This window comes from Guillardia theta (genome assembly GCF_000315625.1).
Source record: "Guillardia theta CCMP2712 unplaced genomic scaffold GUITHscaffold_2, whole genome shotgun sequence".
Classification (NCBI taxonomy): Eukaryota; class Cryptophyceae; order Pyrenomonadales; family Geminigeraceae; genus Guillardia; species Guillardia theta.
The window spans coordinates 39,006-167,868 of record NW_005434672.1 but is presented as its reverse complement, the minus strand read 5'-3'; the positions used below and the strand labels follow the sequence as shown (position 1 = coordinate 167,868).

At 51.8% G+C, this 128,863-nt stretch overlaps 42 protein-coding genes across 42 annotated transcripts; 23 read left to right on the top strand and 19 right to left on the bottom strand.

Annotated features, from left to right (window-relative positions):
• Positions 1-1,234: 1,234 nt before the first annotated feature.
• Positions 1,235-1,762, bottom strand: GUITHDRAFT_99380 (hypothetical protein; the record flags this gene model as incomplete). Its single annotated transcript, XM_005841647.1, has 1 exon — positions 1,235-1,762. The coding sequence occupies one exon, from the start codon at positions 1,760-1,762 to the stop codon at positions 1,235-1,237; it is 528 nt and encodes a 175-aa protein (XP_005841704.1).
• A 3,850-nt stretch (positions 1,763-5,612) lies between these two features.
• Positions 5,613-6,543, top strand: GUITHDRAFT_91415 (hypothetical protein). The gene is made up of 5 exons (XM_005841646.1): positions 5,613-5,854; positions 5,910-5,992; positions 6,042-6,098; positions 6,149-6,360; positions 6,405-6,543. The coding sequence occupies exons 1-5, from the start codon at positions 5,718-5,720 to the stop codon at positions 6,525-6,527; spliced, it is 612 nt and encodes a 203-aa protein (XP_005841703.1). The 5' UTR covers positions 5,613-5,717; the 3' UTR covers positions 6,528-6,543.
• Positions 6,544-7,005: 462 nt separating this feature from the next.
• On the bottom strand, positions 7,006-7,311 carry GUITHDRAFT_99378 (hypothetical protein; the record flags this gene model as incomplete). The annotated part of the gene is made up of 2 exons (XM_005841645.1): positions 7,006-7,216; positions 7,265-7,311. The coding sequence occupies 2 exons, from the start codon at positions 7,309-7,311 to the stop codon at positions 7,006-7,008; spliced, it is 258 nt and encodes an 85-aa protein (XP_005841702.1).
• Positions 7,312-9,771: 2,460 nt separating this feature from the next.
• GUITHDRAFT_99377 (hypothetical protein) lies at positions 9,772-10,581 on the top strand (the record flags this gene model as incomplete). Its single annotated transcript, XM_005841644.1, has 1 exon — positions 9,772-10,581. One exon carries the CDS (start codon positions 9,772-9,774, stop codon positions 10,579-10,581), a length of 810 nt encoding a protein of 269 aa, XP_005841701.1.
• Positions 10,582-10,678: 97 nt separating this feature from the next.
• Positions 10,679-12,893, bottom strand: GUITHDRAFT_99376 (hypothetical protein; the record flags this gene model as incomplete). Its single annotated transcript, XM_005841643.1, has 8 exons — positions 10,679-10,919; positions 10,970-11,094; positions 11,881-11,929; positions 12,007-12,038; positions 12,151-12,233; positions 12,277-12,348; positions 12,400-12,491; positions 12,541-12,893. 8 exons carry the CDS (start codon positions 12,891-12,893, stop codon positions 10,679-10,681), a joined length of 1,047 nt encoding a protein of 348 aa, XP_005841700.1.
• A 350-nt stretch (positions 12,894-13,243) lies between these two features.
• On the bottom strand, positions 13,244-17,907 carry GUITHDRAFT_99375 (hypothetical protein; the record flags this gene model as incomplete). Its single annotated transcript, XM_005841642.1, has 14 exons — positions 13,244-13,383; positions 13,494-13,576; positions 13,627-13,962; positions 14,019-14,304; positions 14,353-14,551; positions 14,694-14,734; positions 14,792-14,817; positions 14,868-15,374; positions 15,539-15,874; positions 15,968-16,093; positions 16,139-16,937; positions 17,009-17,397; positions 17,440-17,539; positions 17,772-17,907. The coding sequence occupies 14 exons, from the start codon at positions 17,905-17,907 to the stop codon at positions 13,244-13,246; spliced, it is 3,504 nt and encodes a 1,167-aa protein (XP_005841699.1).
• A 249-nt stretch (positions 17,908-18,156) lies between these two features.
• Positions 18,157-18,890, bottom strand: GUITHDRAFT_149837 (hypothetical protein). The gene has a single exon (XM_005841641.1). It carries the CDS (start codon positions 18,747-18,749, stop codon positions 18,564-18,566), a length of 186 nt encoding a protein of 61 aa, XP_005841698.1. The 5' UTR covers positions 18,750-18,890; the 3' UTR covers positions 18,157-18,563.
• A 13-nt stretch (positions 18,891-18,903) lies between these two features.
• On the bottom strand, positions 18,904-19,587 carry GUITHDRAFT_99374 (hypothetical protein; the record flags this gene model as incomplete). The annotated part of the gene is made up of 1 exon (XM_005841640.1): positions 18,904-19,587. The coding sequence occupies one exon, from the start codon at positions 19,585-19,587 to the stop codon at positions 18,904-18,906; it is 684 nt and encodes a 227-aa protein (XP_005841697.1).
• A 1,123-nt stretch (positions 19,588-20,710) lies between these two features.
• Positions 20,711-21,469, top strand: GUITHDRAFT_149835 (hypothetical protein). The gene has a single exon (XM_005841639.1). The coding sequence runs from the start codon at positions 20,874-20,876 to the stop codon at positions 21,405-21,407; it is 534 nt and encodes a 177-aa protein (XP_005841696.1). The 5' UTR covers positions 20,711-20,873; the 3' UTR covers positions 21,408-21,469.
• Positions 21,470-21,715: 246 nt separating this feature from the next.
• On the top strand, positions 21,716-24,858 carry GUITHDRAFT_131756 (hypothetical protein; the record flags this gene model as incomplete). The annotated part of the gene is made up of 17 exons (XM_005841638.1): positions 21,716-21,945; positions 22,001-22,115; positions 22,171-22,199; positions 22,255-22,397; positions 22,548-22,579; positions 22,623-22,670; positions 22,721-22,832; positions 22,946-23,062; positions 23,103-23,351; positions 23,400-23,449; positions 23,493-23,610; positions 23,632-23,739; positions 23,863-23,993; positions 24,034-24,153; positions 24,184-24,241; positions 24,382-24,443; positions 24,724-24,858. The coding sequence occupies 17 exons, from the start codon at positions 21,716-21,718 to the stop codon at positions 24,856-24,858; spliced, it is 1,857 nt and encodes a 618-aa protein (XP_005841695.1).
• Positions 24,859-25,288: 430 nt separating this feature from the next.
• On the bottom strand, positions 25,289-26,118 carry GUITHDRAFT_63240 (hypothetical protein; the record flags this gene model as incomplete). Its single annotated transcript, XM_005841637.1, has 2 exons — positions 25,289-25,586; positions 25,766-26,118. The coding sequence occupies 2 exons, from the start codon at positions 26,116-26,118 to the stop codon at positions 25,289-25,291; spliced, it is 651 nt and encodes a 216-aa protein (XP_005841694.1).
• Positions 26,119-27,095: 977 nt separating this feature from the next.
• Positions 27,096-27,823, top strand: GUITHDRAFT_131754 (hypothetical protein; the record flags this gene model as incomplete). Its single annotated transcript, XM_005841636.1, has 4 exons — positions 27,096-27,131; positions 27,329-27,370; positions 27,481-27,624; positions 27,668-27,823. 4 exons carry the CDS (start codon positions 27,096-27,098, stop codon positions 27,821-27,823), a joined length of 378 nt encoding a protein of 125 aa, XP_005841693.1.
• A 2,480-nt stretch (positions 27,824-30,303) lies between these two features.
• Positions 30,304-31,935, top strand: GUITHDRAFT_57099 (hypothetical protein; the record flags this gene model as incomplete). Its single annotated transcript, XM_005841635.1, has 3 exons — positions 30,304-30,658; positions 31,364-31,448; positions 31,767-31,935. Coding segments are annotated over 3 exons (609 nt in total), but the record flags the coding sequence as incomplete, so codon positions are not given.
• Positions 31,936-32,544: 609 nt separating this feature from the next.
• On the bottom strand, positions 32,545-33,352 carry GUITHDRAFT_149834 (hypothetical protein). The gene is made up of 4 exons (XM_005841634.1): positions 33,215-33,352; positions 32,947-33,167; positions 32,746-32,896; positions 32,545-32,700 (listed from the first exon to the last, which is right to left on the bottom strand). Exons 1-4 carry the CDS (start codon positions 33,335-33,337, stop codon positions 32,605-32,607), a joined length of 591 nt encoding a protein of 196 aa, XP_005841691.1. The 5' UTR covers positions 33,338-33,352; the 3' UTR covers positions 32,545-32,604.
• Positions 33,353-36,357: 3,005 nt separating this feature from the next.
• Positions 36,358-37,437, top strand: GUITHDRAFT_131751 (hypothetical protein; the record flags this gene model as incomplete). Its single annotated transcript, XM_005841633.1, has 1 exon — positions 36,358-37,437. One exon carries the CDS (start codon positions 36,358-36,360, stop codon positions 37,435-37,437), a length of 1,080 nt encoding a protein of 359 aa, XP_005841690.1.
• Positions 37,438-42,379: 4,942 nt separating this feature from the next.
• On the top strand, positions 42,380-43,432 carry GUITHDRAFT_99367 (hypothetical protein; the record flags this gene model as incomplete). Its single annotated transcript, XM_005841632.1, has 1 exon — positions 42,380-43,432. The coding sequence occupies one exon, from the start codon at positions 42,380-42,382 to the stop codon at positions 43,430-43,432; it is 1,053 nt and encodes a 350-aa protein (XP_005841689.1).
• A 1,323-nt stretch (positions 43,433-44,755) lies between these two features.
• GUITHDRAFT_160502 (hypothetical protein) lies at positions 44,756-48,714 on the top strand. The gene is made up of 20 exons (XM_005841631.1): positions 44,756-44,867; positions 44,923-45,069; positions 45,137-45,226; positions 45,272-45,331; positions 45,382-45,450; positions 45,501-45,602; positions 45,650-45,809; positions 45,857-46,013; positions 46,094-46,367; positions 46,410-46,523; positions 46,569-46,640; positions 46,687-46,770; positions 46,815-46,841; positions 47,006-47,107; positions 47,322-47,374; positions 47,542-47,578; positions 47,762-47,848; positions 48,055-48,108; positions 48,153-48,194; positions 48,404-48,714. Exons 1-20 carry the CDS (start codon positions 44,784-44,786, stop codon positions 48,473-48,475), a joined length of 1,887 nt encoding a protein of 628 aa, XP_005841688.1. The 5' UTR covers positions 44,756-44,783; the 3' UTR covers positions 48,476-48,714.
• Positions 48,715-49,908: 1,194 nt separating this feature from the next.
• Positions 49,909-52,021, top strand: GUITHDRAFT_99364 (hypothetical protein; the record flags this gene model as incomplete). The annotated part of the gene is made up of 8 exons (XM_005841630.1): positions 49,909-50,709; positions 50,761-50,817; positions 50,864-50,944; positions 50,992-51,042; positions 51,090-51,164; positions 51,210-51,316; positions 51,365-51,941; positions 51,989-52,021. 8 exons carry the CDS (start codon positions 49,909-49,911, stop codon positions 52,019-52,021), a joined length of 1,782 nt encoding a protein of 593 aa, XP_005841687.1.
• A 643-nt stretch (positions 52,022-52,664) lies between these two features.
• Positions 52,665-53,761, top strand: GUITHDRAFT_131747 (hypothetical protein; the record flags this gene model as incomplete). Its single annotated transcript, XM_005841629.1, has 3 exons — positions 52,665-52,799; positions 52,826-52,840; positions 53,021-53,761. The coding sequence occupies 3 exons, from the start codon at positions 52,665-52,667 to the stop codon at positions 53,759-53,761; spliced, it is 891 nt and encodes a 296-aa protein (XP_005841686.1).
• Positions 53,762-53,900: 139 nt separating this feature from the next.
• On the bottom strand, positions 53,901-54,548 carry GUITHDRAFT_99362 (hypothetical protein; the record flags this gene model as incomplete). The annotated part of the gene is made up of 6 exons (XM_005841628.1): positions 53,901-53,989; positions 54,038-54,089; positions 54,132-54,183; positions 54,238-54,295; positions 54,378-54,452; positions 54,497-54,548. The coding sequence occupies 6 exons, from the start codon at positions 54,546-54,548 to the stop codon at positions 53,901-53,903; spliced, it is 378 nt and encodes a 125-aa protein (XP_005841685.1).
• Positions 54,549-55,744: 1,196 nt separating this feature from the next.
• On the bottom strand, positions 55,745-56,276 carry GUITHDRAFT_149833 (hypothetical protein). The gene has a single exon (XM_005841627.1). It carries the CDS (start codon positions 56,193-56,195, stop codon positions 55,887-55,889), a length of 309 nt encoding a protein of 102 aa, XP_005841684.1. The 5' UTR covers positions 56,196-56,276; the 3' UTR covers positions 55,745-55,886.
• A 1,007-nt stretch (positions 56,277-57,283) lies between these two features.
• Positions 57,284-57,978, top strand: GUITHDRAFT_149832 (hypothetical protein; the record flags this gene model as incomplete). The annotated part of the gene is made up of 1 exon (XM_005841626.1): positions 57,284-57,978. A coding segment is annotated over exon 1 (568 nt), but the record flags the coding sequence as incomplete, so codon positions are not given.
• Positions 57,979-58,697: 719 nt separating this feature from the next.
• On the bottom strand, positions 58,698-59,297 carry GUITHDRAFT_41445 (hypothetical protein; the record flags this gene model as incomplete). The annotated part of the gene is made up of 1 exon (XM_005841625.1): positions 58,698-59,297. A coding segment is annotated over one exon (600 nt), but the record flags the coding sequence as incomplete, so codon positions are not given.
• Positions 59,298-60,401: 1,104 nt separating this feature from the next.
• Positions 60,402-63,026, top strand: GUITHDRAFT_131744 (hypothetical protein; the record flags this gene model as incomplete). The annotated part of the gene is made up of 12 exons (XM_005841624.1): positions 60,402-61,075; positions 61,122-61,248; positions 61,306-61,371; positions 61,498-61,548; positions 61,592-61,650; positions 61,707-61,752; positions 61,827-61,896; positions 62,359-62,411; positions 62,463-62,512; positions 62,582-62,651; positions 62,741-62,824; positions 62,871-63,026. The coding sequence occupies 12 exons, from the start codon at positions 60,402-60,404 to the stop codon at positions 63,024-63,026; spliced, it is 1,506 nt and encodes a 501-aa protein (XP_005841681.1).
• A 1,138-nt stretch (positions 63,027-64,164) lies between these two features.
• On the bottom strand, positions 64,165-65,555 carry GUITHDRAFT_149831 (hypothetical protein). Its single transcript, XM_005841623.1, has 4 exons — positions 65,061-65,555; positions 64,789-65,017; positions 64,366-64,745; positions 64,165-64,316 (listed from the first exon to the last, which is right to left on the bottom strand). The coding sequence occupies exons 1-4, from the start codon at positions 65,480-65,482 to the stop codon at positions 64,214-64,216; spliced, it is 1,134 nt and encodes a 377-aa protein (XP_005841680.1). The 5' UTR covers positions 65,483-65,555; the 3' UTR covers positions 64,165-64,213.
• Positions 65,556-66,309: 754 nt separating this feature from the next.
• Positions 66,310-71,382, top strand: GUITHDRAFT_99356 (hypothetical protein; the record flags this gene model as incomplete). The annotated part of the gene is made up of 9 exons (XM_005841622.1): positions 66,310-68,868; positions 69,104-69,696; positions 69,829-69,910; positions 69,954-70,028; positions 70,150-70,291; positions 70,445-70,764; positions 70,850-71,020; positions 71,154-71,246; positions 71,296-71,382. 9 exons carry the CDS (start codon positions 66,310-66,312, stop codon positions 71,380-71,382), a joined length of 4,122 nt encoding a protein of 1,373 aa, XP_005841679.1.
• A 969-nt stretch (positions 71,383-72,351) lies between these two features.
• Positions 72,352-75,601, top strand: GUITHDRAFT_99355 (hypothetical protein; the record flags this gene model as incomplete). Its single annotated transcript, XM_005841621.1, has 7 exons — positions 72,352-72,492; positions 72,538-75,018; positions 75,067-75,129; positions 75,185-75,244; positions 75,288-75,365; positions 75,410-75,470; positions 75,513-75,601. 7 exons carry the CDS (start codon positions 72,352-72,354, stop codon positions 75,599-75,601), a joined length of 2,973 nt encoding a protein of 990 aa, XP_005841678.1.
• A 3,446-nt stretch (positions 75,602-79,047) lies between these two features.
• Positions 79,048-82,778, top strand: GUITHDRAFT_160499 (hypothetical protein; the record flags this gene model as incomplete). Its single annotated transcript, XM_005841620.1, has 9 exons — positions 79,048-81,466; positions 81,557-81,611; positions 81,655-81,702; positions 81,810-81,875; positions 81,927-82,010; positions 82,131-82,211; positions 82,361-82,471; positions 82,524-82,584; positions 82,710-82,778. Exons 1-9 carry the CDS (start codon positions 79,087-79,089, stop codon positions 82,776-82,778), a joined length of 2,955 nt encoding a protein of 984 aa, XP_005841677.1. The 5' UTR covers positions 79,048-79,086.
• A 6,099-nt stretch (positions 82,779-88,877) lies between these two features.
• On the bottom strand, positions 88,878-89,429 carry GUITHDRAFT_149830 (hypothetical protein; the record flags this gene model as incomplete). Its single annotated transcript, XM_005841619.1, has 1 exon — positions 88,878-89,429. A coding segment is annotated over exon 1 (440 nt), but the record flags the coding sequence as incomplete, so codon positions are not given.
• A 1,039-nt stretch (positions 89,430-90,468) lies between these two features.
• Positions 90,469-92,690, top strand: GUITHDRAFT_160498 (hypothetical protein; the record flags this gene model as incomplete). Its single annotated transcript, XM_005841618.1, has 10 exons — positions 90,469-90,612; positions 90,663-90,868; positions 90,997-91,476; positions 91,521-91,627; positions 91,677-91,804; positions 91,856-91,925; positions 91,979-92,091; positions 92,141-92,283; positions 92,329-92,386; positions 92,436-92,690. 10 exons carry the CDS (start codon positions 90,469-90,471, stop codon positions 92,544-92,546), a joined length of 1,560 nt encoding a protein of 519 aa, XP_005841675.1. The 3' UTR covers positions 92,547-92,690.
• A 2,911-nt stretch (positions 92,691-95,601) lies between these two features.
• On the top strand, positions 95,602-96,844 carry GUITHDRAFT_160496 (hypothetical protein; the record flags this gene model as incomplete). The annotated part of the gene is made up of 4 exons (XM_005841617.1): positions 95,602-95,641; positions 95,744-96,596; positions 96,638-96,697; positions 96,749-96,844. Exons 2-4 carry the CDS (start codon positions 95,811-95,813, stop codon positions 96,842-96,844), a joined length of 942 nt encoding a protein of 313 aa, XP_005841674.1. The 5' UTR covers positions 95,602-95,641; positions 95,744-95,810.
• Positions 96,845-96,973: 129 nt separating this feature from the next.
• Positions 96,974-99,154, bottom strand: GUITHDRAFT_99349 (hypothetical protein; the record flags this gene model as incomplete). Its single annotated transcript, XM_005841616.1, has 8 exons — positions 96,974-96,987; positions 97,178-97,268; positions 97,320-97,400; positions 97,448-97,507; positions 97,556-97,650; positions 97,693-97,756; positions 97,804-97,905; positions 97,955-99,154. 8 exons carry the CDS (start codon positions 99,152-99,154, stop codon positions 96,974-96,976), a joined length of 1,707 nt encoding a protein of 568 aa, XP_005841673.1.
• Positions 99,155-100,292: 1,138 nt separating this feature from the next.
• On the top strand, positions 100,293-101,777 carry GUITHDRAFT_149828 (hypothetical protein). The gene is made up of 2 exons (XM_005841615.1): positions 100,293-101,447; positions 101,567-101,777. The coding sequence occupies exons 1-2, from the start codon at positions 100,489-100,491 to the stop codon at positions 101,679-101,681; spliced, it is 1,074 nt and encodes a 357-aa protein (XP_005841672.1). The 5' UTR covers positions 100,293-100,488; the 3' UTR covers positions 101,682-101,777.
• A 37-nt stretch (positions 101,778-101,814) lies between these two features.
• Positions 101,815-103,542, bottom strand: GUITHDRAFT_99347 (hypothetical protein; the record flags this gene model as incomplete). Its single annotated transcript, XM_005841614.1, has 10 exons — positions 101,815-101,889; positions 101,933-101,969; positions 102,014-102,104; positions 102,153-102,192; positions 102,240-102,305; positions 102,355-102,396; positions 102,448-102,522; positions 102,578-102,630; positions 102,685-102,929; positions 102,980-103,542. 10 exons carry the CDS (start codon positions 103,540-103,542, stop codon positions 101,815-101,817), a joined length of 1,287 nt encoding a protein of 428 aa, XP_005841671.1.
• An 851-nt stretch (positions 103,543-104,393) lies between these two features.
• YKT6 lies at positions 104,394-105,586 on the bottom strand (the record flags this gene model as incomplete). Its single annotated transcript, XM_005841613.1, has 12 exons — positions 104,394-104,490; positions 104,541-104,589; positions 104,639-104,676; positions 104,728-104,749; positions 104,798-104,853; positions 104,903-104,953; positions 105,000-105,059; positions 105,104-105,138; positions 105,197-105,238; positions 105,287-105,377; positions 105,426-105,463; positions 105,511-105,586. 12 exons carry the CDS (start codon positions 105,581-105,583, stop codon positions 104,434-104,436), a joined length of 612 nt encoding a protein of 203 aa, XP_005841670.1. The 3' UTR covers positions 104,394-104,433.
• An 877-nt stretch (positions 105,587-106,463) lies between these two features.
• On the top strand, positions 106,464-109,243 carry GUITHDRAFT_160493 (hypothetical protein; the record flags this gene model as incomplete). The annotated part of the gene is made up of 6 exons (XM_005841612.1): positions 106,464-106,473; positions 106,862-107,735; positions 108,147-108,315; positions 108,395-108,597; positions 108,742-108,943; positions 109,160-109,243. Exons 2-6 carry the CDS (start codon positions 106,885-106,887, stop codon positions 109,241-109,243), a joined length of 1,509 nt encoding a protein of 502 aa, XP_005841669.1. The 5' UTR covers positions 106,464-106,473; positions 106,862-106,884.
• A 503-nt stretch (positions 109,244-109,746) lies between these two features.
• On the bottom strand, positions 109,747-113,670 carry GUITHDRAFT_99344 (hypothetical protein; the record flags this gene model as incomplete). Its single annotated transcript, XM_005841611.1, has 15 exons — positions 109,747-109,842; positions 110,136-110,237; positions 110,419-110,580; positions 110,744-111,139; positions 111,287-111,616; positions 111,671-111,757; positions 111,812-112,012; positions 112,115-112,293; positions 112,335-112,404; positions 112,450-112,559; positions 112,622-112,745; positions 112,789-112,855; positions 113,038-113,214; positions 113,416-113,492; positions 113,605-113,670. 15 exons carry the CDS (start codon positions 113,668-113,670, stop codon positions 109,747-109,749), a joined length of 2,244 nt encoding a protein of 747 aa, XP_005841668.1.
• Positions 113,671-118,222: 4,552 nt separating this feature from the next.
• Positions 118,223-118,681, bottom strand: GUITHDRAFT_55086 (hypothetical protein; the record flags this gene model as incomplete). Its single annotated transcript, XM_005841610.1, has 1 exon — positions 118,223-118,681. A coding segment is annotated over one exon (459 nt), but the record flags the coding sequence as incomplete, so codon positions are not given.
• A 2,324-nt stretch (positions 118,682-121,005) lies between these two features.
• Positions 121,006-122,437, top strand: GUITHDRAFT_149826 (hypothetical protein). The gene is made up of 4 exons (XM_005842036.1): positions 121,006-121,385; positions 121,440-122,057; positions 122,104-122,265; positions 122,315-122,437. Exons 1-4 carry the CDS (start codon positions 121,014-121,016, stop codon positions 122,354-122,356), a joined length of 1,194 nt encoding a protein of 397 aa, XP_005842093.1. The 5' UTR covers positions 121,006-121,013; the 3' UTR covers positions 122,357-122,437.
• A 558-nt stretch (positions 122,438-122,995) lies between these two features.
• GUITHDRAFT_149825 (hypothetical protein) lies at positions 122,996-123,881 on the bottom strand (the record flags this gene model as incomplete). Its single annotated transcript, XM_005841609.1, has 3 exons — positions 123,591-123,881; positions 123,122-123,539; positions 122,996-123,066 (listed from the first exon to the last, which is right to left on the bottom strand). Coding segments are annotated over exons 1-3 (736 nt in total), but the record flags the coding sequence as incomplete, so codon positions are not given.
• Positions 123,882-124,856: 975 nt separating this feature from the next.
• GUITHDRAFT_41687 (hypothetical protein) lies at positions 124,857-125,036 on the top strand (the record flags this gene model as incomplete). Its single annotated transcript, XM_005841608.1, has 1 exon — positions 124,857-125,036. A coding segment is annotated over one exon (180 nt), but the record flags the coding sequence as incomplete, so codon positions are not given.
• Positions 125,037-126,022: 986 nt separating this feature from the next.
• GUITHDRAFT_149824 (hypothetical protein) lies at positions 126,023-127,048 on the top strand. Its single transcript, XM_005841607.1, has 3 exons — positions 126,023-126,081; positions 126,404-126,665; positions 126,709-127,048. The coding sequence occupies exons 2-3, from the start codon at positions 126,412-126,414 to the stop codon at positions 126,962-126,964; spliced, it is 510 nt and encodes a 169-aa protein (XP_005841664.1). The 5' UTR covers positions 126,023-126,081; positions 126,404-126,411; the 3' UTR covers positions 126,965-127,048.
• The last annotated feature ends 1,815 nt before the right edge of the window (positions 127,049-128,863 follow it).

Sequence of the window (128,863 nt, the reverse complement as noted above, 5' to 3'; positions counted from 1 at the left end):
AGCGGCCGCCCTCAGGTCACGGTGCCCGGGGCCACGGGCACCGGGGGGCCCACAGCCGCCCGGCACGCCCGGCCGGCCGTGGCGGCGGGGCCCTCCGTGTGAGGCTCGTCGGATCTGACTTGACCCGGTACTAGGCGCCGCTGAGGGGCTCTGAGCGGCCTCCGAGGCTCAGTGGGGAGTCCGGCGACCCCGCCCGCGGCGCGGCGGCGGTCACGGTGGGGTGCCGGCGGCGACTCGCCTCCGAGGCTCCGAGTGACTCGGACGCCGCGCCGGCCCGGCGGGCGGGCCAGCTGAGCCCGGCAGTGTTGGCCGACCGGCCGGGCCGCGGCACTCGTCGTCCGGGAGGTAGTCACTGTACGGTCACTGAGTAGTCCGTCCGAGCCACGGTGACGCCACCGTGCACGGTGCCTGAGTTCAACTCAGAAGCTCAGCGGCTACCGTGTCTCTGGTCTTGGCTCTGGCCGCTCATCGGACAGTTTGCAAGGTTAGAGTCACGAGTCATGCCATGATACCAGTGGCGTTTTGCCACTATGACAGCCTCTCAGTCTGAGCTCATGTGATGTCCAGCCTCAGGCTTCAAATTATTCCGACCGAGGCGGTCTCTGACGGACCTGACACTCGTCCGACTCATGCTCTCGAACGATCCGATGATCGCCGTATCGAGAAGCAGGCTGGAACGTTGTTCCAGCCGCATCACTTCGAGCACCTGCTGCCGGCGTGTTCTGATCAGGGGCTTGTGCGCTTGCTGTAAATGTCTGCGATCCTTGGTGAAACGTCTAGATGTGACAATGTGACGGTGGCATGGCTCTTGGCAACAGATGCCCTACTGCAGTTGCCTCCACCGTGATCCGAACGATAATGATTAGATGCGAGAAGCTTCATCCTGTTGCAATTCACTCGTGCAGAGCAAAATTCAATCTTGTTGTACAAAAGATCACAAGAGTGTTGTCGTAATTAATAAGTACATCCTGTCGCTCAATCCTTGGCACATCTATGATGTCCATCGTTTTCATTGCAGGCTAACAGAAACAGCCTTGCAAAGGAGCATCCCTCGGTCCAGACCCACAGACGGAAAGACAAACAAATCATTATGTTTTAGTCTACTGTCTCAACAAATTCAAAGCACCGCATCGGGTCGCATGCGGGTGGTACAGCAAGAAGATTTACGAATTGTTTGTACAACGAAGCTAATTCAGGGGTGGCATCAACAGACTACAAGAAAATGACAGACAGCTTATTTCCCCAGTTTTTTGGCGTCTCGTTTCATATTGCGGATCAACTTTTGGAAGTATTTCTGAGCATGTGATCTGACTTGCAACGGCGATCGTGTCCTCACTAGCTTTGCAATCTTCTCTGCCACACCAGTTCCTAGTCCGACGAACAAGGTCCCGTCTTCGTTGTATGGCACGGACTTGAACTGACAGAAGAGTTCTAGTCCTTTCAGGAAAAGTCTATGCTCCTCTTCGCTCCAGTGTTTGGGCCGGTCATTTGCCATCGGATTCTTGCTATGGATGCTCGGAGAAGACGGGCTCGTTGCAGAACTCATCGACGTAGTTTTGTCAGCTTCAGTTGCAACTTTGCTCGGAACAGAGCAATGGAGTCGGTCGTTCTGAAATGCTTGAGGCTCTTCGGTTTGCTCGGGTATGACAAAGAATCGCTCATGCCAGAAATGATCATAAAAGATGTCTCCTGGCTTCAAGGATGTGAGGTCGATGCATCGAACATTCGCTTCCTCCTCTCCGTAGTCGACTGGTTCATTCATACTGCCTTCCTCATTCCATGTGCAACAGATTCTTCCGGCGATCTGAATCATGATGTGATCTAATCTTGGATAAAGACAAGTAGTTGGGTCTTCAGGTGTTCACAACAGGTGCGGCAGCGCGATGATCGGTCGAGGGGATGTGTACAGAAAGCGCTGATATGAGATATCAGATATGGGTTCCCTCGCAACACCCTCCGTTACCTTACTGCCAGCGGATGGAACCGATTAAAACTACTTGTATTCTTTTTTAACTTTTTTTTCTGCTGACCAGTAGATCACCCTATTTCCAGATCACTCGAGGCACTTGATCCCCCGACCTGAATCAATAATAAAATATTAATAGCGGATCGGACCGACGCCGGAAACGGTCTACGGCTGGTACGCGCGGAGCCTCGGAGTCTCCGAGCCCAAGTGGCCCGCCGGAGCCTCGGACTCGCTGCCTGGATGACGGCCGGCGCCCGGCAGGGAAGTACTTTAGTACTGGTAACTTCCGATGACTCGAGTCAAAGAACACGTTAACTTCTTTACTCAAAGTTAAGTTAAAAATCAGCACGAGGACAATCAGGTGCTCGTTCTGGGCCACCTCAACTCTCCTGATTGTCCTCGTACTGATTTTTAACTTAACTTTTAGTCAAGACTGAAAGGTTACCGTCTGGCGTCAGCTTTCCTGGAAACTCGGAAAATTCCGGTAATCAGAGTCATCAGACGGAACGTCATCCGAATCTCCTGATCGCGGTCATCCGACAGTCATCCGAATCTCCTGATCACGGCCAAAGTTAATCGCTCTGAATAATTATGGTCAACGAGGGTCATGCTTCCGTTTTGTTGTAGAGCTAAGGGGCCATGTTTGCTTGTTTGGAAAATAGGGAAAGAAGCTCTGCCGTTTGAACTGTTTCGATGCCTTTGTTCATCGTGGATAGTGTGCAGAGAGCCGGAAATTTTGTTTTCAAGGCTCTCTGTTGAAATCCCTGTTTTGGAATCTCTTGAGTCGCTCTGGTAATGTCGCAGAAATCATGTATCGTCACATGGCTTGGCGAAATGATAGTATGATGACATATTAGAGGATCAAAGCTGATGAGATAGGAACATATTCTGCAAGAAAGGTTCGATCAATGGCATCAAGCCAAGTTTGTGGTCACCAGTGACTCGAGTTACTTCCGGTATAGGGCGCTGCCACCGTCTGTGCAAGTGGAAGTACCCAATGCCCACAATAGTGGCACTTATAGGAAGAGCTGGGTGGGCAAATGGAGGGGTTTATGATTCATATTTCAAGTTCGAGACTTTCGCTGCTGTTTACTTAGGATTAGACGAGCATCACCTAATACAGAAGGGATGCTGGATGAATTGAAGCACCGATTCTAGTGTGGGTTGCCTGGTAACCCGGGCGTAGAAATGAGAAGTACTGATAGCAACGCCTGAGCAAGCTTGACGGAATTGTTGTTGCTACTAAACGTCGCCGTCAATCTCATAGCGATAGGCAGTGGCAGTGGCAAGCTTGCAATGACGGGGGACGATGTTCGCCAGAGTGAAAGGATGCGCACACCAAAGAATTTCCCCAGATCCCCTGAGCATCAACAGGTGTATGAAGATACTGATGTGGGACTTGCTCCAACAACGTAGCAAAGTGCACTTGGAAGAATGAAGAATGAATCTAGATTTGTTTATGTATCAGCAGTAGCAAGATAACTTATGAAGGGACGAATGTAGAAGAGAGAGAGGAAGATCGAGCAGCGGAAACTGTTCCTCTCCTGGCTTAAATAGTGTCGTAGATGATCTCGCTAATGTACGGTCAAGTCTCATCCTCGTAGTACTATACATGTTGGAAAGATGCAAATGTGTCAGGTATCAACGTCATAAAATATTTTGGAACGTTGGAGAACGCATGGATAGCCATTGCATTTTGGTGACAGTGTGAAGAAACATCCTGCTTTGGAAGAATTCAGCAGAGAGCATATGGAAACCTAACAGGAACTCGGAAGGAAGGAGATTCAGTGACTTGACTGTTCTTGTCGAAACTTTTGAAAGATTCAAGGAAGGAAATGAGGGAATCAGAGAACAGATGCAGAACTTGAACGGTGGAGAAGTTTTGAAGCAAGACCAACACTGGATAAAGCTCAACAATCGAAGGCACGTACCGTAGGAGACAAGTGTACTACCAATGAAGAAAAAGTGTTTAATACTCTGAGGCGGACTTGCAAGACAGCTGGTTTGAAATAAATTTCAATTTTCAAGTTATAGTTTACTGCAAAATTTATGTGAAGTCGCACGTGCCATGCAGCATCACCACCGCTCGCAGCTGAAGCAGAAGAACAAGCCGTTCAAGTCGTCGGGCCCTTCCAAGAAGGCCATCAAGAAGGCAAACTCAGGCCGTGTCGAGCTAAAGAATGCCTCCTCCTCCTCCTCCTCCTCCAAAGGAAGAGCTGAGAGGATCAACAAGGCAAGGCAAGCAGTGAACGAGCAAAGGAAGAAAGCTCTTAGCGCGCGAAGAGGTCTGGACGGTTCATCAGCTCCTCGTCTGTGCGTCTTCATGAAGATCACAAAATCTGCGAACTTATCACAGGCAAAGGTTCTCTTGAGGGAAAAGAACTCCGAGGAGATGCACGATGATACTAGTCATGGCCTTGTAACTGTACAGCTCGAGACAGCGGCGCACTGGGTGTCAGCTATCGACGCCCCAACAGACCCAGTGATGCTGATGGACATTATGATTGTTGCAGATGTCGTTGCCTTTGTTGTAGATGCACAAGAAGAAGTTGACGCAAAGTCTTTGCACTTGATCAACTTGTTGAAAGCATATGGAATCCCCCCCACGATCATAGCTGTTCTCCAGAACTTCAATGAGCACGTTGGCCCCAAACATGAGTCCCCCATCAAAGTTTGGGGAGCAAAGCTGAAGAATATGTTCAATCGAGATGTCAAGGTGTTCGGTGGATCGTCGGTAGATCGACTGTCTGTCCGACGGCATCTGAGCAACATCAGCATTCCTGTTCGTCCATCTTGGTCCAATCGACCTTCGATTCTCGCAGAAAAGCTTCACACGTACAATGATGATCAGGGCAAAGACCCTGTGATTGGAATAACAGGATATGTTAAAAATGCCTCCTTGAATGTAAACAAGTTGTTTCACATTCCTTCGTTTGGGACATTCCAAGCCTCCCATTTGACGATCCATGGAGATCCCCACAGATCAGGGAAAGCTGGGAAGGAAGTGGGCGGGGAGGAAGAAAGCACAGTCTATCCTGATCCAGAAGAGCAGGACTCTCTTGTTATGGAGCACGAAGTGGATGAAATGGATCAGGAACAAACTTGGCCTACCGAGGATGAGATGCAAGGCAAGAAAAAGGTCAAGAAAGTCCCGAAGGGCACAGGATCTTATCAAGCTGCCTGGTACGTAGACAATGATGACGAGTATGAGGGAAGCAATGGAGATACCGACGATGAGAATGAGGACGAGGGAGAAGATGGGGAAAGTCAGGAATCGGACGAAGAATCTGAACAAGAGATTCTCGAGGACGATGATGACGAAGACGATCAAGACATGCAGGAGGACGATCATGATCAGCAGGAGATGGAAGAGTTTCTCCGCCTGAAGAAAGAGGCAAAAGAGAACGAGATGTTTCCCGACGAGATCGATGTTCCTCTCGACTCCAAGGTACCTGCTCGCACTCGCTTCCAGAAGTACCGTGGCGTCAAGAGCCTCAGGTCTTCTCCCTGGGACCCGAATGAAAATCTCCCTCGTGACTACTCCAAGATCTCTCACTTTAAGAATGCAAACGCTTCCAAGGCAAGAGCTCTGGCTGACGCCAAGATGGGTGGAATCGACGTGGGTTCTTACGTGACCCTCTGGCTCCGAGTGCCACGGGAGGAGTTCGAATCCGTTGCCACGTACTGTAGAGGATTGCTGGACAACCATAACGCCCTCGTTGTCGTTGGGCTGCTCAAGTATGAGAACAACATGACGCTGATGAACTGCTCTGTCGATCGCTTCAAGGAAGACGGAGATGTCATCAAGGGAAAAGACCAACTCATCCTTGTGTGCGGGATGAGGAGGATAGAGGTCCGACCAATCTATTCAGAGCAGAAAAACAACAGGTCATTCCGATTGACTTCTGCCTGCCCTCTTGCTAACATGACTGTATCGTGCCAGTGACAAGTTCAAACTTCTCCGGTACCTTCCAGCTCGAGGAACGTGCATAGCATCCATGTACGCGCCGGCGATCTGGCCCCCAGGTGAAGACATCTCGAGAGAAACCTTGCAATTATTGATTGCGTGTTGCAGCTCCTGTTCTACTGCTGAAGCGACAAAAGAGCGGAGCACTCACCATAGTGGCAACAGGTACGTCTGTTGACCTCTTGACATGCCCATAATGATTTTGTGGATCGCAGGCAAATCATTGGGCCCGAACGCTAACAGAATAGTTCTGAAGCGAATCGTCTTGACGGGACTTCCGTATAAGATTCACAAGAGAAAAGCGACTTGTAGATTCATGTTCCACAACCCGGAGGATGTTCGGTGGTTCAAACCCGTCGAGCTCTGGACCAAGGAAGGTCGACGAGGACAGATAAGAGAGCCGCTAGGCACTCACGGCTACATGAAGGTAAGGTGGTGGATGGAAGTGTTGCCTTTTGACTCGGCTCACAGTGTTTGTTTGATGCTCCTATCTTACACTCGGACACAGTCTGCATGTCTTTGTACAAACGTGTATATCCTCCGTACCCTGAAAATGCTGCAAAACAGCTCAAAACCAACGCGACTCCCCAATAAACCAAGTTACATCATGACACTTGTGCCGTCTAAAATTCCTCAGCTCATATCACTTTCACCCTCCTTCTGACTCCTCAATGAAAATTCTCGAAAAGCGCGAAAATATTACTCAAAAAGCAACTTGCCTTCATCCAATACACCCCTATTTACCTCATAAAATGAATGAAATCAGACTTTGTGGAATACGAAGCTTGTGACTATGATTCCAACTACTATCTGAGAAACAACACAAGTGCGAATTGGAAGTCGCTGATCAAGCATCTAAGAACTAGGAAAAGATCTCGTACAATCGTCTTGACGTGTCGAGCGTTGATGGATACAATCAGCTAAGAACAAACACGAGGAAACCCGCCTTTCAATGCGAGCAAGATGAGGGCGATTGTGTTGAGGAGGACGAGTAGGTTCGGATATAAAAATATCACGATTGTTGTAGCAACATGTACTTGTCACAAGTATCTAACAGCACAGGTCCACTAGTTTAGTAGACTCCATATCCGTGCACGTTGTAGTTGGGCCAGCTGGACCAGTCAACGGGGACCCAGGTGGTGTGGGCCTGGGGGTTGAAGGAGCCAGAGGAAGCGTCGGACTCGTAGGGGTGGATGGTAACAGCAGGGTTTCCATCGGTCTGGAGGAAAGCGCCCCAGGGCTCGTCGGCCTTGTACCAGTTGCCAGATGCCTTGGTGTCGTATCTAGAGGATGAAATCACAACGTCGATCAGCCATCAGCTCAGAAATTACCTGGAATACGGGTCGTTGCGGAGCATGTTGATCGGTACGAAGAACATCGTTGCACTGCAAAGTGGGGTCAAAAGGTTGTTTGTCTGAGCCTAAAAGATATCGATGAGGAAAACACAATGTCTCTTTACGTCAACGTGTAATATCTTGCATTTAGATAAGACACGTTTATCAAGGATGAGCGCAGGAACAAGTTGCAGGCATCACACTTCAGTCATGCAGTCATATCGAATTGTCAACAACACTTGATACACAAAATGTCGACAGACAACAAACAGCATGCTCTCTCCTATCACTTGTAATGACGTCAAAAATCACACAAGCAAACGATTATAAACAAGTCTCTGTCTATTCCACGAAGAAACGAGCGAATGGAGCAAGAATGAAGGCGGCATGTTCTTGAACGCACGCATGGCACTAGTACCTGGTTGATGGAGCGGCGGTGACTCTTGGCTTTTAGTAGCTCTTCGGCCAGGGGGTAGGGCCGGGGTATCAGTACCCCCTATTGATTAAGGTAAATTCACCGGTACCTGCAGGTGCCTGCGCCAAGGGTCAGGATCGATCGAGTACTGAGAAATATTTTAGTTAGTATAGTGTCTGGTAGTAACTCTCACAGAATTGGGTACAAAATCAATGCCAAAAAAGTTCTTTTTTTTTTACGAAGCCACCTTGGAAAAAGGGGAAGACCACCCGGTACTTTCCCAGCCGCTATCGGAGTTGATTGCTGGCCGCGGCATCGGAGATTAACTCGCCTCTAACTCAGTCGGACTGCCCCCCCCCCGGGCCCCCCCGAGGCGCGGCTCATGATCGAACTTGCCAAGTCGGACAGCCTTTGCCCCCGGCCTTCATTCAAACTTCGGAAACGCCGGGCGGCCGGGCACTATGATATGATAGTCCCCCGGGCGCCGTCCGATCCTCGGCGACCGTCGGACGGGGGGCCGGCCGCCCGCGGCAACTCGCCGCGGATACTACTGAGCTCAAATCCCTGGAGTCCCACAGTTCACACTGTGGTCACATACATCGGATGATCATCGGACCGTACATCGGATGATGGCATCTTAACTTCACCCCCCGGCGGTCTGAGGATGATAGTAGCGGGAGTCAGTGTACGGTCTTGGGCCGCTAACTTGCGGCCTTTGACCGTCTAGTCACGTAGTAACGGTTGACAGTGACGGTGATCACACTGGCACCGTCCCGGGACGCCGGTCCCTACTCAGTACCGTACGGTACGGTCCGACCGGGTCCGATCATGACTCAGTGACTCTGATGAACTTCGGAAAGGCTATACCGTTCGGGACTGCCGCACTCGGACTCCCCGAGTGACACGCAGTCACGGTTGACCCCGGGCCCCGGGGCCGCCGCCGGGCCCAAACGGTTGGCAAGTTTCTCTCACAGTGGCCTGAGAATCCGAGAGCTTAGTATGCCGGGCCGGGCCGCCACTCAGCCGGGTGTGACTCCGACTCGATGACTCGGATCATCACGCCGGGGCCCGGCAAGAGGCTCAGTGGCACGGGACTAGGCAGTCCAGTGTAGGTCCGGCAGCCTCCCGTCTTACCGGGTTGCCAAGTTGATTCACGCGCCAAAAGTGAAATAGAGTGGCCTGATACCGCAGGGGGTCCTATTGAACGAGCTTCAAGGGGACTCACACTTGTTTTGGTGGAAATATTTGTACCAGAAAATCATCTTTTGGTACGAAAGATTTACTAAACTAACCAAACCTGCAAGTCTATTCACATGTACCGCAGAGGACGAGGACCCCTCCTCTACACGTTTTCTCAGTCTCCTGTCCGCCCTTCCGCAACCCTCCCTCCTCCTTGCCCGTGTACCGAGCGAACGTCCGACAAGCATCTCCCTCCGTCTTCCTCCCTCCCCTCAACCCTCCTCCTCTCCTCCTCTCCTCCTCTCCTCATCTCCTCCTCTCCTCCTCTCCTCCTCTCCTCCTCTACTACTCTCCTCTCTTCGACCTTCCCTTCTCTTTGCCCTTCCTGCATTGAGTTCCATCTGTTTCTCCACTCGCTTCTTCATCCTAGCGCCAGAAGATTGTGTGTCTGCTACACTATCCCTGCCTGGTCTAGCAGGAGTCGTTTCAAGTCATGCTGCAGCTGTGGTGCGGAAGAAGAGAAGAAGTCAGAAAGAGAAGAATCTGCAATGGCAAGAAACCTGCATGGCCTCAAAATCAACTCTTGCCGGCTGAAGACAACATCGAGAGTCAAAAGTGCAGATTGACTCTCAAACCGCCCACATCGCCTGCGCCAGTGCTGTTCTCTGCTGAAGATGGTGGTGATAGCTTTGAAGAAGGAATTCGTGGGCTCCTACAAGAGAACCGAAGATCCCAAGTGAACCCAATGCCATGCGCCGATCGTACAATGGAGGAGGAGCCGCAGCCAAGGGTTTGTCCTCCTTTTGAATTCTCCTCAGCAGCACTTGAGGGCTCTTGTACACGTCTATCACCTTGCAAGGCCAAACTTGATATCATTGAGTTTCCTCCTTCCTCTTACGCTGGACTCCCCATGACTCCCTGCTCTGTCATGTCGTCGGCCTCCACTGTAGCCAGAACCCAGGCAGACGAAGATGATGTCAGTGAGTACCAAGGGTTGAAAGAGTGGGCATTTCCGACGCAGTATTCGCAAAAGACAATGTCCTGTCGCGTCATGTTCCGTGTCTGGATGCTTCTTGTCCGCAGGAAGCGCTCTTGCCAAGACCGGGTGGCGTTTGTGGAAAGCAAGAGGCTCAATTTGATCAAGGAAAGTTGCTTTCATCAATGGTTGAATTTACATGAGATCAAGACCCGTGGAGTGAACATGATGAGCAAGGCAGTCCGGATACATAGGCTGAAATTGATGAAGAAGACGCTATCAAGGATTGTTGCAACTCTTGCACTTGATAAGCAAAGTGTGTCATTGCTGGAGGATGAGGAAAAGCATTCAAAGGAGATACAACGTTTACAGTCACTGGTGTCTCGGCATTTGAAGTTAGCGAGATCTCAAGAGGAGCTCATCCAGACTCTTCAGCATCGAATTGAGAACTCTGACAAGGAATTCCTACTGTTCATGCGCGAGAAAAATCAAGAGATCCTTCACCTGCAGTCAAAGTCTTGCGCAGACACGAGAAGTATTCGAAATCTGCAGAAAAAAGTTTTGGAAGAAAGCATGAAGAACAGAAGCTTTTCTCCGCTGGAAGCGATCTCTGAAGACATCAAAGCTGGAGCATCAAAATCACATGAAGCAAAGAGAGAGCGAAATAGATTGCATCAAGAACAATGTGAGATTGATTTAGCTAGTAGCCGAGAAAGGCTTGAAAGGTTATTAAGCAGAAGATGAAAGAAAGTCGAACTGCTTTAATGTACTGCACTCACTTTCCACAGGAATTCCTGTATTGCATTTGTAAATAAACTGAATATCAAAACAAAACTTTAGTCTAATTCTTCTTGAAACTGTTAATAACTTCTTCTGGCATCTCACAGAATGATTGCAACTCCGGGGAGAGGACGAGCACAGGCCGTTTGATGCAGTCGTTGAGGTACAGGTTGAACCCATCGTGACGAGACTGGATCACGTTGGGGTCCCTCAAGCCGAACCACTGCTTTGGTGGGAGACCTACAGGAGGCAGGCCATACTTGGTGTTGAGGACATTGTCCAGCGCGTCGAACTCAGAATACCTGCGAGGATGATGGTGAAGAGAAGAATGGGAGATGAACAAGTCCTTCACCTCTTCGAGATCATCCAGGTAACATCTCCGAAAGACATTCGGAACTCATACAGCGCAAAGTCTCCTCCCAGTATGCCAATCTTGCAGTCCCTCCGGCTCTTGAAATGCGTATTGAGCGGTTCACACTGCAACTCCATCATAAACGAGCAATGTGCAAACTCAGACCCACATTCAACACTTTCGGTGGGCCAGAACGATCCTTGGCGCTCAGGAGCACAACCTGACCATTGCTCCCTGTTGTTGGCACTATGAGAAGTGATAGCACATGGAAAACAGCAACATTCCTATCATCGCCTTCTCATCAGTGAAGTTGAGGTCTGCATCAGACCATTGCGCTATTGCCTCCCCTTCTGGATTTCTTAACTTCTTTGTTTCACCCTAGCCGGAAGTAAATGAAAGATGGCAAAGCAAGAGGAAAGAAGGAAGGTTGAAGGAGAGGTAAGGGAGACAGGAACGGAACGGAAGAGAACAACGAAAAAAGAAGGGAGGGAGGAAGCAAGAAGAGGAGAGAGGGGGAAGAGGGGACAGGAAGGATAAGAAACAAGGGCAGGAGAGGAGGAAGGAGAAGAAAGAGGAGTGGGTTACTTGCACATAGAGGGCTCCACTCTTCCAGCCTGGGGGTGACTTTGCATCGAAATGGATGAATGCTGTGCACCCTCCATTCTGTAAGGCCGGCTGCAAGTGCCAACGTATGAGATGAAAAGCTGAATGTCAAGGGGAGAGAGGAGGAGAGAGTAGAAAAATGGGGCAGATGATTTGTGCAGTGGAGAGGAGGGAGATCGGGAACTTTGACGAATTGAAAGGAGGTAAAAGAAATCAACAGCTGACAATCAGAGATAATTGCAACAGTATCGATTGACTATGACATGATGCACTCGGACATTCTCAGTCCAATTTTGCGATATCCTTACCTCAAGACACTTCAAGATGTAGATGACAGGAATATTGCACTCCAACGATCTATTCAAAAAGACCATCAGGTTGAGGACGGAGCAACATCAAAAAAATATCAATCAGGAGTAGGTGGTTTATATCACCTCAACTCTGGAGGCAAGTCGTCGCCACCCACCTATCTGTTACGTCAGAGAGACGGAGGACGTCAGGGAGAGGGTGGACGTCAGGGAGAGGGTGGACGTCAGGAGGACGTCAGGGAGAGGGAGGATGCGTCTTCCTACTCTCACCGCTCCCGTATGCACACAACAGATCGGTCGCTGATACTTCTTCTCATCCGGATTGAATCCCACCACCACCATGCATATCGCTCCTATCAGGAGATGAGCTCTCAGGTTCTTCTCCCCAACGATCACCACCTGCAGCCTGCACCGCTGAAAGCTTCCTCGTGAAGTCAGTTCCTCCACGTCTCACTAGCACAATCTTGCCTGCACAACACATATTCAGCACAGGGAGCCGGGATTCTAACGCCTGGTTACCTCGACAATCCTCGGCATTGAAGAGCACGTAATCTGCGCGCGATGGTCTTGCCCAGATGAGTTCGCCGCTCACAGGATGTATGTGATCATAACTGGAGGCTCAAACCTCACCAAGAGAGAGGAAGGATCTTCAAACTTCACCTGGACGGTCCGCCAGAGGGGCCCGACAACATCCCACAAACCGGGATCATGGCTTCTTTGTAGTCCGGAAGACGCTTACGCTGCTTCACTGTAGGCGCGCAGTCTTCCAGCATGCCCGAACCATCAAACTCCACATCGTAGACAATCATTTCTTTCTTGCTGTTAAAATTTTCGTACATCTCTCCTTTCCCAACAGGTTTTCCTTCTTCAAACTCGATCAAGAACTGACTCTTGCTCTGGCGGGTGTACGTTCCTCGACCATTCAATTCCCCATGTTTGAAGACTCCATCGTAATCATCACCGTCATCCCATCGGATTGCTCCCCAACCATGCGCTTCTCCCTCCTCGTTCATATCTCCCCAGTACTGCCCAGACCCCCGCCTGGTGCTCACCCTCTTGCGGCGATACAAAGGAGTGCATGCTCCCGGCACGACGATAGGCATCTTGTCTGCTTCTCTACCTCCCTCCTCCCTCCTCCCTCCTCCCCTCTCGCTCCCCTCCTGCTGCATGCTGTCTCGCGCCCTCTGCCTTCCTACACCGAAACCTGCATGGGCGCAGGGGTGAGCTATTTTTGGAGAGAAACTTTTTGTGTTCTCCATTACTGTCTTCATTTGTTCCTTAGAATTGATCTGAGGCAGGCTCATGTAAACCATCAGCCCCGCTGTGTACAGCTCTGTGAAGCCCACAAGGCCCCAGCTGGGGTTCACCTCGCCTTCTTCGACTTGCGGCTCTGCTGGGCGCTCTGGGTGGTGATGATGCGAACGCTCTCCTGCTCCTGCGCCTCCTTCTTGTCGCTCTTCATCATCTCCCCAGCCTTGAGGATCCCAGTCTTGGAGTTGTAGTCTGCCAGCATCGTCAGAACGACATGTCATGGGAGTGACTGATGAAGAAGAGTCGGGTTGCAAGGAGGAGCAGGAGCTGTGGCACAGGGGGAAGCGGGCTTATACTCTTACCAGACTCGAGTCGTGCCCGGGAGAGCTCCCAGCTGATCCACTTCTTGTTGCAAATCAAGTTTTTCAGCTCAGGATGAGAATACCTGCTCAAGATCGTCAGAGGTCTGACAGGAGGTAACTGCCCCCTCCACACCTCCCCCTTTGCAGGCGCTGCTCCACGTCGACATTGTACGCCTTGCTGCGGATCTTCTCCTCGAGCCATCTTGCCTGCCCCTTGATCTCGTTGTCAAGTATCATCGTGCTCTTTGCTAGCACCATCCCAAGAGTCAGCATAAGAAGGATCACCCCGTGCTCCATGATTCCCATCCCCCACATGAAGTTATACTGCTGCTCGTAGGGATACTCTCCAAACTCAAACCCGTTCTCAAAGTTCTTGAACACGGAGAGGAGGGGCAAGCAAACTCCCTCGACGAACTCGATGGAGGACGTGCTGTATCTCACCCGTGCTCCCTGCGAGCAAACGTTGTACCTTGCCGTATTGCCAGTCATCACTTCAGTCGAATCGCAGCTGGCGCAATTTCTCACCTCCACGGCTCCTGCAGGTGGGCACCAACGCGGATCCCGAAGGCGTCGAAGACTTGACCCATGGAGCTGCTTGTCAGCCCCAGCAAGGCGGCGTTGGTGATGACAGCAGCGTAGGCTGTCAAGGAGATGTAGAGACGGAACACCCCGATGCCCTTTACTTTGCGGGGCTCCGGACGTTGGAGGATTTTGACAAGTTTGAAAGCGTCTACCCTCAGCTGGAGAATGTTGTTTACAAGTGCGAAGCAGGGAGCGATTGGGAAGGAGGAGACGAAGAAGGTGACGTAACCTGAGAGCTGAGTAAAAACGACGTCAAAGAGGTGGACACTGGCATCACCGAATTGAACGACGAGCTTGACGTACAGGAACACGAGGTTCTGCTGCCCGAGATCCAGCTCAAGTCCAGCTGGGGACTCGCTGACCTCTCGATCCTTGTGCCAGGTGTGTTTGTCCTGCATGCTCACGAGACCTTGCTTCAACATGGTGCGAAACTCTTGGTTGCGCTTTTGCTTTCTGATCCAGAGCGGCCAAATGATCTGGAACAGGCGATGAGTGTCTGTGAGAATTACACGAGAATATGAAGGGTCGTTCCAATTATCTCAACATGGAACAGAAATTCCGGGCGAGGGTTAAGGAGGGAAAGAACAACAGGGTCCCACAAACAGTCAAAATTCAGACCTCGATAAACATTGAAAGACCCTGCCAATAACCAAAGATGACTGCAAAAGAAAAAAAACAGGCGTCAGACAAAAAGGAAGCGAACTAGCATCGCTCACTTGCAAGCTGAATTCCAAGCAGCATCCTGTCGCATATTGAGTCAGAGCTGACAGGGCTCAACAAATCATCTTTTACATGTTGGTTCCAAGTTGGCAGTAGTCGATGTTCTGCATGCTCTTCTTCCAGCATGGGTTTGGAATGTTCGCAACTTGAGTGCCGTTTGCAAACTGTGAAGAAGACTCGTTGGAGAAAGACAGTGAGCCAGTGAGCAGATCCCATGGTCTCACAGCAGAAGGAATAACGTACTGCGAGTTGTACGCCTCCGACCGAATCCCCGTGCAGTCCCTCTGAATCGTCTGCAGGTCCTTGTAGTCTCGAGGCTTGCAGGCAGTCCCGGCAAAGGCAGTGTGAAAGAGAGTGATGTTGGCTGAGAGGAGAAAGAAGGACAGGAGCTTGACAGCTAGAGCATTGTTGTAATCCTCCATGGTCTTGTGATTTTCCTTCTTCGTGAGCCAGACTACAACGCGACTGTAAATCTCATCCATCAACATAATGCCAAGTGCTGAAATGACTCCAATAGATCCGTAAAACCAGACAATCTGTGCAGCCCCGTCGGAAGGATTGATTTTGCCCCCAAAAGTTCTGCCAAAAAGAGATGGTGAGCATCAGTTGAGATTTCAATCATTAGCAAAGGGAAGTTGGTGTGGATCGAGAGGAAAACAAAAGGGGCAAGCGGGAGAATCGTGAAGAAACCAAGAAACGAAGAGAAAGGAGCAGAAGAAAGGGAAAGGAATAGGAAGGGTTACCGTATTACTCCTTGCGATGCCAGGAGAGAAAGGCCGAAAACTATACAGACGGCAACAGAGACAAGGTAGAACAGGATCGACACCCATTCCCACATCTTTCCCTTTTCTCGATGAAGCTCGTACAAGTCTGTATAAGGATCAAGTCGCCTCTCTCCTTTGAACTCCTTGCGAGGTTGCTCGTCATGTTCGAACTCTTTCAGACCCCACACGTGCAGCAGCTCGGCTTCATACTTGTTCCAGTACTGAATGAAAGCGATTGCCCAGACTGACATGAAGACGCAGTAGAACGGAACCCCAAGGTAATCGTTGAGAGCCCTTCCGTCCGGGGCTACAAAACTGTTTTACCATGTTCAGGAGCAAGCGGTAACATGTATGAACGGAGATGGGAAAAAGAGAGCTGCAGGAAGGAAAGGTTCTGTATGGAGCTACCTGTACATGTTGACAGCAAGACCGACGAAAGCAGCGATGTAGAGGAACCTGGTGTACACCCCGACCCAAGCAAAGTAGAAAGCTACCTCCTCACCGAAATAGTCTCGAATGTGGTGGAGAGGGGCCCTGAAGAGTCATTCAATCTCGAGACATCGCACAATCGCAACTGACCGGCAGAGCCAAAAGTTTGAGCTCTTGAGCATGCGAGGGAGCGGAACCACAGCCCAGTTCTCTTTGAGCCACAACCTTGCGTTCTCTTGATGAAGGGGAAAGACAGTGGAGATGAGCTTCAGGTTGATCATGTCGCTCAGGTCTATATCGACCGTACTCTCAGCTGATTCTGCCGACTCGAAGTGAAGGTCCTCCTGCTTGACCTTCTGAGTCTTGACCTTGACAGTCTTCGTAGCAACTGCAGCAGCAGTCTTAGCTTTCTTCTTCTTCTTGGACAAACTCCTCTTGCACGCTTCCTGTACAACCCGCATCAGCAGATCAACTCTGATGCTCGTCGCTCTCATGAGGTTCTGCAACACTTGAAGCTGAACCCACTTGTCCTTGGGCAAGGGAATTCTTGAGATCCCGTCTTTGAACAACCCCTGCTTCTTGTGGCGTTTGACGTAGAGATCGTACTGTGTGACATTCGTCTCCATGTTGGTCACGTGGCCCGGAACCTGTTTCTTCTCCTTGCCGTTTACCATCCGAATCTCATTGCACTCCTGATAGCGTTTAAGAATCTTTTCCTGCTTAATCTGCACCTTGACACGCGCCGTCTGTCCTTCGAAGTCCCACTTGCATTTCGGTGAGATCTTGTTCGGATTGATGAGGTACTCCGTGTCCATCCGGCGCGTTCGATCAATCCATGTTCCATCCTTCTTGTAGTCCGTGATGATTTGCTCAGCAATGTTTCTCAACGTCCCGTTGCTGGCGACTTCTTTCTCCAAGTCGTCCATGGAGGTCAAGGGATCCTCAAAGGCTGGAAGTCAACAAGAAGTCATCAATGAGTCTCGACGTCACGAGTCAAGAGAATAATGCAAGATCAGGTACCTATGTTGTGTTCTCCTTCAGACTTATATCTGGACTTTTGGTCGAACTCGTACGGAAGGTAGAAGTTCCGAAACCCTTCCTCGAACTCTCTTGTCAAATAGTTGATCTTCAATTTATCCGCCCAATAGTCATAGAACCCCATAAGAACCTGAACCTGGTGGATAACCCTCCCCTGCTCCCCTAGCTCCTCCTCTTCAGCGCTGATCTCTGCAAGAGGGATGCCTAGGACGTCCAGGAACTTGTCTCGCACACAGTTGACGCATTTCTCTCCGAACACTCTCCGTCGCACGCTCGGAATATGCTCCTCAATGTCACTCTGCGCATGCTCAAAGGGAATCCAAACTTTCTGGCTCCACTCGTCGTACGTCGGAGCTCGGATCAGGTAGAACCTGGGAAGGATGTGAGGAGAGAAGTGGAGAGCGCACGGCTACAGCTTGTCGCCGGATTTAGACTTGACGACTTTGACAATGACGTTGAGGGCTCGCAGCTCTTGGAGGAGCCTTGCTTGCAGCACTCGCCTCTCGATCTTTCCTGATCCATTCGGGTGATCCACTTCCTCCCTGCAGTCAGACGTCAAGGAGTCCAGCTCAAGAATGCACAGAGTGGGAGGGAGGGAGGGAGGGAGGGAGGGAGGGAGGGAGGGAGGGAGGGAGGGAGGGAGGGAGGGAGGAAGAGTCAGAACACTCAAAACACCGTAAAGTCAAGGACAGAGAACAACATGCTGGCACTCAATCATGTCATGTTTACTTGTTGGGACGATAACCAAACTCTCCCTTGTCGCTGTAGTAGTCTTCGAGGGGGATCACGATCACAAGCTCGTAACGATCATCCAGCGTGCCAACAGGAAGTCCCTCCTTGTCCAGCAGGCCGCGTGACCCCGGGAGCTCGCGTTCTTCCATGGCTCAGGTCGAACCCGCGCGGGCAGCAGCAGCCATCAGGTTCCCGCCTTGTGTGCTTCTAACCAACCTGTCAAAGTTTGATGCGTCATGCTGGCGCTCGTGATTGGAGTAGCGGGTTTCACTGCCTTCTTCGTTTCCTAGTATTTCATTGAGGCGGGTTCGTGGGCTTTATATCCTCGTCCTCTTTGTTTGCTCCGGTTTGCCGCTCTTTTTCAGTCAACATAAACCAAAAATTTCTCGATGGAGCAGGCGGAGGACGGTTGAGCAAACAGGGTGGGAGGATCGAACTTTCGAGCACTTACACAGTGCATCGGCTCGAGAGCGAATACGCAAGTCACGAATGTGAATGAAGGGAAACAACAGCTTGGCGATATCGAATCACCACCAACGTGGCCATTGTTATAACCTAGTCACACACTCCTAATCTCAGTGCCAGCAAAACAGGAATGCATGCCGAGTTTTTGCATTACCTTGTTGAGAATGCAGCGAAGTTAAGAATTCAGCTCGCAACCTCCTCAACACATCATTTCATTGCCCATTGCAGGATTGACATATACCCTTTTTACATTGACGTCCACCCTCCTTACTACAATTAGCGATCGACTGTTGAGCTGTTTAAGCAAGTGCGCGGCGCTATCCAATTGGCACAAATCTGCTCAAATTCCGAGTGGAAGAGCATGGTCGTCTCGCATGCAGACGCGGGACTCGCTGTCAGATTTTGTCGCTTTTACGGATGCAAGAGCAACTTTACAGGAGCCGAGGAGAGGGATACAAATCTGAAGGATTGCAGGGTCGCACGGGATCGCCTTATCAAGTTGTTCTTGTTCAATGTTTGTTGGCATCGAGAATGTTTACAGCGGAGCGACGCTTGATTTCATGCTAATGCCGCCACGGAGAACAAGCCGACGAATGAAAACTATGTGTCATTGTTTTATATGATAATCGTTGGAAGAAGACTATTTCTACATGTATCACTGCTCGGGCATCGCATCCGAATCAAACGACTTCACTACCTTTTCCCTGTCCCTCAAGATCAACAACATGCTGACTGCAGACAGCTTTGATGATCTTTCCTTTCCTCCCTCCATTGTGCTTGTACGGCCACTTCTGCACTCCCAGCTGCCTGCACACCAGCTTCATCGTCGACTTGCCGATGCCGATCTTGGCTGCCGCAACCTCGAGGCTCTCGTGGAAGTGTTCAGCGAGGCGCTCGAGGGTGATCTCGACGGGCTTGTCGGATTGGAAGAAGGACTGCCGTGACTGGACACGAACAATGCCCAGTACAGGCTGTTTGTACCTCGGTGCATTGCGATGAGAGGATGGCAAAACGGGAGCTGACTTGTGGGCATGTTGTTCAGCACGTTGTCTGCTGCAGATGCTTTCAGAACTTGAGAACTTGCCATGCGTGTCGGAGAGGAGACCATTGACATGGACGTCGTGTTGTTGTATGGATGGGTAAACATCGAGAGGAGCCATGTGCGTGTTGCAGTGATCTTCCAGCTCTTCGATTGGCTGCAGAGAGGGATGAGAGAGGGGAAGGCAGAAGAAGGAGTCCTGAAAGCTGGTGGAGGAAGAGTCATCGAGGCTTTGAAGGATCCAGGACGGCGAGCAATCATCAGCACTGTCGGAGGAGAGGTCCCAGGTCCACTCTGGAGAGACTAAGTCTTGTTCGTACAACATGGGATTGTAGAATCCTGTGTGGGTCGATGATTTCGAGGAGTGTGGTTGCGTTTGGGGAGAAGCGGAGACGGAGAGGGCGCGACAATCTTTTATGCAGTTTCGGAGGGGTCCAGGGGGCTGGTCCGGGGGGCAGTTGTGTGGATAAACGTTCCTGAATCTCGAGATAGAGGGCACATCAATACTGCACCTAATATTCCCCCACTTTTGTTTAAGCGAACCTCGTTATGATTTGTAAATGCATCTTTTGGAAGAATGCTGACCTGTCATTAAGGTGGTCGACATGCACTTTGTGACTCTCAAAAAACGTCGAGTCGAGTACAGGAAGGCGCCTGCCATGGTTTGCCTTGGTCTCACCACGTCGAAGCATGAAGCCAGCCGCAAGAGGCCACTAGCTCAACACTAAGTTGAACCTGGCCCAGCGCCGGAGCCGCTTCCCGAGTCCTGCGGCACTCCGTGACATTGGCGAGCCTTACCGTAGTGCCGCGTCCGGTCGAGTCCCGCCGGGGCGGGGCCAGTGACTGAGGCTCAGGTCAGTGACTTGACTGACAGTGAATGACTCACGGTGAATCAGGGGGCCGGGTCACGTACGGTCTCTCGTACGGTACGCCGGGATTCACCCGGTATACGGTACCGTACCGTGACGGCGGCATGTATCGGGAGTCCGATGATAGTATGCCGAGTCACTGCGGCCGCGGCAGCCGCTGAGCAGCCCCCCGCGGCAGCCCAGCGGCTCCACTGGCCCCAGTGCCGTCACTGCTACTATCATCATGGCAACCTGAGTATGATCGCCGGTCCGATTTTTCGAGTCCGAGGCTCTCACGGCGAGTCAAAGTGAGAAGTGACATCATTGGCCGCGTAAGTGAGGCCGCCGGGGCTGCCCGGTGACGCTCGGGCCGCGGGACTCGTTTGCCAAGTTGAATGTTCAATCGGCCCGGGGCGGCCCGGCCTCCGGCCGCGCGGGGACTCAGCCTGGGCTTGGTTTAGCCTAAACCAGGCCGCGCCCGGCATTGCCCCGGGCCGCCGGACCTCGTGATATAATTACTACACAAAGATTACAGTTTAACTCCAAGCACGGACCCCTCAGATCCGCCCTACTTCACAACACAGTCACGGCAAGATCATCCGATCCATGATTGGTGCGGGGGGGCTACGAGGAGGGACCGATCGCCTTATAAACGCGACTGCCCACTCGACGATCCATCCAAACCTGCTGTAAGCTGCCAGCATCGACGCTTGCACACGCAATCAAGACTCCATCATCTCATCGTCGGGGGTACACTTGTGCTATGGAGTCGTACGAACTCACCTACGGCATTCTTCGTTCTGGCGTGAGCCTGGATTTGGACGACACGTTTACTTCCTACTCCACTTGGCTTAATGATGATCTTGAAGACTCTCTCTCAATCGTTCCTCTCTTTCACCCCTCCCGCCTCCCCCTCCCCGAGGCAGAATCAGCGATCACCGACTCCATTGCATCACACGAATACGCTGAGCACGTTCCTTCCGAGATGACAAGATCAGATCATGGTGATCAGCTTCAAGATGCAGCAAGGTCATCAAGACAGGACGTGCCGGATGGCAACATACGTGAATCAAAGACCGGCATCGTGCGAATTCACTCCCGGCAGGTGGATCTCCAGTCCAGCAAGCCCGTCGAGATCACCCTCGAGCGCCTCGCTGAACACTTCCACGAGAGCCTCGAGGTTGCGGCAGCCAAGATCGGCATCGGCAAATCGACGATGAAGCTGGTGTGCAGGCGGCTGGGAGTGCAGAAGTGGCCGTACAAACAAAGTAGAGTCAAGAGGGTCGGAGTTGTTTAATGCTATTTAGAGCATGCTTGCATCATTTTTCTACTCTTGATTATGTAAATCTTAGCGATACACTAGGAGGCTCTTGCCTGTCTCGTTGCGCTGTTGGTGTGTAGCTGCCGCTAAGCGCATGTAAGCCGCTGCATCATGGTGACCCCTCCGCCCTTTGGTCTGCCTTCCCAACTTTGCTGATAATATCCTGAGGCGGGCTGCAAATTACAATCAGAGGCGAACACAATGGTGCGAGTAGAGAGGAGGCGCGTCCACAGGAAGGAACTCAGCTCTAGATCTTGGTTCCAGGTGTGAAGATGTAAGACTTCATGCTGACTTTCTCCCGACTTGTTGGCGTTCGCGGCATCCAGCTCCTTGTGTTGCTCCTCAGTCAAGTTTGCCTGGAAGGAAGTTCGGACATGGTGGCGTCCCGCGGGGCGGATCTGAGTACGAGTCCGCTCTGGGACAAACCGACGCAGAGGAATGTAGAGCTGAAGGAGGAGAATGATTCACTGCAGAAGAGGAAAGGAAAGAAGACATCGAGGAAGAAGCTTCTGCGGTTTGTATCAAGGCTGTCGAGCGATGTGATCCTTGACTGAATCGTGATTGGTCAGGAGGCTGGCAAAACTGCAAATGAAGATCGACGAGCATGAAAATCGTTGCGAGAAGCTGATTGAGATGACTGACGTTGGAAGAAACTTCACTGTGAACGAGGCTTCAAACGATGGGGTGAGCATCGGGGTGCACAATTTTGTTGTGAACTGAATTGGTTTTGATGTGACAGTCAGACTCCACCGAGATTGACCCGCAAAGGTCAGTGGCTGCTGGCAAGAGGGAGGGAGAGAGACTCTTCTGACACAGGAAGAAGGTGGCTGGTGATGGAAAGGAAGAGAATATCGAGGTTGTACGCCTATCGCTCAAAGCTCGAAGACATGTATGACCGTCAGTTTGGGAATGACTCGGACCTGGATTCTGTGGATGACTCAGAAAAGGAAATCCCCTGGGCTGAATGTGAGAAGTGTGGCAAGGAAAGGATCACGACACGTCTGCTACTTGAGGATGAAGCCTTTGTCTGTGGCCAGAGCACAACTTGGGCGAACGTCATTGTGAGCGCACCATGTTCCACTCCTCTCTGTCGGAATGATGTGATGCATGTTCTAGGCGGAGGGCCAATCAACTGCAGCTATCCTCAGGTAATGCACGTCTGGTAAGGATAGATATTGAGATAGATCGCAGGAAACGGAAGAGGATGCCGATCTTGTACCCCCCCAGCTCTTCCTCAAGGTGAGGAGGAGGACTACTAGGCGTGCGGTTGTGTGAGCGTCTACGAGCAGCCGGGCAAGAAGCATACGGACCCGCTTCTTCGTCTGTGCGGCCCTAATGACGGAGCCTTCATCGTTCCTGGACCAGGGTTCACCCTTGACCGACTGAAGCTTTCGTTTGAGAGTGAGTAAGTCGATGGTGCTTCGGTAGTCGTGAACTTGATCTAGACAACAACGATACTATCATGGCCGGCAAGGATGAGACGCCGTTGGAAAAGTTCATTCGAATCAGTGCAGGTACATGCCATGGGAGTATCGACTGGTTGTCAGCTGTGCGCACAGCCGGGGAAGACTCTCGAACAAGCATGCAGAGCTTTCGCCAGATCTCAACACTTTGGGGATATTGCAAGCGAGGTTGAACATTGTAGCTGATAGATACGACTTGCAGTCACAGATCTTGCAGTGGTGACCAAGAAATATCAGACAGACTTGCATTTCTTGCAAGATCTGAGCCATGTCGTTGAGGCATACAACTCGCAGGAGATCGGCTCAACATGGATGGGCATCGATGACATTCAGAAGATCTGGAGACCCTTGGGAGGAAGCAGGCCGCCCTCAGCAAAGTTCCTAAGAAGAAGAACTCCTGTTGCTCTGTCCGATCATGTTCGCGCGATCGAACGACTCATCTCTACCGGGCACGCAGGTACGTCGTCCCTGTAGTCGACATGTGAATTTGCTGACACATCTCCAGACAAAGCGCTCTTTGCATTCTTAGAAGTCGTCAAGAGGAAGATTGTAGTGGTAGCTCTTGGTGTGACACAGGAACTGACACCAATGGTACAAGGTGAAGGATGATCATGTCATGCATGTCATCCGACTCTTCGGAAATGCCAGACGAGCGGACTGTGCAGACATCGCACTTCAAGAAGCAAGTACTGAAAATTTAGTTCTTGAGGAGAAAGGTGATAACTTGGATCTTGAAGTTAAACAAGATGGTATCAAGCCATCTTGCTTCATCTACAACATCATCATCGCAGCGTATGCATCGGATCCTCATGTCAGTCAAGTCCTTTCTCTTGCATGGATGTCAAGTAACGATGCTTGTAGACATGGAACAGAGATGGCCTGTCAGACGCACTTGCTCAGCTACAAATCATGATGAGCCAAGGAAAAATTTATCACAGTCACGCATTATATGCTGACCTGCTCTCCAGGCCTGACACCCAACAAGTCGACTCTGATGCTCGTGATCGAGATGTGCGGGAGATCATGCAGCGGTCAGGATTGGGTTGGACTTCTAGAAGCCTACGACATTCCTTTGCTTGCGAGAAACCTGTCAATTGAGGTAATCGATGTTTAAGTTGCCGCGTTGAGAGAGCAATCAGGTGGATGAAGAGATTCTTTATGGGATCCTGGATTGTTGTCGAGTGTGGATGGCAGCAAACAAGACATGTCCATTCACAAAAGTTTTGGATACGTTGACCATGTATGGTCAACAAACAGAGGTTTGTAAACTCACGAATAAGCTGCTGCAGGATGAATGCATCGGGTCTAGAACCCCCTCCTCCTCATTACATGGAAGACATGCTCGAGGTTGCTGTGCAAATGATAATCAATCCAAATTACCATACAATGACGATCCTTGCTATATCCAAATATGTCTTCATGGTTTCAGTGTCAGTGAGAAGATATGATTGACAATGATGATGGAGATGGCGATGATTGTGATGCAGGAGGGGGTGACGATGGTTATGATGGAGATGATGAGGATGCGTTTATGGAGATGGTGGTGGTGGTAATGATGATTGAGATGATGCTGCTGCTGCTGCTGCTGCTGCTGCTGCTGCTGCTGCTGCTGCTGCTGCTGCTGCTGCTGCTGCTGCTGCTGCTGCTGCTGCTGCTGCTGATGATGATGATGATGATGATGATGATGATGATGATGATGATGATGATGATGATTGAGGTGATAAAGATAAAACTATTAGGCTAATGATGCCGATACCATCATAGTTATTTCTCATGATGGCGGTGGTCGTGTTGATAATGTTGATAATGATCATTACGCTGATTTGCAGGTGATTCCGTCCAGCATTGACAAGTTTCGCATTTTCCTCGTTTGGCTACAAATTGTACATTACAGAATGTCTGTTGAAGAGTCACAGACGCACCCCGGTATTCATCCTATACAAACACCTCTTAGCAGTGATTAGCAGTGGTCCTCCTCCTTCTCCTCCTCCTCCTCCTCCTCATCATCATCATCATCATCATCATCATCATGATCACCACCACCACCACCACCACCAATACCACCATGATCATCATCATCATCATCATCATCATCATCGTCATCATTGTTTTATTGTGACAATCTTGTGTTTTCCTTGAGTCCATGTTCTTTCTTGCCAATAGCTTTGTAATAATTGCATGCAGGATGGACGGATCTTGAGGAAGTCAAACTCCATTTTAAAGGAATCGTAGACACAAGTATAACGTGATGATTTATTGCATGCATACAGAAAGAGAAAAAGAAGAACATAGAAAAGGCAACAAGCAAAAAAGTGAAACACAGGCAGAAAAACCGAGTGTGTATAGTGTGAAAATCAGAAGGGTTGTGCTGTCAAAATTGCTGTGAAAACAACTTCAAGCCTTCAAAATATAAACGATGAGAAACTCGGGAAGAGCAGCCGCGTCATTGTACACGACCAGCTCGTCATAGTTAAGGTTCGGGCCAACCTCACCCACCACGGAATCATATCCGCGAGGGGGGAGCAGTCGCTCGTCAAGGATCTCTGCTTCAATGGTCTTGAAAACTTTTCCTGCTGCGACGCTGGCAACGAGCATACACCTCCACGCGTGTCCTCTTCTCTCCCTCTCCGACCCCTCCGCATAGTCGTTGCTCTTGCCCGATGTCGCTGAGAAATATATCCCGTTGCCGTATCTGTGCGAAGAATGTCAGGGAATCTTCAACTTGCACCAGAACCTCACTCCATTATCCCTACACAAAGATTGCTTGTTTTCCCCTCCTCTCCCACCAGAACCCCAACTCCATCAATCCAGCAAAACAGAATCCCAACCGCACAATCATCGGCACTGACAACATAAAGGGTTTCATATCACCTCAGCCTCCTGAGAGAGATGTTCGGTCCATTCCCAGCAAATCTCTTCGAGAAACCCGATGACAGGATGTTACAAACTCGGCATGTCTTCGACTCACATGGAGGAGCCCCAAGGTCTATGCCGAAGTCGCACTCAATGCTCGTCCCGTGAAACCTTCTCCGCACATTCCCGACTGACAGCGCGTACCTATCGAACCTCTCCTTCACGTGGGGGGAAGGAACGACTTGATACACTCGCTGCACTCGAGGCTCTCCGGGCTTCTTCCATGCCCTCAGGAACTGATTGATCACATCTTCCCTCTCCTGAGACTGTCTCGTCAGTAGCAAGCAGCTGTAGTCTCCTGTCGCGCCCATGAAGCATCGTTCCACGTCGTCACGTGGAGGAGGCAGTAGCATCCTCGAGCTCGCTCTCTCCTGGTGGTCTGAGCTACAGAAACCGTAGCTTCCTGCTTCGTTGGAGCATCCTGGCAGCCCGCATCGCGTCCTTCTGTTCCCTGGGTACCCCCAAGGACCTTGAGGCCGAGCAACCTCGAGGGCCCGGAGCTCGTCAGCCTCTCGCTGGCGCTGCTCGGCCCTCCTCAGCTCTTTTGAGTGCAGCCGCTGAGCCAGGATCCTGTCATTCTCCTCTTGGCACGCCATCATCTGCTCCCGCAGCACGTTTGCAGCGTAGAGAGCGTTCAGCCCCACTGATGAACAGCCTTAGAACAGGGCAGCAAGAGCATGTTCGAGCAAGTCAGCCGCACCTGTTAGCTCAAAGATATCTCTGCTGCGAAGAAACTCGTTGTAGCAAGCAGTCACATGCTCTGCAGTCCCCTGGACACACATTCAATTCCCTCACTCCTTCTCGATGGAACTAACGAACCTTTCCCTGCATCGCAATTTCATGCAGAGATCGGATCTTCACCTCGTGGTTATACAACTCTCCATCCACGATGTCTTCTACTACTCGCGCGCTCACGTACAAGGGAGCTGCTTGCATGCTTGGTGGAGGAGCCTGATCGTTGGCAGCAACGACCAACAGAGGGGAGGAGGGGAAAACGTGGAAGGCAAGGGGAAGGAGAGGGGATGGAGACGGCAGAGGCTGGCGGGAGGAGCGGGGGCGAGCGGGTTGAGAGGTCAGAGCGGTACTGTAGCCAGCCAACCAGCAGCACGCAGCATTTCGTACTTGTGCTGAATGCGAAATATTGTTTCAAAAATTGAAAAGTTTAGATGATATTTCAATTTTGTAACACAAGACCCAATTCTACCAACGAAACCCGCCTTCGGCTGCATCAGTTCACCCTACCCCTCCTTTTCTAGGGATTTCCACCCCCTCCTACTTCAGCGCCGCCATGGCATACGACTACCTCGTCGTCGTCGACTTCCAGGTGTGTTAGATGTAACAGCATGCGCATGCTGTTCTGGCAGCCTGATGATCAAGCTACCTTCTCATCTCTTCCGATCTTCACGTGATTAATGGCATCTGCTGCTTGATCCAACAGCCTTCGCCCTCCCCTCCTGCTCCTTCTCTTGCTGCCCTTCATCATTCGTGTTGGATTTTTCAATGTGAGCCTCTGCATGCCAGGTGTCGCAGACCAAACAGATTGCGGACGCCAATGAGCAAGAGGTGAGGAGAGAGGAACACGCGCCGACTTTGACGGTGATGGTGCTCGTTCGGTCTAATTCGTCCTGCATTGCTAGATCTTTGAGTTCTCCTGGGTCGTCGTGGACGTGCAGGGCCGTCAAGTAGTTGATGGCGTTCAGTTGTTTGTGCGGCCTACCATGTGCGAGGACGCAGCACTGGAATACATCGCGAGCTCGCGGGGAGACGATGCGGCGAGAGTCGTGCGCGAGTCAAAAGGCCTGCAGCATGCAGTACAGGTTGACCACGAGCATTCTTGTGCTGCCTGACGGATGGAGGCAGGAATTCAACGACTACTTGTACCGAAGCTTCATGGCAACCAACAAAGATTTCTGCCTCACTTCCTTCGGTCAAGCTCCGATCAAGCGATGGCTATGGGGTAAGCAGGAGCTTGAGGCTTGTCACAGAGATGGAGGAGGATCGGGTTGGGGCTGGTGACGGGCGATGAACAGCCCTCATGATGGATTGAGAATGGAGCGGGGAAGGGGCAGGGAAGGGGATTGGAGACGGGCAGGGGAAGGGATCATCGATATAACGCCTGGTGGGGTTGGGAATGAAAGGGAGGTTGGGAGTGGGTTTGCTGCAGGAGGCTCGTGGAAGCAGGAGGAAGGGGTTGATCAGAGGGGCTGGTAGATGGGTTGCAGGGAGGCACGAGCTGGAGAGCAGAGACCAAGTTGTTGGGTTGGAGGCAGGATTGGAGATCTGTATTGGGGGAGGGAAGGGAGGCCGGGGGGCGAGGGGAAGGGCAATAAGGTGTCGTTGAGAAATATGGTGACGAAGAGGGAAAGGGTCTGGCTGTGCAAATTGAACCGAGATGGGGAGGAGAAGCAGGACAGGAGCTGAATAGGAAGGAATGCGGAGGAGCAAGGGACGGGTCAGGGGATCCTGAAGATGGTTGGGTCGGCATGCAGGGAAGGGAGGTGGGGGAGGAAAAAAATAAGAAAGAAAGGGAAGACGATCGACATGAGGACGAGCTTGAGCATGGGAGTCAGCCATACTCCGAGCAGAGCTGTTATCCGAAGCAGCAAAGATGGATGAAGAATGACCTCACCATGCTCCCTGCCTCCGAACCTCGCTTCCTTTGCTTTTCCACCCTGATAATTCGTTGTTCATCACAGTTGACGCGAAGAGAAAAGGAGTCAAACTCGTGGCCCACTATTCCAAGTTTATCAATGTTGAAGACGAGTTTCAGCATACGTACCCTCGTCTTGCCAAGCTCGGGGCACCCTCCCTGCTCAGCATGGCCGAAAGACTTGATGTCCATCTGGAATCCTCCCAGAAGGTGAACTATTCAAAATACTTTAGATTTAGGGTCGTTGTGTCCTTTCCGTTGATTTCTTCCTTGTTTGAGTCATTCCCTAGTCCCAGTGCCTCAACTCTATTGAGCTTCTCGTGACCTTGTTTGACAATTTTCTTTCCTACAGGATAGTTTGCAAATTTGCCGTTCTGTATCAAATATTTGCATAAAGATGCTCGAGGATGGCGCAACTTTTACAAACTCAATCAAAATTGCAGATGATTATGATGGACTGCAGGATGAAATGTTTCAAGGTGATACCTTTGAAGCAAACTTCCTTCGTTTGTGCACCTCCTGAATATCCTCTGACGTCAAAGAATGCTTCCATTTTGTGATGATCTATTGCCTTGATGTCTTGTCCATGATTTCCAACAGAGCAAACATGTAATTTGTGTTCGTCGATGTGATTGTATTTCTACCTCAGGTTTGCACGATGACGGGGATCACAAGCAGCATAGATCTTCACCTCCACGAAGTCGCAGAAACCGAGAGGATGATGACGATGATGACGATGATGACGGAAGACAAAGAAGAGATCGGGCAAGAGATCATATCGATGAGCGATCAGATGCCCAGTCAAGAGGAAGAGAAGTTGAAAGAAGCCATGGGCGAGGCACACATGAAAGTGATCAAAGGAGTCGCAGCCCAGAAACGGTAGCTGCAACCTGCCATTAATGGTTTCTAACTTTTCTCACTCGTTTTCTCTTCGTTTTCTCCTCGTCGTCTCTCTCTCATGATCTCGCCCTCTCCTGTCTTCATCCTCACCTTTCACCCTCTGTGGCCTCTACGTGGTGTCAACAGCTCGCTCGTCGAGACCGAGGCAAAGGCTCGCTCGTGGTGAAATGCCGTGGTCTCCCCTACTCTGCGTCCGTCGAAGATGTCAAACGATTTTTCTCTGGGATCTCAGTGGAAGACGAGGACATCGTTATCTGCCTTGGGAGGGATGGAAGACCCAGGTTGACCTCCCTTCCTCCAACCTCTTAGCAAACTCGTCCGTCTCGTTTTAGTCATACTTGTATCTTTATGTTGGCACGTCTTTTTCTCTCGCCCTCGTTTCTTCTTATGCTTGCTCATCTTGACTTGTGAATTGTTCTCCTTCTCTGTCCTTCTATCGCGTTCCTCCCCCCCACCTTTCTTTCCTCTTCATATCTTTCGCATGTTGTCATTATCCTCGCTGCTCATGTTCTCTTTCAGCGGCGACGCTTTTGTCAAGTTTGTGAGTGGAGGAGACATGGCGTCCGCTCTCGAAAGGGACCGCTCGATGATGGGCCGAAGATATGTGAGTGAAGATGCGGCAGGAGGATGTGGAGGAAGGGAGGTGCTAGGAGGGAAATGCAAGAGTTGGAGGAAAGGGCAAACAGGTTCCTGCCTGGGAGGAAATATCCCTGACAAGAGGAAACAGGTGGAGGTGTATGCAAGTTCGCAGGCAGAGATGGACATGGCGAGAAGTCAAACCAGCCCGGAGAAGATCTTTGAAAGCATCGAGCCAGACTGCAACGGTGCGAAGGAGAGACCATAATGGGAGGGAAAGAAAGGAGGCAAGGGAGGGGGGTAGGGTGATGGGGGATAACGTTGGTAAGGGGATGTGAGACAATGGCAGAAACTAACGATAGAGGCAGCTATTGTCAGGATGAGAGGTCTGCCATTCAGTGTTAGGGAGGAGGACATCCGAGAATTCTTTTCCGGGCTCCTCGTTCGTCCACATGGGATCTTCTTCACTTCTTCAAGGGATGGAAGGCCAACTGGGGAAGCGTTTGTCATCTTCGAGAGGGACGATGAGGGTGAAAAAGCGCTTTCCTTGGACCGCAAGCACATGGGAACTCGTTACGTCGAAGTTTTCAAGTCCAACAAACCAGACCTGGTCCGCTTGTGTGCGGGCTGCGTTCCTGCAGTTGCCCCTTCCATGCCTCCTTCCCTTCCTCCTTCTCTTCCTCCTCATCCTCATCCTCATTCTCATCCTATGCCTGGCTCTCTTGGTGGGCAGGAACTTCGCAGAAGGGAAGCGTCGCCTCGATCAGATGGAGGATACAAACGAAGATTGAGGGAAGAAGGGATGCTAAGGAGAGACGACGGAATGCTCAGGAGAGACGACGGGATGCTCAGGAGAGACGACGTAATGCTCAGGAGAGACGACGGGATGCTCAGGAGAGACGACGTAATGCTCAGGAGAGACGACGTAATGCTCAGGAGAGACGACGTAATGCTCAGGAGAGACGACGGGATGCTCAGGAGAGACGACGGAATGCTCAGGAGAGACGACGGAATGCTCAGGAGAGACGACGGAATGCTCAGGAGAGACGACGGAATGCTCAGGAGAGAGGAGGGGATGCTCAGGAGAGACGACGGAATGCTCAGGAGAGACGACGGAATGCTCAGGAGAGAGGAGGGGATCATCACGACGGAGGACGGTATGCTTGTGCGTGCAGATTTGATTGGAGCGCGAGAAGGAGGGATGATGACGAGACCCGATGTCATGCCGCGAAGGGAGGAAGAGCTTAGGAGGAGAGAACCCATTCCTCCCAGGGAGGAGATGCTGCAAAGGAGAGGCACACGAGGAAACGAGATGCTGATGAGGGAGGACATGATGCGCACGCAAGGAGGGATGAGCAGGAGAGAGGAGGAGATGCGTGTACCTGGGAGGGTTGAATGGAGAGAGGGGCGGGACATGTCGGCAAGAGGAGCCGCAAAAGACCTGGTGGTGAAGGTGAGGGGGCTGCCTTACAGCGCCAAGGAAGCAGACGTCTTTGATTTCTTCTGCTCCTCCAAGTGAGACCATACTTCCTCCCCGTCTCTCCTGGCCGTCTCAGCTCCTGATAGATCTCTTGCTTTTTGCTCCCACATACCCAACCTCCCTGCCCCTCCCTCCCCCTCCCTGCCTCGAGATATTGCTGTCATCCTCTGATCTCTTGCTGTCACCCTCTGATCTCTTACTGTCACCCTCTGATCTCTTACTGTCACCCTCTGATCTCTTACTGTCACCCTCTGATCTCTTACTGTCACCCTCTGATCTCTTACTGTCACCCTCTGATCTCTTACTGTCACCCTCTGATCTCTTACTGTCACCCTCTGATCTCTTCCTGTCAGCGTCAGGCCGAGTGGCGTGAACCTTATTCAGAACGCGCGAGGGGAGAGCAGCGGGGATGCATACGTGGAGCTTGGGAGCGAGGAGGAAGTCATGCGCGCGCTCGCTCTCCATCGTTCCAACTTCGGCCATCGATACCTCGAGATCTTCAGGACCAGCCGAGCTGAAGTCCAGGACAACCTGAGGGGTGGGGTGAGGGAAGTTCCCCCGGTCCTAGAGAGACCGCCAGACCGGAGGCCCGTGGCCTCTTCCTCGACCCTCCGGCTTCGTGGCCTTCCGTTCCATGTGGGGAACAAGGAAATTGTCAGCTTCTTTCGCGGGTTTCAACTTCTTCCAGAGCTCATTCAGGTGGTCGTGACTTCACTTGGACTCCCGTCTCGCGCGTCTTGACTTGTGCTGTCGTTTCTTTGTAGTTGAAGAATCATTCCCTTGCTCTCCTCCCTCTTGACTTGTTGTATCTTGTTTGTTGTGACTGTGCTCACCACCACCTGTTCTTCCGCACTTATGTTCTAATTTTCTGCTCAGCTTGGCCTAAAACCCGACGGAAGAACCTCAGGAGAGGCGTGGGTGACCTTCACCTCCTCAACAGAAGCTCAGCGTGCGATGCGATCCATGGATAGACAGCTCATGGGGAACCGCTACGTCGAGATCTTTCCTGCATGATGTGCTGATGCAAGACAGGAAAATACAACCAAGTCTTCCAACACCTACCGAGGAGTAATGCTGTGCCTCTCATGATCACTGCAACTTGGAAGCTGTTCAGTTTACTCATGACGATCTAAGAAAAGTGAGATCATTTAATCAAAGCCTAGTTACTTTCCTCTGCTTGTCTCACCCATCTTAGCTTAGATACACCCAATACTCAACCTTCTTCTCCTTCACTGTCCGTACCTCCCCTCGGGATGCATAGTTAGTCCAAACAGGAGCAGAAAGTCCCTGTAGTGGGCGTCAGTCAGCAGCTGCTGCATCATACACGCTTACTGTCTCTAGCATCTCGTCTCCATCACGAAGCGCCTCGTCCGAGATCATGTTTCTCCTCCCTGGCGCAGGAATCCTTGCTGTCTTGGATTGAACTTGCAGATCAGCTTGATCAGTCTTCATCATCACGGTGTCTCGCAGCGAAACGCCAGCCCTGCACAAGGCACATCATTCCCAAACGCAATGAGAGCGCATGCGCAGCACTTAGAAGCGATCGTGTTGAGAAGATCTCCTGGAAGTGCATCCCCTTGGGCAACCACCTCGCCGTCCTTAACGAAGTAAATAGTAATCGCCTTCCTCACTCCCTTCATCCACGGATCTTGAGACAGGCCGTCTGGTCCTGCAGGAGGAAGATCTTCATTGGCCAGCGCATTCTGAAACGCCTTGGCTACTCCATCGAACAAACCCATCCTGATGGCTGATCTCTGCCTGCAAGTCAGGGGTCTCGTCACAGAGGAGAGCGCAGGAGCACCTGAGACCTGAGTCGGCATGCGTGCTGCTGTGGTCTGCATGCTGGAGCCATCGGGCTAGGGGAGATGAAGGCGTCGGCACATGCCAACAAGCACCCTGCCACTATCAGCATTCGTCGTGCCATGGCCTTACGTAAAAGATCTGATGCCTGACAACTAACCCACCTACCCCTATCTACGTTTGTAAGATTATCACCCTACCCTAATTGTATTGCATCAAAATGAGTTTTCATGACCCGTCCATGATTAACCCACCCCTTTTTTTCCTCCCCCTAAAACGTAAATGTCCGCTTGCCTGCAGTCAGGTTGCTTCTCCTCCTCGTCTCCCTCCCTCCCGCAAGCACGGGGTCTCTCCGCTCGACAGCCAGCGGTCCGTGTGTGCTGTAGCCATGCCCTGAGGTTTTGACCCTCCTTCACACAACCAGTACGAAACTAAAAGAGCACAGCGTACCCAGCAGCCATGATCAGAATTTCACGGCTGTCTGTTTCACCACGCACGCAGTACACTGGACCTCTGAGATTCCGAAGTCCATCTGACATTGACGAGAGCCAAGACTAGAGTCTCGTCCTCTTTCTTCATGCACAGATAGCTCCTTCTTCAGAATGAACAGGACACAAGATCATCAGGGTCATTGTGTAGCAAGGAACGGAATGAAACCAAGATCAAAACAATCTTAGCAGATTATCCTATGGAGGCAACAAACTAACTGTGCAATAGACGTTTGGATCAAAAGCGTTGATTTTTGATCAAAAGTTCAACTTTGGCAGCCAGGGTGTACTCCGAGGCTGGATGCTAGGGACTCCGACTCGAAGTAGCAGATAACGGAGAAACAACCCGTGTTACGTACGTGCCAGTGGGTGAGAGGAGTAGAACTTCCGGAAATTGACTTGTATCAAGGGTCATACCATGTGTAGCTTCTTTTATAGTCCTGACTCTCAAGGAATAGACCAATCTTATGCTTGCCCCTTGGACCTCACAGGATTTCTTGACGTAGCTGCTTCCTTGTCACTGAGGCAACACAGTAGCAATCCTTGTTCTTCTTCAGTGTCCTGGAATAGCTCGAGAATCGGTCATTCTTTGCTTGCTAGCATCGCCCTTCATATCGATGAGAGGACTTGGCCTATCAGCCTACGTTATCAAGTTGAGTTGTCTGTCGTAGCTTGTCCCGGTGACCGGCGGTGACCGGTGAGCAGGGACTCTAAATGAAGCTAACGCCCGTCACAACCGGCGTAGAGTCCAGCGAAGTTCGGAGGGCACGGGCAGCGGCTGCTTGCCACCGACCCTGACCTACTCGCCGTTTGGCGTACGAGGACAATAAGGAGAGACGGTCGAGGAGCCGGACTCGAGGCTTGACCCTCCTGAGCCGGGACACTGTCGCAGTTGAACTCTGCCGGCGAACGAGCCTAGCCTAGTAGGAGGCTTCCAATCATGAGTTCACGAGTACCTCGGCGGCGAACGGATTCAGCCGAGATGCCGCACGGCCCGAGGCCGCGGGCCGGGCGGCCGGGCTGAAACTTGAAAGTCGCCGGCGGCCGGGCCCGGAGTCGGATTACGGGCCGTTACCCGGAGACCGTGGGGGACTCGGGGAGCCGCGGAAGGTGTCGCCGTCAGCTGGCGATACGTATAAGGGGGCGCCCGCAATCGTCGGAGTTGCGAACCTCTTCACGTCACCCGCTCAACGTGTCGCCGCCTTGCTCAAGGCGCAGGTGCTAATTATGTGGCCCACCTCCCCGCCATGGGCGCAGCTAGTTCCTATCAGAGTTCCTAAGAGTAGGTCCTACCAGAGGCATACTGGGGACACCTCCCATCCTCGAATAGAACTTTTGCCCCCTGCCAGACGTTTACTACAGGGGATGATTGCGCGAGATAAGTAAAACTTAGTGCCATGCGGATAGGATCTTTGACTAAAAATCGACCCAGTGAGGGTAGTTTTGCTCAAACTGAGGGGTGGTGGAGAGGTGATGGGTTATGAATTGGTGACCCAGTCATTGGTGATACGTTGCATCAGCAGTCTCGGAGCTCCTAAAGTCCGAGATGGCGTGTCGTGCATACGTGATATACTGAAATGAACGCCATGATGAAATGGAATATCCATCCAAGGAGACGAAGAGCGTCAGTCAGAAGGCCAAACGTTCCTGTATCTCGTCGCTTCGATATCTGAGCATGCCGCTCAAATCATGATCTAAAGAAGTCCGAAAAATATTTTCAAAAAAGAGAATAATGCGGACCACCCTACCAGTCTTTATTCTCTGATTTACCCTTATAACAAGGGGTACATTGCAGTGATGGCTTGTCCCATGCCTCTCTCCCCACTAGTCTGATTTCGACGGAACTACCCCTACCTACTCCTCATCAAAATACCCCACCCCCTCCAAATCGGTTGCCCACCCCTACTCCAAATCTGCAGCTTTGCTTCGTTTTCTGCCAGATTGACACGTATGATATGCCACCCCTGGATCCTAGTACCCCCTTTCAAGTATGACCCCCGTGAGAAATACCCTAAACCTTGTGAGTGATTGCAAAGGCCAACCTTCCGCTATCAGGGGTCTTACATTGGTATAGAAAGATGATAATATTTGACCGGGTAGCCTTCTCCTAGAGCATATGAGCATATAGCAGACAGCATGTATCACAACCTTCACCCCACCCCTGCTCCATGTGGCGTTAAAGCCCTCTAGGGTCTTTGCGTCCCTTCATTATTTTTAAACCTGACCTACCCCCCACTAAAACACCCCTACCAACCCCAGGCTCTTCATTCACCCCTGTAGCCTGGTACAGATCCAATTCATCACCCTACCCCTCTGGAGACCATGACCCTAGTTCCGAATCTAAAAAGTACCACCCTACCCTGGAGAATCCGACTACCCGACCCACCAAGTACATGCACCGTCCACCACCCTATTCGTCGGGGAGACAAATAGCGGGGAGTACTAATAGCTCCATCCCCTCAAGCCCCCTTCCGCTTCCTGCTCCCACGCTGTCTCAACGTACCTAGAGACCTTGCCCCTCACTCCTCCTCTTCTCCTCCCATCCTGCTACTATTTCTCCTTCTCTCCTCCCATCAATCAACAACAAGCTCTTCGGCCAACAAGATTGTGAACTCCTTACTGTAATTCACAAACATCGGCATATTCACATACCAAAATGCGCAGACCCTGCCAACCGCATGCAGTTCTGGAGCAAGAGCTCAGCATCTTGCTTCAGACGCAGAAACGAGTGGAAGAAAGTGCAGCAGCGATGATGAGAGGCTGTGAGCTTGACATGGCGCGGGAGATAAAGAACCGTGTCCGAACCATCAAAAACCGACTGGCAGCAAAGAAGTCTCGTGATCAAGCTAGAACATACGTGCAGAAGCTTGAAGGCAGCCTCGCCTCGATGGCTGCTCAAAATGAAGCTCTTGCTCAGCGACTTGCGATTGCCGAATCAGAAAACGAATCCCTCCGATCTGAAAACACAGTACTCAAGCGCAAAGTTCCCGGGTCACAAGATGAAGCAAGCACGGTTGACCTCGCCAAGAATATGCTCAAAAGCGGAACTGATGTCAGCGCAACTCACTCGTCGGCTCAGCCCATTCACCTCGCGGCTTTGTTTGGGATGGGCAGCAGCATTTCGGCACCGCCAGTTTGTGACATTGACAGCCAGGATGAACACGGTACGGGGAAAGGAGATCTCTCTCTCGTCTCTAAAGAGATCAAGGAACGTTTTGGTCTATCTATGTTCGATACCAACAAGAATAAGGACGACATCGAATGTCCTGATGCAGACCTCGGCTCTGAAGAATGGCGGAAAGAGAAGAGGAGGAGGCAGAATCGCGAAGCCCAGCGCAGGCACAGGGAAAGGCAGCTATGCCAGCAGAGCAGGGACATGCAACCAAAGTTTCAGTTCGATGGAGGCCTGCAGACTGCTCAGTGGCTTGCAATGAATACTTTGAAGCCTGAGATGGAGCTTGCGGAGTGGACTCAGGCTGGTGGCGTTGGCGGGGTCAGCCTCAGGCCTCATGACACTGTCGATGATCGAATCATCGGTCATGACTTTGGGATCTTGGCACCAGATCATCAGCACACGGCTGCTTCTCACCCTATCTTCGACATCAACACCTTCCCGGCTTCGCTGTCTCGATCTTCTTCAACCGGCAACCTGGCGCTCTCCCGCCAGTCGTCTTCTGGGAACCTGAGCAAAGAGGTTGAAGAAATGTGGCATGCCGTAGGCAGTTTTGATGATTGATACGGATGCCTCCCTACTATCGCGAACAACATACCCCCTTAATCAATAAAGAAACCTTAAAGTTGTCGCCCCCGTCATCTTCGCAATATCTGCGAGGATAATAGATTTGCTCTTCAAAAGAGCGAATGCTTATTTCATTGTCGTGCTTGCTATCTGTTTGTGTGTGTGTTTGCTCTAGAACATATTGTAGCGGCTTCTGTCATTCTTTATTGAAAATAAACAACGTAAAATTCTAAAAAAAAATTGCAAAGATAACCGATTACATCACACTGTATTTTCTACTTCAAGCTCTTCTCACATGCGGACAACAGGTATCTAATTCTTTTCTGTGATTAAATGCTGCAAACTTTGGAGTTTGTCAGTGTGGCAAATCCAAGTTTAATTTGAGACCCTGGGGAAATCCAGAAACAGATGTTCGAGGGGGAGGAAGTCCCAGGCGTGACAGTGTGACCATGAGCAGCAAACATCTCAGTGAGAAGACGATAACAGGACTGAGTATGCCGTCTTGCAGTACAGTCTTCATTCGTCTTTCATACACGACTTGATACACAATTTGATCAACAAATTACTTCTTTTCCCAAAATTTTTGACAATTATTACAAACCTGTGGAAAGACGCTTCACAGACGACCTTTGCTTCGTTCTCTCATTTTAGAGCTCACAACTTACTATGTATGGAAAAAAAAACAGAATGATGATGAATGTGTGAAATTTGAGAGAGCAACAAGCGCTTACAAGCTGTTGAATTGGAACTCCAACACCAATGGAATAACCAATAGATTTGATATGCTCAAGCAAAGCGAAAGACAGAAAGACCGTAAATCTAGTAGTGTTAAGAACAAAGCAATCTGGCGAAGATCTGCTAGCTGGTAAAGGTCAAATATTAGAACAAGTGTATGATAGAAGCGAACAGGGACTTCCAGGCATTGACGTCATAACAAAACACAATAATACAGATTGAAAGAGAAAATTAGAAGGAAGAACGGAGAAAAGATTGAAAGTGAGAAAGAAAAGGAAGTAGAGGAAAAACAAAAAGCAGGTGCATGGCAGATGGAAGCGAGAAGAACGGGAGAAGAAAGTATGAAGAAAGGGATAAAAAGAGCAAGGGAATGAGAAAGTTGAACATAAGAGGATTGAAGAAAGGAAGAAGGAAAAATACGATAGATCAATAAAATAATGGTGAAAGTAGAAAGAAGGGAAACAAGACGGAGAATACGGAACGCAAAAGACAAGGAGGGAAAGAGAAACAAGAGGGAAAAACAAAGCAAGAGAGGAAAGGAAGCATGAAGGACAGGACAAAGAACCAAGAATAAAGATTGAAGGGTAAAGAGCAGACAACCAGGACAACTGAGAACAAAGAAGTGCAGGGATCAGAAAAGGAGGATGAGCGGACATGAAAGGTCTTGTATGAATCAAAACACGGGAAATGAAAACCAAGACAGAAGAGGTAGGGAAGGGTTAACAACAAAGAGGATACAATAAGGAGGAACCTGCCATGGCAATTGCAAAGAAATACAATTAGAAACATGATAGATGGATTCATCAACCCAATCTTTCCTTATCACACACCTCAACAAGTCAAGTCCATCGATCAATCAACAATTCGATCAGTCTATCCTCTCAACAATCGTCTATTTCATCAATCCATCTATTCCAGAGTCATGAAATCTTTCTCATACCGTATTTTGTTGGTCATCTAAAACTATCCCTCCTTACTTTTGTCACTTCAACCTTGTAAACCTCACATAATATCAAATCAATCCATAGAATGAGTTCACGTTCGAAAAACAACCCCTCGAGCACGAACGAGTGTAACAACAAAAACGTCAAGGGAGATGACTGGGCCATCATGGCAGAGACAAACAAAGCGAGATGACTGGGCGATCATGGCAGAGACAAACAAGTCAAACAGCAGGCACAAAGACGAGCTGCCAAGCTACTGACGCAAGAGCAGCCCGGAGTTTCTCACAGCATGAGTCAAGTTGTTTGACTCATTGATGCAAGTCAAAGGAGGCCCAAAACTGAGGAGGCGGTGTAGGTATACACTGAGAGAGCAAGAGATGAAATGAAAAGTAAAACAGGAATGAAGGGATTGACACTGTCTGCCTCCCTTCCTGCCCGCCCGCCCGCCCGCCCGCCCGCCCGCCCGCCCGCCTGCTTGCTTAACAATCCAATCATGAGTTGGGCGACTGACAACTCATGCTGCAATCCAGCCACACACTTTGCGAAATGACACGAGCCTTGGAAGTATCTGATCCACAGGAAGTATCGTGATGATAGAGATTCGCGTCTTGCCAATGAGAACAAGTGCAGTACAGCACCTTTGAGAAGACTGCCAGACGTGCAACGATCGTGACACGGACAGGGTACACATGCTTGAAAATGACGAGATGGGAAAACAGTTTCAACTTGATAGCATGACAAGATGATCAGGACGAAGAGTCTGACCACAATAAAAGAATAGTCGTAGGAGACAAGCCTGAACGAATCGATGAGCGACCAAAACGTAACAAAGAAGTTGAAAACGATGCTTTCCTTTCCCATATAAGACAAGCTTACTAGAGTGCAGCGGGTAAGAGAATCAAAGACTCATGTGAGATGGCGAGGACAGACGGCATCGGAGGCAACCACGAGCGACATCATCGGCGACAACAACACATCGAGAGGGAAATCTCGAACTGCAGGTGAACGAATATCACTTGAAGGATTCGAGTTGAAAGGATGCGAGGATAAGGATGGCGTGCAAGCCAGCCTGTTGCAAGAAGAAGGGAACAACTGGTAGATATGCGATGCTTGCTCGCATTCCACTGACCAATGTCCTTTTCGTACAGCATCAAACAGGTTGGACAAAAGATTGAATAGCTGTCATCTGCGCCCTCAAGGCTCCATCCAGCACGGCAGGTCTCTTAAGACACCTCTTCCTGCATGAGTGCGGGGTTGGACTGCAGGTATGGGGGGATCTAAAGCAGGTTTACTCAGCAACACGTTATGACTGCCCCCAAGCTCACGGGAGCATCATGGCAGTCATCGCCATGTATACGACGGTCGATCTGACAAAGAGGCCTCTTCGTGTTGCTCCTTCAAGACCCCCTCCCACCCTGCCCCATCCTTGCTCTACCCTTCCTCCTCCATATCCTCTCGTGCTGCTGTCACCTGCGCACGTCCAGATACGATGAGATTTGAAAGTTGGCACAAGTACAAAAGGAAACAGACAGTAAAAGTAGCCAAGTAAGAATAGAATAGGCAGGCGATGACTGCATTTCATCGTCATGTACCAACTCATTTTCATTCTTTTTTTGTTCTTTTTATTTCTTTTTTCCTTCTCCCAGTTTTACCACACAAGGTTGTCAGCGTGAGATCGTCGTGATCATTCGTGGCAGGGTGATGACACCACATGACTCTGTAACGGAGGGTGCGACAGATAGGCTGGTAGGGGTGAACCAATCGCTGATGGGGGTGGTTGTAATTTCACGGGTATAAGATTGCATTCACAACGGTTCTGGAGGTGTGAGAAAGGGGTGGGGTCCGACGGTTGTTGCCTTTAGTGCAAAGGGGTGGGGGTTACCGGAGGTGTCTGCCACGGCAAGCCAGGCTTCTTCAAAAACTTGCATTGTGACGTATCAAGTAGGGGGCTGGGGTCATCCTTTGACGATGCCGTCACTCATACGTATTCTGGTCTCGGATGGGGTGGAGGGTATGTAGTCTTATTTTCGCTAAGGTAGGTAGGGGTAGATGGGCGAGGGACGTGACTTTACGGTACGGGCGGCCCATGACCGCCGGGGGCTTGCAGTGGAGACAGGGTGACAGGGGTCCGACTTTGTCATATGATCAGAATCAAGAGATCGTTGGGGCCTCATAGTAGACATGTAGACCCGCACGACGGCAACAGGGGATACAAGATAGGGCAAGTGTGAGAATCAAAAGACTTCTTTTCGCCCTTTGAGATTGGGGGAGGAGGAGAACATCTCCTAAGGCACAGGTCAATGACCGGTCGATGGAAGGGAGGTGGGGGGTGATCGAATCATCGACGGGATGCCAAAAGACTACTTTTCACGGAATAGTCATGGGGTAGGAGTAAGAGGGTCACGTAGAGTCATCGCGCTGACTAAGAGAAGAAGGAAAGTTGAGTGAAAATAGTATGAGAGCATGACCTCATCAGCGCCGATCCTCCGGCTTCAATGCATTGGCGTGTTCAAAGGTCATCGATCAGCCTAGTTAGTACCCTCAAAATCAGTCACTACTCGCCAACTGAAATGTTGAGTTGTAATTCTATCGCAGAATGGCGTATTTTCTTATTTTAGAATTGTGAGATTCGAGCCAACTCTTGGATTGGACTGCGTGGGGTACCGTGACCAAGTAACCTGACGAGCGCCATGGCGGACGGAAGTGTTGGGGGTGGCCTTAAATTAAAGCCCAAAGTGCTTTTTGACGAACTCACTACCCCACCATCTACTGGACTTCAATTACGGAAACCCGGTCAGGAGAATACAGGTGGCAGGGGGAAGACCCGGGTGGTGGGTGTAAGATTCAACATGGACGATTTGCCATAGGGTGGGGTGATAGGGCGCTTCGATTTAGAGCCACATGGGGCATCCGGTATAAAAACGCGACGACCGAGGGCAGTAGGCAGAGGACCATCGCGACCCACACGAACAAAGTGTGTCCAGCAGAAACACAAGATACAGGGACAGACTGACCTGCAACAGCTTCAGGAGATAGTTAGTATTGCAAGCACTGGCGATAGACTCTTGGTTTGTAGATCTTGAGTGGACCTTGACATTGATCGGTTGGCGCGACAGTTCGAAAAGAGATTCGCAGCGAGCAAGTACCGAGGGACTCCCCTTGACAGAATCCATAGAAGTGTTTGATCACTTTCGAGAAAAAACATCCACTGAAACAAGAAAAAAGCCAAGCTGGCTCTCTTACATCAGAACTCCGTAGGAATGAGGAAGCCTTGCCAACCACACGAGTTGTTGGAGCAGGAGCTCAGCATGCTGTTGAAAAATCAGAAAAAGGGCGATGAGGCAGAAACCCCTGAAGATGATTCAGCTAAAGAAATCAAGAACCGTGTTCGTACCATCAAGAACCGTCTCGCTGCCAAGAAGTCAAGGGATCAAGCACGGTCGTACGTGCAGCGGCTAGAATCGAACCTGACCGCGGTTGTGTCGCACAACGAGGCCTTGTTGCAGCGTATCGCCGTGGCTGAAGGCGAGATCGAGCGTCTCAGGTCGGAAAACAATGCATTGAAGCATAGGGTCACTGAGCTGATGAGCGATCCTAACAACGCGTCCAAGAAGCTTGGTCCGGATTCTCGCTCTGCGCCTTCGTCCTCTTGGATTCCAGGGCGTGGCAAAGCAGACTGCAACGCAGATGCCTTCTCCAAGTGCATGGACAGGAAGAGGAGCAGCTGCTACATTGAGGACTATACCCGATACGATTTTCTTGACATTCGACCAGAGACGATGACGCTTGAGGAGTGGAGGAAGGAGAAGCGAAGGAGGCAGAACCGAGAGGCTCAGCGTCGCCACAGAGAGCGAAGGCTTTGTGTTCATGGCAAGGATGTCCAAGCCAAGCAGGAGGAACAATCTGATGCACAGTCACCCCTTTCGTCAATCGAGATAACCAACAGCGAAGAGCAGACCCCCTCCAACGCGCAGGCCGAAGTCAAGCCTGAACCTGGCTCATCACAAGCCGTCAACGAGGAGAAGCCAGAAGTGCAAATAGCGCAGGATCGCTTAGCTACAGAAGATATGTCAGGATTCTCTTTGCTGATTCCAGACGCCAGCGCGAACGACAACTCAGTGTACTTAGAAGCGCTGCAGGAGACATGCGACGCAAGCTCTATGGATCTGGCAAACTTTCCTACTGCTCTTTCTAGGAGCGGATCTTTGAGCTCTTCGTTGTGGGCAAGGAATGACTTCCTTGCTGCGAGTGCGAAGGATGTCGAGGACATCTTTCAGGACGATGTATCAAACTTTGACGAAGTTTGTTGTTAGATTGCTGTATGCCAGTGGGCATGCCATAATGTAATTTACAGCGTCGGATTTGCGGTAGTTTACCTTTTTTAATCGTGATGCTTGCTTATTAACTCTATTGAAACTTATGATACTGCTGCCTTGATTCCATGCCATCAATGATTGCCACCCGGCCCGGGCCCGGGTCACTACGGTGACTTCCGAAGTTCCGACCGGTACGGTCGGACCGTCGGACGGGCCGCGGCGACTCAGGGCCTGACCGTCTAAGGCTCACCGCCGGGCCTTGCCGGGCACCCGATGAGTCCGACGGTCAAGCCTCACTCCGAGGTTGCCACGGTGACGGTGGCACTGCGGCACCGGAACAACTCTACTTCGCGGGGCCAGGGCCGGCCTGTGCTGATCATGTGCGACAGTGTAAAAGTTGCCAGCCTTTTATTGTCGGACTGAAAACTTGAAGCCTTGAAAGCTTGAAACCGGACCGGGAGCAAAGAAGGACGAGCCGACTGAGATAAAGCCTACAAACCCGCCTCAATAAAATACTAGGAAACGAAGGAGGCAGCGAAAACCGCTACTCCAACCACCGTCACGCAAGCGACCATACTCAGATACCGTACACGACTTCTTTACTCAAAGTTAAGTTAAACACGACTCGAAGCAGGGAAACCGTACCTTGAAGGACTGATCAGCCACAAAGAGGGAAACGGTACCGTACGGTAGTGCGCGGCCGGCGGGACGGACCGTTTCCCTCTTCAAGTTGTGGCTGATCATGGCAGTCCTTCAAGGTACGGTTTCCCTGCTTCGAGCCGTGTTTAACTTAACTTTGAGTAAAGAAGTCGTGTACGGTATCTGAGTATGGTCGCTTCGGACTCCCGGGCCGCTACGGCCCGCTACCGGTTCCCCGGCGAAGCCTACGGTTCGGCGCCGCGGTCACCCGCCGACTCGGTGGGTGCCAGTGGGCCTTGAATCAACCCAAGGCAGATCCCTCATCCCCTCCTTGCCCACAAGCCGTTGGAGCACCGATCACTACGATCACTAGCCATGCAGTCCCATGATCGCCAACATTTCTTGACTGGCTCCAATGGTGGTCTCAGGACAGGGGAGGAGAGCACAACGGAGGCAGGGAGAAACAGTTGAGCGATGAAGGATGATAGACAGAGGAATGAGTGCGAGATGGATGAGATTGACAGTGTAAGATGTAGATGCTGTGAGAAGGACAGCTGCAATAGAACACGCTAAGAAACTTCATGGCGAAGAGAGGTATATGGGAACAGCAAGGGATCTCTTTGAGAGAAGACAACTGGATAGTTCTGCGAAGAGAGTCGGGATACTGACCCCGGCAACTACAGAATCCCGTCAAGGGAGAGCGAAGCTGATGCCTCTTCCCAATCCCTTCTGGGTTCAAAGGTACTTGAAAGAACATTCGATCGACTCTCTGCTTGCCACTGCAGTGAACCAGGTGGGCATGGCTGTACCTCGATGATGATGCACGTTTACTGCTTGTGATGCTCCAGGCAGTGGCTGCGAGGTCGAAGGATCCTGCTGCGTCACTTGCTTGCTTCTTCTCCAGATTGTCCAAGAGAAATGGAGAAATTCTGTCGCTGAGAGCGTCGAGGGTGATGGACCAGCAGCTTCAGCAGGCGATTAAGCTGACCATTGAGGTGACAAGAAGCGAGTGGAGGGAGACAGTGGCTGACACGGCTTTCGATTTTCATTGTAACCTTGAAGATTTTTTACAACAATGAAACAAGAAAGATCGCGACTGTTGTAGGAGAGATGACATTTGTGAAGAGCAAGGAAGGCGAGGAAAATCAAAATGTGAGAACCGTCGAACGCGACCTGAGAGTGAGCTGCTTGCTACAGGAGGACGAGGCGACATCACCTGAAGAACAATGTAGCAAGATCGTGGATCGCATCAACCAGGTGATAGGGCCTCCTCAAACCGAAGAATTGGCTCATCCTCTCTGAATCAGGAGATCTCTCAAGGGCTATCAGGGTGCAATATCTGCAACACGAGAGAGTGCGACAATCAGATCTCACATGTGACTGAGACGGTGTAAAAGGCGTCAAGGAAATGAACATTGTTTGGCAGATCGGTCAAGCGCCGAAGTCTTTCCTATCCTTCTCCATTGCCAAATCATCGTCTTATCTCTTGGACAAACAGTTGTTTGAGATCATAGCAAACTCCGTGAAGGTGCTCAATAATGAACCTGCATGCTGTTTCATTCATCGTGATTGCAGAAACTGGAACAAGAAGGAGCCAAGGCCCTGGGAGGAGGGTTTCTTCTTGAGGAAAAGAACCAGGATGAAAAGGAGGGCAAGGGAGAGGAGGGGGAAGAGGGGAGAGAAGGAGAGCAGAGCAATGAGGATGCAGAGGATGGGAAGAAGCCAGAGATCACGAGTGAGCATGTGGATCCTGCGAGAAGAGGTGGCTGATTCTGCGAGCAGTCAAGCTGCCTGTCCCGTTCTTCCCAGCGATCGCTGGACGGTCAAGTTTCAAGGAAAGCAAGGTGATGACCGTTGGCTCGTGGCCTCTTCCTAAGGGACTCTGGCAGTTGCCGTTCAACTCGTTCTGGCTCATCGGGAAACATGATAGACCGATGAGGTCTGTACCTGCTGTCTGCTCCTCCTCCTTGCGCCGACCGCGATCGTATACTGAGTACAAGTGGATGACTGTGTTGGCAGAGAAAACATTACCAAGATGATTGCAGTGTATAAGGCTCTTGGGAGTGTCATACTGTCCAAGTCAGTGCAGGTGAGGCCTGAGAAGCGAAAGTATCATGAGAGGGCAATTTTGAAGCAGAAGGGGCTGAGGATTCTGGGGCAGAGCAGAGCAGAGCAGAGCAGAGCAGAGCAGAGCAGATCTGAACCTGTGTACGACCTGCAGGAGGGAGAGGCTGCTGCGTTCAAGCCGGACGACGCAGGATTCTACCGCACTTCTGCTGCTTCTTTGGAAGAGGTCAGCTGGGGGATGTGTGGGGAGAGTTTGACTGGTGGGCAGGTAATGCAGCTGCTGCAAGAGTGCTCCTCTCAAGCTGGTGTCGAGCTGGGAGGGGACGTGGGTGTGGCGGTGAACCTCGGAGCAAACAACTACTTCGTGGCGAACACTGGAGAGGTGAGGAGAGGAGCGAGGGGCTAACAGTGACGGGCATCTCCTCAGAACGGGACGTACACGTACAAGCCGGAAGAGGAGGCGGTGGAGGCAGACAATTGGGCCCCGTGGATAGAGCAGGTGGGACTAGAGCAAGGAAGGAGGAAACTGACGAAAACATGGGCAGCTGCTCAGCAAGTATCCGTTTGTAGACTGCATCGAAGACGCCTGCGCGTCATCAGACTACGAGACCTGGAGGAAAGTTAGAGAGGTACGAGGATAGGAGTATGATGTTGTGCGCTGAGATACTTCCAGGTGGTGGAAAACCTGTCCTCAAGACAGGTGAGATGTTTGCTGGGGAAGATAAGGGAAGAGAACAGGCAGGAGAAGACAGTTGAGGAGTTAGCTTCAGAAGGAATGAGCAGAAACAGAGGGGATGCTGGTTGACAGGGAGGGATGTAGGGGCAGGCGGAGGAGTAGAGGGAGAAGATGAGTAAAGGCTGCAGGTCATGTTGCTGGGGGAGGAGCTCTTTCAAGATGATCCGGATCTCTTCCGGTCGGGCGTGGCGGAGGGCTGGGCGATGGGAGCCGTGATGTCTCCGGAGAAGGTGCGCGTGAGGAGGAGGTTGGAGCAGGTGGAGTGAGAAGAAATGGTCGAGTAGAGGAGGTGGTATGATAGGAGGCAAGTACAGCCGGAGGACGCACGTGAGAGCACGAGCGAGAGCGCGAGCGAGAGGGAGCAGAACAGGGGTCAGAAGGACGAGAGAGAGCAAGACTCATGTTCCTTCCTCTTTACCTCGATGTTGACTGCTCCGTCGGCAGCTCGGAACTTTGACAGACCTCTTGGATTATGGAACAATCTTCACGCTGCTGAAGTCTGTTGCCTCTTCTTCCCCTCTCTCCTCCTCTTTTCCCGTCCCCTCTTCTCCCCCCACCCTCTGCCTTCTACTTCGTTGTGCTTCAGATCAAGCTCCTCCTCTTTCTGTTTCAGCTGCTCCTCTCCTGATCTATTCCTTCTCTAATATATTTCGGTTGCTTGCAGACCTCGAGCCCAGCGAGTTGTTCTCACGAGTAGAAAGGTGATGCGCCTGGAACATCTCCTCCTCCTCCTCCTCCTTCGCTTCTCATCCTCGTCCTCCTCTCATCCTACTCCTTCTCTTGCTTGCGCTCGAGCTCTGATCCTTTTCCTTCCCCCGTCTTGCCATCAGATCAGTCTACCTGCAGTGTCTGTGACTCCACTCGCTCACGTTCTTGACCTTCAGGGAGCTCACGCGGGCGAGATCGACGCTGACGTTGCGGTCGGGATGGGCTGCTGGGGTCTGAGGTGTTGCGAGCCATCACACCGATCGGTGAGGAGGGGATGGCGGAGTGAGGGAGGAGGAAGATGAAAGAGGAGGGAGAAGTGATGAGGGAGAGTGGAAGAGAGGGAAAAGAAGAGGAAGGGGTCGTGCGAGGAAGAGGCAAGCAAGAGCAGGAAGGGAGGGCAGTATGCGGGAGTGAAAGGAGGAGGGGAGAGGAGGAAAGAGGAGGAAGAAGGAAGGTGAACAACATTCAGGTGGAGCAGCTGAACCGTCTCATCGAGATCGATGAATACCTCAGGGACGAGCTGGTTTGTTCCCTTTTCCTCTCCTCCCTCCTCTCACCTGCTTCTAGCGAGCCAACAGCAAGGAGGTCGCCCTAGTCACTTGGGAGCAGGTACACTCGTCATTCCTCTCCTGCTTCCCTGCTCTTCTTCATCCTCAACCTCCTTCTCCTTGCCCCTCTTCAATCCATTCCGTCCTACCTCTCCCATTCTTTCTACTGTCTCCTAGCATCTACCCGCGTCCTCCTTTCTCTCTCACACCGATCCCTTCCTCCTGCCTTTGTTTCCGTAACTCCCTGCCCTCCTAAAGTTCAACCAACAGGTTCGGGAGGAGGAGGAGCGACTTGTGGTGGAGTTTGCAGAGCGAGCAGAAGCCTCGGCAAGAGGCCCATGAAGGTGCACCAGACGGAAAGGAGGGCAGAAAGCGACAAGTCTGCGGATGCGAGGGATCGCCAGCGTGTGGTGGGAGTTCAGTTGTAACGAGCATTTCAATCGAGCAAGACAGGATCATCGCGAGTCCCTAAGGCACTTGAGATCACAAGATAGCAAAGTCACTCATTGGTGTTACCTCTCCCTTTCTTCCACGCCTTGTTTTCGATGTCTTTGAAAGAGTAGAACCCTTTCTTGAATCTGTTTGACATGGTCACATCTTGCCTACACATCTTTCGGCTGCTACCGTTTTGGTCGTAGTGACATCTCGAAGACAGCTTCTTCCTTGACTGCAACCTCCACCTTTCTTCTTCCTGACAAGGAAGTCTTTGCACTAGTCTTCGTGCGAGAGGCTCTTGCAGTCCCACGTTGCTGTAATCCCCACAGTCATATCCCTTGTGCATTCGTTGCAAGAAAAGCTTACCGCCTTCCCTCCTGTTGTTCCTGCGCTCCTCCTGTTGCTCGATCTCTTAGCTCTGACGCCTTCCTGCTCCTCATTTCGTTCTGGCTGCCCTCCTTTGTCCCCCCTTGCAAAAAATACCGTAAATGAGATCATGCAAGTTGTTTTGCAACTCCAGCAAACCTTTTCCTCTTGCTCGGTATTGGCTGTGGAGAGCAGACTTCATAAGCATCAAGTAAGATCCACATCATCTTCACCTGATCCTCTTGTTTCTCCGCGTCTTCTTGTTTCTTCGCGTCTTCGCTCTCACCACTCGCTCCTTTCGTCATGTCCTCTGAAGTATACAGGGGCAGGAAAGACATGAGGGCACCCCATGATCTCCTCACCCTCGAGAGCACATTTTCCTTCTTTGATCCCTGACGAAACAATCCAGTCATCCCGCGCTTCAACTCTACTGGCTGCATACTACCTCATTCAAACTCGCGAGCAGCTCTTTCAACTTCACCTCCGTCACAGGAGGCAGCTGAAGGCTCTTGACGTCAGAGATTCTATGAAAGTCTGCAACTTTCTTCACTCCCTTGCTTCGAAGCAGCTTCAGGTCCTCTTCGTCCATGTCGTGCTCCTCCAACACCTCCAACATCTTGCCTTCTCCTGGCGACTTCATTTTTCGCCCCTCAGACCGTTCAAACCTGTACCCCCACTACCATCAGCTTCCTGTCTCAGCCAAGTACGGGTACTTTGTTGAGACAAAAGGACGGTCCATGAGGCGGGCTCGTACCTGGGTGAAAGGTTTAACTGCCGAAAATGCAGGCTACCTCCGGAGCGACGAGCGAGGGGGCGCTGGAGGGAGGAGGGGAGGAAGAGGGAGAGTGACGGAACATTCCGTTTGATCTCGATCAGAGGTAAGGCAGTACGATGATCTCAAGGCATCATAGACGATGGCGCGACTGAGTCTACAAGAGTTTTTCTTCAAGTGAGACAGGCCTTAGGGAGCATTGATGGCGCACGGGATGGACGACATCGTGAAGGTATCAAGAGAAAAAGAAAGTCTTCAGATACAAAACGAAAAGTTGGTGGTCGAGAATCTTCGACACAAACGTTTCGTTCCTAAGCTCCATGCTTCCATCACCAAGCTTGCTGCAGACCATCATTACCTCCGGCAGGGGGTTGCGAGCAGTTTGAAGGATGCAAGAAAGCTGTTCTTTGACTGCTTCTCGTCCATCTCTTCGTGTGTTGAACAGATTTCGAAGCTTCAGGGCGAACAATTATCAGAATCTGTAGACCAGCTGAACGACTTGAGGTCCGAGCTCGCATCACTTGGCTCACGGATGGCTAAGAAAGAGCAGGAGAACAGCAAGCTTGTTGCAGAGAGCATGCATCATGCCGAAGCTCTTCAAAGGTTGAGAGATGTCATGAAAGACTGGGGGGTTGACGACAAGTTAGAGCTTGAGGATCAGATACGATGCGTCATACGAAGCGACCGGGACAAAGACAGCATCATTGCAATGCTGCAACAATCGGAGTCAACATCAAGCAATGAGTTACAGAATAACAAATCGAGACTGATTGAAGTGAACAAAGCGATGAATGAGCTGGAGAAGGCAAACGCCTTCCTTGCGACGAGGAGAGGAAGTTTAGAGAACGAGATCAAAACCACCAAAACCAACGCGGAGCGAGAGACGGCGAAACTGAGGCGGGAGATTGAGGAGCAGCAGAGGAAGATTGAGCAGTTGCAGTCACAAATAGACAAGAGTGCTCAGGAGATGCGTGCTGCTGATTCTCAAGCTGCGAAAGAGAAGGTCGGCATGATCTGATCACATGGTTGACTTTGACTTTTTCCATCACTGCAGGAGGAGTTGAGATCTGCGATCAAGGTGCTGGAACAAGACCTCAAGAATGCACAAGAGGTTACAGGTTGTTTTTCTTTGACTCCTCACTCACACCTGAGATCAGGAAACCCACGAGCGGAAGACCATGGAGAATCAAAACAGAAAGAGGGCTGCAGATGCCTTAAAAGCCGACAAAGCCGCTCTGGTATCTTCTGCCAACTGCTGGAAGTTTTTGGCTGAGTGCATTCGCAGACCGTGCTGAACAAACGCGTGGAGGAGCTGGAAGAGGAAGTGAAGCAGCAGGTCGTCTGTCCGGGAGCTCCGACTGCCTAACGTGTTCGCATCAACAGCGGGAGGTGCACAAGGCTCGAATCAGCGAGCTCGAAAACTTCTACCAGAAACAGATTGCAAAGGCAAAGAGTCAGGTGAATATGCATCAAGGCATGTTCATTCCCCTCACTCCGTGCTAGGCTGAGAAGGCAGCGAGATTGGCGTCGGACAAGCAATGGCGAGACAAGCTGACCACCATGGAGAGGGAGATGTATGAGCAGCGGCTGAAGGACGGAGAACGGTTGAGGTGAGAGCCTTCCCTTTGTCTCCTCTCCTCCTTCTCACGCCTTGTCAGGTTCGAATTAGAGTCTCAGGCGCAGAAGATTCGAGAAGACAGCGCGCATCACGAGAAGGCTTTCCTGCTAAAGATCGAGGAGTTGACCTCAGAAGCCCGCGAGCAGCGAGTCAGTTTCAACCGCAACATGCAGGAGGCGCAAGAGAGAGAGCGTGAGCTGTTGAATCAGGTAGAAGAGCTGCAGAAGAAGATCGAGGAGCTGGAGGAAGAGCGATCGCACGATCAGAGCAGGAGGAACACAGAGCTGTCGTCCCTCGTCATGAGCATGGAAGACTCTCTTCACAGCATCAGCTCAAAGCTCAAGCTCAAGGAGGACGAGATCGCTGCTCTCAGAAACATCGTCCAGCGAGAATGCCAGGAGAGGCTCGACCTGCAGGCGAAGCTCAAGCATCTTCAAGCCATGCACGGGCGACCAGACGGCGAGCAGGAGGCTGTTGACTCCCATCGCTCTCCCAGCTGTCCTCCCATGCTCTTCTCTGATAAGCGCGAGAGCGGATGGGGACTACCCACCATCAACCATCGCGGACCATCGCCTGCTCAGCTTTACGACGCCAGGGTGACCAAGGAGAAGCTTCAGGTGCTTTGACATGACAGCGATGCTGATAATTCCTTGACGGCTCGCAGATGCAAGCGCGAAGTCGACGATCGAACGCTTGAAGAGGTTGTACATGTATGTGAAGGTACCCAATGTCATGAGATGATCAGATTGTTTGTTTGTTGTATGTGTAGTAGTTTGTTGATAAGACAATGAATCAAGATGTAAGTAAATGGCGATAAAGAGCCCGGCCTTCCAGCACTGCGGCAGAGTCCTCGCTGAGTCTGACCGCAAAGCCTTGACGGACACCGAGTATCTGACATCCTCGTCAAGAAGCGACTCAGTCAGTAGCTCTTCTTACATGGAGAGAGTCAACCTAGGCGAGTCAATCGGACTTGATTGAAAGGAGAGAGAGAAAAACTCACAATCAAGAAAGTTTATTGACTGAAAATGGAAAATGCAAACCGGAGCAAACAAGGAGGAAAACAATCAATCAGAAGAAAAAAATAAAAAAACATTGATTGGCAACTTTGATGTCAGTTTGACACAATGATGTTTTTTTCTTACGGTGGGTGGCAGCACAGAGAGCAACCAAGGGAGGGAGGGAGCGAGACAGAGCGAGTGATCTAGGTGGAGTCAGAGTGCCAGACTATGAGTGGGAAAGAGGTGTTTCCTCCTCCAAGCTCTGCCCATAGCTCTTTTCGCTCCAGCTACTTCGCTAAGTTCGCGTCGTTGAACTTTGATGGGCTGAAAGACAGCGACAAAATGAGGTCTGCAACATTGAGAGACCATGGCAGCGGCGACGACCTTAGAACAAAGAGATTCTCATACTTCAAGCGCCGATTCGAGCACGAGGAGAAACTTGTATCTCGGAACAAGCAGCTTGTTGGGACCATAAAGGTGATTTGCTCTTCATTTTGGTGCAGGAGGCGGAGTGGAAGGTTTAGGAGGAGTGAACAACATAGCCTTGACGATGCGATGATGGAGAAAGCATGATGAGGAGGATACCATAGATGAAGATAATTCACATAACGTTGTCAGAGTTGATGTCGAAGACAGAGATAGGGAATTGGATGATGGGTGCTCGTAGTTCCCGTGCATGCTGAATATTCTTCCTACAGGTTTTGACCATCGAAAACTTAAAGTTCAACAAGCAAGTAGAAGAGATGAGAGCGAGAATCTTACATCTCGAACAAGAGATGTCAAAATTGAAGCCTCTTGACAACTTGCTCGAATTTCTCGATATGGGAGGAGAAAGGTTTGAATACTTGCTCAGAGCCCTGCCATCAGACCGAGATTCTTCAAGAGGCGACGAGGAGGAGGAGAAGCAGATTGACAAGGTCATCAACGACAGTCAGGAGCTCACAGATCGCCTGTTTGCGCTCTTGCAGTCGTGCGCTGATGATGAAGTTGAGTATGGGGCTCTGGATCGCACGAACGAGCTGCAGATGATCAGGCAGGCGCTACATGGAAACCCTCGCTGGAAAGATTTCCTGAAAGAGGAACAAGACGATGTCCAGCATGGTCAGAGGGCAGACGAGGCAACGAGCGACCAGTTGGCATGGTTATCCAAGGGAAGCCCGGGTGGCGAGGACGAGGATGAGGATGAGTTCGCGCATGAGATCATGGCTGTTGGCACAGAGTTGCAACTTGTCTGCAAGAGATGCGGCAAGACGTTCACAGAGGAAACAAACAGAGACACCTCCTGCCGACAGCACCCTGGCCTAAAGCAGCTGGACGCCAGTTGGAATTCAATCTGGTCCTGCTGCAGGAGAAGGATAGACGCGCCAGGCTGCATCCTGTGTAAGCACGAGCGAGCGATAGACAACGACGCTGAGCCTGACTCAGAGGACGACGACTGAAGGATCTGGAACGCCGTGGAAACCGGGCCTTGGTCTTGGTAGATTGATCAAATTCCGAGGAGTTGGTGTTGAAGAGTGTTCTTGAAGACTTCATTAGAGAGAGTTGGTTGAGAATGTACTCCTGACTGTTCCCCTCTGACTATCCGAAGGGGAGCTGACTCTTGCTGAAGTACTGCACAGCAAAGGCGGTGAAGGCCCCGAGGATAGGGAAGAAGAAGTACATGTAGTCTGACTGTCTCAGTCACTTCAAGTACTGAGCATATCGCGCCAAGTCACCTGGAATCGCTCCTGGTGGAGCAGAGTCTTTGGGAGCTTCGACTGTCTTGCCCTGAATCACCATTTAAAAAAGATGATGACATAGCAAACTTACACTCGGCCGATCGGAGGCCGCAAGCTGCTTGAGGATCATTTCCTTTCTATCCCTACCGATGAAGCGCGCATGGTCAATGTTCATCTGGAGATCTCAGAGTTCTCACATGTCTTCATCCTTTTCCTTCTGCATCTTGGTGATCGTCGACACACGATACCGACAAGCTTTAACAACAATGAGGTCACATGCGGAAACCGGATGTACAACACACTTCTCAATGTCAGATGCGTTTCCGACGAGCGTAACCGAGCGATTTCATGTGTGTTCTTGAAGGCGCAGGGCTATGAAAGAAGCCGATCGCGTAGACAACGTACGTGAGGTCTAAAACACGTGGCGAAAAAGTCGTACCGAGAGAAACGCTTCACACAATCCACAGATAACCACAATGAGGATAGCGCGATACTGCAAGAGCGGCATCAGCAATGTCAGACAAAATGCAGAACTCAAAATCTTATAAACAGTATGCAGAATCACAAACATTGGTTTCGCAATCGGAAGAATCAAGTTGACTTCTTTCATCAGAGGAACAGGAAACGAGAATCAGCACTTTCCCATCGGAGGTGTTTGTGAGCAAGGATGGAGCTCCACATCATCTGCATGTTGAGGACAAAGGCGCAAGGAACATCCCCGACCATCGCAAGTCGGCAAGCTTGTTCCTTCCTCTCACGGTCTCCTTCACCCCCCACAGCTCACGCACCTGGAGAGCCCCCGACATGAGACCTGGATCCAAAGCGTTTTGATTCGATTGGAATCATCGCATTACGTGCCCGGCCACCCGGCGGGCCGGGCGGCGGTGCCGGGTGGTGCCCGATGCCGGGCCCGGGGGCCTCCGCCGGCCGCTGCCCGGCCGGGCCGGCCACTCCGAAGTGACTGGCGCCGCGGCCCGCCGGGCGGCCGGGCCGGGCAGGCTGACACGGTCAACGGGTGACCGGCGGCGGGGCACTGCCGACCATCACGTTGCTGTGATGGCACGATGAGCCTACGCGAGCACCCGGTGACAGGGCCACAAGGAAGAAGACTGAGGAGCGTCGGAGTCAGCAGGACTCCGGGAGCCTCGGAGCTCGGTCTGCCGCAGTGCGACTCAGGGCAGAGGCAGTTGGAGGAAGAGGCACTGAGTTGGAAGGAGCCAAGACGTAGACGGTTCTATTCCAAGGCTGTTACGAAGCGCACTGCACTGGCAAGTTTGATCAGAGATCAGTGTGGAACTTGTGACCGCAGGACTCGGAGACCGCTGAGGACGTGATTCTGCAGCTACCGTAGTACAAAGAGATTGTCGGAGTGTTGCCAGGATGAGCTCGCACAGCATCCCGAGATGTTGGCGGTTCTGAACGGATGCTATTGGAAGCGTGAGAATGGTTGTCACCGGACTTTCCGATCACGCCGATGCCACCTCTTCGGGACATGAAGCACGGACTCAAGGAGTCGATGTCTAGCTTTATGCAGAGATACTTGGCGATGACGATTCGTCTGGTCGCCCGCGCACTTGATAAGTTATCGTTCGGCAACTCCCTGATCGGGCAAACAAACGTTTGTGAACAGATGTCCTCAAGGATCGTTCAAACTCGCATGAACGAACGGCCGGGCTGTCGGGGCCTCGGCAGGCAGCAAGGGAGTACGCAGAGACAGGAATACGTGTTGTTATCTGCTTATACTGTTTGAGACACCTGTCTGTTGGCAGAAGATATTTGCTGGTGCGAGCATTTCCTCATGTACGAAGAAATCAACCCCTCTCTTTTCAGCAAAGATCAGATCTTCTCAGGGGTTAGACGGCGATATCGTGGCTCTGTTTCTTAAACCCTCTTGAACTCTGAAGCTGTTGACAAGCAACTTGCGCTCTTCTTCCAAGTAATCAGTTGGCTGACAGAACTCCAATAGGAGGTCTTCAGGTTGACCGCAAGTATCCAATCGCTTACAGATTCCACTTACTGATTCTATCGGTCCCCTTACATCTTCCTCTTCTTTTCCACAATCCCCAAAGGCACCCTTCCTCTCCGTACGGTCCTCGTCCTCGTCCTCGTCCTCGTCCTCGTCCTCGTCCTCGTCCTCGTCCTCGTCCTCCTGCATGCGCTCCAGCTCGTGCTCCCCCTCCCCCTCATCGTCAAATCATTATCACCACATTGTCATTATTGTCATTGTCATCCCTGCAGGACACACCTCATGCTGGTGTCCTGCATCTGTCTGACAATTTGTGGTTTTTAGGTCTTTCCGCGTCTCACGGGATCGTACCAAATTTACAACGGGAAGCCGATGTGGTACCGCTATACCTCTCATCGACAATTTTTAAAAAGTCATTGAAACTATTTTAAGGCATTGGATTAATTTCGAAATTTCAGAGCAATTTGTCAATTCCCTTCGATTTCAATGGCTACTCTGGGCCGCACCGCGCAGATACGGTACAGCACCCCTGCCCCCAACATGGTTCCACCCACTGTTTTCCCTACCCCACCCCACCGTTGCCGTTGCTGCCTATAGATAGTACCCCCCTAAATCAAAGCATTATCACCCCACCATGTCATCGCATATCCTACCCGAAAAACCTCGTCAGCAAATCAGAAGAATGGATATGCCCGGTAAACAGGTGGGTACTGGAATGTTGTGGAAGGGGTACTCGTTTCATGCTCGTTGGTGTCCGCCCGTGTAAGGCACAGGGTGGGTAATTGGTTTTTTTTTTATATATATTCATTTAAAAGTATACCAAAAGGACCCCTTGTAAACTACCCACGGCCCAGGGTACCCCTGCAAATTTCTTCAGAAAGGGACACCCACCCCTGAGTGAGTGCTTCAAAATAATTGCAACCATTAATCGTGGACCCCTGGTCAACATCGAGTACCTACCTTTTCCAGTATTCAAATTGGGGTGGTAGCCCACATCGTCATTTGTCGTCCCACAACCTCACCTTGCCCACCACCTCCGCGGAACCTGTTCGCCACCCCCTTCCTCACTTGGAATGCACCCCTACCCTCTCAAAACATTAGGTACTATGAAGCCACCCCCCTGTATCACCGTAAATCTTACGTGGAATGTACCAGTCCCTGTTCCACTTTCTAACAATTACAACACTACCCACCTACACCAGAGTATCTCTTCTTGACCCTACCCCCACGAACCACTCGGAAACAGCCTCCACCCCCACCCTACCCAACCTACCCGTCTCGTTTCCATGCCGGGCATGCACGGACTAGGCTGGATGAGCAAGGGAGCAAACAAACCATACGCGCGATAATGGGAACCTTACTCTCTCATGTTGTTTCCCTGTTGGCAGGCTCCATCTTTGTGCTAGTTCTGGCAATTTTTGTGTACTATGTCAGAAGAAACAGGCTTCGACAGAAAGCCAAGGCAGCGAAGCGAGCATCCGAGACCAAAGAAGCCATTCAGAAGCTGAAGGCGTTGAAGAAACAATTAACCAATCAAACAGAGGAACAGTTCTTGAGGGAATTTGTCCAGGAGAATGAGATTGAGTGGGGTAAAGCTTTCAAGATAAGACGCGATCCCGAGGGGGTAGGGTCTTTAGTGGGACAAACAGAGTCAATCGTGAGGAGTTCGAGCTTAACATCTAAGAAACTGGATGGTTCAGATGCTCTGACGAGGGATAGCTCTGGGGGAAGCTCTCGTCAAGATGAGTTGGAAGCTCTTCGGAGAATTCCGTCAAATCACTCAACCATGCGAACAAGCTCCAGCTCAGGAATTGCGGAGACTCCTGATGAAGAAACTTTCCTCGAAAGACTTGCAGAAGCGAGCGTTTTCAATGGAGCATTCAAAGTAAGACGGGAAGGAAATTCCTCGTTTGTGATTGGCGAGGAAAATATGGGAATATTTGAGTCGGCAAGCTTTTCGGTTGCTGATGCGGTAAGTCCAACTCAATCGTTCTGATTGCGATAAAACGGATGTTGACGTTTATCCTTGCAGAATCAAGCACGTCTGGATGAGACACGAAGTTTCAGTGCACTTGACATCCAAGATTCCAGCTTCGGTGCAAGGCCTGCCTTCAGACGCAGGGTTCATTCAGTTATCATGAGCGGGGATCTCATTGAATCAGCACAAAAAGTAGACTCGATGTCTTCCGGGCGTTCTGTTACGCCAGAGCGAAAGCGTTCAGTTCCCGTTCTGGGTAAATCTAGCAGTGGCTCGAGGTTTTATGCCAGAGCAGCAGCGGACAGGAGGAAGCGAATGAAGGAGTTTTCTCAAGATGTGGATGATCAACTTTTTGAACGGTGTGCTAGCGCAGCAACCACTCTGCCAAAGTCGGCATCACGAGGGGAAATCGCTTTCAAAATGGAAAAAAGGCCAGACCCTTTCAAATCCTGGACTGCAACCTGAAATTGGACTCTTCGGCTTTGTAAAATTTTCTACTCAAATGTTCCCTGTATTGTAATATTGGCAGATGACAGAGAATCTGCTACAATCGATAAATCATGCTTTGCAATGGCTATATTGGTGAGCAGAATGGCTATATTGGTGAGCAGACAACAGTTCCAAAGTTCAAATTTGAAGGTCCTCCGAAACTTTAGTCCATGTGTGACTTCATCTCACCATGCGGATTTCAGACTGGGTTAGACATGTTGTATTAATGTTATTCCGTCGCGCACCGGAATGATAGACACAAATGTTCGAGGGTCACGCTTGATGTGGTCGTTGAACTTTCGAACAGCCACAGTGTCTTCATCTCCTATTTTGTCATCACTCTGAAAAACTCTTGAATACCATAAAGTGTTGTCTACTGCAATGACTCCTTTTGGATCGAAAAGATGAGGATGTTTCAACAAGAATTCGTAGTAATCAATTTGTTCCTTCTTGTCGCCATCAATGAAAACGAAGTCGAAGGGTTCCTTCACCTCGTTAACCAAACAGTTGAGAGCATCTTTTGCATCCATCTTCATGATTGAAACATTCACATTCGCCATTTTGATAGCTTCTCGGCAGACATCTTCTGAAGCTGGTTCAGCTTTGAAATTATCCACTGTCACCACACGAGATGCAACAGCTGCCATGGCAATTGCTGTGAAACCTGTGTAAGTTCCAATCTCGAGCACATTCTTTGCGCCTTTCATTCTTATCAGAGACTGCAACGTTGATGCACTCAAGGATCCAGAGAGCATGGAAGTTTTCTGAAGCTTCATGGTTTGTTCTTCTATCCATCGCAACACTTCTCCTTGTTCAATGTTTGAATACTTAGCACAGTAAGTCTCTCGATATGTTCCCAGCTTCGTACCAAGATACGGATCAATCTTCACGTCAGCGAGTAACGACTCATCCTCTGCCGCATCTATAGAGTTGTAGAAGGACATATGAGCTCTTTGCAACCCGCAGGATTTTTTCCAGTTCACTGAATCGAAGGGTTGCTTCCGGAAAGATGCGCTTGTGCCTGAAGTCGTGAAAGGATGGTAGGCAGAAGGGCTTCTGAGGGCAATTCCGGTCCTGTATGGAAAAATATAAGCAAATGTATTTGACTCGCATGAGAAAGGGGTAGAAATGGAACAACACAAGAATGATAAAAGTCACGGTCTACAGGCATAAGCATGACCGTATCAGAAAACAAGAGTAGAGCTGCAACTTCATGGTCGGAAAAACTAGTATGATGTTTGCGACTATTAAACACCTGTCATCAATTCATTAGACTGGCGCAAATCCTACTGGATGATGCATGAATGCAAAAGTGAAGCGGCACCGGACACAAATGCATGGACTTGCAGTCAGCAGAGATGCCAAGGATGAAAGATTCGAAGTTAACAGGACAAGATTATTCATCCTTCTGCAACGCTGTGCAATCTGTGATAGTCTTCACTTTCTCTTTGCCAGAAGTACGCCCTTGCCACCTCTTGAGACCCGCAGTGCAGAAAGACATGGCAAAATCCGTGTATCCTTACTACGTCTTCAGACTCATGTATCTAGAACATGATACTGGACTATTCATTATTTTCTTCATCTTTTCTTCTTCCTCTCTCACTCACTCACTCCCAACTGTCTGAGTAAACGTACGCACTCCTCTTTCATTTTCTCCTCTGTGCAACCAACCAAGTTCGCCCCCCCGGCCCGGCCGGCCAAAATGCCATTTCACTGACCTCCGCTCGGAACTTGAATCGACTCTGTGAGGTCGCCGTTGTCCAAGTCATTTTTGACTAGGGTAGGCGGGACTGCGGCAGTGAAGCGGCTTGACTCAGAGAGGCTTGCGATGGCTTCAGTGAAGATCTAACAACCGGCTTGAACCACTCAGAGTCTCAGGCTGATCACAGTGACAGGCTTGACTCGTGTGACTGATTCCTGCAAGCTAGATGGACCCTTCGGCTTTCTCCTATGGATCCGCACAGCCAAGTCTCCCGACCCCTGCTCCTCCTCCCAACGCGCTGCCCATGGCCTATCGAGACTCTTTCACTTCACTGCACAGCACTACACAACACGACCTCAAAGGCGGGCAATATGCAGGAGCCTCGATGGTACAAGACGAATACCCCATTGCTCAAGAGTGGAGAAGCATGAAGCAGTTTCCTGCAAGCCACCCACTCGTCGACCTCAAGGACACTGCTGACCAATATCCCCCGGGGTCATGGCAGTCCTCTACATGGCCTGAAGCCGAAGATCCTCTTCTAATGCGTGTCCCACATGTAATGAGCTCAAATCAACTCGTGAGTAGATCGACTGGAGCAGGAGCAGGAGCAGGAGCAGGAGCAGGAGCAGGTCTACAGCAGCTGGAGCGGGCCATGAAGTTGCTCAAGACTTCCGTTCACTCCAGTTCGATCTTGCGGCATAGCGAGATCCCGAGGACCACAGCGTACCCAGGCGGAGAGGAGAGCCTTTCAGGGAGCATGAAACAGCGATCGGTGTTGAGCGGGCAGGAAGACTTGCATACAGCTCTGCACAAGATTGAGGTCGAGCTGCGAGATTGTTCCAAGAGTATGCTGGACTTCTGCGTTGAGACTGAGACTGATATGCACATGCTCGTTGCTATGTGAGAAAGAGTCGCTGATTGTCATGACAATGACGTCGTGCTTCAGAAAACGGCACAACGAAGAGCTGTCTGTTGAAGTGGAAACTTTGAAGCATGAAAACGGAAGGATACTGCAGGAGAATGAAAGGCTGAAGCAAAATGAGATTGCACAGAACAATCTCAGAAGACAGGAGGTCTGAGATCGCTCCTCAAGGAGCCAGACTAACAGTGGTACCTCGTGACTGCTTCAGGTTCAAGACTTGAGGAGGAAAATCGCGGAGTTGGAAGATGTGAAAGGAGGAACAAACATTCCAAAGGTGATGCCAATTGTGTTTTGTCTTTTCTCAACTTCATCTCATCTGATTCTCAACTCCAAATTTCTTGCCACATTATCTTCTTCTTTCATCTCTTCTCTGTACCTCATTGTCTTGACATCTCTTCAGGCCATTGAAATTCTCCACTCTGAGCTCGGTGCCATGCAAAAGAACGCCAAGGTGACCAAATTTAGGGAGGTGAAGGTTGATGCGCTTGAAACAGCTGGAGGACGAGGTCGGGATGCTCAGAGCACAGCTGCAGTCGGCTAACGAGCAGATGAGGTGGGAGCAAGAGGAGAGAGGAGAGGTTCGAGACCTGTTCAACAAAGTGTGAGCAGGAGCTGGAAAGAGATTGCGGAGGAGGAAATGAAGGCACATGCTCAGGTCCATGCCGTCCACTCCTGCTGCTTCTATTCACCGTACTCCTCCTCCTCCTCCTCCTCCTCCTCCTCCTCCAGATCATACAAGACAAGAACGACCTGGAGGCTGAACTTCGAATGATCCGTGACTACTGCACGAAAGTTTGGGGTAACATGGGGTAATACACATGTGTTTCCTCTCTTTCCCTTGATTTTTGGCAACCGTCCATGTTTCATCTCTTTTTGTGCTCTTCTACCGATGCATGTACCATGCATGCCTGCTGACTCTTGGTTACTTTCTCTTTCTCCTGCTTTGGAAACGTTTTTTCACAATTAGTGCTACCGTTGCACCTGTTACTCGCGGCTCGCCAACTTCTGACATTTGTCATCGGGTATTGTGAGGAGTTTCTTTTGTTTCTTTTGACGCCTTGTGCGCACAGGCGATTGTCATGTACAACACATCGACGTTTACTGGTCGGTTCACCCAATTCTGATTCAACGTCAAAGAATTTTCGTCTAACTACTTTGATTTGTATCAAGTGTTCGATTATGATGTTGATCCTCTACATACTATCTTCATCTCTCATCTCATCAAAGTTGTCATGTCTTCACTGAGTTGTGCGCTTCACAGCCGACAGAAGTTGGCTCGGATCTACTCTAACGAGGATCAACAAGCAGCTCAAGGTCTGTTCGAGAACAACACATTCCCCTCATCTGGTCACTTCGTTTTCAAAGGAAGGAAAGATGCAGCGAGTAAGAGACGACATCAAGGACTTTGCAAGCAAGTGAGACGATGGCCGATGACAAAGATGTCATTTGTTGTCTTCAAACGTTGACTACTTGTCGTTGCTCAGACTTTCAGCGAATGCCATGAAGGCAGATTTCCTCTCTTCTCCTCTACCGTGGCAGCAATTTCTAAAGAAGGTGAGCATAGCTGAACTTGACATGTTTTAAAGACTACATTTCTGTGCGCTTCGATTCCCTCAACAACAAGGTTGACTTCGTGTTTCAAGCTGGAAGCTGCAACGGAAGATGCTGAGTTTGCACAAGCCCTACAGTTTCTCTTCTCTTTCGTGCGACAAGACTACCTCATAAAGGTTGTGATTGCGCACAAAATCGAAAACTGATGTCATCATTTAGCAGCAGCCAAGAAATCAGCAGCAACCAGAGTTCGAGGACAACATTTCTGCTGCTCCTCAAGTTGAGGTCGTGCCACACGACCTTTCCTCTCCTCATGTCAATCTTGATAGGACGGGATGCGGCGGAGCGATCATCAGCTTTACCCACTTCCTCCTGTGAGAATGGGAGGAGAGAATGAGACTATCAAATGAGCAGCAAGGAAAAGACGACAACCAAGAGAGGAAGAATTTCAAGCAAGAACAAGCGATTGGTAGCGGTAGCAGCAGAACACGTGATGATGCAGCGGAAGGGGAGCAGGAGCAGGAGCAGGAACAGGAGCAGGAGCAGGAGCAGGAGCAGGAGCAGGAGCAGGAGCAGGAGCAGGAGCAGGAGGAATAGCAGCGGCAGCAGCAGGTTTTAGTTGAAAGTACTCTCTCAGGTGGAATCCGTTAGAACCGAGCAGTTTACCAGCTCTCGAGATTTCCTTGCCGTCGACTCCAGCAGATACTCACGACACTCCAGCTTCGCTGAGATGCAGGTATGCAATCCTCTCTGCCTCCTCCTCCTCCTCCTCCTCCTCCTCCTCCTCCTCCTCCTCCTCCTCCTCTCCTTATCCTATCGTTTGTTCTTGGGCACCTCCTCCAATCATCATCATTCTCTCCTCCTCTCCTCCTCTCCTCCTCCTTGCTCTCGTTCTCGAAAGCGGTTCTCCCTTCCTCCTTCCTCCTTCCTCCTTCCTCCACCTCCATCTCGTGCTCCCTCCTTTTCTCCTCGTGGTCATGTTCTTGCATTTCTTGACAGCCATTCAGCGCGCCAGTTTGCCTGGTCGTGGAGCCTTCGACGATCTCTCGCGCTACATTCAGGTGAAGGAGGGAGATGCTGACGTCTGTCTCACTTGCTTCTCTGCTCCAGCCGGCGCAGTACATGGAAGACATGCGGGCAACTCAGCAGCAGGAGAGCTCGAGGACTGTTCAGAGCACGTCGAACAACAACAGGTGGGAGGAACAACGCATGTCTCAAAATCTCTCTCTTCCCTCCCCCGCTTTGTTCTCTACGATTGCAACTTTTGCTCCCAACTCCTTCTGACTTTCTGTTAGGGTTTGGCAGAAGACGTCTGAGACTCCAGCTGCTGTCGAGCAGAAACCTGGTCTCCTCCACCCGGACACGTAAGTTGAAAGTCCTTCAGTTCGTGCTGACAGTCATCAAGGTTGATGCCGCTCAACAAGAGGAAGAGCACGGGGCAGGAGATCTCTGTGTGAAGAGGCCGCAAGAGGAAGGGAAGCAGGCAGGAAGGAGGCAGAGTGTGCATGAGCTGAGTGGGAGGAGGAGAGGATTCGGTTTATTCTCCTGGTCGCTGTATGACTCCCTCAGATTTGAATCTCATGACATGCAAACGACTTGACATCTATCAGCCACAACCTGCCTGACCAGTCCCTGATGAAATCTGCCGTGATGGCGTCGAAGTGATACCTGCCCTTCCTGTCAGCCCATCGTTTACAGCTCTTCCTACCGGACTTACGTAGGGTCGTTCCCTTCCAGGAAGCTCACCACGTCGTTGATGACTTGCTGTGCGTCTACTACCGTCTGCCCTCGGTACGACACCATGCTCGTGTGCTCGAGCTCCGACGTGTCTGTGCAGAAGAAGCTGGTCGCCTCCATGCTGGGCGCCGCCGCCATCCTCCTCATGCTTGAGATCAGCATGGTGTTGCTCGCGTGCAGTCGCTTCCATGTGGTGCGGAAAATCGCTGCATGCTTGCCGAAGGGAGGGACGAATTTCTGCAGCACAAAGCTATCCCCCTCCTCCCTCCCCAGCTTCCTGACAACCCCAGCTCGGTCGAGCGTCTTGACCTCCTGGCCCCCAGCAGAGCTGCGAGTCTTGATGATGGCGAGAGGAGTCGCCTGGAGCCCCTCAGCGGGTGGAGAGTCTTCAGCTGAAACTCACCTGAGCTTCAGAGCCTGAGGGCGATGAGTCTGACTCCAGGAGGTCGAGGAGCGCCTCGTCTCTGAGCGCATCTCCTCGCAGACGTCGGACGTATCCTCTGTCTCGGTCCGTGAAGTACCCCTCCCTCTCCCCCTCCCTCACCATGACCGTCAAGGGGATCCAAACCGACGCCCCGCGCCGAGTCTTGGGGTGGTAGAGATGCTGAAAGAAGCTCGGGGACGGGCGGTACCTGCGAGGAGATGATGGGGAGGGAGGAGAGAGGGGAGCGTTACGGGCTCGAGCTGTAGTCGACCTCCTTCTTCTTGTGCTTCTTGACGACTACCCGATTGAACATCTGCTTTCTCGTATCCCTGAGCTCGCGCAAGTACTCGAAGTAGGTCAAGTTTGTCTTCCCTTCGTAGCTCCACAGCGCATCCTGTTCTATCGGCTGGTCATGCATCTCATACAAGACTCCTTCAGACGCCACGAAGCTCAGCCGAGACAAGCCCGCAGTGACGTCAGCAGGCATGTCGAAGTCCTCGCGAGCCAGGTCTGACATCTCCGTTGGCTTCGCTTTCTCTGACGCATCCAACACCACAGGCGCCTGGAGCTGAGCAGAGGTCGCGAAGAAGCTGGGGTCGATCGTCAGGAAGGAGGAGGAGAGTGGCGCAGGAGCTTTCTTGCTGCTCTCGGGCGATTTACTGCCATCCCCCATGGTCTTTCGTTCCTCTAAGCGGCGCTTTCGTAGTGCTGAAGTTCATCCCTGCCATGAACGCATCATGGCATGGGCGAGCCTACTTACTAACCTTTATTGACTGAAAGAAAGGCAACCCGGAGCAAACTCAGTACCACAAGTGTAACTGAGTAAAGGCGGCGTCGGACTCGCCGCCGCTGAGCCAGGCCCAGGCAGTCACAGAGTCTACCAACCAGCCGCGCCCGGTATAGCAAGTGCCTTAAACCGGCCACGGGCCCCCGGCGGGACTCGGCTAGAGCCTGACTCAGGAGGCCGGCGCGGCCGCCGGCTGAGCCTGCCGGGCCCGGTTGCCAGTCCGACCGGAGCGGGCCGTCCGACGGAGCCGCCTCGGCGGGCCGAGGCAGGGCCGGCCTGGTGACTCGAACTCGGAACCATACTTTGATGAGTCGGATATTGGACTGGCAGTACGGTAAACCGTGCGAGGCTGACTCTGAACTTACTACAAAGAAGACTCAGCTCAGTGTTACGGTACGGTAACTAAGTTCCCCGGTGACTCTCGGAGGCTGCAGGCTGGCCCGCAGCCTGAGGCTGGTCCGAGACCGGGTGGCGAGGCCCCCGCGCCGCCCGGCCTGCCTACACCGTGGCAGTGACGGTGATCGGACCGTGGCAGCTGGGCCGGGCCGGGCCGGGCCGCGGCCGGGCCGGCCGGGGGCCCTATCCGGATCGGACGGTCCGACGATCATGGGCCGATCCGGCCGCCGCGGCACTCAGCCAGTGTATTGCTCATACGAAAAATCTATCGTTCATACATTTGGGGTCTCTATATCCGTCGGGGACGCCCTCTATGCATGTGGAAGTTGCTCGGGGCGGTGCGGGACGGCGTGAGGAGCCTGGACGTGTTCGGAGGGTCCGCCAAGTTCGATGCCTCCCGCTACCCTAAGAGCCAGCCCGGCGCTCTCATCTCCATCCTCGTGCTGGGAGCGGCGATCACCTTGGTTGTGTACAACTGCGTCAAGCTGCATACCTCCGTGGTGGCTGGTGACCAGGATGCTATTGCTAACATTGTGTCCATGAGCGCACAGTATGCGACGTTCAACTCCTTGTTCATCGACTCATCCAATGGGTATGCGATGGTGGCAGACGGGATGTGGGATCTGCCAACTTTGATGTTGGAATCGAGCAACCAGATCGAGTTTTATAACAAGGATGTCAGGAAGATGTACAAGATCGAGATCATCGACAACAATGGCAACCATCGAGGCCTCACATCCAGCTACAGCGACACTCCTGTTGCCTCTGGACTCTACAAGAAGGTCGCGCTGCCTCTGGGAACAGCAAACCAGGACGTACCCCCTGCGGTAGGCAAGGGCGGAGGGTCGTTCACCCTGGCGACTTCACTTGGGGTGAAGGAGCTGCATGCAGGACAAGAGATAGTGAAGGTGCTGGAGGAGATGCAGTCGCAGCAGACGACTTTCTTCGACCATCAGGTCTACCTCTACGTCCGGATCCCCCGTTGGCAGCTGCACGATCTTAAGATGTGTCAGCTGCAGGTTTCGCTCGCGAACGAGGGGCAGTATACGTCTCTGCTGGAGAGTGGTGCTCTGCTCTATAGGGGAAACCTGTCCGAAGATGTCTTCGGCAGCCTCTCATCGTCGCCCTCCACCTGGCTTCCAACAAACTTCATGACCAACATCAACGGAAACACTGTGTATAGCTGGAAGAATCAGCAAATGACGCTCTTGACACTTGCGTCAAACTTTTCCAAGTCCAGTCTTGACGCAGTGAAGAAGACATGGAACGGAGCCAAGTACGTGCTCGAGAAGCAGTTCATGGACTGGCGGGTACAGTTGACCTACCTGAACAACTTCCTTGAAGTGCGTCAGACATGGCAGTGCCTCAGCGGTGGCATGTTGAACCTCACTTACGCAAAGATCAACACCATCCCGACGAGCAACGACACCGTGTTGCAAGTCAGTCTGCCTCCCGGTACCTCCTTGTCCTGGCCGATCCCTCCGTTCCAGATTGTGCTCTCCATGGACGTTCTTTTCGAGACTGTGACAGTCGTCGACATCTCGCAGTCTTCTTCAAGCTTGTCGCTGACTGTCCAGAGAGAGAAGCCCCTGGACTTCACTGCCTCGAGCTCAGGCGGCATCGAGCAGTGGCAGTGCCCGCTCGACTGGTACAACGACTCCAAGGTCTGCGACTGCGAGTGTGGGGCGCCGGATCCCGACTGCCTTCCCTCCAAGAGCCTTCCTGTCGCATGGTGCCCCATCCTCTACTCCAAGGTCGACACTGGGCCCTTCTGCTCCCCGTCTGGCCACTGCTCGCAGGCCCCCCCGACAGAGGACCAGGTTGTCTTCATCTCCAACGGCTGCCAGACCATCGTGCGGCCAGGAAGCGTCGACCTCGTCGGCTACGTGGGGACCTCAGCAGAGTTCAAGAAAGAGACTAACCGATCTTCGTGCGTCCCGTGTCCGGGGGATGACGTGTACTCGGGCTACCCTTCCCTGGACAGCGACGGCCTCTACAAGTGCTTCACGCGCACGGCGGCAATGAGCCACGACTACCTCAATCCGAGGTTGCTCAAGGTCGGAGACGATCTAGTCAGCTCGCTAGAGGGAGCGTCCAACACCTCTGAGCCCAACTGCTCTGTCTACAGCTCCTTGTGGAGCACGTGCATGATGAGCGAGACGAGGAGGAGGAGCACGCCTATCTTTGCCCGATTCGCCCGGGCTGGCATGGCTTTCCCCTTGGTCGAGCAGGCAGGCGCGAAGAATGTGCAAGTCAACATGCTGCTGGGCGAAACTCCTGTCTACCAGGGCTCCCTCCTCCTCTCTCAGCCTCCAACAGATGACCTGCAACTTTTCCTCCTCGGCCCGACAAGCGGCGTTCCCTTCCTTCCCCAGAATCGCTTCCAGCCCGTCCAGTCTCTTCTCCTCAGTGCCGTGCAGTATGGCTCCCCGGGGCTGGACGTGGTAGTCATTAGCTGGAGTCCAGCTGGAGGCCAGGTGAGCTACCGTAGAGGGGTGGACAAGAACTTTTGGGTTCGGTTCGGAGGGAACACAGTGCAGGTACTAGAGCCGATAGCCTCCTCCCTCTCAGGCCTCGCAGCAAGGCCTCCTTCCTCTTCCTCCTCCTCGTACTTTGCTCCGACCTGCGGCGCGATTGTGGGTGGCAGATGCTCTTCCGCTGTAGAGAGGAGCGAAGGAGAGCTTCTGTCATTGCTTCTTTCTCGTCCAGCTTCCTTCGAGCTCGGTCGCACGTCAGTTGTGTCGGGCTTCGCTCCCTGTCCTCCAGTCAACTTGGGAGGTGCAGGAGGAGGCGATCTGCTGGGAAATGCCACCAACAGCTCGTCCAACTCGACATCGCGCAGACTTCTGCAAGCAGCAGGAGCATGTCAAGATGGGGTAAAGAGTCAGCTCGTCCTGCTGGCGCCCCTCTTCCCCTCCCAGGTCCTCACTCAGGTACCGCCGTTCTCCTCTCTTCAGCTCCAGATGTCCCTTGTACCTACTTCTGCTCCTGCTCCTGCTCCCGCTCTTGCAACTGCTCCTGCTCCTGCTCCTGCTCCTGCTCCTGCTCCTGCTTCTCCACTCGCCACTTGCTTCAATTGTTGGTTCGTTGCAATCTTACCGTGTATGTCAGGCACAAAGCTCTTTCGGCGCCGGTCCTTCTTGTGCAACCAACTCTTCTTCTTCTCAACTGAACGGCTCTTCCTCCTGCACTATCAGTCAGTCCGACTACTTCCTCTTCCCTGCTCACCTCCGACCCATCGTCATCCTCCGAACTCGAGGAGGGTCAGCGGAGGTACGGCTTGTCAACGCCACCCAAGGGAACCAGCTCTTCCTTGACAGCGAGGTCGAGATGACCGTCTCCTTTCCTGCTACCGTCGAGACGACCTTCGACGGGAGGAAGCATGCTTGCGTCCCCTCTCACCATCCCTGTGTCAAGTCGGTCTATGGGGTTCAGCTGGATCGCAGCTCAGAGTCGTTCCTTCCTGCCGACAGGTACCAGGCGCATCCCTCCGAGCCCTTCGCCTCCCCGTCCCAGCTCGACCTTGAAGTGGCGCTCTTCACCGTCCCCAACCCGGAGCCAGCACAGATGGGAGGAGGAGCAGGAGGTAGCGGAAATCAGACGGTCGAGCTCAACTATCTTTGCCCGAACAAGCCCATCCTTAACTCGACTCTGTCCTCGCCTGTCGACTCAAGTTGGAATGCGTGGACCGTCCGGCCAGAAAGGTCGGCACGATGATAAGGGAGGAGGGGAGGGAGAGGAGGAAGGGGAGAAAAAGTGGAAGGGGGCTGGAGGAAAGAGGAGGAGGACGGGGAGGAGGACTTGACCGTTACTGATGCTTCCACTGTGTACGGCAGGGACCTCAAACTAGTCTACTGCAGTGACACAAAGATCGTTTCACCTGCCTGCGTCGACCTTGGAGCTGCTGCGGCAGATCAGGTAGCTGTCATGCTGCGAGGAGAGGATATGACGTGACTGCCAGACATGCACCAAGGCCATGCCTCCAACCTTTCAGACTGACTTCAGCTACTCCTATCCTGTGAACAACAAGTGGGAGGTAGGAGCTTCTCCCCCCTTCCTCCACTTCCTCGTTTGCTGCCTGTACTGCCACGTTAGCACCTGTCTCCGTTTCTTGCCTCTCCCTCCCCCGAACTCTGTCCGTTGCTCATCATTCGCAGATCTCCCAAGAAGTATTCCAGCGGTATCAGAACTCAATCAACACGATCGAGTACGACATCGACGTGTCTGTTGTCTACCACCTCCAGTACTCCCGAGAGACTATCAATGCCGACAAGAGCTTTGCTGAGAGCATGAATCAAGGTGATGGAGGAGAGGGAAGCGATGGAGGGAGGGAGTAGGAGACACGAGGGAGATGGAGGAGAGGGGGGAGAGGGGAGATGTTAAGATGTCAGGGGTCAGGAGAGAAGAGTAGAAGTGAGAGAGGAGGAGCTTTGGGTTCACATGGATCTACAGGAGACTACAACGACACCAACAGTTTCTTCCTTTTCAACGGAGCTCTCAATTTCCAGGGCCAGGGTGCTGGATACGACGAGTACTCGAAGCTCTCCTCCCTCCTCCCCGCCAACCACCCTGTCCTCAAGAGCAACCTCATCCTAAGTGTCGACTCCTCCAACGCCGTCAACGACATCATGAAGGCTCGCAATGCAACGCAGGGCAGAGCAGCATCGTTATGGCCCTCGAGTGAACGAGATATCAAGCTTGTCATGGAAGAGTTCAAACCCCTGCAGATCGACTGGGAACTTTCCTCCATAGGAGGAAGGAGCAAGGAGCAGGTACAACTCTCGTTGTCCTCCCTTCTCCTCCTTCCCCCTCTGTCTGTCCTCTGCTTCAGTTAGCTTCCTGATTGATTTCATCCAGGTCATAGTGCTGCAACCTGGCATGGAGTATCTGCTCGAGGCACTGGTCCAGGTCAAGCCCGTCTACGACTCCAACGTGTGGGAGCAGGAGACAATCAGGCGCTGGGAGCGACAAGTCGTGTCGACAGCCGCGTCGGTTACCCCCATCGCTGACCCCAATAAGCAGAACCAGGTTCCTCTATCCCTCTCCTCCTCTTCCTCCTCCTCCTCCTCCTCCTCCTCCTCCTCCTCCTCCTCCTCCTCCTCCTCCTCCTCCTCCTCCTCCTCCTCCTCCTCCTCCTTCCTTGGGAATCACGATCTAGCAGGTGATTGTGAGGTATCACATACAGTTCGATCCTCTGGTCCGAGCACAAACTTTCCGCAAGCAGTACACCGTCAAGAACTTCGCTGACGACTTTGTGCGACTTCCATGCGCCCGAGGACCTGCTGACGTTCGGCTCCTCGCAGGGAGCGGCGACCGGCTTCATCGTGTTCGGTGCCATCCTCCTCAACTGCATCAGACGAGCCGAGTCCTGGCTGTCATCCATGAGGTAGGAGGACCCGAGGAGGAGGAGGAGGAGGAGGAGGAGGAGGAGGAGGAGGAGGAGGAGGAGAGGGTTGAATTGGTGACCTGATGGAAACTCTGCACTGCAGGCACAAGGGCGACCCCTTGCATGGTGAGCATGCGGAAGAGGTACAGTACGCGCGCAGATAGCCTCTACTACTAGCCTCTCACTCTTCTCTTTGTACATTGATTGAACATTTGCCGCATCTTGAATGAGGACCCAACCCGGCGGCTGCAGCCCGGGCCTCTCAGTGTCGATTCGGAGTCCCGAACGGTACCGTCGGTCACGGCACCGGGTACTAGCCACCCGGCCAGTACTGTCACCCGGGCCGCCGGCCCGGGCGGCCGGTACAGTACGGTCACCGTGTGCCGCAGGACCCGGCGGCGACTCAGTGACCTGTTGAAACGGATAATGCAACGGAAATGTACCGGTTCATAACGTATGTCACGAGCCCTTCGCCGTCATGGCGCGATGAGCAGAGGAGGGGAGGGGAGGGGAGGAGGGAGAACATGCGACGACGTTGACAGAGATGGATGAGATCGACTCAGATACATCTTCATGCACTAGAGATATGCAGGTTTGACGTGTAAGAACACGCAGACAGAAGAAAAGAGTGGAAATGTGTTCTCCTCTGAAAAATCCACCTGTCAATCTGACGAGGATTACACTTGAATGATGTGCATCAAATGAAGATTCTAACACACAATTTTATATGAGTCATAGATTGTTCCTTGAATCTTGTTGTATTTGGCAAGAGCGATGCATGTGATGCTTAGGAAACTAACACTAAGAATCTTGCGTCTTATCCACATTTTTCGCTCATGTCGACCATACTCGACTTTGCCACACTCCATTTTGTTACATTTTCATCCAATCTCTAGCGTAAAATACGTTTTCCTGCTTCATTCCTTGCTATCATGCTGGATCATCGTTCACTGAACCGGATCTTGTACGCAGCATGGCGGATCTATCAAGATTCTTTCCTGGCCTTCTGTCGAATACGACTGGGACGTCGGATCAAACCAACGTCACTTCAGGAGGAGGTCAGCCCGAGCCACAGACGGCTCCGCAGCTTCCAGATGGAGAAGACAAGCTGCCAGTAAGATGAGAATCTTGAACTTGCCTGTGCTGATGGTCGTCACAGTCCGGGCTTCTCAATCCGTTTTCCTTCCTCTCGGGATCAAGCACTCCTCCCCCTCCCCCGACCTCCACTCCTGCTGCGAGCAGTGCTCCAGAGTCCGGCGGTGCTGCTATCCTTGCCATGCTGCAGGGTGGGATGAGCTCGAGTGAGGCCCCGAGTGCTGAGGACGCGAAAGTCGCTCAGGTTGTGCCCAGTCAAGCGAAGCAGGAAGCGTGTGATACTGCTGCATGCGATGACAAGCTCATCTCCTTGTGCAAGGGTGAAGCCTTCCATGACGTCCTCACAAGAGACCCCAGTCTCCGCAAGCAAACCAAGGCAACCGCTATCACTATCTACAACACAGAGCCTGGGTATCGCACGGGGCGACTGATCGCTGTGAACTCGAAGTACATCTGCTACGGAGTGCGAGGAGGTAGCATTCGCGTCATCCATCAAAGCACGGGAAAGCGCCTGCTGCAGAAGGGGCACACTACCTCTGAGCTCGCCGACATCGCAATACATGGCGAGAACGACAGGAGCCTTCTAGCGTCTGTGTGCGAAGCAGGGCACTTGTTCGTGTGGGAGATCTTCATGGATGACTCCGATGAAGTTCGTGCGACTGAGGTGTACAGGAACGACAGTGGCTCCGAACTCTTCAAGAGGGTCCTCTGGCATCCTTCCCTCCCCGTCTTGTTGACTGGTGGAGCTGGGAATACATCCAAAGTTCAGCTCATCCGAGGGATCAGCCCAGGCTCGTCGCCTGTTATCGACTTGCTGGCAGAGCACACGGTCACTGTGAACGGTTTGACCTGGGTCTGTGCGCAAGGGGATGCCGAGAAGGATCAGTTTGCATCGGCAGGATCAGACGGGAAAGTAGTTGTATCGGATCTCAGCGGGAACCAATTGACAAGCTTCTCTCCGTTTGATGGAGGATCTGTTCAGTGCGTCATGGCTGTCTGTTCGAAGGATGTTGGTCGATCGTATCTCATCACCGGCAATGATGGAAACAGAAGCATCAAGCTGTGGGACCAGCACGGGACTATCTGCTACCACACCCTCACCTTCCGTGTTCCTTCCCCGGAACTTTTCAAGGCGACGGTGGACGTGGATCCCTTGCACGACTTCATGGTTGTTGCCAACACTGTCACATCAGCAGGAGGAAGCAAGTCTCAGGACAGCTGGTCTGTCTTCACCATCCACATCAACACTGAAGCCTCCGAGCCCTCCTTTGGCTGCATGTGTGAGTTCGAGGTCATTTACCCCATCCTCAGCTGCACGCTGCGGAGAGACGCTTCCCTGGACGCCAACTCAGACCCTCAGGAGCGGGAGATGCACTTATACTGCATGCAGACCAAGGCGATTCAACAGTATCACTTCCGACCCGACCAGTGCTGCATGCTGCCCGCCCACAGGAGCTCCGCGAGTATCCTCCCAGGCGAGCCCTTTGAAGCCTCCAAGAAAGAGGCGCGCCCTCCCCAGAATGTCCCCGTCATCCCCTACCCTATGGCTTCTTCTCCTGTCACGGCAGAGTCCGCGGGCGATGGTGCGGACAAGGTCGGCCAGGACCCTCCCGCCTTCCTGAAGCCAGAAGCGTTTACAGCTGATGCGAATCGAAGCAAGGGCGCAGGAATCCTTGATGTCTCCCAGGCGCAGGCGAAGGGTGAGCCACAGCAGCATTACCCCGCTCTCATGGAAGACAGAGCAGACGAGAGGCCGATGGGGGCTGACGGCTCCGCCTTGTCAAGTGCGGATCTGGAGGCGAAGCTGAGCAGAAGACTGGAGGGGATGTTGAAAACTTCGATGGACTCGTTCCTGGCCAAGATTGAGAAGGAGAACAAGGAGAGGAAGGCGAAGGAGAGGGATGAGATGAAGAAAGCGATCGAAACAGCAACCCAAAAGCTGGCGAGTCAGTTGGAGGAGAAGCTCTCCAAGAATCTGACGGAAACTCTCACCAAGAACTTCCAGCGGGAGCTGGGAAGCTCGTTGAAGACGCAGCTGCCTGCGGCTCTAGACGTGCAATCGCGCTCGCCACAGCACTTGGACTCCATGAAGGCTATCTTCGCCCAGGCGCTACAGCCGATGTTGGACAAGGCCATGAAGGTAACGGCTGACAAAACCGTCGCAGCGCTGAAGCCAGCGATCCAAGAGAGCTTCCGAGCCTCGTTTCAGAGCAGCATCATCCCCGGGTTTGAGACTTCTTGCCAGCGGATGTTCGAGCAGATCAACAACACCTTCGAACGAGGCACTGCTGAGAGGATGGAGGCAGAGAGGAAGCAGGTGGCGGCGGCGAATCAGATGCAGCAGCTTGAGTCTGCCATCGACCGTCTGTCCATCAAGCTCTCTGAGCTTGAAGCGAAGGCTGCTTCTGCTTCGCTTGGATCTCTCCAGGCTCAACCCCGACAGCAGCAGCAGCAGCAGCAGCAAGAACAGCAGTCAGCCGCACAGCTCGCCGCCTCTCTGACAGAGATGCTGCGCCAGGAGCAGTACGAGGAAGCATTCTCCAAGGTGATGACGGGAAAGAGGAGGAAGAGTGCAGGGCTGATGTGCTGGCAGGTTCTCTCCATGTCGGATCTGAAACTTGTCACGTGGCTCTGCCAGAGCTTGGATCCTCGCCATGTGAGTGGAGGGAACGAGGGAGGAGGAGGATGGTCGGGGTGACTTGACCCGCAAGGTCTTTGCAAAGCGTCCTCGTGCTCTGAGTGGTCCAGTCGTCTTGTCGCTGGTCCAGCAGGTCGAGAGGAGGAGGGGGGTTGAGGAGCTTGACATCTCGTCAGCTGGGGTTTGACATGAAGACCGACGCCGCGCTCAAGGTCGCATGGCTCAGAGATGCCTGCGCGTCCCTCGACACTAAGGTCTTCTGCTCTCTCCAGCTCGCCCCCAGCTCAAAGTCGTGCAGGACCCCAAAATTGGACATCACGTGGTCAGCATCCTGCGGGACTTGCAGCTGAAGTTCGCAGGTGATGACGTGGCAGTGCAGGCAGTTGGTGACATGGTGGCAGCGATGGAGAGAGCGCCGGAGGAGCATCCCATCACCCACGACAACGACTTTCGTATCCTCACACACATCCTGCGATCCATTGTTGGATGATTGTACTTGCTACACTTCAGCCGTCTCCTCTCCCTCCCTCCACACACTCCAAGAGCTCCTCTGATGCTTGCCGGTTGCGCAGCACCAGCGTATTCTGTTCAGAGAATCAGTCGTGACATGTAAGGTAGATGAGTGAGATAGGGAAGAAGCAGTGAAAGGTTGGGAGCTTTGAGTAGGCCGGGGAGAGGGAGGAATCGAAAGCGGTGATGGTGTTTCAAAAGGAGGAGGAGGAGGAGGAGGGTCTACAAAATGAGCCCCCACTGCAGGTGGGGAGAGGACGAGGAAAACCTGCATCCTCTCGATAGTGTCGTTGAGGCAGGCGATGGAGCTCTGGTGCTGCTGAGTCTCCTTCCTCAAGTCTTCGCACTCTCGTCGCCTGCTCTGCTCCTCCTCCTGCAGCCTCTTGATCGTCTCCTCCGCCTGACTTCAACTCAGCGCTAAGAGCAGCAGGGAGCGCACGGACCTCGTTGAGCTTCTGCGAGAGTCTGGCTTGCGCTGCTTTCATCCTCCTGGCCTCCGCGCCCTCGAGGCGGGCAAACTGACCCAATGAAACCCATTCATGTAGGGATTGGGGAGGAGGTGGTGGGCGGAGGAGGAGGAGAAGGAAGGTGAGCAGCAGCAGCAGCAGGAAACGTATACTTCACCTCGTCATGCAGTTCCTGGGCGTAGACCTGAAAGAAAGTCGGCGACTGGGCAACAGATGAAATCGCTACCTTGGCTCCCTCCAAGGCGGCGTTAGCTCTGGATTGCTCGCAGAGGAAGCGTTCTTCCCATGCTCTCCGCGACGTCTGCAGCTCTCTGTCCTTGTCCTTACACTGCTCCGAGAGGTCTTCGATCTGTTTTCTGGCTTTCTCCGCCTCCTCCTCCAACTTGTTGATCTTGTCCTGGAGGATCGAGCCAAGAAGTTGACCATTCTACAAGCACATGAGGAAGAGACTGAGCATGGATCAGGTGTGCACGCACCTTGAACATGGTGTTACACTCTTCTTTCGCGGCCCTCAATCGGTTCTTGAGCTCCAAGCTCGAGATTCGACTCTCGTCTTGCTGTCTTGTCAGAGCCTGCTTCAACTTCTCGACCTCCTGCCCCATCTCGCTTTCTCGGCTCTTCGCTTCTCGTCGTGTTTTTCTCAGGTCGGCTTCCACTCGAGCCAACTGCGACTGATGCTGCTGGATTTCTCGTTCCAGCCTGGCAACCTCCTGTCGTAAGCCCTCCTTCTCACATTGACTCGCCAACTCCATCCTTGCCGTCGTCTCGCATGCTTTCCGCCTCTTTGCTTCAAGAGTTTCACGATTTGGCATGCTAACAGCTTGCGGGCGGCTGTCTGACTTGGAGATTCGCCCCTTGTCCTCGTCCTTGACACCAGGTAAAGTTTGAGTTTGATAACGCTCTGTTTCTCCCATCTCGAGGCTTGCAATGAACTGTAAGGCGTTAATGGTCTGTATGTATTCTTCCTGCTTCTGTCAATGCAGCTGTCAGCTGGTCCAAGTTGCACAAGAGGAAGTTAAGCACCTTTCGACTGCTTTCTAGTTCCCATTGTTGTCCGATCAGCCTTTGCGAAAGCTCTGATGTATAAAGATCAAGTTGCTCAGCTACTTTTTCCAGTTCTCCTACAATGCCATCACCGCAGACGATGCAGAAGGACTGGCCAGATCGAGTTTCAGTGTCTACTAGGCTGCTCTCCTTGTGTGAACCATGTTGGTATGAACCAAAGTTGATTCTCTTCCCTTGATGCTTCAGTCCTTCTAGACTCCAGCAGAAATCTTCAGCATCTTGCACAAGGAACCTAAGGATATCATGGCATCTTACAACTTCTTCTTCAAGCTCCTCAACAAGCTGATCCTTGACAACGCTCTGCCTTCCCTTCGAGTTCCCTTCCCTCATCTCGCTTCAGTTTCGTCGTAGCTCCAACCTCCAAAGTCCCTTTGTTACTGTACCCCTACTTTGTTGTTACAGTACCCCTTATGTCAAATGTAAATTTATTCTTTCTTGAGGGTAGGGGTATGGACCCCAACCCCTTCTTCAATTTTGACAAGGCGTGCCAGTTGTTTCGGTTTTGAATTCCATGATGGCACTCGGATGCCTTCGGATCACAGTCTCGGACGACGGTCACCGCCGGCCGGACCGGCGGGCCGGCCCCCCGCCGCTGTGACTCCCAGGGCGTGCGGCCCGGGCCGGCCGGGCGGCTGTGACGGTGCCAGTGGCCCCCTGGCGCCGCCGCCGCTGAGTGCCGCAGTGCCCGGCCGCACGACGGTGCCGACCGTACCGTGGTACGGTCTCCGACCTGCCGGGCGGTTGAGTCCGATCGCAGTCGGCGACTCAGGCTGCCCTGAGTGAGTAGAAGCCGCTCAGCGGCTTGCCCGCCCGGCCGCGGGGCCGGCGGTACCGTCTTGACTTGAAACTTGGGGCCGCGGGCTGTAAACGGTCAGTGACGGAGGTACGGTCGGGTCTTCAACCGTTGACGCCTCAGAAGCAGCCTGCGGCCGCTTGACTCTTTACTGCGCAGTGAACTGTCCGGGGGCGTGCCAGTGCCGCAGCCCGAGTCACTGACTTTACTCAAAATGAAGTTAAAATCAATACGAGGGCCGCCCGGAATCAGGAGAGTCGAGGAGGCCGCTTCCGAGCGCCAGGACCCCGGATGACGGAGCCCTAAGTTGAAGTCCGACGGTCCGGTCACTGTCGCGAGCCGCCGGAGCGTAGTACGGACGGCCGGGCTGACAGTGGCCGGCCCGGGCCCCGGCCGCCCGGCTGCAGTGGGCCGCCGGGCGGCCTAACCCCTCGGCCTCACAGGAGTGTAAAAACATTTAGCTAATCACTTTTTCGTCCGTTGAATGACGCCCATGGGCGGTCGAAATGAAGGAGGAAATGATTAGCAGAGCAGAGAAGCGATTATGATGATGATGAAGAAGATGATGAAGATGAGGATGATAACAAGGAGGATACTTCAGAGCATGACGAGGCTGTTGACGAAGATGAGCATGGAGGAGTCAATCATGTTGATGCAGGTAGTGTTCACACAGCGTTGGTACTTAGAATGATTACGATGATCTTTATCAAGGAGAACGAGAGGGAGAAGGACAGCGAAGAATAAGAAGGAAATGACATGCTGCTGCTGCTGCTGCTGCTGCTGCTGCTGATGATGATGATGATGATGATGATGATGATGGATGAGATGAAAACTAATTTTGCTGGACAAGTTGATGACACCTAGGATGCTAAAGACGATAAGATGAAAAAATAATGATGATTCGGGATGGATGGATGGGCGGATGGATAGACTGACACACGGATGGAGGTGCTGTGATAGGACGAGAAGATCTGTTTCATGTTCATAGAGGAGACCAATAGAGAAATAATAGAGGATCAGTTGCTGCTCGAGTCGATTCTAATGAAATGGAGGCATTTATATTCTGGGTTACATGCCCGACCACTGACGTCTCCTGTAGATGGCGTGTTGATTCCTACTTCCTCATCAGCCATCAGTTGAATGTCGGAGAGTCCAGACTTGGGTGGAGGGTCCTACCTGCCATCAAAACATGGCGTGTCGCTCGAAGTCTTGTACGAGCGATACAAGGAGGACGCAGGTATCCCTCTGCGCAGATTCTTGAAGTTTCTCCGAGATGCCGTCCTGCTGGACAACTCGTGGACATTCGGGCAGGCAGTGACTGTGTTCTTTGAGCACTCCAACGATGAGGAGAGGAACCAGGAGGCGGGGGAGCGAGTCCTGACCCTCAACGACTTTACCATGTGCATGAAGAAGGTGGCAAGGCAGAGCCTCGTTGTCAAGGAGTCCTCGCGCAAGTTCAAGGTGGAGGACACCAAGGAGTCGCAGGAGAACGAGTACTACCTCTTCGAAGGATTGCAGAGGGCCGTGTCGGAGCGACTGCAGGCAGTGCCCAGGTCCGACGAGGATGCGATGCTGAATAAGTTCATCCTGTCAGAGTTGATTCAGCTCTTTTGCCTATCGAACGAGTACAAGATGAGGCTGATCTACAAGAGGCTGATCAAAGTGAAGAGCTGGAAAGAAGTCCTTGCTAACGTGCAGGCCAAGCTGACCAAGTTGGATGCAACCAAGTTCTTTCGTGATGTCATCCCCAAGGACCAGGGAGCAGCGCTGAGACAGGACGACCTCTACGCCATCTTCCGCAATGCCAGCCATGAGATCACCTCCAAGGAATCGGCTGCTCGCGAGCTCTCCAACGACTTCTCCTTCCCAGAGTTTGTGGAGATTCTGATCCGCTGTGCGCTCTCGAGCTCCTTCAAGCTGCTGGAGGAGGAGGACGCCAAGACCCGCGCCTTCACGTTCGACGTGGAAACAGACTCAGTTGCATACGCTGCCGAGCGAGTGAAGGCCTTCTGGCGGCTGGTGTGGAGCTGGTTGCAGAACGAGGTGTCGAAGGAGGAGGAGTACAAGACTGAAGACGTGCTCATGGAAGACTGCCCGATCTACGACGACGCCTCCATCGACATGCAGATGCTCTTCGCTCACTACAGCACAGGGCAGGCCTACACCCAAGAGCTTGACTTCAGCAACCCCAACACCGCCATGGGCTCGGCCGACCTGATACGCCTGTGCCGAGATGCCGGCATGATGGACCATCGGCTGACCTACACGTCGATCATCGAGGCCATAGTGCACACCAAGAGGAGCAAGGAGTGGCTGGCGGCAGAGCTCAACTTCATGGAATGGCAGGTTTTCTTTGTCCGCCTTGCGATCCTCAAGTACGTGGAGCTGCCCAAGATGGACGCAGTGACGATCATGGTGAAGAAATGGCTGCTCCCAATGGTCTACACGGACATTGCGCCGTCGGAGAGCTCCGACTTTCTCTTCAGCCCGCGGGTTCTTATCCTCCTGATCTCGTACGAGAACCACACCGCAGCGCTGCTCAAGAGATACTCCACGGAGAGGAACGTGACGATAGACGTGGAGGGCGAGGTCGTCGAGGAAAAGGACGTGAGTAGGAACGAGCTGCAGAAGAAGCAGTCTACCGTCTCCTCCTTCTCTAGTGACCTCAAAGAAGAGCTGGAGAGGATCAAACAGCCCAACACGTTCAAGATCAAGACCTTGTTCCTCACCCTCGTGGACCTTGTCTCCTTTCTCAAGACTGTCGGGTTCCTTCCCAGGCTGCTCGCGGTCAACGAGCTGATAGACATCTTTGATTCTATCCTCAACGTCAACCCCTCCAGGCCGATCCCTCCTCACTCAGCTCAGATCTCAGTCTCTCACGTGGTGGAGATGTTGGTCCAGTGCTCCCTCCTCTCCTTCGGTCGTCCCCCCCATGCCAGCAAGTACGCGACGAGGGAGGAGAAGGTGCTCGCTGGGATGGAGATGATGGAAGTTGCCTTCTACAATATGACTGGCAGCGTCATCCCCCTCCAGCCAACTATTCTGCATCCCATCCTCGCCGAAGAGTTCAAGGGCATCTCACAGGAGAGCGAGCTCAGGGAGTACCTCCTCACCCGCCGCTGCTGCATGGGCAACGCTCTCGTCCCCGTCCCCAAGCTCTCATCCTCCTCGGACCCCAACACACATCAGGGCAAGCATGCTCAGCGCCTCTATGAGCCCTCCTCTGAGTTGGAGGACGGGAAGCGTCCGGTGAACATCGGCATCCCGTGCCTGGTCCGCGAGCAGCACTTCGCTCCTCCTGCTCCTCATCCCATCGGCGCGCTCATGGAGACTGCGCTGATTCATCACAACAGTGCGAGGTACAAGGCGGCGGTGGACACCTACCTGCAGGCCTGCAATACATGGGTAAACCTGCCGCCCGACCATGACGCTGCGTCGGAGGAAGGGGAGGGGAACATCCAGGAGCGAGGAGAGGAGGAGCGGGAGGAGGAGGAGGAGGAGATTCCTCAGGATGTTGAAGGTAAGACATGCCGCCGTCTCCTTCCCCATCACCACTCCCCTGCACGCCTCCTTTCCTTCACATCGTGAACCCTCGTGAGGGCGTTTGCAGACATCAACGGTGTTCCAAAGGAAGTTCTGCTCTTTTTTTTCATTGCCCTCGGAAGGTATGCCCTTGTTGGGCATCAGCAACAACTGACATGCTGTCAGCGTCTATGAAAGCGCGGGACTTGAAGAGCTGGCTCTCTCCTGCTATTGGTACTGGAGCGAAGAGCAGGAGATGGGGAAAGGGCGGTGGGAGAATGGGAGTGGGCAGGAGGAGGAGGAGGAGGAGGAGGAGGAAGCTGATCTTCCGTTTGCTGCAGCGAGGCAAAGCTGATTGGAGACCAACTGGAGAGCAAGTCCTCGTCCAACTCGGACTGTGCAATCAGGTGAGGGGGGAGGATGGAGGGAGAGGGGAGGAGCTGATGGAGAGGTTGCAGCTATAGCTCCATAGGAAGCGTCTTGTTCCACATGGGGCATTATCAATTTGCTCTCCTCTTCTTCAAGAAGGCGCTTGCGATCAGGTCACGAAGGATTACTCTGCACTCTCCTCACTTTTCTTCCATATCCTGTTCCTCGTCCCCTTCCTCCTCTTCACGTCATCCAACTTTCTCTTCCCTTCTTCTCGTCTGATCGATGACTAGGCAATCGGCTCTCTCCGAGGTGCACATGGACACTGCCCTCCTTTACAACAACATCGGAGCCTGTCACGACATGCTCGACCAGTGAGACCATCGACGCCGCTTCTCTGTCTAGCCCATGCTGCTGCCTCCTGTCCCCTTCTCTCCTCCTTCTCCTGTCATCCCCACTATTCTCTTGTTCTTCTTCGCAGGCTGCTCTCTCCTTGTTCAACTACCACTCTGACGTCTGGCAGGGTGACTGAGGCGTTGGAAAGCTTTCTCAAAGCCAAAGATGTGTTTGTCTACGAGTTTGGATTCGTTCATCCGAGGACGTCAACAGTGATGAGAAACCTGGAAAGAATCAGGTGCGGAGCAGCTGAGGCAAGAAGGAGGATGTTTGACAGCGGTTGATGATAGGAGCCGCAAACTTGACTTCAAGATCGGCTTCGTTGAACGGAAGCCCACACTGTGTCCAAAGGTAAGATGATGCGTTAGACTGTACTGAAGAGACAATCCCCTTGTGAAGACAACTCTCATCTCAATCTTAATGCTTCCTGCGCCCTGTTTCTCGTTTCGTTTCATAGCTGTGCTCATTCGTGATAGGTTTTGGCTTCAAAAGGGAAGACGAAAACAAAGAAGGGGAAGAAAGGAGGAAAGAAGAAGAAGAAATGAACTTGTCCTTCTCCTCCCATGTACATAAAAGAAAGGTTGAAATCATATTTGTTCCCTTCAACCCTGGAACTCTTGCCCGCCAATGACATGAAAAATTTATTTCACAAAACTGATCCAGGACCGCAACAATCCCTTGGTTCCATCCCTCACGCGCAACAGCAAACATATCAGCAATCAGAACATGAACCCTCCAGCCGGCCCGGACATGGAGGGTGCTAGCGTTGACTTCAAGCTTGCAGTAGGAAACGTCTTGTCAGTGCCGATCTATGTATTCATATGAGCACGCCCACAAATATCAGAGAAAGCACAACCTGCTTCAAGGCAGCAGAGTTGGACCCCGTCGACCCCCCACTAAAGATGTATGCATCGAGATTGGGATGCCCAGGGTACAAATCTTTGAAATTCGTCGAGAACAACTTGGTGCTGTAGAGAGGTGAGTTAAAGATGCGAGCAAACAGCAGAAACCGGCAACCAAATTTCGCACAGACAGTGTTTCTGATATACATCACTCTTGCTCATTCTACTTTCCCCCATCAACACATCCGTTTATAAACAAGTGAGTACAAATTCAGTCAGCTATGGCAAGTACGCCACATCTCTCTCCCCAAAATAAAGAAAGCAACAAGAGTGCAGACAGTTTGACTTGAGCCATATCAATGACTTGTCTTGCCCAGTTGTTGTCTTTTCAATACCTTCACTGGTATTTCATCCTCATCAGCATCATCTTCCCCCAACTTACATCATGCTGGCCGCGAAGTGTCGGTCTTTGACTAAAAGAAACGGTACAACTGCTGAGAACCGGGCCCTATGTACGTGGTATGCCCACTATATTTCATAGGTGCAGGTATAAGTAAATTAGACATACCTTGATACTCTTTATACCGTTCTCGCTCTAACCAAGAAAAGTTCGGGAGGACCCCAGATTTCTTTTAAAGCCCGCCATCGAGGGCAGACATGACGGTGAGGCAGGGAGCTCAGCGGGGATGAGGGGCACACCGCTCTCATACTTACCTGGCGAGGGTGACCGCTCGATCAACAAGGAGTGGCCCTGGCATGGAGCACGACATCGCACTCGGTCGCTGTGAAGTGTCATGACCTGACGTCCTTATGGGCGCGGGCCAATCGCATAATTTCTGTAAGCGTGGTACTTGCGTTCGCGCAACACCACCGTCATCCTCTAAACAAATTAAAGCTTCCAGGTCCAAAGCCAGTTGGTGACGGATTTTGTCTTGACCAGCCCCGACTTTGTGCTTGTGTGCTACAGAACTTGACACATTGCGATCACTAAGGTAATCATCCGTGAGAAGGAATGTAGTACTCGAGAAATAAGAATCCTCCGACAACGTTTCAATCCTCCCTTGAACAAATTTAGTTTGATGCGGAATTCCATCGCTCAGCTGCTACCACGGTACGGTACGCATCGGAAATCCGATGACATGCTGTCGGCGTTCAGTTCTACGAAAGGACATGATGTTGAAATGAAGAAATTCTGTGAGCAATACTGTTGAATGAATTTGAGACTGACAACATTACAATTTTCTCCTGAACACCTTCAGTTTAAAGCAAAATTCAATAGCAGATTTGGGGTTATGTTGTTCAGAAAAGGCTACCCCTCTTCTATCGGGAGCATCAAGGGGTAGAGACCTGGCTGCTGCAACTACCACGGCATCCAGCACGTATACTGGAGGAGGACCCGCGCGACGATTGATGTCAACAGCAGCACTGTTCATCACTTAGGTTAGGCTCTTTCTATATGTCATGCAACTCAACGGAGACTCAACGGAGCCGCGCTCTTTTCAAGATTGCTCCTTCCGCGAGCTTGCTCAAAACGTTCGAGCCTGGTCCGTGGGGACAACTTGTGTCAACCGGCGATCGGTGATCCCAACAGCTGCTACCATGGTTCGCATCGGAACCCAAGTTCCCATCAGTCTGGTGCTGTACAACTGGGTATTTATTTGTCTAACCGTGTGTGAGAATACTCCACTTGATGCCCGGAAAAACAGTGTACTGGGTTTGCGAGCACACTCTTGCCTTTCGTTTTACTAGAGCACGCGTCTAACACACGGTGTATTGCACGTTCTGCCTGTGTGATGCACAGCATAAGTGCTATGCAATGATACATACCTCCAACAAAGTGAAAATGGAGCTTTTCGCTCCCACTACCGCGGCTGTTGTCACATGCAGTACACAAAGAAGCTCAGATTCACTGCCTGCATCCTCCTCATCCCAACAGCATCTGTGCTACATTATTGGGATAGTTCCGCCTCATAAAAATGCTTCGAACTGCTCATCAGCTTGATAGCTCATGAACCATGGACATAGTTTGTACCAAGACATCATTGCGATGCAGAAATGATAAGATTACAAGCTTCTGAACCTGAAGTGTTGAAAATAAAAGACAGAGGTAAAAAAAGAGAGGAATTTTCGGTAACACAGTCTGTACTCCAGGCTTGGCGCCACGTGAAAAGGAGCCTTTGATCTCAAACATTGATTCGAAAAAGTCATTCAACTCGACATCATATCAGATATTCAGATAATTTAGCTTCCTTCGACTAATCTGGGAAATGGCATGCCGCACCCTCGAGATAGAGATGAAGCTTCAGTGAGAGTATATGGAGGCATTTATGTGCCAACATTTAGAGTTCATCTCAAATGAAACTGAAGAAGTGGACCAAAAAAATCAAGTCGAGTACTTTTACAACTTGTCGTCACGTTGATTTGGGTGTTGAATCGTCCATCGTCGTCGTCATGTGGTACGCTCTTCACTCACCGTTATTGGCTCATCTGAACACCTGTTTGCGTACACCACCCCCAATGTCCTCTGTCTTTCCCACCCCTCCTTCCCCTTCAATTGCCCGCCATCGAGGGCAGACATGACGGTGAGGCAGGGAGCTCAGCGGGGATGAGGGGCACACCGCTCTCATACTTACCTGGCGAGGGTGACCGCTCGATCAACAAGGAGTGGCCCTGGCATGGAGCACGACATCGCACTCGGTCGCTGTGAAGTGTCATGACCTGACGTCCTTATGGGCGCGGGCCAATCGCATAATTTCTGTAAGCGTGGTACTTGCGTTCGCGCAACACCACCGTCACCCTCAAACCAAATCAAAGACCCACAGTCGAATCAAGCATGTGCGGATTGGTATTTAGTCAAATCTCGAGCATGTGAGTAGCAAATGTCCGTCGTTTTGAGACGGTGGTGGTCACCGCAATTGAAATCCTGTCAGCATTCATTTATGTCTTGTACCTTGGACCTGGATGGTACCTCTTGCTGTTGAGACTAGGAATTGTATTGCGGCATAGAATGGAGCTTGGGCTAGTAGGCACATTGACGGTCCGGACAGTACCCCACCCCCCGGATTCTATCGGTGGGCCCCTGTGGGGGTGCAACTCCTGCTGACAAACTCGACCACATGGTCCAGATTATTTCAAATTTATTGAGTAAAATTAGTACTACCCCGGCACGGGATCTGGGAATCTGGACCTCTGGGCCACGCGTGAAACGCTGACCTAAGAATCCTCCGACAACATTTCAATCCTCCCTTGAACGAATTTAGTTTCAAGGCTTGGTGTCACAAGCTGATCGACGATGCTGGAGGAGGACCCGCACGACGCTGACAGTGCTGTTCATCACAGTGACTTATGACAGTGCTGTTCATCACTTAGGTTAGGCTCTTTCTATAAATCATGCAACTCAACTGAGCTCTTTTCAAGATTGCTCCTTCCGAAACGTGGAGCTTGCTCACCACAGCCGCCGCCGAGCCTCGCGACCTTGAGCGAGACATTCCGGTCGGACAAGTTGTGTCTATCGGGCATCGGTGATCCCAACAGCTGCTACCATGGTACGCATCGGATCCCAACAGCTGCTACCATGGTACGCATCGGAACCTAAGGACCATTGGTTACTCCGCCAGCAAGTCACATTTCGACACGAAATACTAAAGCTCCTCCTAATTTGTAATGCCCAGGCGGAGTGGCAGTCTGAGATCGCAATCCGATCTCGATGGCACAGATGATTGTTGTATCGCTGAATCCCTCGTCTTGCCCACAGCACGGCAGTGACCACTGGTGGTCTAAGTTGAGAATTACTGTGAGATAGAGAGCTTATCTAATCCACATGCAACTGTGACCCACCTTGAGCGTCACGCTATGATGTGCCACATAGCAAGCCAGATCAAACCACGGAGGACTATAGTTCAAGTTCGTGTAATCTTCAGAATTTGCTGTGGTGGATCAGTTAATACACAATCTGGCTTTTCAGATATTCGCTCGTATTATCACCGTCAACTCTTGTTCGCCATTTATACCAATCCAATGATAGTGTTTCAACGCTTTGCTCAGGCAAAGTGAGTGCATTTTTGGGCATCCTCGTAAAGAGCTCCTGACTGGAGGAGTAACACATTCAAAAGCTTGGATTTTGTTCCTGGCATTCCAGTCCACTTGCATTCAACAGCATATGCTTCCCCGTCGACTATCTGCCGTGCACAAACAAGTTTATGATTTGAAATTGTACCCTACCTTCTCCCCCAAAATCCCCTGCGTTTCCCACCCCTCCTTCCCCTTCAATTGCCCGCCATCGAGGGCAGACATGACGGTGAGGCAGGGAGCTCAGCGGGGATGAGGGGCACACCGCTCTCATACTTACCTGGCGAGGGTGACCGCTCGATCAACAAGGAGTGGCCCTGGCATGGAGCACGACATCGCACTCGGTCGCTGTGAAGTGTCATGACCTGACGTCCTTATGGGCGCGGGCCAATCGCATAATTTCTGTAAGCGTGGTACTTGCGTTCGCGCAACACCACCGTCATCCTCAAAACAAATCAAAGACCCACAGTCGAATGCCTGTTACATTGTTGACGGAATTACAACGACGGGAGACTTTCTTTTCGAGTAAGACTCAGCATGAATCCAAGCACACTTTTACGGTCACCGGGAGGTACGGTCAGGGAGTTTTAATGTTTGAAACAAGGTTTCAAACATTAAAACTATTTTTGACCTTACACGCTTTTACACGCCTGGGGGGTGCATATACAACCAAATCGCCTGCCCTCCCCCTTCCCCCATTGCTGCATCCGCACCCGCCGGGGCAGGCGGCGACTGTTTGAATCCCAGATGGCTCTCAGCCAATGGCCCTTTCATCGTATTCAAGCTCCAGGCCATCCAAGGTTGGATCATGTGTGAATGTTTGTACTTTTTGCGGCATACTGCAAGACGACATTTCAAACAGCTCGAGCTTGTTTTTCAAAGGAAGCTGTAGGAATCAGCATCGCCATGGATTCCAGAGTCTAGGGCTGTTTTCGAATCCATTTGATGATCATTGCAAGATGGAGAATTGCTCGTTTTTGGTGATCAAGCATCCACAACCCTCTTTCGTATGATTGAGCTTCGAGCACATCTCTGACTGTAGAGTTGTTTGGTGTCAAGATTGTTTCTCGTAAAGGATCTCTCTGATTAGGCAATTTATTGTTGTTTTGGTTGGCATTCTACAAGACCCATTCTTCCTCCTCTCTGTGTCAACCAAGCACATATGCATAAGGCATGTCAGTCGTGTAGGCAACTTGATTGCAAATAGATCGCAAGTGTAAGATCGATGAACTATTCAACGCCATGAATGCCGGATGTGAAAGAACTTCCCTCAGGACTTCTCAGTATCAGAACCAGCGAGCTAAGACATAAGGTAGAGTCTCCATTGAATATCATTCCTGCGAATGTAATGTTTTTATCAGTTGTGGGGAAGAGAAGCATGGAGACAAGCGGGTGCCCAAGCGAATAGGAGCATCTTGCGGATGTAGGTTTGGACAAAGACGGCGATGATTCCGAGGTTGTGAAACAGGCAGCGAAAAGATGCTGAGGTTTTCGGAGTTCATAAACATGGCTTGTGACGAGCATCGAGCATGTCACACGTAAAGCGATGGAAAACAACAAACAAAAATTGTAAAGCAATCGAAAGCAACGAAAATCAATGGAAAACAACAAACAAAATTTCTTCTCAAAGGTCTAACGAGTGGTGCCAGGTTTGCAATCGAGAAGTGAGAGATTTCACAGTATTTATTATTTTCGATGTCGTCTTCATGAAAAAATATATACCCATGCACTCTGAAATTATCGTGGAGATCATCGTTGGCATGCTCCAACATGCAAGGAAAGCTGAAGAAACACATTTTTGGTATAGCATTTATTTCATCCGTATCCTTGTAAATTGATTGATAACAATCACGGTTTCCAACTTTGTTCAAAATTCTTTTCAGGGCCACACAGGGCACTCGATTAGTTATAATGGTTTCGTCTACATGTTCCAAGAGGACTCGATTGTACATGATGTACACTTCGACAACCTGTGCATCTGAGTGCAGCAATTTGATCATGCCCAGTCGATTCACTTCAACGCCCCTGTGATCTTCACACTGAAATTGAACCCCTGTGCCAGGCTCAAGTATGATATTCAAATTACTGCCTGGCTTTTTCCAGTACATCCTGGGCAAGTCTCGATCATCAACTGACGTATGCAGGATCATTCGAAGCTTCAAATCTTCAGGTGTCTTTGACTCATCACAAGTCTCTTCCTGCTCCAAGAATGTATCGAAAACTTCCTGCCTTCGCCTTCGCTGAATTCCATTTGTTGCTGATACACGACGGTGAAGATTCATTTGTTTGGTGTCTATAACTGGAGCGCAAGGGAAAGGGAAGCAACGGGGAGGGAGGGGAGGAGGGAGCAGGGAGGGAGCAGGGAGGAAGGGAGGGGAGCAGGGGGGGGGGGGAGGGAGGGAGGGAGAAGAGCATGGAAGGAGGGGAGGGATACTTGTTTGCTATGGAGATCTCAGGATTTTTAATGAAAATTATTTGCTCTTTGATCGGGGGCAAGGGGACCTGTGTTTCGGTGGCACCCTGTAGACATGGGGTAGGTATCCATATAAAACAACCGGTGTAGAAAAAAAAGATTGCCGTTGCTAGCTGGCATACGACTCCTTAATTTGAAAACAAAAATACTTATTGGCTAGATTTACTACACTCGTCAATGGCTGACACTAATAAGATTTCATGAGCGTGTATCGAAATATACGAATAACCCTACCCCCTTCATATCAGACAAACATACCGGTACACAGGGCAGAGAGCAGCCAAGAGGCGTGTAAGCCGGAACTCAAATGCTTAAAACGAATATAAAAGAGTACTGAGTGGTACAAATCATTCTGGTACAAAATTGACTAAAAACTGTATGCTTATGATCAAATTAACAGGTACAAGTGTTTGTTAAAAGGATATAAGTTTATAATTGGGCATTAGAAAATACCATGGAATGCACTGAGTCGCCTTTACTCAAAGGTACTGAAAATAAAAACTTGCGCCGGCCCTCAGTCGGCGAGCAACCGTTGAACTCAGTGACCGGACTCAGCGGTTCAGTGGGCCGGCGCGGCGGCCTCAGTCACCGTGGCAAACGGCAGTGCGCGGCCGGCCCGGACACTCGGATCATAGTAGTTCGGGCTCCCGGATTTCAAACTGCCCGGCCAAAGGTTGTAACCAGGGGTAAGGACGTCAGGGGGTGGTGGATAAGAGGGTCTACTCAAACATATAGTCAATGGACCTAATTGTTCAATTAGAGAATCTTATACCTTTGAACACCATAACACTCAACTATCACCAGTAGCTTTGGTGGTAAGGTGGGTAAAGGCCGGGTAGGAGTGCGTTGACGATGGCGCAAGCCCTGGAGTTGGCAGAGCCCAACGTGATAGACGAGGAGCTCATCAGAAACTGCATCACCACAGTGGAAGAGATCAGCATATCTGAAGACAAGAAGCGAGAGTTCAAACAAGAGACTGCATTGGAAGACATACAGGTAGCTTGCCGACCGTTTTCGTGTCCTGTGGTATTCAGTTTCTTCTTTAGGCATTGACCTTCAGCTTCCAAAACATATTGAAGATCGACAATCTTCATGGATTACTCTCCCTGGTAAAGTTACAGCTGGACAACAATATCATCGAGAAGATTGAAAATATTTCTCATCTCACTAACCTAGAATGGCTTGATTTGTCTTTCAACAACATTGGAACGATCGAAGGGCTCGAGAGTCTCATCAAGTTAACAGATTTGAGGTTTGTTTTGTTTCATGAGAGTGGAAACAATGATTTTCTGACTTGCTTTCTGTTTTGCATTCAAAATTTGGGTTTATTTCAAATCTCCTGAAATCCACGGTTCTTCTGAGCAGTCTGTTCAATAACAGGATCGAACGATTGAAGAACTTACAAACATTGACGAACTTGAACTGTCTATCAATAGGAAACAATCAAATCACGGATGTTGTCAATGCGATTCACTACCTTCGACCTTTTCCGAACTTACGAATTCTAAACATGCAAGGGAATCCATGCAGCAAGGATCCAGAATATCACATGAGAATCATCGCCCACTTGAAGGACATTGTGTATGTGGACTACCGACTTGTTGATCCTGATCAGGTTCAAAGTGCGAGGGAGCACTTTCAAGATGAATTGTTTGAGGTGTATGAAGAAGAAAAGCGGAAAGCTGAAGAGATGCAGAAAGTAGAGGAACTACATCAGCGACAACAACAGCTGAAGGACGCAAACTTAGAAGGGATCAACACCCTGTTAGATGAAATGTTGAAAGATGACACAGAGCAAGAAAAACTCAAAAATCTTACTTTCTGGCCTGAAGTCATCGACGAGTTGCAACATGAGTTCAGGTGCAACTTTCCTTGCAAAAAGAAGTTTCTAAAGATTTATGCAGGCTGTTGTCAGAAGAATTCATTGAAAACACAATCAAAGAAAATGTCAAGAAAGAAAATGAAAGAAGCGTTTTTGAAAATGCCCTGAATAGAAATAGAGAGGAAAAAGGTAGGTGCACTCTGCTGACTTCTTCTGCTGAGTGAGCGTTGGCCTGTAGATGAAGCCTCTATCAGCCTTGTACACAAATTCAACTTGAAGAAGAAACATCTTATCCGACAGTTGGAAGAAGATAATATAAGGGAGGAAGAGGCTGTCGCCTACCTCAAGGAACTACAAGAGAGCAATGTACTTGTGTCCCGTTATCCCATGAAACCTCTGCTAACTATGTGATGGAAGTTGGAGCTCAACGATGACTTGTTGGAAATCGAGTTGCGTCAGATGGAAGATGATGATCAAATCTTATCAGGTGCTGCTAGTTCCGTCATTGCTCTCCCCTGCGGTTCCTTGATGTTCCACTAGACTTCGAACGGCGATATGGCGATCTAGTCAACAAGTTTGTGGAGTCAGCACAGAACGAATTCTTCTCAAAAGCGCGTGAGCTCGAGAACAACTTCTATCAGAACTCGCTACGGGTGTCTCCTGCAGTCTGTGGTTGCCCCTCGTGATCCTTTGAATGCGCAGATGATTCAGGAGGAGCTAGAGCACTTTGCCGCTGGACAACTGGATGAGCTGACACCTGAAGCAGCCATGGTTCTAGGAGACAAGGAGCTCATCCTCGCATCCATGAATACTTCCCATGACATCCACCTTGGAAAGATTGACGGGTGAGTTGAACCAGACCATTGGCAGCGCATGAAGTTGGTTTGCAGGTTAGAAGATAAGATCGTCACAAACGAAAGGAAGAACTTTCACTCTATGATGGAAAAGGTGTGATCATCTGAGATATACAAGCTTTTATTGAATGCTACTGTTACAGGATAGGAAAGACTCAGTAAAAAGAGACAGATCTAGAATCACGGAGATAGGAGCCATCATCTCAAGGAACAAGCATGAGATAGAAGAACTTCTGAGAGAGATGGAGCCATGAGAGCAAGAGACTGCAACCTGCCTCTGACGATGGTCTCATTGATTCTTGTTGTCTGGTAACCACATCCTAGACATCTCTTGCACCTCCTGCAAATCCTCGGGAGTGCCGTACTCTTGCGCCTCGTAAGTGAAGATTGAGATGACCAACTTGGCGCTGTTTCGGCCGCTAGGAGTCTTCAACACCCATCCGTTCCTGATGCCATCCGTTCCCTCCAACAGCGTCTGCTCACCGTCAGGCCAAGGCGCCAGCCCACATGACCTACCTTCAACGCTCGAGCTCCTTGTAGCTGAAAGGCGTGGTCCTCTGACCAGAGCTCGAGGCAGCGGGTTAGCCGTTGCAGCCCTTGGTGGCTGACAAACTCTTTCTGGTTGTCTTGGTGCAAGGAGAGGAGGTGCTTGAGCGACTCCAAGACTGACGTCAGCACCACATCCTTGTCGTGCTCGAACTCCTTCAAAGCGAAGCAGAGGAACGCCATGGCCCCCGCCTCGTGCACTGCTGACTGCTTCTGAGCATCTGACGTCACGTACGGAAACCTCTTGCTCGTTCCAGCTGCTCGATGCGTGCTTGGAACGAGGACCATCCTCCCCAGCGCCTGGGGCAACGAGTCAAGGAGGAGAGGGCTTGTTGGCCGTACCAGAGCTCCATGCGCCACCACCCAGTTGTCGTACGGAGAGACGCGACTGCGTTTCAAGCTCTCCAGGTTCCAAGAAAGAATTTGATTCGAAAGGTCTTCTTGGTCGCCTGCTGCCTCTGCCTCCTCTTCTTCTTGGATGCTGTGAAACTTAGTCGACATGACCGCGTTGATCTTGGAGGCGAGTCGAACACACTGCTTTGCTTCGTCACTCCCTCGTCGAGTGCTGGACTTCTCACCTTGTCGTGTGATAGCGCGGTGTTGGATACAGTCAGAGCCCCTATGGCTTCACAGTAAGAGCGGGCGAGCACAGGATCATGTGCGAGTAGCGGCTCCAACTCCGTCAGGGTAGTCATGATGTTGAGAGACTCTGCCGTGTGCTGAATGCTCTGAACATCCGCAATGATCTTTGTTCGCACCCACGTCAGAGGCGAGAAGCATCGCAAGTCACCATGCCTGTTTCGCTATCCCCTTTCCGAGCTGCAAGGACTGGAGGGGGAGGTTGCAGATGGCGGACAGAGCGAGCAAGCCGTTGGAGAGCAGGAACGTGTCGTGAGGATGCAGCCTGAGCGACCCGTTGATGGTCTCCAGTCCTTGGGCTTCCACTATCTGCCATGTCGTCTCGGTCACGAGGCACCGACGGCACCTCAAACCACCTGGCTCTTGATGCGATGCGACGTCTCGGCGAGCTGCCCGATGGCGTACAGTCCGTTGCTCACCAACGTCGCCTCATGCTTGTGCAGGCGGGTGCAGGCGATGGAGCTCAAGACAAACACGTTCCACAGCCCTTCCGTGCTCGGGTCTGCGAGAGAACGCTTGCTTGCCTTGCCCACAAGCAGCAGAGCGTCGGCTACAATAACAGGGTGCGACATGTGGTCAGAGAGGATGGAAGGGATCATTCTAAGAGTATCTTCAGGCAGCGCATGCTCTTCCGCTACATCAGCAACAAACAAAAGCGTCTGATCCCTCAGTCAGATCTCTCCCCGCCCGCAGACACCAGGGACCTCGAGAACGGTAGCAACGTGTCGCTCCTGGGTGACCTGACGCACGACGTCCTTGAGCCTCTTGTCCGCTTCTTCTACTGGCGACAGCTTTCTGTCCTTGTCTCTTTGCTGCATGGCATGTCAAACTCAATCCGGCTGCTGTCTCCTCCTCGTCACGAAAACTCTCGCACACCCGCCAATGTGTCTGACATCTGCTGCTGTACAAGGAGGGGAAGCATCACACCAGCGCATGCGAGGACGTGACATAGGCAATGGCGTTGGAATGACGATAACATGCCGAGGAGAGCAAGGAGATCGATTCTCGCATGCAAACGGCTTCCTCTCATCTCGCCCGGCAGCTATTGCAATTCAACGCATGCCGCACTGCACCAACTCCGAACATGACATCCTCCTCCTCCTCCTCCTCCTCCTCCTCCTCAACTCTTCTGCTCCTTACCTTGGCAATCCTTGCCTCAGCTCGCTCAAGCAGCCTCAGCTTTCGCTCAGCCATGGCCGCATTCCCCGACATGGTTGTTCCCGCTCGCACCTGCTGCTAGAGCGCCGCCATGCTCAAGTTTTTACTCAACTTGAAACCAACAAAATTCTGATAACTTGTGGCCTGCCACTAGACCCTCCCCTCTCCCCCCTCTCCCCCCTCTCCCCTCCCACCCCCTCCCTCCCCCTCCCTCCCCTTCCTCTCCTCTCCTCCCCTCCCCTTCACTCCGCTGCCCTCTCCTCCACTGCCCTACTCTCTCTCCTTCTCCTCTCCTTCCCCTCGCCATCTCTGTAACTGTGCAGGCGTTGTCATACCGCCATGGGCAACTCAGGAACGAAGGGAGGGGCAGCAGCGATACCTGGAGCAACAGGCGAGCTTCTCTCGAGCATGCTTTCACTGTCAACGCGTGTTGATGCGACATGCAGATGAGGAGCTGGCGTCGTTCAAGCACAACTTCACCCGCATTGTCTCCTTGTCGGGCAAGGTGATCTGACGCGAGGATGAGAGACATGCTGATGTGACGCATGGCAGCAGAAAGACTTGGATGAAACTTCCCTCCGCGAGGCCCTCAAGCTGCCTCCCTCCCTCTCATCTCGGTTGCTTCACAAGTTTTTCCTCCACACACTGACGGATGGCCGTCAGTCTGTTCGCCGCCATGCGGAAAGTAGTGTCAGAGAGCAAGGGTAGCGCGGGATCCAAACTGATGCATTTCAGTATGGCCGATACTGGTGACTGTCGATGCTCGAACTTAGCGGACCTGACGCTTCTTGTTGAGCTCTCGTGCTCGGTAGGGTCTGTACCACAGATCGATTTGACAGGAGATCTTTCTCACTCTCGGTCCTCTTTGAAGGCTCGAAGACTATCAATAGAAAGGTCTACGTGCAAGCTTGTCTCTTAGTAGCAACTGACTGGCAAATTGACAGCTAGCGCGAGAGCTCTATAAGACCATCGCCTTTCATTCACTGCCAGATGATGGAAATGCTAGGTGTGGCCTGCAGAACCATACGTCCCTTGCCTACCTGCCTCTCTCCGTAACCTCCTGCTCCTGCTCCTGCTCCATCCTTTATTCTGATTCTCCGAATGTCAGCGCGCTGGCGGAGAGACTTGCAGACATTAGCGTGGATAACGCTTTCGAAGAGGTTCAAGGGGACGAGATGACAAGAGAAGAAGGAGACAACTGGTTACAGCGAGAGGTCGACACCGAAGGCTTCCTTCCTGACCTCCTCCGCTCGGCCTTCCTGCTCTCTGCCAAGGACTCGTCCATGCACAAGAGGCAACGGAATGTTCCCCGGCTAGCTCGCAAGTCGCGTCTCCTCTCAGACGAAGTGCTCTGGATCTTCGGCCCTCAACTCCCTCCCACATGCGTGCAGAAGCCATGGAAACAGCTCTACAGCAGCGTCAAGCACGGCAAGTCCTTCTCGCGCTTCATGTCCAAAATCCTCTTCCGGGGTCCAACGTTGCTCATCTTCAAGGACAAACTGGGGTGTGTCTTCGGAGGGTTCGCCTCAGTGTCCTGGCACAAGAGCAACAAGTTCTATGGGGATGGCCGATGTTTCTTGTTCTCCTCCTCCCCTAGGATGAAGATCTTCCCTGCCAGCAACGTCAACAACAACTTCATGTGGCTCTCCACCAACTTGACCTCCTGCTCCAACGGGCTGGGGATGGGAGGACAGAAGGACTTCTGGGGCATCTACGTGGACACCATGCTGGAACGAGGGGTGTGCCGAGCTCCTTGCTCTTCCTTCTGCAAGATGCCCTGCCTCTCCTCCTCCCCCGAGTTTGAGTTCGAGGAGGTCGAGGTCTGGGGTTGCATCCCCGACTACGTGGCAGACGAGAAGGAGCTGGAGGCAGCAGGGGTGAAGAGAAAGCCCGTGAAGTCGCTCGACGATTACACGGCAAGGAAAGACGGCAAGACTGTTCTTGATGACGTGGAGGCTAAGGTAAGAGCATGTGATGCTGCTCATGATGACGAGACTGTCAGGCTATTCTTGACGCGGCCGGGGTGGGAGGATACAGCGACGACGTGCGTGCGTACGATGCGGTGGGTGAAGGAGTAGAGGGGAGGGAAGGCGAGTCGTGAGATGCCTGAAAGGTGCTGGCGAAGGAGGAGAAGTCTCGAAAAGCAACCAGAGAGGAGGCTGACGCAGGCTCGGACAGCGATGACTTGGAGTACCAGGACGAGGACTGAAGGGAGCGAGAGAATGAGTGAAGTGGGGGAGACAGTGGGAAAGGATTGTGGTCGAGGAGCTCAATGTACTCAAGGAGATCAGGTAGTAGCGAATTCCAACGGGCCCTCCTCGCCAATCATTCCTGCCCTTCACGACTTTGCATCTGCACAAGTCATTAAGATTTACCAGAACGAACAAGTCAGAGATTAACGAACAGCAAAAGTCAATGCAAAGGAGGAAACATGGAGCACAAGAGGTCGTTTGTCAATCAAAGTTAGCATGACCATAATCGAAAGTTAAGATCATGGGTATCAATCGTTCTTACACAGAAGTAAAGATTTGAGTTGCTTCACCTTCTGGTCTCGAGTACGGATGTTCCATATGTACAAGGTCCTGCACCTGCCGCATGTTTCCCGTGCTCACGAGCCATTCCTTGAACTTGGCCTGCCATGCGCCCTCAGCCTCCTCACCCTTTTCACAGACCCTCATTCTCACCTGTATTGCCTTCTGTAGCGCCTGCTTCGTGCTGCCGGCGCCCGCCTCAGTGTCGGCGATCTCCTTGCGCAAGTCCAGCACCTGTCAAGCTGCGTGACTAGCGGCAGGTCACGAGAGGGCAAACTGACCTGTTTGTGCTTCTGCTGGAGGGCAGTCGCGTAGTTAGGAGGCAGAGGGCAGGGGTTGGCCTGTGCTTATTTGAGCTCCAGCAGTGCCCAGAGTACCAATAAGACAACCTGCGAGGCGACGATGGAGGAAGGCTGGGGCTGGTTGGACGGCACGGTGACGCAAAAAAAGTTTTGAGGGGGCATCTGCGAGAATCCAGGAATGGCTGCAGGCTGGTGAGACGAGAAGCTCGAGGAGCAATCATCACCTCCTCCAGTCAAGACGATCCCACTCGCGTTCCGAGAGATCCACAACGCCTCCGCCCAGCGGTTCTGCCGTATGACATCAATGCTGCAGGCTTCCGACATGCCACAATCACTTTGGATCGATCGATCTGAAGAAACCTCCACATGGCAAGACAGTCAGCAAGGAGGGCGTTGAAAGGAGCCACTATCAGGTCGTGGTTCTCGCCGAGAAGAATCTGCCACATCGGGGTGACAAGGAGACAAGAAATGCAAGGCAAGACTCACGGGCTGTCTGTTCGTCAAGATGTGTAGAGTTGTATCAATAGAGTTCGCCACGTGCAGCCTTCGGCACCCAAAGATGAACTTTGATCTCTCGCAGTTGTCCATGGTCACCAAATTAGCAGCAGCGATCAAGATCGTGCAGTTGACGCAGCCAGTGATGACAACATGATGCAAGGGAGCCGTGATGTAGATGAAAGAGTCATAACAGTTCTGAATCTTCATCCATTTCTGCTGAGAGGTCTGCCATGCTTGCTCTTGCGATGGAGCGTTGGGAACAAGCTCCTGGGAAGAGCGGATGATTGTCGATCGCGATATGTTGTGGAGCATGAAGCCTCCCGAACGTTCTGCTGCTGCCGTCTCGATGACAGAGCTCTCGCCATGGACCTTGGTGGGAGAGGAAGCGGAAGAGTGAAACCGTGCAGGAGAAGGCTGCTCCTGCACTGGCAGCGACTCGGAGATCCATGAGCAAAGATCGGAGACGCTGACCAGCTCCTGCTTTCCCTTCCAGAAGGGCACGAGAGAACTGAGATTGCTTTGAGGCACTCCATATGGCGCCATCAGGATCGCCCCCATAGCATCAAACTGCGAGGGATGGACATGCGTTGAAGATGCAGAGCCTGACACGATATGCAACAGCTCCTTGACGTTCTTCTGGATGAAGCTGATCTGCTTCTTCTCCAACTCAGACGCCTTGCTGCCAGAGACCACTGTTCTAGGGGAGAGCTGCTGCGAAGAGCGAGGGGAAAGAGAATCCGATGCTGTCAGCTGAGGATATGCAATGTCCGCTCGCAACGCCCTCGGTGTCCCCCCGATCAAAGATTCATCCTTGTAGACTGCAAGCACATACAAGAACAGGGCGAAGGGGGCGGGAGAGACCGTGGAAGCATCTGACGCATTTCCCTCGCACATACTATCAAAGAAGATGTCAAACACCAGCTGCGCATACCCTGTATCCATTTTGAAGCTCTCCTTGGCATACTTGTGCCAGCTCGTCAGTGAGATAGAGGTTTCTTGAGCCATCCCCGCTCGCGCGCCATTGTTCAGAGCCACAAACTCACAGAGCTGGTTGACGTTTGGCATGTTGGAAGGGACGGGGAGGATAGCATGATCAAACAGTGTAGTCCTCGGTACTAGCGCCGCTCCTGACTTGGACGTCGCACTTGCCGAGGACGCGCCATGAACACGGTTGAGATTTAGAGACATTTTGCTAGCTAAGGAGGAGTTGAATGAAGAGCTCGCCATGGCAAGTCGATGGGATTCTGATCTATCAGTCTTTCACCCACGAGCGATTTAAGCACAGCAGGCTACAGAGCTCAGGCTTCACGTCGGAGACCCACGGGAGAGAGAAAGGAGGATAGGCAGTCGGGCGGGGCGATCGTTCTCTTAGACCCTGTAGTAGATTCAAACCATCTTCATGCCTCACTCCCTCATCTCCCCAAGCTCCTCTCTCGCCTTACTCCCGCTCCCGCCATTTCTTGCCGCTCGCACACCTCCCGGATACCGTGAAGGATACCCTCCCGGATACTTGTGAATAACTTCACGGATACTTTTGTCGGATACTCCCGGGCCGAACCGGCCGGGCGATGTTTCGGTGCCGTGGCTGGTTGAGGTTTGACTGGTCAATGATGGGGATGAGGGGTTGAAGTATGCTCGGGGGGGACGGTAGTTTCCTCTGATCCGATCCCCAAGTTTACTGCGAATGTAAGTGACGGCTACAACATTATAGAATTTCCCCTGGTTTACCCCAATTTTAACACTCATGTTTTCGATTAATACATAGTTTTTGAAATACGAAAATGATTTTTTTCAAGGGTGGTATTCATGCTATGATCGTGACCAGTGCTTTTCTTTAGTGAAGTCACGGCCCCACCATGGCATTCACATGGTCACGGCATGGACCCTATAAGAGTCGCAGACTAAAGGTAGGGGTGGTCCTGCAGGGATGCTGAGGACCCTTCGAGCAGGGCAGGGGATGGCGGTCAGAGCAAGAGGCAAAAGGGGAGAAACTTGAGGAAGGGGAGGCAAGAAAGTGAGGCCATCTAGAGGGAAGTTACGTAGATTCAAGGGGTAGGTGGGGTTATCAGTGAAATGATGAGATAAAAAGGGGATATTCAGTTGATCAAGAGTGATAACGGGGGTGGGGTACTCGAAGCATTAGCAGATATATGTTCTGGGGGGTTCCTTTGGCTCTTAACCTTGGGGAGTTTGTACGGTAGGGGTCTGAGTAGTGCAGGGGGATGTAACGATTGGGCTTGAGAGGGGTCCATTTGTAAGGGTGTACCACCCCTACCTCCAATGAGGCCGGATGATGAACCCCTTGGTTTCAATCCCTGCAATTCCTGATACCTCCCCCACTTCTATGGCCTTGAGAAGCGCAAAAGCGGCAGTGAATTCAATCATGCGCTATCGTTAGAGCGCGAGCGAGCAAGCGAGCGAGCGAGTAACAAGGAAGACACTGATAGCTTTACCTAAGGCGCTGATAGGTCTACCTAAGACACTGATAGGTAGATTGCAGCACAAAGGGCAGTATCCCCGTCATGGCTGACTGGAATGGTGCGCACAGAAAGTGGGACTCCGACGGCAGGAGTAATGAACAATATTCGTTGGGAGGTGCAGATGAGCCTGCGTATGCTCCCAATCAACTTGGTGCCAACAGCTACGTGAGACGAGATCAACATCAATACCGTTTCAGGGCTGATCCTGGTGCCGGTGTCTTCGACCATCCACTCCATGCATATGCGACTGGTCCATTTGTTGGTATCCCAAACATGCCGCAGAATGTGAATATGCCACACAATGTAAATATGCAACAAGACCTTGCTTATTCCACGAGGCGAAACAGCAAGTCTTCTGAAAGTTATGGACTTTCCTATCCACCATCCATACCACAAGCACCCGTCGATGAAGAAGTGTGGGTTTCCGAAGCATGGAGGTCGCTAAAGACCCGGTCTCAGTCCTCACGATCTGTCACCACAAAAGATGTCACTCAGCAATTGAGCTGGGAGAATATTGACGAGCCAAGCGAACGTGAACCGGGCACTGGGGACACACAAAGCGAAAGCTCTCACGTAACTACTGCCAAAGACCCTCAGTTTGCGCAACCTTCGGATTTTTCTCCCAAACAAACAGGAGCTGGAAAGAGTGGACCCAAGTCGACAGAAGATTTATCGGGGACTTCATCGATTGAAGATCGTCACTCCTCAGTGAACTCGGAGCTTGAATTGACTTCCTCTGCTCCATCTTCATGTGTTTGGAATCCTCCCAATTCCTCGAAGCAGATGGACTCGAACTTGAGCCAAGCGGAAACAAAAATTTTGGAGAAGGTTGATGAACAGAGGAACTCCGAGCGAAAGGGAAAGACTGGTTCTCCTAGCAACACAGCAAAAAAGAGGAAAGAACGAGATCTTCCAGATGACATACATTACGGAAGATACGACGACGACTCTGAATGGACTCTTGGGCCCGGAGAACCAAAATGGAAAAGTACGTGGAGTAGGTAAACACCAACGTACTTGTCTGCAACTCTTGTCTTTGCTTCTCTGCTTCTGGAGGGGGGAACGGGGTTTACGACTTCAGTTTGGTTTGTCGTTTTCCTTACAGTACTGTTCCTTTCAGGTTTGGGAAAAGTAATAGTGGAGAAACATCTACACACGAACAGGACTCTAGTGAGATTCCTAGCGGTGTAGTTCAGGCTGCACAGTCTGAGGAAATCGCCAATCCCAAAGTCTGATAGCATACCAGTCGCCAAAGGATAACAGTGAACTGTCAAGTTTGAATATTTATTTCCTTATGTCCATGTTTCTAGTATAAAGACTCGGTACACCAGAAGTTGAGAGATACATCACATGATATGCAAAGAATATTTAAGCTTCAGAGTAGGGACGGGCCGCTTGTGCCGCGGATGCGAGTTGCTTAGTCCAAGGGATGTACCATTCGCCCTATATCGCGTCAGCCAGCTATAATCAATGCTAACAGTCTTACGTTCTGTCCTTGATGTCCATGCTCAAACGACTGATGTCTGCGATCTGAGTCAGCGGACGAAAGATGGAAGATTAGCCTTACAATCGCTTAAGAGCCAATTGTTGGAGCAGATTCTGCCGCTGCATCTCCGAGACACTCTGCTTCTCATCCTTGAGAGCTTTGACCAGTTTGCCTATAGCTTTTTCAGAACGCTCATCACATGATTGTCACTCTCAAACACCTATCATCTCCTCTTCCACCAGTACAGTGCTCTGCGCCATCTATATCTCAAGTCAGTAAACCTGTAACAAGGTAGCCCACAGTTCACCTTGGCTACGTTTGCAAAATCTTTTCTCTGCTTCTTCTCATTATGATACAGTGAATCCACTTGAGCCTGAAAGCGAAATGGGCAACTGGCTCACATCTGAACGCTCCAACGTTACCTGCAAGGCTCCTTCGGTCTTGACGGCTTGGAGCGCATCTCGCTGTGACACGACGAGTCATTAACGAGCAGCACGTTGAAACAAAGCGGGAACCTTGGCCTCTTCTTTCTCATTATCCGCATCCTTCAGCTTCTCTCTCTCCTTCTCCAGTTTCCTTGCCGCCAAGATCTACACGTGCCGAGTCAAAAATACGAAAACAATTATGGATATTGCGGTTGGTTACCAGAAGGTTGGATTTTTCCTGCACCCCTTGATCTTTAACCTCCCATTTGTCTCCTAGTCAAAAGTGAGTAGCAGACATCAAGGGCATCGCATCGGGACCGGGTGAACCGAACGGCCACATCGCCTTGGGTTTCTTCTTGTTTGCCAGACAATCTGTCGAATCGTCTAGCAGAGCCCCAAGAATTCCATGCCTGATCTGCTCCACAATTTTCTTGCACTTGGGATCAGATTCCATGGCAACAATCCAGTCCTTGGCGTTTCCGTCTTCTTCTCCTTCCCCTGTAGACCCAATACCCATCGAGAGCTGCTGGAAAGGCGCTCGAGCCTCGAGACGAGACTCTGAGTGGACGCGACTGTCACTGCAGTCAGAGGAGAGACCAGATCATGGAGGGCAATCAGATACCTCGAGTCATGAGGAATGTTACCAGACAAGCCCTCAGAGCTTCGTCTATCCGCCCACGATGTGATGGTGTCGTCGTATGACGGGTATCGTGGCCTGTCACTTCGCAAACGGGACAGCTGAAGGAGGGACTGAAAGCCTGGTCCATTGTTCTGAGATTGAAGGAAATCGGTTTCCAGCTTCTTCATGTACCCTCTCGAGTTCTGCTCGTCGCTCTTGAGCTCGTCTCGAAAACTCAGTTGCGCTGCTGCGTTGTTGGCTCCTTGCAGGATCGCCTGGTAGTCCTCGTCTCTCACTCCTCCAGAACGCTCGCCTCCCTCTTGGTTTGTATCCTCTCCAACAGCATAAAGCATAGGAAACAACGAGCTGCCCTTCTTCGCTGAGTTCAATGCTCGATACTTGGTCATGTAAAGTGCACTCAACGGATCTCCAGACTGATCGAAGGAAGCTGCTAATCGGGAGGAATGAAAGTCCTTGTCATCTTGTGCATACTTCAATTGCAGTCTGTACTCTGCGGCCTTCTTTCTGTCTCCTCCACTTGTATCTGAGTTGAGATACGACGCCATCTCTGATGACCCCAGACCTGAATGGATGCGAGGCAATCTCGCCACACCCAGTTGGTTCTCAAGTTCCTGATCTTCTTTCGCAAACTCCCTTCTCATGCTCTTTGTGAGGTCTTTCATCCCCCCATCATTCACAACTCCGCCTAGCAAACGCTCCTCCAACTCTGCTCCTCCTCTCCACTTGTCACCTCCATTCAGCCACAACGTAGTGCACAGAGCACACAAGACAAGGCCGCTACAAGCAAGGACCACACCTCTCATGATTCTTCTTCCAGCTGCTGACGAAGTTGCTGACCATGACCCTCCTCTGTCCCCTCCATCCTCCCCTCCCTCACCACCGGCACGACAGCCACCTTCGCCCATAGTGACGCTCCGCCGGAAATAGACTGCAGAACCTGCAATGATGGTAGACCAGACCCGGCCCGGCCAACTTACCGTAGTACTGTCACCCGAACTTCCAGGCTCCGACCACCAGCGTCAGCCGGGCCGCACTGCCGCAGCTTCCGAGGCCCGACTCGCCGAGTCGTGTCGGGCCGCAGAGTGTCCGACACGGCAGCCTGCCCCGGGGGCGACTTGCAAGGCTGACGGCGCGATCGGATAGCGGCATTCAATCAACGTGCCCCGGGCCCGCCCAGCCGGGTACCGGGCCGGCGGGGCCGGCCGGCGGCGCAGGCGCCGGGCTCTCCCCGGCGAAAGCAACCGTGACTCAGCACTCAGCGTCAGGCTGAGCAGTCACCGTGTTCCGATTCCGCATGCCGCTCGCCGCCGGCCCGGCCACAGATCATCGGACTCGTGGTGATTAGCGTCCGATCAGATTAGCCTCGGACTATTTGGCACACTTTTCAAGTATTTAAGTTGCCGTTTGTACAGGTTCATTGAACACGTCAGATATTTTCACATAATCTCACAGCATTGGTTATGCTTTTTCGCCGTCTTGTAGAACTTCTTGCTCTACCGGAGTTCATGTCACGCTACCATCTTGCCCGATGCTCAACCCTCACCTGAAGTGACAGCGAGTCACTCTTGTCGATGAGATCATCGAGCTTCTCCCTGCACAACCGTGAGACTCAAACCTAGTCCAACGTCCGACGACTCTCACCCACGCGCCAGCACAGCATCGATAGTGTTGTACAACACCTGCACCAGGTGCTTTACACTTGCATTCTCACCATCCCGAGTGCAACGAACCTGTTTCGTCTCCTCCAGTTCTCTGATTCAAAGTCCATCAGGTGCTTGCTCGCTCTAACAGACTTCTCACCTCTGGATCTTGGTGATCTTGTCGGCTTCCGCAGGGTCCTGGTACTTGACAAGAGCCTTTGCGAGCAAAGCGTCAGGTCGGCGATGTCAAACTCTGTGACTTGACCTGCTCAAGGTCTGGAAAGGACATACAATTGTCGTTCTTGTCTTCCGACCACTTGTCGACAGTCAGGACTGTCCAGCAGAGAAAACGAGCGAGTCACCTTTCCATTGTTTGCTTCAGTGAAGTCATCTAAGAGCTTCGTGATGATCGCAAAGGCGACCTGTCAATTTGTCAGACTGTAAATCAACAAACATGACAGTAAACCCGTTGAGGGTACTCCGAGTCAGTGATGCAGACACCTGTTTGCAAGAATAGCCTTGTTATCATGCAAACAACCTCCACACAGGTTAGACCGACCGGAGATGCCATTGTGACGACAAATGATGTAAATATAGTTTCCTGCCATGCCAGTCAGTCAACGAAACCTGGGAATCTCCCTAGACTCGCCTTCATGCTCCAGCCTCTGGTAATCTCCGGGGTTAGTCTTTGCTACACATGTCCGAAGCACAAGAGCTGTGATCTCCTTCACAGTGCCTCTCTGACATATTCAGCGTGAGAGACGTTGAGGAGTCAATGAAGATGATACTTGAAAGAAACTCAGCTGGCTGACGTCCACCGCATAACCTGTGACACTTGTTATTGGAGAATCATGAAGAGAAGTTGTAGCTCACAGAGATGCACGGGTTCCTTGATCGATGCGTCCGCATGCTTCCACCTAGAGATTGAAAGTGCATGGATCTTCATCCTGTTCCAAAAGAATAAAATCAAATTCATGCAGATTCGCTTTCAAATTCGCAGAAATGAATTCTCTTCTTCAAGCTCCTCTCCCTCAAGTGACAGCACAGTATTCGAGATCTCATCTGAGCTCTAAACAAGACAACAAGCTGCCATTTAAAAGTTTGGACCTTCAGTCGTGTGCGTGTGATTCAACCAAAGTATGATTGACCCCTAGTCATTCAGTGGCGTTGCAGTTTGTCATGGCGTAAGAAACCACCTCAAGAGAGCTAAAAACTGCAACAATAAAAGACGCTGAATACCAAAACAAAGATGCCGGACAAAGATTATGCTACACGCACGTCGTCTCTATATCCAAGAACTAGTTCTGACAACCAGTATTCGATATCAAACGGCTGCAAATTCACCACTAGGAGCTGCACTAGAAGAGTTGATACAGACAGCTTCTAGCTTCTTCTTGGAAAGCTCCTTCCTTGATGTTTCTTCTCTTTCCGACCTCCTCCTCCTCCTCCTCCTCCGTCTGAGATGCACTACTTCCCCTATAGCCGCCGCTTCCTGCATGCCACCGCAACAGTACGACACTTTCAGTTAATATAAAAGTTTCAGTCTGAAGTTTCTGGTAACGCCCAGAGTCTCAAAGTCTCAAAGTCTCAAAGTTCACAAAGAAATCCCCCATTGATTCCCCTGCTACCTATTAGGGAATGGAAGGGGGGTTGGTAGCGTCAACACGAGGGGTGGGGTACCACAGAACCCGCAAAGTGGGTAGGGTAGTACTGTTAATTAGTATCAGAAACCGTACTGTACTGTATTTACAGGAGGGTGAGACAGCATAGAATGCTTTTGATAGGGTGGGGTGATATTGAAGATCTCTATCCTACATGGTGGGGTGGTCGGCAAAGGTTAGCAATGCAGGCAGCGGCCGAGGTGGTCCAAGGGAGCGCGAGGCAGGGGGGCGATGAAGAAAGGAAACAGACAAAGTGAAGGAGGACAGGAGATAAGAACCGAATGTAATCCCTTGGGTTTGAGGATCCGGTCATGGATGCTCGAGATGCGAGCGTCTAGCATGGTTGAACCCAAAAAGGGAAACAAGTTTTTTTTCATGCGGGAGCAGAGTCGGGAGAGGATAGGTATGAGGTGAGAAGAGCATCGCCTCTTGTAGATTGGATGTGGAAAGGTAGGCACGATTGCAAAAACTCGCATGCTGAGCTGAAAAAGAGGTCGCACTGCCGTGCCCACCATCTCGAGGGTATGCAGGGGGTGCTGAAATGACTGAGTTTCCTTGGTCAGGAAGGACTTTCTGCATCGAGGAGATGACTTCTCATCAGCTATTCGGCTTTACCTTCCGCGCTTGCGTTTTTCTAATTCTGTTTTTTGAGAATGTTGTGTGTTTCGCTCCCTCTCTTTTCCCAACCATGAGCATGATTCCTTCGTGGCGGCCGAGTCTCAGGGCATTGTACAAAAACCAACGAGTGTCGTGGAGCGCACCTGCTTACAGCAGACCAGCCATACTGCCTCAAACCTGTGTGAAGATGAAAGATCAAGATGGTGAAAGAATGGTCAAAAATCAGGATGCTGAGCCGTCAAGGAAGCCCACCTCGCTTGAAGCTGCTGCCTCCCTGGATCTAGACCAAGCAGAGAGCGACATGAAGCTGGCGAACATCAAAGACGAGCTGCAAGACATCAACAAGAAGATGATGGCCACCCTGCGCCGGAGGAAGACGTTGCTGAAGAAGTACAGAGCGTTGAACCAAGCAAAGGCTGAGTACGAGGACTTCGTGGGAACAATCAACACCTTCTGCACTGCCGAGGAGTTCGACATGCCGCACGCATTTCGACGTCTGCGTGTGTGGAGCAGAGGCAACGCCAAGTTCATGGAGGAAGGGAAGGTGCTGCACGTGCGAACGGGCTCCCGCTTCGATCAGGACAGCGGGGAGTCAACGTACGAAGGGGAGGGGGACGCGTTCATATTTCCGTATGGCGTTGTGGTGTGCTGGGGGCTGGACGAGGAGCAGGAGCTCGAGCTGCTCACTGTGCTGAGGTTCTGTGAGGTACAGGGATACGTAGAGCCTGAAGAAGATCACTTCTCCTACACCTATGGGGAGGGTTTCGATTACGTTTTCAGCGAGGACCAACTGATCCTGACCACACGGCCCAGCAAACGGTAAGAGGCAAGGGGTCGATGTTGCCAGAGATACTGTGAGAGATGAGCTAGATGATGGTGTAAGAGATGAATGAGATGATGTTGTAAGAGATGAATGAGATGATGTTGTAAGAGATGAATGAGATGATGTTGTAAGAGATGAATGAGATGATGTTGTAAGAGATGAATGAGATGATGTTGTAAGAGATGAACGAGATGATGTTGTAAGAGATGAATGAGACGATGTTGTAAGAGATGAATGAGACGATGTTGTAAGAGATGAATGAGATGATGGTGTAAGAGATGAACGAGATGATGTTGTAAGAGATGAATGAGATGATGTTGTAAGAGATGAATGAGATGATGCTGTAAGAGATGAATGAGATGATGTTGTAAACACCTTGTGAAGTTTTCTCATCGCTTTCTTGGCAGGACCGAAGATCTCGAGCGATCTGTTCTCGAGAAGTTGGCAGCTTCCCACGGCTTCGCTCAGTCTTCCCGGCTCGCCGCGTTCGCAGAGTCTGTGCAGCAGTCCATCGAAGACACACGAGGCCTTGCAGCAGAGCTGGCAGCCAAGGGCGACATTGTCAGCCAGAGTCAGGTCAGCTCCTCCTCCTCCTCCTCCTCCTCCTCTTCATCCCCATTCTCCTAACAGCATTGACTCACGCTGTTTCTGTCAGAGGGACATTGCCCGCACCTACGGTCGCCTCATCCTCGACCGCCACACTATCTACCTGTACGCTGACGTTCTTGACACTCCCGACGTGTGCTGGGAGAATCCAGACCTGGATCCCCTCTACCGGCTCGTTAACAAGTACCTCGAGCTCAGCCCGCGCGTCGAGCTTCTGAACAGCCGCGTCGATGTCGTGAGAGAGCTGCTGAGGTCTGATGAGTTTGCTGGTTTGTTGCGATGACGATCATGGTGATGATGACGATGATGATGGAGATGATGACGAAGACGATGATGATGATGATGTATTGAATCATGTCAAAAACAAGACCATTTTGATATTGATCGCCTTTGCAGCCTTCTCTCGGACGAGTTGCAGAACAAGCATGCGAGCAGACTGGAGGAAATCATCATCTTCCTCATCACTGTTGAGATCCTCATCGAAGTGGTCAAAGACATTGTCCCCATGGCAACTTCTTGGGTACAGAAGAACGCGGCCATCAGCGCCGTCGGCGTCGCTCCCTCTCTCGTCGCGTCGAGTGCGGTGCAGGCGATCATGGTGAGTGTGTGAAAAATGGAGGAGGGAGACAAGGATGTTGAGGAGTGAGAGAGAAAATGATGGAGAGGAGAGAGGAGGAAGGCACAGTATGAGAAGGCAGTGGCTAAGAAGGACAAGGAGGAAGAAAATGAAGAGGTACCAATGATAAGGGGAGAAGATCGAGGAGGAGAAAAAGGAGGTAAGGGTGAAGGCAAGGATGATGACAACGAAGAGCAGATCACGACCATCACGTGCTTCGGAGTGCTGTTGACAGGAGCTGTTTTCACGGGCCTCTACTGGTGGTGGACGGTCTTCAGGTAAGTCGCCCTCCTCTCTGCCTCCGCCTCCTCCTGCTGATGGCATGAAAAGGCCTGGAAACTGGTTGAAGAAGTACATCAAGAGATTCACCTCTCATACCACGGAGGTCACTCCCGTCCTCCCTCCTGACTCATCCCCTCCCCTGTTCCTCTATCTATTGCCCTCTCTCTCGCTAGCACTCCTTGCTAACAGCACCGTCGCCTCTCGTTGCTTTCTCACCCTCGTCTAGGTGGCGAGAAGCCGCTTTGGAGGAGGAGCAGGTTTCAGATAGCAGAAGGCAGCGCTGCTGTTTGCGAGGGGGTGGGGATTTGCTGAAGCGACAGAATGCTTCCGGAGATGTCACAAGCTGGGATATGTTTTTCCTTTAATCACTCGAAGAATGAAACATAGTTGACATGTGCGATAAGAGACGGGATTTGAGAATTTCAGGACGGAACAGGAACAGGAGCAGGAGCAGGAGCAGGAGCATCAAGGCGTGAGGGAGGGAGTTGGAGCGTCAGGGAGGATCAGGAAGCAGATTTAGGAACAGGGGGGAGAGTGAGGGAGAGGGGTGGATGACTGGGAAGCGAAATGCCGACAGCATTAATGCTGTAGACCACAAGCTGCGCAAGTCCGTGTGAGGAACGAGAAGGAACAAGGAGAGGAGACAAGCAGGATACAAGAAGAGGAGGATACAAGAAGAGGAGGGAGGAGGACTGGTGATGGAAGTAAGGAAGAGGGGAGAAGGCATCGGAGGAGGAAAAAGGAGGAAGAAGCAGAGGAGGAGGGAAAAGGAGGAAGAAGCAGAGGAGGAGGAAAAGGAGGAAGAAGCAGAGGAGGAGGAAAAAGGAGGAAGAAGCAGAGGAGGAGGAAAAAGGAGGAAGAAGCAGAGGAGGAGGAAGCAGGGAAAGAAGACCTCTGTGATCTGTCGAGATGTCGCGAGCCCTGCGATCTTGACGCCGTTGATGCGTCCGTTGACACGTTTGATCACTTGCCGACCGTCTAGGAGGAGGCAAACCTGACCAGGAGGTATGAGAGCCGAGCTGAGATGACGCCAAGGCCACTAGGAGGAGAAGTGAAGGAGGAGGGGAGGCAGAGAAGGGGAAAGCAGGAAACGATGTACCGAAGAGAGCAGGATAGGAAGGAGCAGGAGCGGGAGGAGCGGGATCAGGAGGAGGACGCGAGCAGGAGAAAGAGACCTCATAGAAGGTGATGGAGCTGCCATGGTCTGTCCGAGGCACATCCCAACCCACCACCAGAGTATTGAAAGTTGGAGCCATGGCGCGAACATTGAGAGGAGGAGCAGGAAAGGATGACGCAAGGTAAACCTCCACCTCCTCCGACCAGTCGCTGGCTCCTACCTGCATTCATGTGAACAACGAAGAGACAGGGAGACAGGGACAGAGGGAGAGAGAGGGGGGGTGTGGGGGAGGGAGAGGGAGAGGGGGAGAGAGGGGGGCGGGGGGGAGAGAGAGAGGGAGGAGGGGGGGGCGGAGGGGGAGAGGGAGAGAGAGGGAGCATTACCACATTGAAGCATCGAACTTTCGCAGTAATCTTTGAACCAGGTTTGAACCCTTCGAGTAGCAGCTGTTGCTCCCCCTCAGCTCCTTTGAAACCTCTGGAAATCGGGGACGAAGCTTCACACTTGCTGTCATCCGTTTGTTTCCCCTTCTCCTCCTCCTCCTCCTCGTTCGCTTCTGCCAACGCCAAAGCGTTTCTCTCCTCTTGGGTCATGCATTGGGTACGGAACAGCTCCTCGAACTCGTAGTCGCGAGGAAGAGGAGGGGGAGGGGGAGGGGGAAGAGAGTTCTCCTGGTCCTGCGGAGGAGGCTGGAGCTGAATCTCGTGCACCCACTCGCGGGTCTGCAGGGAGCTTGACTCCTCCTCGCATCGATTCTTGTAGCGCTCACAAACTTTGACCTGCAGCTGCTTCTCAGACCTGCTCCCTTCCTCTCCCCGCTCCTCTTCCCCTCCCCCTTCATTCTCCTCTCCCCGCTCCTCTTCCCCTCCCCCCTCATTCTCCTCTCCCCACCTCCCCTTCCCTCTCCTGCTCTCTCCTCTTGCTACCTCATACTTGCTGATCCCCGAGCGGCAGTGCAGGAACGCAGGAGGGGACCAGCGTATCCTGCAGCTCACGAGCGGTCGCGAGCGCCTGCCCTCTTCCTCCCTCTCCGCTGCCGTCGCTTCCATGCTGACATTCAGCGGAGGACTAGGAAGAGCGTCGCTAGTGATGAAGCAGAGGGTCTCGGTGAACTCTCCCCACCCGCTGGAGCTCCTGGCGCGAACTTTGCACTGAATCTCCGAGGAAGGGAGGAAGGGGCCGAGGACGAAGGCCTCCGACCACATCGAGCCCTTCCTGCTGCTGCTCGACCAGAGCTTCGCGTCTTGGTAGGTTTGCTGCTGGGGAGTCACTGCGGGGGAGAGAGGAGAGCAGGAGGTGGTGACAAGAACCTGCAGGCGCTTCATGAAGCTCGATCCTTCCAGCTCACCCCGAGCTGGGATCGGGTTGTCTTCGATCGAAATCACTCTGTACACCACCTGCTCGGCTCAAGAGTCACAGGAGGCCGCAAACTAGTTGACACCGCGAGACACCAGGACAACGGGATTAGACCAGCTGGCAGCCAGCAGACAGACCTCGAAGTCGATGAGATCAGCTCCGTGCTTCAGCCGCGGCTCCTCCCACTGCAGCTCCGCCACCTCCTCAGTCACTCTCGAGCATCGCAGGTTGGACGGGGCGGCGGGAGGAGCTGGGCGGGTGCTGAGCTTGACGCCCTCACTCCAAGTCCCATGAAGCTGAGAAGCGATCAAAGACGAGAGCAGTTGGAGGGCAGAATGGAAGAAGTCCAGCTGCAAAGGGGGGGGAGGAGCAGGGGCGGAAGATTTCTCAGCTCAGACCTTCTCGCCGCTCTTGGGTCGCCTGATGAAGGAGCGGATTTTGACCTCGTACTGGTGCGCCGGCTGGAGGTTCTGGATTAGCTTCGCGCACTTCGTGAGCTGGTCAGCCGTCAGACTCCCCGCAAAGTTGCCAACAAGACAGACGTTGACAGTCTCCATCTTGACCGACCCGCTGGCACCTGCTCCAGGGTCAAATCGAAGCCGCTAGGGGCTGCTGGACCTGGTTTCTTCTCAACCCCAGTAGTCTGCAGAAGGAAGGAAGAGTGGTCGTCACACCTGCAGTGACATCCCTGCGAGCTGGGTCACAGCTGGGGTTGTCGTAGGGATGAGAGGACCTCGAAGGGCTTGGGGAAGGGGAGGGGCTGGATCTTAAGCTCATACTCCATGCTCGGAGCGCTCATGGGCCGCAAACTCTTCCTCCGGTCTGTCACGCTACTCCACCCGCCTGTGATGACGTCAGCAGGTGGTGACCAGCAGGGTGCAGCTCAATGCCAGCTGGGCTCTTACCGAGGAAGTTCGAGGGGGTCCAACAGAGCTTGATCCATGCTAGAGCTCGCAGCCCGACGCCGATCCGACCCTCCTCCTCCATCCAGAGCCGAGCAGGCATGGCAGGAGGAAGCAGCTCGGGCTCCTGCTGAAGGCTCACAGAGGTGACAAAAGCCTTGCTGGCTGACCTGCCCCCCGAAGTCTCGTCCTCTCGCGTCGCAGATCGACTTCATGGCGTCCCTCCCACTCCTTTCACTGCTGGCCCGTTAGCTTTGAGCGAAGAAGCAGAAGAGAGTTCGTGACAAGACAAGACAAGACAAGACAAGACAAGACAAGACAAGACAAGACAAGACAAGACAAGACAAGACAAGACAAGACAAGACAAGACAAGACAAGACAAGACAAGACAAGACAAGACAAGACAAGACAAGACAGACCTTAGCAACGCATTCAGAACGATGAGAAACACGTCTAGCTGCATGCCATCTATTATAGGATAGAGTTCTTGCGTGATTTTCTCCTCGATCTTTGACATGTCCCTTGGCCATGAAGCGACGCCAGCTGGAGCAAGAAGTCGCTCCTCCCCTCCAGCCACCCGAGAAGTCGCACGATCCCTGAGAGGTCTGAGAGGCGAGAGAAGGAAGAGGAAGAAGGAGGATGAAAGAGGATGAAGGAGGAGAGGGAGGAGGGGGAACAGAAGGAGGAGGAAGAGGAAGAGGAGGAGAGGGAACCAGAAGGACAGAAAGAGGGAGAGGGAGATGGCAGTAGAAGGAAAGAGCGAGGAGAAGAAAGGATGCTGGTACGAGGGAAGTCACCTGCGATCGAAATTTTTGTGCTTGCTTGGCACTCGAATGCTCAGAGGCTCCTCAAAGACAGGAGGAGCGACAGGCGACTGAAACGTCAGAAAGGAGGAGGAGGAGGATGATGAAATCGAGGAAGAGAAAGATGAGGGCAAGAGCAGGAGAAATTCAGAAGACGTTGATGGAAAAGAACGACAAGACAACCTTCTTGATTCTACCGTATCTATCGAAGTCAACGTTGCTCATGAACAATCTCTTAGAGTCTTTCATCTGCCAGCGTCTTCAAAGGCCACTTCCTCCTCCTCCTCCTCCTCCTCCTCCTCCTCGCACTCTCCAACATCCCCCCTCCCCTCCTTGTCATGATTTCAGAGGTTCATCTGAACTTCTACAGTCTTCCTCCTACTGTCTCTCTCCTGTACTCTTTCCTGCTCCTTCCAACAACCTCCTTCTCTCTCCACCCTCAGTCTTCAGTCCTCTTGACTCTGCTCCTCCTCCTCCCCTCCCCTCCTCCTCTCCTCCTCTCCTCTCCTCCTCTCCTCTCCTCCTCTCCTCCTCTCCTCCTCTCCTCCTCTCCTCCTCTCCTCCTTTCAAGAACTCACCCTCTCCTCCTCTCCTCCTCCCCTCCTCTCCTCCTCCCCTCCTCTCCTCCAAACTTTGAGCTCCTTCACCTGCACAAGGACATAGAGCTCGCTCAGCGCCTCCTGCCACTCCGTTCGCTTCCTCCCGTCAGGCATCAGGTGCTGAAAGAGCAGCAGGCGCTGTCCTCGGGCTGCCAGCAGCAGCTCCTGCAAGTCGGAGCTCGCTGCTGATTCAACGCTGCTGCTTCTTTAATCAGTCGACGGGGGGAGGACGTGAAGACGGAGTGAGAGAAGCAGGGAGAAAGCAGAAATGGTAAGGAGGAGATTACTCGATCGTTCCTTCTTGAAAGTTGAGACGGCAAGTCCGACCAGCAGCCACGGATCGAAGGACAAGGATCAGGTCCTGAACGAAGAGTGAGAGAGAACAAGAGAAGGGGCGGCTAGAAGAGGAGGAAAGGAGGAGAGAGGAGGAGAGAGGAGGAAAGAGGAGGTGGAGGAGGAGAGGAGAGATGAGGAGGAGGAGAGGAGAGATGAGGAGGAGGAGAGGAGAGATGCGGAGGAGGAGAGGAGAGATGAGGAGAGAGGAGAGGATGAGAGAGGAAGAAAGGAGAGAGGAGAGAGCGGGAGAGGAACAGGAGGAGATGGAGAGGTGGAGAGGGAAGAAAGAGAGAAGGGAGGTCACCTGCACTCGAAGCGCTTCAATCTTGGAGGGGATGAGCATGGGCCCGCGAACTTTCGGGCTCGAAGGATCAGCTTCATCGCTCTGAAGGCAATTCAGGGAGGGGGTGACGACAGAGGGAGAGGAGGGAGAAAGGGGAGAGCAAGGGAGAGGAGGCAGAGAACAGGACAGGACAGGACTGGACAGGAAAGCGGAAAAGAAAGAAGCGCGAGAATGGCAAGAGCAGGTCAGCCAAGTGATGGTCGAACATGAAGAGGACGAGGAGGACGAGGAGAAGAACAGTTACAGGGATCATAGTGTATGCTCGGTCTCCGATTGCAGCAGCGTAAACCTCAAGCTCTCCCAGCTCCTGCTCTTCGATGTTCCATCGCTCCCCCGCCTGCAGCACCGTACCCACACTTACATCCTCCTCTTCATTCCTCTCAGTTCCTCTTCAGTGTGTGCAGTCCTCTTCCTCCAATACCAGCACCAGCATCATTACCTCTCCTGCTTCTTCCTGTTCCTCCTCCTCTGCCTGACTTACCTTTTCTTCTTCTCCTCCTCCTCCTCCTCCTCCCTTCCTCTCTCGCGTTCTCTTTCCTATCCTTCTCTCACCTGTATGAGCTGGTCGATTAGCCCAGGACTCTTGGCAGCTCTTTCAGTGAAGGCCTCGAGCTTCTTGCCAGGCCGCAGCTGCGAGCCGACGAGAGCCTTGAGCCCTTCCTCCGCCTGCGGGCAAGACAGGAGAGAGGAGGAGGAGGGAGGAAGAGGAGGGAGGAGGGGAGAGAGGAGGAGGAGGGAGGAGGGGGAAGAAAGTGGAGGGAAGGGAAGAAGGGGAGGGGGGGGGAGACGAAGGGAGAGAATCGTTTCAGAGGAGGAGATGAAGACCAAGGAAGAAATCAGGGCAAGGACGAGGGAGACACGAGGTCAACGAGGTTTGAGGACAATGGTTTCTCCTTCCACCTGCAGCATGATGGTGTCTTTGACAGCCTGAAGATGATGAGATGAGAAAACATGACGATGAAAACGCTCTCTTCACCTGCTCCTCCGCGTCAAACGCTGCTGTGAAGACTTTTTGTAGGTGATCATGCTTGTGAATCTTGCGAGAGAAGGGGAGTGAGTTCAATCATGCTTGCAGGGTTATCATACCATGTAATGAACGACGGAAGAGCAAAACTTGAAAGACGCCTGAAAGGTGGAAGCTCAACAATTCAGATGGTGCAGCAGCTATGATGATATTGCTGTTTGAGATGATTGAATGAACAACTCAAAGTGTGTGGTGTTTCACAAGGGTGGGAAAGAGATAGATCAGAAGTGCACCACTTTGCATGAAGTTGTATAGAAAGAACAAGAGAAATCAAACACACGAATACATGTCAGAAGTCACATGGAGAAATTAAACATGTCAGTCATTTCTTCTGCTCACCTCATACGTCTCCCTGCAGTCACTTCGTACTTCCCACTCAAACGCCATTCTCTCAAAACCAACCTGAATAGAGAATTTGTTGTCAATAGCAGCAACAGGATATCGCTGATGCCAAGCGCAACAGGACAAGCACTGATCACAAAACTTTCAAACCTTGAGGACGTCAGTCATGAATTGTTGAATGTCTCTGTACTGTCCGTCCATCGCCTGTCACTATCATCACATCGTCTTCGCCCTTCTCATATGGAAAGTGCTATTGACCATCACGATCGACTGGGTTGAAACAAAGAAAATGATGCAGCTGCTGAGGAGAAGCACGAAAAGACAAGAGAGAATGACAGTGATGTTTGTGAGGGAGCACGAGACAGGTCACAACACCTTCAATCGAACTTGACGCAGGTCAAGACTCGTCGGGAACATGTTCATGTACTTGTTCTCATCAAGATCGCGGAGCTCCAAGTGGTCAAGAAGATCCTCAACAACAAGAGTCAAGCTCGCAGCAGCAACATCATCTTCAAGATACCTCGATGTCTGTCAAACCGAGCTCCCAGAGGGGAATGGCAGAGATGTCTTGTACGAGCGACATATCAAACCATGAATGAAGAGGATACAGGTTTACCTGCCGGAGGTTCTTCACCATGCTTTCTCAACATGATGAACTGAAGGAGGAATGCTCAGGTGAGATATGAAGAAACACAGGAGAAAACTTGTTTGAGTGCGGGCGCAGCAAGCTCGAAGCGAGGATAACTCAAACGATTTCTGCCTGATTAGAGCATTACTGCTTCACCCCTGATCAGAAACGTTTCTGACCTTCACTGCCTTCCTCTTCTTGCATCTTTATGGCCCAGTTGCAATCCAGAAAGTGCAAATCTTCGATGCAATCAAGCTGGATCCCATGTCAAAACAACCAGCTATTTTATGTAAGCAGTTCAAATCTGACTAGCGCATTTCGCCATTCCCTTCGAAAGCATGGTCAGAAACGCATCAGACTGGCGATTCGCTTACATCTCTCGCGCGTCTGGTGCGAAGTCTAGCGAAGGGACCTGATGCATCGACGACAGAAAAGAAGAGGCATGTCAGAAGAGAGATCAGAGACAGACATGTCAGAATAGCGAGCAACAATTGTCAATACATATGAATGCAACTATCAAATGTGCTGTGCCAGACGAAACCAAAAAAGGTGCATGATTCTAACTTTGAAATCGAGTAAAGGTGGAGATGACGAAGAAAAGAGTAGCATGTGATGGTGAAGGAGATGATGTTGGGGGTAGCAAATGAGATGCAAACATCTGCAGCACCTGATTCTTTTTCTCTGACCAAACTTTGTTCCACACCATTGACGCAAATTTTCTTGACATGTCATCGACCTGGTTTTTGAGTCTCGTCATGAGCGAACAGCTTCGGCCAGGCTCGCTCTCACAAGCGACTAGCTCTCATACCTCGATCTTGCATGTTTTCAACAGCATTTTCACGGAGTTTGCATCCAGAGTTGCATTATTTTCACCATCCGAGCCAAAGGTCTCCTTGATGACTCGTCGGCGCTGTTGGGGTGTAGAATTCTTCAATCCCATCTCTGCGAGGGAAGGAAACTGATTTCTTGAGACAACAACCTTTAGCAGCAGTCAAGAGAGGACCATCGAAGCTCACAGGCAAGCAGGCAAGTCACAACAGCGCTAAGTTCTTACACATTGCTGGAGCTTGACTTTGTCTTCGTTCCCCCGTAACCCATACTTGCCCATGTGCTGTGGCGATCGCAAAGTCTCATCCCACTTTGCGTTTGCCATGCACGTGTTGGGGCCTGAGAGGAAACAAGTTCTGACTCAGCGCTGCATGACCATCACGGCATGCAACTACCCATTTGAAAGTTCAGATCGAAATTCAAAGATAGCTGAATGTGATGTTCCAACTTCATGGGGTAAGTGCCAAAGGTCGGCTTCATGCTGCAGAGCATGCGAGCTAACCTCGGCCGAGTCTGAAAGGAGGACATCAGCTCGAACTACTAGAGGGATGTACTGCAGGGGAACCTGTCGGCGATTGAAAGTCTGAAAGATCTGCAGTGACGACGTCTGTTAACCCCGTTACTCCTCTTCTTATAGTCTTCTCTCCCCTTACCACGATCTCGTTGGCTGCTGCAAATTTCGGAGTGGTCGCGCTGTCTTGTGGAGTGTGTCCTCTTGCGTTGGCTACCTTGCTGTCTGCTCCTGCAGCGAGCAGATACCTGCAAGCATCCCACGCCCCTGCTCTCGCAGCTGCATGCAGGGGGGTGTTACCAAGCTTGTCCCGAGCCTGAAGGTTTCCTCTCTTCGCCTTAGCGACGAGATGCGACAAGACCTCGACTGCATTGTTTGCCGCGGCGTCATGCAGGGGCGATCGCCCGGTGCAGTCCTGCAGGAAGATATCTCCCCGCAGCTCGATGGCTGACGCCGTTGCTAGCGCGCTTTTGTGCATGGCCGCCACGTGCAGTGCACTCCATCCCGTGTCTGTCTGGGCGTCTATGGAGGAAAGGATCGCGCCGTTTCTTCCTTCCACAGCGTCTGCAAGGCGCTTGCCGTCGTTGTCCCGGGCATAGTCGTGGATGGACTTCCATGACCCCTTGATTTCCAGCTGCTTCTCCTCCTCTTTCTTGCCATGGCTGCCCGATCTTAGGAACATCATCGTGTGTTGCCATTCAGCCTCGTTCACCTCCTGCAGCACTGGTTTGGCATCTGGAACCACTTTCTTCTCCTTTGCATGTTTCCAACCGGACAGATCGTGTGTGGCTCCTGTTGGATATTGCTCGCCTACCGTGGGCATGACTGAGATGACGGGAGGAGGGAGCAAGGTACAAGAGAGGAAGTTGTTCTTGTTGTCTTCACACTTCACTTGCTTGTCTTGTTGGCCTCATCATCCTTTTCATGAGGTCACTGCAACTGAGTTCACACTTTCTGCGACCAAGTTCTTTCATCATTTTGGCACACGCCGTGACAGGCCGTTGGCCGTTTTGACTCGCCATCTGACAAGGCGGCTAGTTTGACGCTGTTTTTACCGTCGCCGACGGAAGCCGGCCCGGGCCCCCGCCTTCGGGCCGCCGGGCCATCATGAGTCACTGCAACTGAGTTCACACTTTCCGAAGTTCTGCGACCAAGTTCTTTCATCATTTGGCACACGCCCGGTGACAGGCCGTTGGCCGTTTTGACTCGCCATCTGACAAGGCGACCGTACTAGTTTGAAGCTGTTTTTACCGTACCGCCGACGCCGGGAAGCCGGGCCCCCGCCTTCGGGCCGGGCCATCATGAGTCACTGCAACTGAGTTCACACTTTCCGAAGTTCTGCGACCAAGTTCTTTCATCATTTGGCACACGCCCGGTGACAGGCCGTTGGCCGTTTTGACTCGCCATATGACAAGGCGGGTAGTTGATATATATAATGATAGTAGTTTGAAGCTGCTAGTTTTTACCGCCGACGGACTCCGCCGGGCCCCCGCCTTCGGGCCGGGCCGGGCCATTTCGCCGGGCCGGCCGGCCGGGTCACTCAGGCGCTCCGTGTGCCCGAGGCATGGCACAGTGACGGCGTCACTCGGGTAACTGAGTAACTCCGGGAGTCCGAGTCCGCCGCGCCAGCCGCCCCCCCGGCCCAACGAGGCTGCGGCGCCCCCCCCCCCCACGGGTGAACTTGGCCCGGCGTCGGAAACTTGACTCGGGCCGGCGGGGGGCCCCGACGACCTCGGCGGTGACTCCGAGGCGTCGGACCGTCGCTGCGCCCGGTCGCCCAGGCCGCTGGCGTCGGCCCGGAGTCACTCGCCGCGCCCGGCGAAGCGTCGGCCCGGCCCGGCGCGGCGCCGGACTCCTTCCGGGACTCAATAGTTTTAAATCAACCGTGAATAAACGGCCACAACTTCCAGGCAACGGAAGCACAAGGCATCCTGTGGGTGTAGCTGACGGCCACCCCTGGTCGGTTCCATACAGGACCCCACCCCAGGAGAATCTGCCCATGGAGAGGTTGCACCGGTCCTTTCGTTTTAGATGTACCCTACCCGTGACAGAGATTGAGGAGATACTTCTTGAATAGGTGTGGGGTACTTCCTGTGACGAGGGGATTGTACCTCTTATAAATTTCACTATCATTCAACTTGGAAAATCTACAAGGTGTAAGGGGGTGTCTTCTTCTTGCCTGTGTGAGAGGAGGGTAGGGTGGTTCCTTCTACGCCGAAGATTCTTTGCCGTTTAAACACCCCACCCCAGCGACTCCTAATTCTCGATGTATCTGAGGGGGGGTATTCTTTTCTACCTTCATAGATTGAAACGTTTCTATGTCTTGCAATAAGTAAATTTCACCATGCCTGCTGCTTCACATTCAGACGATTGGTCCCCCATCCAATCATCCACGCCAAGAGATGAGTCCCTTAGGAACTACCCACCTTGGCAAGTGGTTGTATCCACACCCCTTAATTCTCCCTTGAAACCCCTTTAGTACCCTACCAAACCTAGCTAATTGACCCACCCATACGACCAAATGACTACCGTACCACCATCCAGTGCTTATCACCACCCCCATGTTGAGATCTGTCACCCACCCCTAACCCCCGACGAAAACGTTTCAAGTTTCATAGGGGTCGCGCTCCTCTGCGGGCTTCAACCCTGCCCTACACCCATCGGGCCTTGGTGCCCATCCTTTCACGAATTCTGCGGGGTATCGAATTAAAAAAAAGGATCTGCAGAGGACTGATACCCAGGGTCAACCTTCTGTCCCTGGGGCGCTTCGTCGGGTCAACTAAAGTTCCCGGCGGGGGTCCAAAGTGATACCCTTCAACCCGACCACCCCAAATCCTTCAGTGATGACACGTCATTAAGTGAATAAATTGGTACGTGAATTGACATATTGGCTAAACATTGAGACGATTTCAGGGGTTGATGGCGGACCGGAGGCCTCCTCTATAACCCCAAGGACCCTACGCCTGAGGCCATCGACCGCCATGCTACGAGCCATCCTCTGTGCGGCTGTCGCGTTCGCCGCCGTTGATGCAGCGACTCTTCTACATGCCCCAACTCTCCGCATGAGAGGAGGCGGCAAGCACTTCCCCAACCTCCCAGACTCTGTGAAGCCTGGAGTTGTCACTGGTCAGGCCCTCAAGGATCTCCTTCAGACCGCCAAGGACAAGGGATTCGCCATCCCCGCAGTCAACTGTGTTTCCTCTAGCAGCGTCAACCAGGTCTTGGAGGCTGCCAAGAAGTACAACTGCCCTGTTATGATCCAGTTCTCCAACGGAGGAGCTCAGTTCTACGCCGGAAAGGCCCTCGACAACCCCAAGGAGACCTTGAAGGCTTGCGTCCTTGGATCCATTGCGGTATTTGTCGTGTGGTAGATTTGCTTCAGATTTTGCTGAATTTATCACAAACAGGGTGCTCACCATGTCCGCTTGATGGCCGAGCACTATGGCGTCCCCGTGGTTCTCCACTCTGATCACTGCGCGAAGAAGCTTCTTCCCTGGTTCGATGGCATGTTGGACGCTGACGAGAAGTACTTCAAGGAGCACGGAGAGCCTCTCTTCAGCTCCCACATGATCGATTTGTCTGAGGAGCCTCTCCAGGAAAACATTGATCTGTGTGTCAAGTACATGAACCGTATGGCTAAGATTAACTGCTTGTTGGAGATGGAGCTCGGTATCACTGGTGGAGAGGAGGACGGTGTGAACAACGAGAATGTGGACAACGCCTCCCTCTACTCCCAGCCAGATGAGGTGTGGCAGGTGTACAAGGCCCTTGCTGCCGTCCCCAACTCCATGTTCACTATCGCTGCCGCCTTCGGTAACGTCCACGGTGTGTACAAGCCTGGAAACGTTCAGCTCAGGCCCGACATTCTTGGCAACGCCCAGAAGTATATCAAGGAGCAGTTGAAGTGCAAGGAGGACAAGCCTGTCAACTTTGTGTTCCACGGTGGATCGGGATCCGAGAAGGACAAGATTGACACTGCTGTGAATCATGGAGTCATCAAGATGAACATCGATACCGACATTCAGGTGAAGTGGTATTGCTGAAACGATGCTTGTCTCACTCTTAGACCAGTGGGCCTGCTGGGACGGAATCCGCAAGTTTGAGAAGGAGAAGCACGATTACTTGCAGGGCCAGATTGGAAATCCTGAGGGAGCTGACAAGCCCAACAAGAAGTTCTACGATCCCCGTGTTTGGCTGCGCAAGGCTGAGGAGTCCGCTGTGGAGCGCCTCGGGGTAAGACGCAATCTTGTGCCTCTTAGTTCCCTGATGTTTCCTTTAACAGGAGGCCTTCAAGGATCTCCATTGCGTGAACGCCCTTGGATAAATATTTGAAACTGTAGGATAGGTTTGACCCTTACGCTGAGTTTGTGGCACGAGATGTACACAGTAAAAGGCTTAGTCTGTGAATTTCATTCGAGTGCAGCTGATCATTTCCTCATTCACCCTTCTGTATAAATACTGGAAGAAGAGAGCGTTCAAGATCCAAAAGCTCTCCAGCAACCTGGTAGAAAGTAATCCACAACATCTCAGATGGGAGTCACCATGACGTCACAAATACCTCCATTGGACCTTTGGAAATGGGTATTTGCGTTTCTGCAAAATCGTGAGGGGTCAAGAAAAGATTTTTGATAAATAGTAGATCATACTGCATATTGCTGTCATGCCGTTCAACCCGGCGGTTGTCCACTCACTCCCGAGGTTCTCCAAAATCAAAGGAGCGTTGGGTTTACTCAGATTGGCTCGTTTCACCGTCTCTGCCCATGCATGATGCGGCCGTTCATATTCATAATGAAACTTTCCATCGGGTTGTTCGTAAGCCATCAAGTACCTCGCTATCACCTGAGCGTCGGTCGCTTGGCCGATAGGAAAGGTCCTTGACAAGACTTTCCCGTTAACTTTGGGACTACCGGGAGGATGGACCACTACGCCCACATCTCCGATCTTTCCTGCGTTCTTGGTGTATTTGGACCTCTCGTCGAAAACTCGGGTAGTCACGATCTTGTCATCGCAAACCATGTCAAAGATCTTGTACATCTGGGGGGATTTTGTTAAATAAGACAGATTTGGTTCACAGACTCCTGCCGTCGACCTCATCAAGCTCTTCCTTCCAAAGCTCCTCACGATCGTCAACGTTGACCAATATGTCCTCAACCATGGGTAAAAGCTTCTCATATGCCTGTTTGTCACCATCGCATTGTGATGCAAGCTTCGAGAAAGCAAGATCAAGCTGCAGGCCCCAATCTGACAATCCCCATTCGTCAAAATCTCCAGCCGCTGCTGCATCCACCATTCTTCGCTCGTACTTCATCGCTGCCTCTGGATTCAGCATAATCCAAACCGAAAGGAGCCCGTCTGTGTCGAAGTGGTTGTTCAAGACCACGGCATCATTCCACTTGTTTTTCTCTGAGCCCAACTCTGCATGGATGAATTTCAAGACAATATCCGTAGAGAGATCGGCCTTGTATTCCTTGGGTGTCTCATTGCCGTTCCAGTGTGTGAGCTGCAAGCTGCGACCCAACAGTTAGAAGGAGCAAAGAAAACGTGAGAGATGACGGAACCTCGTGCCAGGGACAAGACCATCCACACAGATACTCTTCTTGTCGGACTCAAACTTCTGTCCATATGGCACGAACTCAAACGTCCTTGCCATGCTAGTGATGTGGGCTCTTCTTGAGCTTGAACGCCATGTTGACAGCCGATGAGGATGCATCTGAGTCCTCAGTAGCTGGATTGGACGGACAGAAGAGGTTCGAAGTCGTTGAATGAAGGAAGACGCCATGAATGCTGCGCTGCCCTCGCAGCATAAGAGCGCAAACGCCGCCAGCACAAGCATATCGGATCCCTTCCTCAAAGTCAGCCTCATCTCAAGGGCGTTACATCTGTAACTGGGGAGTTTTCTTTGGTAACGGTTCGTAACGACTAAGGACTTCGCCTCAGAGCAAGGCTCGCGCGCGGCAGGTATGTCGGAGTGGACGGCAGGAGAACAGCTGGTGCTGGCCGAGGCTGTGCAGCGACATGGAGGAAGCATGGTGCCAGACTTCTCCATGATCGGCAAGCTGGTTCGACAGGCACTGCAGTACCCGGGATCCATGCGGAGAGACACTGAGTTCTTCACTCCCCGCAAGTGTGAGAACAAGTGGAGAGAAATGGTCCTGGCAGAGGACTCGAGGAAAGGTTCTGCAGGGAGGACGCAGCGGAAAGTCATGGACCCAACACCATCTGAGCGAGCAGGAGAGATGATCGAACGCCTGAGGGAGCAAAGAAAAGCAGACATCAAAGCTGAGCTGTCTAGGGTTCAAATGCAGATAGAAGAAACAGAGAAGGATATCAACAATTCAGCGAGTGCAGATCAAGATACTCTCGAGCGATGGGTGAAAGAATGTTCTAATAACCCTGACTTGAATGTTCTCGATCAGCCGACCCCTGCGAAACCTGCTAGTGCAGGGCAGGCAGAAGGCGACAAGTCTGAGACCAAGAAGGAGATTCAAGCTGCCGAGGCGCCTCTCACTCCATCACGCCCTGCGTCCTCGGCTGAAGCGCAACCAGCTACAACACCCGCAGCCTCTACGAGTGAGACCAAAACTCCCGTGCAGGTCAAGGACGAGAAGACGACGCCTTCCAGCACCAAACCCACACCAGTAGGCAAGCACACAACTCCAGGATCAAAGCTCTCCACCAATACAAGCACTCCGCCTGTTTCTCATGCACAAGACAATTCAGAAGATGTTTCGAGCGTTGCTTCGGAAGATCTTCCCTTGGGCGTCGCGAGAAAACGGAATGAAGCCATGATGAAACTATGGAAGGCAATCTTCGGCCATGAAAAGTCTGAGCCCTTCAAGAAGCCTGTCACAAAGCGAGAAGCTCCTGATTATCACGCGATTATCAAAAAGCCCATATGCCTCAATGATGTTAAAAAGAAGCTTGACAAGAACGAATATGAAGGAAATGTTAGAGAGTTCATGTCGGACATGGCGCTTATTTTCATTAATGCGATGCAGTACAATCAGAAAGGATCAGAAATATTTGCTTGGGCCAAGGAGCTGCAGGTGGTTTTGAAGAAAGAGGAGACAGCGATTCTCGGTGAGCACATTTCGGCCATGGAAACTCCTACACCGCAGCGGCCACCAGCAGGTCGCGGATCAGCGAGCAAGAAAGGAGTGGAGGCGAATCACGAAGAGGAAGAGGAGGAGAATACCATCAAGAAGCCGCCAAGAGGGAGAGGGCGGTGAATCTCATGCAAGCTGCTTAATCATCGCTGACCTCTTTTTCAGCGCGCCCAAGGTGGAGCAGGAGGATCACGACGCAGAGCACGACACTCCACAGTCTGCCACTAGGGCACCCAGGTACTCTGAAGCAAAAAAAAGGATGAAAAACTGCGACTGATGCCGAACCATCTTTTCAGGGCAAGGAGACAAAGTGCTGGAGTCAATCCTGGTCGTGATGGAAGAAAGAGACGGAGAGATGATGATTGAGTTCAATCCGACTCGGCGTTGCCAAGTTGAACCGTCCGGTTACGACTACTAAGTTACGGTTGGTCTTGTCAAAGGCCCAGTCTCATATAAAGGATGCGATACTAGGGTGGCTAGGGTTCCGTGCAGGCGGCTCGGTGACGCCGGCCGGGCCGGGTGACCCGGTACTCTCAGGCTCACTGATTCACCGCTGAGTGCGGCCGCGGCCCGGCCGGCGCCCGGCCCATGATCCGTTAAATTTCTTCGGAACCACGAACCGTTTATGATCGTTACGTTGTCCCTCCAACAAGCCTCTCCTACCTACCCCATGTCCAGATGCCCTATGACCGGTTGCCTTTAGCACCCTACCCACATTTTGACATTATTTATATCTGTAAAAGACGGGTGCAGATACCAGGTAGTGTACCCCCACCACATCAATTCACCCAGTTTTCTCAAATTTGAAGCGTGATGGTCGACATGCAGTATGCGTGTGTTAGCGCCGGCAGGGGCGGTGGGCCAGCCAATGATGCAGACGATGAGAAGAGAAGAAGATTTGTCAAAGATATAAGAGCATGGTAGAAGGGGTCAAGATTAGAAGGTATATCTTCTCAGCGACAAGCGAAGCATGCTGCGCAGTATTAAACGTGTTTTGTGGTAGTTAGCGATACAATATACCCTTAACCATCACCAGGTAATAGACGAATCAGTATCATCGTTGGAGCTTAGCTTAAGCAAGTAGTTTGCCAAACTTCGATCAATGATTTCCGAGATGCGGAACATTTCAAAGATTCAAAAGTTGGTCGAAGCTGGGGTTGATTGATTGCAATCTTAGATCGACTTAATTTGTGAAAGAAGGAAAAAGTCCTCATTTTCTATCACTCTGTAAAGATTATTCATGTACGAATGACTGTTGCTTGCAGAACCCGCGATGGCCAACCTCTTCCTTGCCAACTTGCCGTCAAAAGGTCTGATGGTGAATCTCCCAGAAATCGGTTCCAATCTCAGGTTGCACAACATGTGCGAAAACCATGTCCAGACAAATGATGCAAGCAATGCCGAAGTGCAAATCATCACAACTGACAAAACCAACATTCTCGCTAGAAGCCTACAACTTCGAAGACTAAGACACTTCTCAACAAGCCCTGAACTAAATTCGAGATCAAACTCTAAACAGAAGCGAAGGTGGTAGAAATGCCCTTCTTGAGTGTTGTTGACATCCTTTCAGGAGGGAATCGGTCAACTCTTGTAGCAAACGCAGACTCGTCTTGTCGTCTCCCACACTGCGTGAAAGCAGGATAAGCTCTTACTTCAGGCGTGATGACGGTCTCGAGGATCAACCGTCCGAAGCGAAGATGGGATCTTCGAAAGGAAATGCAAACTCAGCGAGGAAGAGAGGTCGAAAGCTCTTTCAAAGTACACGCTCAGCAGATGCCAATGATGAAGAGGCCGGGCAAAAAGCAAGTCTGGAACAGGATCGATGAGTGTCTACGCTAATCAGCTGTTCCTATGTTCCTTGTGTACATATTTACTTGTTTGCGCCGTCATAAATTGTTCTCATCGGAGTCGATCGTTGCCCCTCGCCATTGATGTGATCGGCTACATGTCTTCAGGTTCGTCGGAGTCCGACGACGAACCTAAACCATGACTGTTCGCTGTTCGGACGGTGACGGCCTAGTGTCACCCGGCGGCCCACTGGGACTGAGTCCGATTGTCCGATACCTGAGCTTGCGGTGACAGGCTCAGTCAACTCAGTCACAGAGTCACCGTCGGGTCATGCGGCACCGTTCACTGCCACTCAGCCCGGGGTCCGCTGGAGAGAGATCGGACGGTCCGAGTCCGACCCCTGGCCCGGGCACTGCAACTCCGTCGGAAAGTTCAGCCCGGCGGGCCGGCGGCGGAGCGGCGACCGTCACCCGGTGACCGTACCGGTGTGACGGTCGCCGGGGAGCCTGCTAGTCGGCGGCATCCGAGACTCCCGAGACCGTGACCGACCGTGGCGGGCGCCATTCCATGGCATTTTCTAATGCTCGCTTTTGATCATTTTCGAGCGGGGTACTTCAGCCCAGGATTTTTGAATGGTCGGCGCACTGAAAATTTGTACCAGAAACTTCGATAATGGTTGAAAGTATGTTTGAATCGGGGACCGTGTCGAGCAGTTTTAGGTTTACAAGTATTCTTGCTTCCTCCAAACAACAAGGTTTCAAACATTAAAACTATTTTTGACCTTACACGCTTTTACACGCCTGGGGGGTGCATATACAACCAAATCGCCTGCCCTACCCTTCCCCCATTGCTCTGCATCCGCACCCGCCGGCGCAGGCGGCGTTTGTTTGAATCCCAGATGGCTCTCAGCCAATGGCTCTTTCATCTTATTCAAGCTCCAGGCCATCCAAGGTTGGATCATGTGTGAATGTTTGTACTTTTGCGGCATACTGCAAGACGACGTTTCAAACAGCTCGAGCTTGTTTTTCAAAGGAAGCTGTAGGAATCAGCATCGCCATGGATTCCAGAGCCTAGGGCTGTTTTCGAATCCTTTTGATGCTCATTGCAAGATGGAGAATTGCTCGTTTTTGGTGATCAAGCATCCACAACCCTCTTTCGTATGCTTGAGCTTCGAGCACATCTCTGACTGTAGAGTTGTTTGGTGTCTAGATTGTTTCTCGTAAAGGATCTCTCTGATTAGGCAATTGATTGTTGTTTTGGTTGGCATTCTACAAGACCCATACTTCCTCCTCTCTGTGTCAACCAAGCACATAAGCATAAGGCATGTCAGTCGTGTAGGCAACTTGATTGCAAATAGATCGCAAGTGTAAGATCTATGAACTATTCAACGCCATGAATGCCGGATGTGAATGAACTTCCCTCAGGACTTCTCAGTATCAGAACCAGCGAGCTAAGACATAAGGTAGAGTCTCCATTGAATATCATTCCTGCGAATGTAATGTTTTTATCAGTTGTGGGGAAGAGAAGCATGGAGACAAGCGGGTGCCCAAGCGAATAGGAACATCTTGCGGATGTAGGTTTGGACAAAGACGGCGATGATTCCGAGGTTGTGAAACAGGCAGCGAAAAGATGCTGAGGTTTTCGGAGTTCATAAACATGGCTTGTGACGAGCATGTCACACGTAAAGCGATGGAAAACAACAAACAAAAATTGTAAAGCAATCGAAAGCAACGAAAATCAATTGAAAACAACAAACAAAATTCTTCTCAAACGTCTTACTCCTTGACTTCAACCACTGATTGAACATCATTTTGACCTCGGTCATATCTCGACAAATCCGATTGTACTCCGCCGCTGAACAGAAAGTTGTTTGCGCCATCTTTTCAACGAGTGGTGCCGGGTTTGCAATCGAGAAGTGAGAGATTTCACAGTATTTA

Coding starts and splice junctions, on each gene's coding strand:
- GUITHDRAFT_149837 (XM_005841641.1), bottom strand. CDS start 18,749: ATGCCAACAAACATTGAACAAGAACAACTTGATAAGGCGATCCCGTGC.
- GUITHDRAFT_149824 (XM_005841607.1), top strand. CDS start 126,412: ATGGCCAACCTCTTCCTTGCCAACTTGCCGTCAAAAGGTCTGATGGTG. Junction 126,666..126,708: donor AACTCTAAACAGAAGCGAAG/GTGGTAGAAATG, acceptor ACATCCTTTCAG/GAGGGAATCGGTCAACTCTT.
- GUITHDRAFT_160502 (XM_005841631.1), top strand. CDS start 44,784: ATGCCTCTTCCCAATCCCTTCTGGGTTCAAAGGTACTTGAAAGAACAT. Junction 45,227..45,271: donor AAGGCGAGGAAAATCAAAAT/GTGAGAACCGTC, acceptor TGCTTGCTACAG/GAGGACGAGGCGACATCACC. Junction 46,524..46,568: donor TCGTGGCGAACACTGGAGAG/GTGAGGAGAGGA, acceptor GCATCTCCTCAG/AACGGGACGTACACGTACAA.
- GUITHDRAFT_91415 (XM_005841646.1), top strand. CDS start 5,718: ATGACGCTGATGAACTGCTCTGTCGATCGCTTCAAGGAAGACGGAGAT. Junction 6,099..6,148: donor ACTCACCATAGTGGCAACAG/GTACGTCTGTTG, acceptor TGTGGATCGCAG/GCAAATCATTGGGCCCGAAC. Junction 6,361..6,404: donor GCACTCACGGCTACATGAAG/GTAAGGTGGTGG, acceptor CTCGGCTCACAG/TGTTTGTTTGATGCTCCTAT.
- GUITHDRAFT_149833 (XM_005841627.1), bottom strand. CDS start 56,195: ATGCAGGAGGACGAGGACGAGGACGAGGACGAGGACGAGGACGAGGAC.
- GUITHDRAFT_149831 (XM_005841623.1), bottom strand. CDS start 65,482: ATGGGGGATGGCAGTAAATCGCCCGAGAGCAGCAAGAAAGCTCCTGCG. Junction 65,018..65,060: donor GTCGACTACAGCTCGAGCCC/GTAACGCTCCCC, acceptor ATCTCCTCGCAG/GTACCGCCCGTCCCCGAGCT. Junction 64,746..64,788: donor CCTCAGGCTCTGAAGCTCAG/GTGAGTTTCAGC, acceptor GAGGGGCTCCAG/GCGACTCCTCTCGCCATCAT.
- GUITHDRAFT_149828 (XM_005841615.1), top strand. CDS start 100,489: ATGGCTGACTGGAATGGTGCGCACAGAAAGTGGGACTCCGACGGCAGG. Junction 101,448..101,566: donor TGGAAAAGTACGTGGAGTAG/GTAAACACCAAC, acceptor TGTTCCTTTCAG/GTTTGGGAAAAGTAATAGTG.
- GUITHDRAFT_149835 (XM_005841639.1), top strand. CDS start 20,874: ATGGAGTCGTACGAACTCACCTACGGCATTCTTCGTTCTGGCGTGAGC.
- GUITHDRAFT_149826 (XM_005842036.1), top strand. CDS start 121,014: ATGCTACGAGCCATCCTCTGTGCGGCTGTCGCGTTCGCCGCCGTTGAT. Junction 121,386..121,439: donor GCGTCCTTGGATCCATTGCG/GTATTTGTCGTG, acceptor TATCACAAACAG/GGTGCTCACCATGTCCGCTT. Junction 122,058..122,103: donor ACATCGATACCGACATTCAG/GTGAAGTGGTAT, acceptor CTCTTAGACCAG/TGGGCCTGCTGGGACGGAAT.
- GUITHDRAFT_149834 (XM_005841634.1), bottom strand. CDS start 33,337: ATGGCACGACGAATGCTGATAGTGGCAGGGTGCTTGTTGGCATGTGCC. Junction 32,897..32,946: donor CTCAACACGATCGCTTCTAA/GTGCTGCGCATG, acceptor TGCCTTGTGCAG/GGCTGGCGTTTCGCTGCGAG. Junction 32,701..32,745: donor GAGACGAGATGCTAGAGACA/GTAAGCGTGTAT, acceptor CGCCCACTACAG/GGACTTTCTGCTCCTGTTTG.